A 131,622-nucleotide genomic window follows, 5' to 3' on the forward strand; every position below is an offset into this window, starting at 1 on the left:
ACAAAAGTGACATTTTCTAAAGCTTTCTTTCTGTTTTGGCCATGCCACATTTGACTAAGCGATTCTCCCAAATAAAGTATTCACTAGCATTGTACTCAGGGGCATACACCTACAGGTATTTGATCATTCCTTGATCTCTATCAGTCCTCTGCTAGAACACTGCATTCTTTTCAGACAAAGCTCTAGAGTCTTCTTTTACAAGCTATCAACAGAAGTAAACAGAGCCTGAGGGTGAAGAGCCCAGCATCATTTAGTTTAATCCAAACACACAGTTGGATTTGATGCAATGATTACTTGCTTTTTTTCTCTTTCTTTCTAGAAACATCTTTAGCTTGATTAAAGTTTTCTTCACATTTATTCTTTTGCAGGGCTCTATTTTTGTTTTGTTTTTCAGTTTTGTTTGTTTTTTTGTTTACAGGATATCTTTTAAAATGTAGAGCAGTTGTTATTGCACCTTTGGTGGGGCACAAGAAAAGACCAGGGAGCTTTCTGGTGCTGTGCATTATGAATGTATTGCTGATATTGTCTGGCTAGAACCAGCCACAAGGCTTGGGATAAACAGGTCTGAAGAGTTCACTGTAAAATAAGCAACAGAGAGTCCTGTGGCACCTTTAGGACTAACAGATAAAGGTGCCACAGGACTCTCTGTTGCTTTTTACAGATCCAGACTAACACGGCTACCCCTCTGATACTTGTAAAATAAGGTTTTTTCTGCAGGAAGGCTCAGGGCCTGCTATGGCAGCAACATGGCTGGAACAAGTATTCCCCTAGAGCAGTGGTTTTCAGCCTGTGGTTTGCGGATCCCTGGGATTCGCAGACTATGTCTAAGGGGTCTGTGAAAGAACAGTGGTTTTCAAGTGGGGTCTGCAGATCATGTCTAAGATCTCCAGAGTGGTCCACACATGACAAAGGGTTGAAAACCACTCCCCCTAGAGAGTGAGGTGGCATCACATGGTTGCCTGCTCTACTCTTGTATTGGGACTGATGGGAGGAGGAGCCAAAGAGAAGGTTTTGCTTGTGACACACTCAGAGTCTGTGCCTAATAAGGATGAGGTAAATGAAAAGGACAAGGTAGGTCAGTTACACTGATGCATGCCATTAGAGAGTAAAGCTCCAAGGTACTGTAGGCTAGAATCTCAGCTGGTGGGAATCCATGTAGCTCCATTGAAGTTCAATTGAGCTCTCCTCATTTACATCTCTAGAGAGCCTGTTCTGTAGGACTTCCCACAGGATGGGAATAACTGTATCTATCATTTGTAAGGGTTTTTCACATTTGTCATATTAATTTTTAAATGGGCCCATTTCAGCACAGATAAAAAAATCCATTTTTGGTCCATGACTTTAATGACAATTTAGCCTAAAAAAGGACAAAGGCACAGAGCCTGTGAACACTTATGCATGAGTGATTTTACACAAGAGTAGTCTCATGTAATGCATGCATATATATGTTTGCAGGCTCAGAGTCTACAGTAAAGAGTTTGGGATTTGCTCTTCAGGATTAATGCATTGTTATTATTTATTGGTATTGCAGTAGCACCTAGGAGCCCCATTCATGGACCCCCATTGTGCTAGGACCTGTACAGACTCAGAACAAAAAGATGGTCCCTTGCCCAAACAGCTTACAGTTTAAGTAGCATTGTTTGTGTGCTTTCAACTGCAAGTTGTTCTTTGGAAAAACCTGAAGGAAACTAGGCTCACGTCCCCTAAAAGATAGTTTAAATATTCTCTTTGAGTTACAAGGTGAATTTTGAACCTGAAAGTCTCTTCACCACTAAGCAAATGCACTGCCAAGAAGTCACACATGATCACCATACAAACAGGTGACAATGTATGAGGAGTGTGAGGACATCTCTATGCCACAATGCTGGCATCTATCTCAAGGTGCACTTGTCCACCTGTTCACACACAGAGATATTTGACTTAGCAGTTTAGACCTATTTAGCCTTGGGCATGTGCATATAAAATACTATGACTAAAGAAAATTTACCAACAAGACTATCAGAGGGGGCAAGGAGAAAATAAAGCAGTGAGCATTCTGATCTGGCAATCTAGTGGCCCTTTATTGGGCGCAGTCACTCACACAGGTGATCTGAGTTTATTCCCTCCCACCCAAGGCCAGCAAGGACTGGCTTCATTGTGTAAGCATAGCACCTTGTCCCTGAAGACAAAGGAGTGTGGTGTGCACGGTTTGCAAGAAACACTCTGCAACTGCCCTAAGATTGGTGGAATCAGGCTCCAGGGGAGTGAAAGGGAAATTCAGCCCAATAAAATAACTTTTGGGAAGGAAGAGAATGAAAGGGGAAAATCTCCCAAGAATGTGGGAAGTATACTGGGCAATATATAAATGGAGCAGGGCTCTTCTCAAATTAGTCTCGGTCTTTCCCCATTGCAATGGGTTTTAGTTAAGATATACAGAGTGGAAAAGTCGCTGGAAAGATTAATCACAAATATATAACCTACCAACAAGCCTTCCAGGCATAATTACCTGATGTTTGCTGAGCTGGTTGAGCCTATTTCCATTCTATGATTTTCCAAGTTCACCCATGTGTGAAAAGGGCACGGATTTAGAGGGCAAATGAGAGGAGAAACTTCAGTAAGGAGAGAGAAATAGTGCAGAGTTATGATTTGTTTGAATTATGTTTGTTTCAAGGGAAATCCAGGACAAACATATGCACTCATGCTGAAGTAGAACTTTTGAATGTGAAAAGAAGGCAATAGAAAGGTCCCGAAGGATCGATGTCAAAAGAAGTGGATATAAGCTATTTCACAGAGTTAAGGAGGAATTGTAAAATAAAAGTTACTGACCTGAGATGGATGGGAAATTCATTTTTCTGAGTGAATCCAAAGTTTATTTCATTTTATAAAAAGATCTTCAAACTGCACCTAAATGTTCAGACATCTAGGGTCAAATTACATTATTTGGATTAGATTCTGAACTCGGTTACACATTGGTATAAAGCTGGAATAACTGTCCACTGACTTCAACTGGGTTTGATTTCAGAGAGTTATTCTAGATTTACGCTGGAGTGACTGAGATTGGACTATGGTCATTGGTAACAGCATGTAGGCTCGCTCAGCCAGTTTATGCCCATGTTTGGTGAATCCCTCAAAAAATTCGAATAGATTGGGGACACACGATTTCTCTTTACAAAAGCCGTGTTGACTCTTTCCCAAGATATCATGTTCATCTATGTGTTTGATAATTCTGTTATTTATTATACTTTCCGCCAATTTGCCTGGTATTGAAGTTAGTCTTACTGGCCTGTATTTGACAAGATTGCCTCTGGAGCGTTTTTAAAAAATAGGTGTTACATTAGCTACACTCCTGCCCCTACAGAGGTGGATTTAAGCAATAGATTTGTCACGAAGTATGGGGGACCTCAGGGCCCTGCACCCCCCACTTCCGGCGATTCACCGTGACTCTCAGCCAGCCAATAAAACAGAAGGCTTATTAGACGACAGGAATACAGTCCAAAACAGAGCTTGTAGGTACAGAAAACAGGACCCCTCAGTCAGGTCCATCATGGGGGGCAGGGAGCTCAGAACCCAGTTCTGGGCCTCCCTCCGTTTCCCTAGCCAGCTCCAAACTGAAACCCCCTCCAGCCACAACCCCACACCCCTGGCTCCTCCTCCAACCTTTGTCCAGTTTCCTGGGAAGAAGGTGTCACCTGGCTCCAACCCCCTCCTGGGCTCAGGTTACATGCTCATGTATCATCCCTCAAGTGAAGTCACACCCTGATATCCCACCACCATCCAGCACCAATGCAGACAGTATCAGTAAAACTCCCACGCAGCATTCCCAGGTCAAAACTCCCCACTCCCTACTCCGTCACAAGGTTATATACCATAGTTAGTAGTTCTGCAATTTCATATTTCAGTTCCTTCAGAACTCTTGGGTGAATACCATCCAGGTCCTGGTGACGTATTACTATTTAATTTATACATTTATTCCAAAACCTGCTCTACTGACAAAGAATGGCTCGGGTGTGGGGATCTCCCACATAGCCTCTGCAGTGAAGACTGATGCAAAGAATTAATTTAGTTTCTATGCATTTTTGTGAAGTTCTCCTTTTTGAAGTTAAATGCTACTGTGTTGGGCTTTTTGGCAATTTTTCTCCCTACAAGGAAGTTAAATTTAATTACATTATGGTCGCTATCACTGAGTGGTTCAGCTATATTCACTTCTTGGACCAGATCCTGCGCTCCACTAAGGACTAAATTTCCTCTGCTCTTCTGGGTTCCGGGACAAGCTGCTCCAAGAAGCTGTCATGTATGGTGTCTAATAATTTTATCTCTGCATCCCTTCCTAAGATTGTGTTTTCTGCCATTGTAGCCTCTGTAATCTCCCTGAGCATTTCACAGTCACTGTCCCTATCTTGGTGAGGTGGTCAGAAGTATATTCCTATTCCTATACTCCTATTGTTCAAGCATGGAATTTCTATCCATTAGTGGGCCACTTCACACCACTCTGAGCCTCCCATGCTTTCAGGATTATCTTGTACTGAGAATCTGCACATAGCAAAGCACTTGCTAATGATTAATTTAATAAATATTATAGTACAACAGCAGTTCAGTTGAGAAGATTTTTCTGTTTGAAGGACAATTCTTCAAAATTGTTTGCAGTGTTGTTATAGCCATGTTGGTCCCAAGATATGAGAGAAACAAGTAGGTGAGGTAATATTTTTTATTGGATCAACAAGCTTTCAAGCTTCACAGAGCTCTTGTTCAGGTCTACAGACCTGTCTAAGCTAAATACAAATTGGGACAGTTTGTTAAGCACTTTTCACAGAGTGATTGCTCCATAGCTGACCTCTCAGTCCTCACCCTCAAAGGAAACCAGCACACCACCTTGAAAAGGTGAGCCTGAGAACTTAAATTCATAACTCTTTTAGGCACTACAAATCATGGACTTAATAGAGACACTGGTTTTATGGTGTCAAGTATCAGAGGGGTAGCCGTGTTAGTCTGAATCTGTAAAAAGCAACAGAGGGTCCTGTGGCACCTTTAAGACTAACAGATCATCAGTGATCTACAACCCATCTTGGACAATGATCCCTCACTTTCACAGACCTTGGGAGGCAGGCCAGTCCTCGCCCACAGACAACCCACCAACCTTAAGCATATTCTCACCAGCAACCACGCACCGCACCATAACAACTCTAACTCAGGAACCAACCCATGCAACAAACCTCGATGCCAACTCTGCCCACATATCTACACCAGCAACACCATCACAGGACCTAACCAGATCAGCTACAACATCACCGGCTCATTCACCTGCACGTCTACCGATGTTATATATGCCATCATGTGCCAGCAATGCCCCTCTGCTATGTACATTGGCCAAACTGGACAGTCACTACGCAAGAGGATAAATGGACACAAGTCAGATATCAGGAATGGCAATATAGAAAAACCTGTAGGAGAACACTTCAACCTCCCTGGCCACACAATAGCAGATGTAAAGGTAGCCATCTCACAGCAAAAAAACTTCAGGACCAGACTCCAAAGAGAAATTGCTGAGCTCCAGTTCATTTGCAAATTTGACACCATCAGATCAGGATTAAACAAAGACTGTGAATGGCTATCCAACTACAGAAGCAGTTTCTCCTCCCTTGGTGTTCACACCTCAACTGCTAGCAGAGCACCTCACCCTCCCTGATTTGAACTAACCTCGTTATCTCCATACTGATTTATACCTGCCTCTGGAAATTTCCATTAGTTGCTTCTGATGAAGTGGGCATTCACCCACGAAAGCTTATGCTCCAATACTTCTGGTTTTATGGCTCATTATAACAATTTGTCACCCTACTGATTACTAACCCATAATTGCCCACCTCATTTTAAGTGATCTCTTACAGCATATCTGAACCCCTTACGCTTAACAATCTGTCCCAATGTGTATTTAGCTTAGACATTCTGGTTACCTGCCCCAGATCTGAGGAAGAGCTCTGTGAAGCTCGAAAACTTATCCCTCCCACCAACAAAAGTTGGTCCAATAAAAGATATTACCTCACCTACCTTGATTCTTAGGTTCCCTGAAAAAACAGCTTCTCTTACAGTTCACAAATTCTACCAATTTTTTTGTGCCCACCTGGCTTCTTAGATGCTAATGGCTTAATGGGCCAGGAAGCGGGGGGGGGGGGGGTGAGCTGGAAATGGTGGCAGGGGTGCTATATGTCATAGAGAATAGTGGGGGAAGCAGGCATGAGGAAGACACCAGTCTTCTCTCACATATGTAAAGTTATTGTTATCACTATATAATAAAACTGTCAAGTTATTGTGACATAGATCATGTCTAATATTTCTCTCAGCAGCTCTTTTAGCAACTACACACTCCAGACATTTCAAAGCACAGCCCGTATCTCCATTCTATTATCACAAAGTATATCGGGTTCAGGGGCACTTCGGAATCACCTATCAACCTTGTGATCTAGTGGAGAGAACAGTGGACTGGAACTCAGAAAACCTGGATGACTTTGGTCATGTCACTTCATCTCTCTGTCCCTCAGTTTCCCCATCTGTACATGGGGATCAATGATGTTTCCCTCCTTGAGATCTACTGATGAAAAGTGCTATGTAAGAACTAGGTGGTATCATTACCTGCCCACAGAAGTGTCTGAACTGCAACCTACATGATAATTACAGCTGCCTAAATGACCACTAATGCCTATCAACAACAGTTCTCTTTCTGTTTAAAAAAAAATAACAAGGAAGTTAAATAACAAAAAGCTTTGTTAACCCAGAGTTAAGGTTGATCGGTGATAGCTCGTGCCATTCCAGAACATGGAGTTCAGCAAAACTCTGATTTCTACAAACAAAGAAATACAGAGTTGAAATGCATGCCCACACAACCTTAACTCTGCCCTCTTTGACCGATGTCTTCATATGCCCATAAAACATACACATACTCTGCCTTTGCCCTGTACTGAATGGGGACAACCTCCACCTGCCCCACACTCATACACTTAAGCCTACTCTACAAAAAGAACACCACGTCTGCTAAATATTACAACAACTCCTTCAACCTCTTTTACAACCCCCGCACCCTTATGTAATTGATGCCATTTAACACTATACTTTCACTTATCCTTCATTAAACTCTCAGATCACACTCATTTTCCAACTAACTGCTGATAACCCCTATGGCAAGAAGACCCCCCACTATTGACTTAGTTTATACAACACAGCGCTGAAATGAAGCACACTGGATCTCTCAAAGCACACATGCACCTCTTTCCTTTTATCACACACACAGAGGTCAGGAAGAAAGGCTCAGATGCACCCGGGAGTAGCGGCATGCCCCCACAGATCACGCCATACCACAGTCACAGCTCTTCTAAGCTGTTTCAACTAATTCCTCCACCATTCAGTACAGTTACCTCTAACACAGGAAATGCATCTGGAGTGCATACAGATAATTCCCAGTGGCTATTGCCAGCTCTAGCAGGGCGGAATTAAGATTACGTGGGCACATACCTTAATTCTATATTTACTGGTTTTCACAGGTTTGAGTACTTGACATTCTGGAGGGCCTAAGATATCACCAGGCTACCTTAACTGTGGGTTCATACATTTTTTTGCCATTTAATAGGTTATGTTTTCCATCATACAGGAGATACTCAGCACCTTACAAGATAGTGAACTGTTGTGCTTGGAGAGTTTAGTCCACGTAAAAAGCTAGTGCAGTGGAGATCAGATAGCTCTGAGAACTGATAACTGAATTCATAACCTTCTACCTCAAAATCATTTCACATGTTCAAATTGAGTCCTGGATGGGATTCATGGAAGGTCAGTACTGCCTGATGGCACTTTGATGGCCTACGTGAAGTATGCTGGTCTGGCTCTAACTTTTACTACGAAGATGTCATATCACAAAAGCCAGCATCATGGTGATCAAAAGCCACCATCAGCATGATGCCAGTTAACAGCAAAGAAGCCAAGAAATGAATTGGCATGGAAAATGAATTACCCTTTCAACACTAGAGGTGGAACACTTTGGGGGAAGCTTGTCCTGCTACTGCTCACCTGGATTCCAGAACAGTCAATTGGGCATATTTTACCAATATTAAAATATATTTAAAAGCCGTGCAAGTCTTATGTTGTTGACAGGCAGAGTTACAGATAGCAGGGACTGTGTTAATGGCAAAGCATGTCATCATAGTACACCTGTCTTTAAACCATGAAACTACTGCATCTTCCTTTGTTAATATGTTACAAAGAATTTCCACCTAATTCTGGAGATGGGTCAAATTGCAAAGTTCAGATTTGGGTCTGGACCTGTGGATTCAAGTTTCCCCAAGTCATAGGACCTTTGGATTTGTTGTTCCAGTTCAGGCTTACAGTCAATAAATAATTTTCTTTCAGAAAAAAAAAGGTAAAAGATAATCACTGCTCATATGTGTTATGAAGACTGTGGCTATCTACAAACTATAGTCTCCCAGCACCATTTACATTAAGCTCACACTGACTTCAGCTGGAGTTCTATGCACCAATCAGTGGCAGGATTTAGCTCAATGTAGGAATGCAAAAAGTGAATCACAATGTATAAAAGTATAAAAAATAAAATCCAGAATGCCAAGACCTCGTTCTAATGAGTTGTTTCCTTTGTTTTCCCAAGCTCTGTGCCTCAGACATTCAGATCAGAAGTAAACAATAACAATAAAAGGCACCACTTCAGCAAAGCACATAAGCAGCTGATTAACCTTAAACTTTAACTTTAAGCTTATAGTTAAGCAGGTGCTTAAGTGTTTTGTTGAATTGGGGTCTGAGTGAGCAGTTTGCAAATGTAACTTTTACATCTGCAGAAGTTCACATTGGTGCTTGTCTGTACAAAATTCACCAAGCTCTGCCAATCTCACAGCAGTTAGTTATGTGGCACAGATAGATACTTCAACTTTCTGGATAAAATGCTTTCATGCAGGCTATCTTCTTTTAATGCATGCTGTCTTTTTAACAGGTGATCCTGAAAAGTAGCTGACATAAGGACATAAAAAAGTCTAACTCTACAGTAATGTGCTCTTTGCATTTCTGACTAAAAAGAGCAGGTGCTGACTAGTTAAATTATGAAAGGGAGAGTGAAATTATTGGAAGGTTTATACCAGAGTTTTTAACTATTTGTGGTCCTGCTTGAAAAAGGAACACAGTCAATATATGTTTTAACTTCGAATTTGTACTTCTTCAATCCGGAATGAAGAATGGCAGATATGTTATGACAGCAAATTCCATGTATGTCTTATGCCATCTGCTAATAGCATGTGTTGGCAGTTATGTTACCAGAAACGATGAGGAACAAAGAGAGTGTCATTCTGCAGAAAATGACAGAGCTCTGAGAATGAGTGTCTCTTGTTACAGAGAATATGATAACTCAGCTATCACTGTATGGGTCAAATTCTGCGTAAATCCAGGGTAACATCATTCACATCAGGGTGTATGAGAACAGAATTTGGCTCTGGTCTTAGCTTACAAGTTCCATGGCTGTCACTGCTGAACATAAAGTAGAACAAGCATAGCTGAGTTAATGGTAATTTCTTTAGTAAGATGGTCTTGTCAGAATTCCAAAAATGAAATTCATTCAAGAAAAAAAGGACACAAACAGAATAGCTTCTCCATTTGAAAATCACTTCAGATCATACATGCAATGTGCAATAAAATAAGTATGGAACATTGTAGGGAAACTGATAAAAGTTCACTTCATTATCTGTTCTTAAAAACCTTTACTACAGTAATTGCCCTGTGGCCTTTACAAGCACACTCATGGTCTAGGAATTCACAATTATCATTAAAGCAGAAGCCCCTACTAATAGTATTAAAGGAGAATCTCCATTAGCAATACTCGGCCTATGGCATACAGTTGAGTAGTTCTGATTTCATGCAGCAGGAGTGGCCAAACTTACTTACCCTCTGAGCCTCATATGACAATTTTCAGAAGTTCGAGAGCCGGGGCACAGATGCTGGGGCTGGGGACTTCAGCCCTGCAGGAGGCACCTGCCGGGGCTCAGGGCTTCAGCACCGCTCCTGCAGGCATGCCCCACAGGCTGAAGCCCTGAGACCTCTCCCCCCCACCCCTGGGAGAAGCTCCTATCCCACCACCCCACTGCAAGGCAGAGGTCCCAAGCTCCCCCCTGCCCAGTCTAGTATGTGGATAATCGGGGGGGGCTCTGCAAGCCGCCCTTTAACTGTAAAAGAGCTGAATATGGCTCACAGGCCATGGTTTGGCCACCACTGGCATCATCGTACACTTAGGCCTGGTCCACACTAACCCCCCACTTTGAACTAAGGTACGCAAATTTAGGTACATTAACGTAGCTGAATTCGAAGTACCTTACTTCGAACTTACCGCGGGTCCAGACGCGGCAGGCAGGTTCCCCCGTCGATGCCACGTACTCCTCTCGCCGAGCTGGAGTACCGGCGTCGACGGCGAGCACTTCCGGGATCGATCCCAGAAGATCGATTGCTTACCACCGGACCAGGAGGTAAGTGTAGACCTACCCTTACACTCTAACTCAGCGGTTCTCAACCTATTTACCATTGTGGGCCTCATATGCAGCTCTCTATGTGTTATGTGGGCTACATCCGCACAACATATATACTACCTGTATGGCCCTGAGAATGTCACATGGGCCGCAGCTGTGTGCTGATTGGGCAGCTGATTGAGAACCACTGCTCTCTAATTAGTACATTTGAATGCCAAAAACATCAAGAGAAATTCCATGAGAAACTCTGATCTGTAAATGTCTGTGTCATATGTTTAGTTACAGATTTGATAATGGATGGAACTGGTTATCAGTAAAGGAGAAAGGTGAAATGCAGTTGTGCTATTCTGCTGGGGAAATAAACAATAAGGAACAGACTATGTTGGACAGAGAACATCTGAAATCTACTATGGAAGTTTGATCTTCTAGATTTTAAAATGGTATAGCTCAGTGACTACACTGAGACATATTCAACTCTTCTGTAAATGGAAGCAATTCCATTTAAGTCAATCAAGTCACATCTCCTTACAACAAGGCTGGATTTAGCCCATTACATGTAATAAAAATATCATTAGTATATCAGAGAATTATAATTTAATAGGGGGCTGGTAGAAGAAAACCTGACAGTTCTCACAGGAGACAGAACAAAGAACCTTATAATCAGGCTAATACACATACACACAAAAAGAAAAGAAAAAAAAAAGTTAGATTTTGCCTGAGCAGGCTGGAGTTCACACTGTTATTCTTGGAGAAGGAGGAGAAGGGAAAAAACTTGAGACACAAGGAGGAATTCCATGTGACTCACACTTTTTCGTGGCCCTTTATTTTAGCTTAGAAATGTTCCTTTATTTCTTGTGAACTGAGCACCAATATCTACAATGCTGGAAACTAGCACATATCATCCTAGTTATACTATTACATAATTCATGATATTTTCAGGAGGAAGGGGGAGGTAAATAAAACGTTTTTTGAATCTTTCAGGTCTCTCACTTGGTCATAACTTCTGCAGTAATTTCATTTATTGCAACAGTTGATGAAGAAAAGGAAACAAAACAATCCAGGATAATATAGTCAATGCAGGTATTGAAAATGGCATACCACAATGTAATACAATACATTTGCCCTGATCCTGCATTCCATGCATGCCCAGATCTCCCATTGACTTCACTGGACATTATGGGTGTGCAAGGAATGCAAGATCAGGCCAAATGTGTATAAATGTTCAACTCTTACATCACGCTCACTTAAGATCAGTTACATTTCAACTAAAACCTCAGCAGCACGTGCAGTCAAATTCCAATACCCTTATTTATACTGAGTAATACTTCACAAGTGGTCCCATTGATTCAGTGTAAATAAGGATATCAGAATCTGATCTTTAAGTACGAAAGTGATAGGCACCTTATAAATAATGTAATAGATAAACAGCAATAAGAGTTAATGAAAAATAATGCAAATAAATGCATATGAAATTAAATGGATCCTACACTAAAACAAACTATAACTTCCAGCATTCTCTCTGCTCCATGGCATTTGTATGTATAATGTACTACATTCCATCCCAAATCAATGTGTTGATGTCTATTCCCTGCATTCTGTCAAAATATATAACATTCTTATTTTAGGAATAGCAGGGTGACTGTCTCTCCTATGTAGTTCATTCAATCCATATTAAAAAGTGATATAACTGTAGTAGAGAGAAACAATCAGACCTGAAAGAGGGACAACCTAAGAAGGTTATAATTCAAAACTAAAGATACAGAATTCAAGCAATTCCTTCTTGTTTTTCTCTCTTTCTTTCTCTATGTACTGCTGGAGCGCCCATCATTGCAGCACCTAGGAACTGATTTATTTTAAAGTATGCCTAGTGTATTCTCACAGCTGTCAAAAAGCAAAAGTCAGAGATGAAAGGATTGAAATAAATCTCCTATAGGACTGCCTCCTAGAACACTCCTCTGTGTGTTTTATCTGCTCTACTCATAAACATCTCTAGTGATGATGCCTCAGTGGCCTCCATCAGCCAATTATTCTATTGTTTAGCCAACCTTACTCTAAGAATTTTTCCTCATATCTAACCTAATTTTTTTGAGTTTCAAGCCCTTACTCTTTGTTAAGTCTGCCCTTAACTACTTCAAATGATTTTTCCCCCTTTTGTGTAATTACCTCAAGTGTTGGCATTTTCTCCTTTAAGCGACATGAATTCCCTAACCTCTTTTCATATATTATGCCCCCTCAGTCCTCTATCATTTTAGTCACCCACTTTAATTTATCCAGGATTTTTTTAAATTCAGAAAATGCATAATACTCTGAAAAGTGATCTTACAAAGCTGGAAGAGAGGAGTTAGCTCTCTGGTCCTACATGTGGAGAGGGGTAAGGCACTCTGACCCTGCTGCGGTCACTTTGCATCACTGGAGTATGACCTTAAACCATCCCTAATTTGGCTGTTGGGAATACTCAACAGGTGTACCTGGCTTTCTGCTCCCCATTCCATCCACCTCTGTCATAAGAGGCATGTTGGAGATGGGTAAGAAGGGGCATGCCTGAGGCAGGAGGCTGAAGGGATGGGACACTTAGGCTGTCCTAAATCATGAGAGCTGTTTCAAACCCTGGCAGCCCAAAGTTTGGAGAAATAGAAAGTTCACCTTCCCTTGCTTCCTCAGAACATGCAGGTGAGGATCTGGCCTGAGTATACATGCCACTGTTACGTATCTACCTACATCCAGAAACATCCAGCCAATGTGCTCATGCAGTTTGGTTAAACATCAAAGAGAATGGAAAGACATACAGGTCATTTTGGCCATCCCTAGGACCACTTCAGGATTGTTTCCTATAGGACCTTTTCTAGCGTTGGGTCCAACCCAGCTTTAAATATCCCTGCAAGTGGGACTGCCATCATGTCCACTGAAAGACAATTTCAATCTCCACCGTAGACCCTCTCACCAACAGGAAGTTTATCTTGAACTTCGCCAACCTAAATAGCTTAGTTATCCCTCAGGATTCCAAGTGAGCCACCAGCAGATGGGGCGAGCGAGAGTGCAACTATCAAGGGGGTGAGAAAGAGGGTGTAGCGACAGAGTAAACATGTTTGGAAGGAACGGATAAAGGGAGCAGCAGCCACCAAGAGTAAGAGCAGGGAGGATAGCGTGAACTTCCAGAGGAGAGAAAGGAAAATAGGCAGTGGCCACCAAAGGAGAGGGGAGAGGCAGGGAGCAAAGGAGTGGGACCTCTAGGAAGAGGGGGAAAGGGAGCAGCAGACTCCAAGGAAGGAGGAAGAGAGCACTGCAGCCAGTGGAGGGGGCAGAGCTGTCAGAGGAGGGGACATGATGGATTACACCACTTTCTCCTCCCTTCACGTAGTGCAGTATTTCAAGCTACTACACTCAACTTTGTGCCAACACTTTCCCATTCATCCCCCTAAGCAGTTATTCCAAATCCTTTTTCTATGCATGTTTAATGGGGCTAAGAGGAGCTGCTATGTCACTGTTAAAAAAATGAATATACTGATGATTCTGGTGTTTTGCCTGCCCACTTAGCCTGCCCACTCCAGCTTGCTAAATGGAGGCAGCAATGTAAGGGATATTAACAAGTGTCAAAGTGCTGAGTGCATCTGATAGTTCCAAAACTAATCTGAAGGTAAATTATATTAGGCTTGCAGCTCCTCAAAAGTAAATATCTCTTTAGAGCAATGATCATAAATGTCTTTAAGGAATTCAATACCCAGCTGCCTCTAGTTCTTCAACCCCAGTATCTCCAGGAGTTTATTGCTCAGTAACGGAATGTATGGTGTTTTGTACAAATCTACAGAGGCAATTATGAGCAGCTACTTAAATAGCCCTGATTATGTTTAGAGAAGGCTGTTCCCTCAAAGTGGCTAGGCTCCCAGAATAAACATATTGCCACAGATGACCAGCTGATATATGCTTATGGACCTAGGACTGTTTGTCCTCCAGCCAACCAGGATCTAAAAAAAGGCAGTTTGCTAAGTTTAAATACCCCAAAATAAAGCTGAGCATGCAGGAGACCCAAATAGCCACGAGTACTCCAGCACACTACTCAGCAGAAGCTATAAAAAGAAGCATTTAAAGGGGCTTTACTGCAAAACAGGGTACAGCTAAGTTTCCTGTGGTATCACAGATCAGCCACATAACAGTTAGTTGGTCCAAAGTGCACACCTGGGGAGACAGAGAGGGCTTAAATATAGGCATTTAAATGCCACATTGAAAAAGAAAGAAAAGCCAATGTTTGGGCCCTATGAAGGGAGGAATAGAACTCATAGGAGATACCCAGCAGGCTTTCTTTATCATCTTTGCACTGCTAAAATACAGGTAAGTATTCATTTACATTTGGTGTAGAACTTTATCTAGACTTGTAAAGCCCTGCTTAGCTTATCAGGGTACACTGTTGACCGACACATGGGAAAACAGCTGTCTATTCTCCTTCCCCTCAGCTTCACCATGTTGATTTTAACCCCTCTGGTCCCCTGAAGTAATCCCCTAATAACTGCATTCACTATTAGGAATATTTAAATAATTTGGGGAGAGGCTATAAGCACTTACTGGATCAAATTCTCCTCTATGATCAGCAGGATCTAATGGTCTCTATCTGTCCACCTCCCATGGCATACCCAGGACTCAAGAATATGGTTTTGGTGACTGTGACGTTCCCCGGGTATTATCCGGACCCGTGATCTGCTAGTCCCTCCAATACTTGACGCTGGGAGCCAGCCTTACCCTGCTCTGCTGTGAGAACCCCCACTCTTGGGCTGTACATGCACAGCCTCTGGCATGTAAGCTGATCCTTGGATTGTGCAACCAAATGACACTAGCCAATATCTCTGGTCCCAGCACAATCCCAGGAACCTCCTTCTTGCAGTGTCCAGTTATGCCAGCTGGACGCTGCTAGCTTATATGAGTTCGTCAATTTAACAAAGAAATTGATATGTTATCTCAAGGGGAGTCTCTGACACGCTTCAAACCAAACGCACTGCTTCAGTAGAATAAACAAACAGATTTATTAACTATAAAGACAGATTTTATGTGATAATAAATCAAAGCATAACCAGTCAGATTTGGTCAAATGAAATAAAAGCAAAACGCATTCTAAGCTGATCTTAAAACTTTCAATGCCCTTACAAACTTAGATGCTTCTCACTACAGGCTGGCTGGTTGCTCTTCAGCCAGGCTCTCTCCTTTGATCAGTGCTTCAGTCGCTTGGTGTGGTGTCTGTAAATGTAGGTGGAAGAGAGAGGAAGAGCATGGTAAATGTCTCTCCCTTTTATCATGTCCTTTCTTCCCTCTTGGCTTTGTCCCCCCCCACACTTCAGACTCAGGTGAGCATTACCTCATCGCAGTTCCAAACTGACCAAATGAGGGTGACTCCCTCAAGAGTCTAACAGATTCTTTTGTTGCTGCCTAGGCCAGCGTCCTTTGTTCCTGTGAGGCTGGGCTGGGTTTGTCCCATACCTGCCCTGATGAGGTGTGAATTGCCTCTCTGTTCTTGGAGAGTTTTTGCCTGGGCTTGCTTTAAGCCATGAGGATACATTTTCAGCCTCATAACTATATACATGAAATTATAACCTACAACATTACTGTACCAATTACTATAACATCACTATAACAACCATGCTCGGTGCATCATGAGCCTTCCGAAGAAACCCAACATGACAAACTTTGCATTGGATACCACACAATCATTACACTTACAAGGATGAACATGGGGGTGCTGGGTGTTCCCCTGAGGTACAGAGCATCACAGTGACCCTATGCCAAATGTATTGTATTTGTTGTTATTCCACTTATTTTGCATATGAACACTGAGAAGTTACAGAACAAGATTCAGATGGTCACTAGTGACTGAAATAGCATGTGTCATGAATAGGACCTTACCAAATTCACAGCCATAAAAATGCATCACAGACCAAGAAATCTGGTCTCCCCCGTGAAAGCTGTATAGTATAGGGTAAAATTACAAAAAGACCAGATTTCACGGGGGAGACTAGCATTTCTCAAACTGGGGGTCCCAACCCAAAAGAGGGATGTGTGGAGTCATAAGGCTATTGTAGAGGGTTTGCAGTATTGCCACCTTTACTTCTGTGCTGCCTTCAGAGCTGGGCAGCTGGAAAACGGTGGATGCTGGATGGACGCCCAGCTCTGAAGGCAGTGCCGCAGCCAGCAGCAGCAGCACAGAAGTAAAGGTGGAATACCATATCATGACACCCTTATTTCTGCACTGCTGCTTGTAGCGGCGCTGCCTTCGGAGCTGGACTCCCAGCCAGCAGCCAAAGAGCTTCCTGCAGCTGGGGGAGGTTCCTGGAGGTGGGTCTGACCCAGCCCCTGAGAGTCCCTTGCAGGGTAAGAGGAAGTCCCGTCCCTCACCAGCCCAACCAGGACCAGCAGCTGGAGCCCAACGTATGGTAAGAGCCCTCAGCCAGGGTGCCCCCAGCCTTGGAGCAAGTGCCCTGGCACTCAGGAGTTAAAGTGGCCTTGGACTGGCTGGGGTGTGGGTGTAGGGGTGACCACGGAAAACCACCCTGCCACCCACGTCACCCACTCATAAGGCCACTATGCCCCCCGTGAGTGAGGACCCCTCCATACCATGCCATTCTTAGTTCTGTGCTGCTGTTGGCAGCGATGCTACCTTCAGAGCTGGGCACCCAGCCAGCAGCCCCTACTCTCCCACCGCCCAGCTCTGAAGGCAGCGCCACTGCCAGCAACGGGATAGAAGTGATGGTGACAATATTGCAATAGCCTTGTGACCCCTCCTCATAATCCCCTTTTGGGTTGGGACTCCCACAGTTACAACATCGTTGTGATGTTGCACTCCATAGGTTTATGGGAATATGCTTATGAGTGTAAATATAATGTAACTGGAATATGCTTTATGCAAAAGGTCTCTTGTAACTTCTCATTACAAAGCTTATAATCTACTGATTGTGTTCATCCTATTTGTATGAATGTATCATTCTTGAATCTGAAGCTAGAAATATAAAGTATTACTCTGAAGTCCTATTGTAACTATGCAAAGTGTGGGCCATTATTGGTGGCTTGGAATCTTGATGGCTTCCATTAACTAGGACAGTTGGTTGTGAATGGCTCTGTTTACTCACAAACCTTCCTGGGTACGTGCAGGCCACCCCTGAAAGAATGGAGAATGAGGTCTTACAGTGACATATGATCATGTCACCTGGTACTGAAATCCATCTTAAACCTGGTACTTTTCCATTTAGAAGGAGGGGTGGGGACGCAGAGAGACAAAAGATTCCCGCCTTGTGCCAAAGCTATAAAAGGGGGTGGAACAGAACAAAGGGGGCTGCCAGTCATGAGAAATCCTCTACTTACCTACCACCTGAGCTGGAACTAACAAGAACTGTACCAAGGGAAAGGATTGGGCCCAAACTAAGAAGGAATCTAGTCTGTGAAAGAAGCTTATTGGAACATCTCTGAGGGTGAGATTTACCTGTATTTAGTTTCTTAAATGTATTAGGCTTAGACTTGCGTGTTTTGTTTTATTTTGCTTGGAAACTTACTTTGTTTTGTCTGTTATTACTTGAAACCACTTAAATTCTACTTTTTATACTTAATAAAATCACTTTTGTTTATTAATTAACCCAAAGTAAGTGATTAATACCTGGGGGAGCAAACAGCTGTGTATATCTCTCTATCAGTGTTATAGTGGGCGGACAATTTATGAGTTTACCCTCTATAAGCTTTATACAGAGTAAAATGGATTTATTTGGGGTTTGGATCCCATTGGGAACTGGGTGTCTGTCTGCTGGAGATAGGTGACTTGCTGAGCAGTTTTTGGTTAAAGTCTGCAACTTTGGGGGCATGGACCAGACCTGGGTCTGTGTTGCAGAAGACTAGCATGTCTGGCTCAACAGAGCAGGGTTCTGGAGTCCCAAGCTGGCAGGGAAAACGGGCTCAGAGGTAGTTTCAGCACATCAGGTAACAGTCCCAAAGGGATCTCTGTGACCGAACCTGTCACAACCGTGAAATTTCAGATTTAAGTATTTGAAACTGTGAAATAAACTATTTTAAAAATCCTATGACCAAGAAATTGATTAAAATCCACCGTGAATTTGGTAAGACCCTAGTCATGAAGTAGACTGTATAGCCATTCAGCAGCACAGCACCCTATTGTTGTCTGTTTATATCCATAAGTAGAGACTGACTAAAACCAAAGACTTGTATTCAGCCTCCTCCCAAAACTTTGGTGAGTTAGATAAAATGGAACCCCAAACTCAAATGGGGGGGGGGAGGGGAGAATCCCAGACTGAACTTACTCCTGGAAATCATCTGAATATCTGCAAATCCTAACCACCTTCAGAGAGAAAGGTAGACCATGCTTCTTCTGCCTAGCTCTCCTGTAATAACCACGTTCAACAAACAAACAAAAAAATCCCTCTACCTGGTGGACAAAAAGAGGGGGGAAAATGAGTTCCCTTGCGTTTATTTTAAATTGTATAAGGTGATGAGATACTACATTGCTGAGCACAGTGTAGACAGACAAATAGATCGATCCAACTGACTATCCATCTTGTTGACAAGATTTTGAAAAAACAAAACTAAAACTCTTCCAGTTTGCCCATTACAGAGATGGGACAAACCCAAAACAGTTTATCTGGCCCCTCCAACTTCCACAAACAATGGCAGATCAGATAAAATGGGACCTGGATCCAAACCATCCCAAAATTTTTGATTTTGCAAAACAAAAACCTAGCTTCCTCAACCTACCTCTAATTATAAGCAGCATATCAAAGTAAAGTGACATGGATGTATGTGTTCATTATATGTTGCTTTATTATGAGTTTAATACTATGAAAGCTATGGCAGATTGGCAGCTCAGCCTGCTTAATTTATTTATATGCAGTGTTGTTGTTGTAAACGTGTTGATCCCAGGATATTGGAGAGACAAGGTGGGTGAGGCAATATCTTTTACTGAACCAATCTTTTGGTAAGGGAGACAAGCTTTCGAGCTTACCCTCTGTGTAAACTCAAAAACTTGTCTCTCTCAACAACTGAAGTTGGTCCTATAAAAGATAATACCTCACCCACCTTGTCGGTCTAATTTATTTATAGTCACTAAGTGATGACACTCATCATTGCATTTTACCAATATGCATTAATTTAATCTTACAAGCCTTGTCACCCCTTCGCCCCGCCCAATGTGGTTCTTTTAGCATCATTATCCCTATTTTACAGATGAAGACATCAAAGAGTTAAATGAGTTGCCTATAGCCACACAAGAAGTCTGTGGAAGGGCCAGGATTAGAACCCAGATCTTCTAATTCATAGTCCCACGCTTTTTAACTACAAAACCAGCCTGCCTTTCTACTAGCCACATGAGAAAATCAGGTCCTAGTTTCTCAGTTCCCGTGCTAACCTGGGTTCTGAAGATTGTACAGAGGCAGTGTGAGGGCAGAGATTGTAGCACAACAGTAACTTTTCTGGCCATTTAAGAAGCAACACTGATAGGCTTTCAAGAAGTTATTTGAATTCCCCTAGTAAACCTTAGGCTAACAGAATGCTGCAGTGCCGCCTCCTCTGTCAGTACTGATATCATCACCATCCTCCCTGGTTACCCAGGCTTGTAACCTAGGGGAGTCATATTTGAACCTTCACTCATCTCCCTCCTCTAGGCTGGGTCCAAATCTTGCCCCTTCTTCCTTCATAACATTTCTAAGTTCTGTTCTGTCTGTCAGCACAATTAATGCTCTTGGCCAGACCCCCAGCACTTCCTGTCAAGATTAAAGCAACCACAGCCTCTCTGAAATACATCACCAGCCTTTCCACCAGCTTTCCCCTTTTCCACTACATCTTGTTTGCACCTTCAAGACCCTTCACAACTCTGTTTTTCCCTGTTTATGTGCTCTTGGTCTCTTAATGTATCTTGCCTCATCACTCTGCCCCAACATCATCATAACGAAGTGTTAATTCTGAAGCCTAACAGCAATTTAAATTTCAATATTATTCACTATTTTAATGCTGATCATTTTTTGCAGAAGTAGCCAGTTAATGATTTTAATAGGGAGACAGTTGCTAGGATGCTGCACAGAAATGCATGCAGAACTAGGAGTCTGAGACAGGAGAGATCCTTCAGGGAAACCGGACAAACAGCCAAGGTTGGGGAGGAAAGCTCAGTGTGAGGTTGATATTTTTTTTTTACTGTTATCTGAGCTACAAATGAAGCCAACCTAAAGGAGGGGGGACAACTGGACTACAGTACAACCTCAGAGTTACGAACACAGCAGGAATGGAGTTTGTTCGTATTTCTGAAATGTTCGTAACTCTGAACAAAACATTATGGCTGTTCTTTCAAAAGTTAACAACTGAACATTGACTTAATACAGCGTTGAAACTTTACTATGCAGAAGAAAAATGCTGCTTTCCCTTTATTTTTAGTAGTTTACATTTAACACAGTACTGTACTGTATTTGCTGTTTTGGGGGGGTGGAGGGGTTGGTCTCTGCTGCTGCCTAATTGTACTTCCGGTTCCAAATAAGGTGTGTGGTTGACTGTAACTGGTCAGTTTGTAACTCTGCTGTTCGTAACTCTGAGGTTCTGCTGTATATACAGTGTGAGTGTATGCACAGGAGCTCCATCTGCTTTATAATGCGTCTGTCCAGTACTGTTGGACTCAAGTTAGAAATTGCCACATAAAGGTGCTAAGAGGTCTGTGTTATACAATCTGCAGCCACCAATTTTCCCCTCCCAGATCTCCTAATTTCAAGTCCCGTATTCTAATCCCGGAGTCAAACAATTTTGTGTGGGCAAATATAGGAGTATTTAGACTGTAGAGGCACATGGATAAGTAATGTAGTTTTCATTTACCTATCCAGTCTCTGAGCCAGTGAGTCTTACCACTTAATTCATGGTATGGTGCAATTCCCTGCTAAATCACTAGGTGTCATGTGACTGTGATTTGAAGGAGAATTAATTTGGGGAAGTTCTAGTTAAAGTAAAGCCAATATTGCAGCATTGCATTAAAGAGTTAAATATTAGTTTCTTAGGGTCCACTTCGTAGCTGAAAAAATGGCCCAAGAGACTTCTCAGACCCATCCATGACACTTCACATGTACCCTGTTTCATTTCTCCATAGGGCCCCTCCTCGTGTCTCTCACCTTTCCTCCACCTGCAACTACTTCACCTCTCCTTGACCCCCAACCACTCCTCCAATGTCTCTGCATAGCTGGGATAAACCAATCAAATTCTCTCCCAAGTACTTTAGTGAATGCAGTCTCTTTGCAGTGCCTCCTATTTCTATGGTAACCCAGGATAGGAGGGGTGGCATATCACTATAGAAGCTGCTGCAAAGGCCTTATTGGTATGTACGAGCCATTTGGGGATAGAAAGCCTCATTCCAACCATCATAAAAATGGCCAAAACTTTTGCTGTTTTCAATGATACACTAGCACCCCAAATGTAAATACAAAAGAATTCAAAGCAGAGCCAATTAAAACACAAAAAGAACAGGAGTACTTGTGGCACCTTTGTTAGTCTCTAAGGTGCCACAAGTACTCCTGTTCTTTTTGCGGATACAGACTAACAGGGCTACTACTCTGAAACCTGTCAATTAAAACACAGTAAACAAACCAAACCAAGCTGGTGATGACCCTACTATCCCATTGACAACTATATTTCTTTTGCTAACCTACTTGCAAAATAAACCATGGCCTATTCGCAAAATATCATAGCTACTTTCCTCAATATCCTCTGAACAGAATACATTTAGCAGTGGAACACAGTGAGCTGGGATTCAAACAAGCGAACTTGGGAAATATGTTCTAAATAGAGCTTGGCAATGTATTCAAATAATTGATCTGAGGAATTTAGGGGTTTTTTCTATGTTTGTAAATTATCTGGAAGAGACTGATTTTGATGTGTATGTTTATTTGACATTAATTGATGAACTCTTAATGGGCCTGTTTTTCAGAGGTGTTGAGTATCAGCAGCTCTATTTGTCTTATGAGTGCTTAGCACCTCTGAAAATCCGATCCTAGAGAGAACTTTCAGCCTATGGCTTGATTGTGAACGGTTGTCTTTGATTATGTCTTGTGGCTATTTACATTGCATTACTTGTTATTTGCAGTACATGACTGGTCACCTAAGTCATGTGATAGTGTTTCTGGTCCCTGACTGGATGCTTGAAGAAGGGAAATGAAAGGGGTTTCAAGAGGTTGTACATGCCCTTCCATCATGAATCTTTACAAAAATGTATATTCACCATGACTTTGCTTTACATGTACATTCTTACAAACAAGAAAATTACTAGTATATTCATGAAACATTGAATAAAAAAAAGGCAGTGAATGCTGTCAAAACAACTTTATGGTTTTACTCAGAAGAATGCTTAGAAATAGGATTCTGCATAATTTACTGAGCTCTAACTGAAAATTAGAGATGGTTCTAAGCCACAAAGTTCTGATCTGGATCCAAACTACTCCAAATTTTGGGTGGGGTAAGGGGAGGAATTCTGGTTAGAGTTTTGGTTTAGCTCTTTATAGAAATAAGGGCTAGCTGTGTTGTGCAGAGCTAGATCTGAACTTCCCCAAAATTTAGCCTATACAAGTTTATTATAGTCCTGTACATAAAAAGTGGGGAACCTGTCAACCCTCAGACCTTTTTCTTTGGCAAAAGGAGTCTTTGGTTAACATCACAGCTTTAAATAAGTTATAGACAAAAGTATTTTGTAAGAAAGTTTTCAAGGAATTTTAAAAGGTGTCTGTTGAGCAAATAAGGTGCCACAATAGAAATAACTCAAGGCAGAAAATATAGATTGAAGTAAGAAAACGTAGTGTTGAGATCAAATAAGGGGAAGATAAAATTATGCAAAATAAAGGTATGAAAACAAAAGGGAGTTTAAAAGAGGTGAAGAGTGGGAAGCAATGCAATTCAAAGAGGTGAAGAAAGGGGCAAAGAGACAGGACTGTAAAAGAATGAAAAAGATGTCAGAAGAAGTAATAGAAGAGCTTAAAAGACAGGGCAGAAGCACAGGTATGCTATATGGGAAGACACAGAAATAAATCTTTAATTAAAGATTATGTCATGTGATGAAACCTCCAGGAATACATCCAACCAAAACTGGCAACCTACTAACAAGCCTTCTCATATCTGGCTGCTTGTGGCCTGCTGAGAAGCCAGGGTGCATGTTTACACTGCAGTGGGGTAGACAGACTTGTGCTAGCAGCCTCAGGGCTCGAGCTAGCCTGCTAAAAATAGCAGTGTGGACGCTGCAGCTTGGACAACAGACGCCCTTGGTCTGAGCTCAGGTGACTACTCCAAGTCTCCACTGGAGCCACAACATCCACACTGCTATTTCCAGCATGCTTGCGTGAGCCCCACAAATCTGTCTATTCTGGCTGGGAGGCTCACTCCAGCTTCAGTGAGGCCATACCTCAGTGTGACCTCATGTCAGTGGACAAAACATAAAGTGGAAAGGATGACTCAGATCTAGAAAGCAAGGATTTATCAAATAACTTTTAAAGCAAACACTTAATTATGTGTCTGAATAGCAATAGTGGATTTACATTAATGAATATGAAAGCTGAGGAAACTGTTTGCACCTAATTTAATCGGCACACATTATTTCCTCAATACTTGTTTCCTCCATGTACTACTGAATTCACCAGAACTTTGAGTAGAGCTGCACAGTATGAAACAACAATTATGGACTTTTAACAGGTGCTAAAATCTGTAACATTAGAGAATAATTTCTACTCTAATTATAACTCCATGAAACTAACATCACACGTATACAGAACACAAACACAAGATAGCCAATAAACAAATATATACTGAACAAACTCAGGGGCCAGGGTGCCACACAGTCACTTACTGCTTAACACGAGAATGTTGTTCAGCAAAGCATTTTCAAAAGGGCTTCCTTCTGATATTACCAGGTTGCTGGAGTTTGTATATAAATGTAAAAGAGAAGGCTAAGTAAACATATACCCTCGGGAAGGGATAGCTCTGTGGTTTGGCCTGCTAAACCCAGGGTTGTGAGTTCAATCCTTGAGGGGGCCACTTAGGGATCTGGGGCAAAATCAGTACTTGGTCCTGCTAGTAAAGGCAGGGGGCTGGACTCGATGACCTTTCAAGGTCCCTTCCAGTTCTAGGGGCTAGGATAGGGAAGATTTAGGAATTTGTGCTGAAAGCCAAAAAAAAACCCCATTCTATACACGCTTCTGAAGTTGGATGCAGAAATTGGACTCAGGCCTTTTGCTGTTAAGTCACAGGGCCACTAACACAACGTAACATCTCTGGGCCAGTTTCTTGAGCAAGGTTCAGAGATTGTGGAAGCAGATTTTCAATACTTCCTTTGCTGCTGCTTTGAAGCAGTAAAACAGGTCTGAATTTACAGTAAACATTTTCAAAGCTGGATGCCTAAAGTTAGGCGCCTGAGTCATTATTTAGCACCTAAATATAAGTATCCTGATTTGCAGAGTTGCCATTAAAGTCTATGTTAGCTGTGGGTGTTTATCTAAAGACCACACTACTTCTATGTATAGTTTCCTAAATCTAGTCACTCTTTATGTATATCACAGGATTGAAGTATATATTTGGAGGTGATATATATGTTAGTTATGCTAATATATGGAAGCAAAGTAAATATAGATAGTAAAAAATAGCATACTGAGGAGAATGGCAGGCAAGCGGAAGGTAGACAGAGTGTGCAAGGAAGAAATTTGGGGGAAGATGAACTGGAGATTCTCAGTGATAGATAGACTGGAGAACATGTCTGAGGTGGACATGTGATAAGAATGGGAGAAGACTGAACATCAAAGAAAACATGGGAGAAAGAGGACAGCAAGAAAGGACATAGAAGACCAAGGATACAATAATAAGAGAAGTGTGAAGAGAAAAAGACTGGAACTCCAAGACCTAAGAACCCATGCCATGAACGGGAAGGAGTGGTGAAGAATCATGGGCACCTCTGACCCTAGTGTCAACAGAAAAGGAGTAAAGAAGTGAAGTGATATACATTAGTTATACGTTTAGCTATGCATAAACTAAATAAACCTTTAAAAAAGAAATAGCAAATAATAAAGACTATATTTTTGTCATGAGAGGTTGAAAAGGTCAAAAAGACTTAAAAAAACTGGAGAGATGTGTTGACTTTACAAAGTTGAGCTCTGGTATGGCAACTCCTATGCTGAAAATTGTTACTGTTATCATAGCATACACCCTATTCTTTTATGTTTGCACTATATATTAAAATAAAGGTAGTCTGAGGTGCAAGACAAAGACTGACATGTTGGAGGGCTTCTTTTAAACTAAGGCAGTGTGATCTAATGGTTAGAAAAAAGGATGTGGAGTCAGGATATTTGGGTTCTATTCTGACTCTACCATTGAATCACTGTATGATGTTGGCTGTTTCCCCTTACTCCTCCATGCCCCAGGGCTTGTCTACACAGGAGCTTTTTGCAGCACATCAGGTAACATTCAGTACACAAGCCACAATATTAGTGTGCACATTGGACAGAGTGCCTTCTGTCAGTGTGCAGCACTGTGTACACACAGTGGCAATTTGCTGCGAATTGAGGGCATGGCATTCTCTGAGGATATCCTGTGCTCCTTTCCTTCATTGCTTGGCAGTGTGCATTCTGGGATTTTTCTTCCTTTGCATTTTGGGATGCATAGTAGAAGCTAGACTAGTTAAAAAAAAAATTTAAATCCCATTATTCAGCTGTCTCTCCCCCATACTTCCTTTATGGACAGGCTAGCACCATTTTTGAATTGCTGTTGGTCAGCATGGATCTCTTTAAAACAGTTGCTTCATAATAGCTTCATCCCACCTGGATCAGATAATTACATGCATACAGGTATGTGCTTCAGCTGACAATTCTGCTTTTCATATTGACTACTGTAGTGTCAGAGACATTGTTCTATGGTTCAGTGACTTGATATACTTGACATGTTGCACACTGTTGGGTTGATAAGTGTGCAACACATGTGCAGTAATTCCACATACTATACTAAAAATCCATATATTTGCAATGGATAAGGTCACTATTCATACCTAGTAACCAGTTTTAAACTATTCTGCTTAATCAATATTTTTTCCAAAGAAGCAAGAGTGATTGTAATATGTCACAAATCATAGATATTTCCATACTCACATTCTTCTGTAAACTTAGCTACATCAGTAAGTTTAATTTTGAATTGGTGAAAATTAGATTGTTAGATTGCTTCAATGTATATCATGCAGAGCTAAGTTTTTGCTACAGTAAGAGTCTTTCACCACTTCTGAAGAAAAAGGACTAGAAGTGGCATCTTGGAAAAAACATGGTGAGTTAGAGTCCTAAGCTACATGAAGGTATTTGACATTCTTGTGGTTAGTCACAGAGTGAGGAGCCAGAAGACTTGGGTTCTCTTTCTGGATCTGCCCCAGAATCTTGTGCGACCCCAGGCAGGTCACTCGTGCTCCCGGTGCCTCAGTGTCCCCATTGAGAGGAGGCTGTGATGTTCCAGTGATTCATATTTAATGGATTTTTTTCTCTTTCTTCTGTAATCAATTTAGCTGACTATTTTTGTTCTTCTTCTCTTCCAGTAATTAGATTTTAATATAGTGAGCCAACCTCGAAGAAATGACTTCAGTGCAGGATGCACTAGCTTGCACCCGGAAAAATACTGAAACTTGCATAATGTTTAATCATTAGAATTTAATTATAGTGCTGCATAATTTTACATACGTGAGAAGGACAGCTGCACTCTTTCAAATAGACACAAATCATACCAGTTCAGTAATGTTGGGAAGACAATGAATAGCCTCTGAGACTAACACCAGTGTCACGCTTTAGAGTAAATATGAAGGACTTCTGTAGAGCAGTGACTGGCACACCATCCCTCCACTGCTTCAACCAGGGCCGGCTCTGACTTTTTTGCCGCCCCAGGCAAAAAAGCCTCCCATCGCCCGCCCACCCCCCCCCAGTGTGGCAGGGGAGGGCGCCAAGCCCGGCCGCCGGCCGCTTCCCCGACCAGCCAGAGTGCCGGGGGGAGGGCGGCGAGCCCGCCGCGGCTCCGCTGGTGGCCGGAGCGCCGGGAGGAGGGCGGAGAGCCCGGCCGGGGCTCCGCTCTCCCCGGCGGCCAGAGCGCCGGGAGGAGGGCGGAGAGCCCAGCCGGGGCTCCGCTCTCCCCGGCGGCCAGAGCGCCGGGGAGAGGACGGCGAGCCCACTGTGGCTCCGCTCTCCACGGCGGCCGGGGCACCGCGCCACCCCCCTCCAGGTGCCGCCCCAAGCACAAGGTTGGTGGGCTGGTGCTTGGAGCTGGCCCTGGCTTCAACTTTGCCCAGTTTCAACCAGTACAAACAGTTGAAATCATGAAGCAATTCAGCAACTATCTCTGGACCACTCACTTAGTCCCAAGTGACTTTATTACTAACATGTATGGTAGGGATAAGAAAAACATGGTTACTGAATTGCTTCTTTGTACATCATTTACTGGTCTTGTATTAATTGCTGATGGTTGTTTTGAAAGCTAGGAAACACCATGCTGTCCACTATAAGAGGACATCTCTGAATCATATCTATAAGTATACTGAAGCTGTCATGTTTTAGAATGATAATTATGATGTTATGGTGCTTTTCATCTGAGGAGCGTGGAGCCCTTTTGTTGCAGTAGCCCAAAATAGACTGAGTGCAGTGCATTCTGGATACACCTCCTCCCTTTCCTGACATGCCCCTTCCCCAGCCATGCCTCTGATATGCTCCTACACTGGGGGCTGTGAGGGAGGTGGCATAGAGCTATTCTGCTGATCCTGTGCTGCTCAGGGAATTCCCAGGTGGCCATTTTCACTGGTTTTATGGCCCCTGTATGCCAGCAGAGTTGACATATTGGCACAGAGGGCCACACAGACCCTAGAGTCAGAACCCAGGTCCACAGACTCTCTCTCAGCCCCCTGTTCTAACCATGAGGCGATGCTGCCTTCTGTACTTGAAATTGACTGCAAATTTTCTGTTCTTCAAGGACTAAGAATCCTGTTATGAAATAAAAAGCTGAAGTTTTTGTACCTATTGTTAACCTCTTCTGATGTCTTTAAGAAAATACATTAATATAACAAGATCACCTAGTCCAGATGTGGGTAAACTGTGGCCCGCGGGACTGTCCTGCCTGGTCCCTGAGCTCCCGGCCGGGGATCCTAGTCCCCGGCCCCTCCCCTGCTCTCCCCCCTCCCCTGCAGCCATGCCGCCATGCAGGCTGCGCTCTGGCTCGCCGCTCCCGCTGGGCAGCGTGGGGAGCGCAGCTGGCTCTGGCCAGGTGTCGCGGCTGCGAGCTCCTGCTGCTGGTAAGGGGGCGGGGAGTTGGGTAAGGGGGGTTGGGTAAGGGAGCGGGGGGTCCTGGGGAGCAGTCAGGGAGGAGAGGGCGGTTGGATGGGGTGGAGGTTCTGTGGGAGTGGTCAGGGGATGGGGAACAGGGAGGGTTGGGAGTGGGAGTCCTGGGGGGCCTGTCAGCGGGCAGGGATGTGGATAGGGGTTGGGAGGGCAGTCAGGGAGTGGGGGGGGGGTTGGAAAAGGGGGTGAGATCCTGGGGGGAAGTTAGGGGTGGGGGTGTCCCGGGAGGGGGTGGTCAGGGGATGAGGAGCAGAAGGCGGTTGGATAGGGGGTGGGAGTCCTAGGGGGGCTGTCAGGGGACGGGGGTGTGGACAGGGGTTGGGGCAGTCAGGGGACAGGGAGCAGGGGGATTGGATAAGGGGTGGGGGGCTCCGGGAGGGGGCGGTCAGGAGACAAGGAGCAGGGGGGGTTGGATGGGTTGGGAGTTCTGAGGGGGGCAGTCAGGGGGCAGGAAGTGGGAGGGGATGGATAGGGGGTGGGGGCCAGGCTGTTTGGGGAGGCACAGCCTTCCCTACTCAGCCCTCCATACAGTTGCACAACCCCAAAAAGTTTACCCACCCCTGACCTAGTCAGTCCTTTGGGATGGGGATCATGAAAATGTACATGAGACTAACTTATGTCTCCTATCTGGAATACTTCAGAGTATTTGTCAGTAGCGTGTGTAATCATGTACTACTTGTTAGGCAGCCAAGACAAACCAATAAACACTTGCCAGCTGCATGATTTCCATCCCGCCCTCCTTGCCAAGGGAATAGCAGGTGACAGCTTGACTAACCCAGTGTCAGACATTAGCAAACAAACATACACTCATATTTTGCTGATTTCTTAGATAAAGCATGCTTTCTTGTCCAGGTAGAGAGTATTGATTATGGCCAAGATGTTCATCTTAGTTTTATGAATTAATTCTTCAAGAATGTAATGTTTTTTCTGACGACAATTCAGTACAACAGAGAGAAATAACAAGACAATGGAACTAAACCAGGACTACCAATACATGAAGCAGGACATTAAATTTTCTTTAAGGAAGCTACTTTGCTCTTATATTCACTGATGATACCTCAGTGTTGTTCTTTGAAACTAGGCAGTATGAGCAGGTAGAGCAATCTTTTATACAGATGGTAAACAATTTTTTTCATATCCCAATACAAGTGTAAGTAAAATAAGTAAGGAAGGGAAGTCTTGTGGCTAAGTCACAGGATTGGAAACCCAGAAAGCTAGATTCTATTCCTGAGTCTATCACAGACTTTCCACGTGACCTGCAACAAGCCACTTATAACTTAATTTTCAGATGTGCAAAGCATACCCACTAGAGCTGGTTTTGAAACTATTCAGTGAAAAAAAGACAAATTTTTGATGAAATGTTTCAACAAAATTTTTCATATTTCTCAAGGAGAAACAACTCCCATTAAAATCAACTGTGTCTCTGAAAATCAAGTCTCTCTTTGCTGTTCCCCACTTGTAAAATGGGACAATTATATGTCCTCTCAGAGGGGCTATAGAGGTTATATCATTCATATTTGTAAAGTGTTCTGAGATCCTCAAGTGGAAGGCACTATGGGAGTGCAATGTATGATAAAATATATGGAAATTAGAATCACAAAAAGGCAGGCTCATATTTCAGCATATAAGAGAAAATATTCTTTACATTAGCACAGGAGATTCAATATCTGTGCTAAAAATACAACTACACACACAGAGCTTATGGAGTGTCTAGCCCCCACTTGGACTGCACCTCCATGATGTCTAGCTGTTATGGGTAGCAGATAAGTAATATTGATGCTGCAATTTGTTTGGAAGCAAGGGTCTTGCACCAGTTCTTTGGCTCTGTTGCCTTCATATTACAGATGTTTCTCCAACATAGTCATTAAACAGCCCACATATATCTCTGTCCTTGCCAAACCTTCCAGCATGGTAATCTGCATTCCTCATGCCTCTCGATAATATGCTTTTTCTCATGTATTTATGTTGTCAGAGCTCACACTCACTTTCTTGTTTATGCACATAGGACCAAATTGACATGGAGTTACAGCAGGGATATATATAGCCAATAGCTTTGACAGCCAAGTAATCCTGTCTCCACCGTAGCAGATCCACAGCAGTTTAGCACAACATAAATCATATAGCCTAATCATTGAACAGTACAAACATTTTATACCTTGCTCAAAGGAGTACTAGGTCCATTGGCATCAGTAGCTACAAACCTTTGATCTCCCTGCATGTGTCAGGGAGATCTCATCCACTTCCTTAAGTAAAGATCTCCATGAGTCTCTTTTCTCTGTGGTCTCCTTTCAGATCCACCCCAGAACTTCTCCGGAGCCACTCCAGCCTATCAGGCCTCTCTCTACTTCCTCCCAAAATGCTCGTGATCTTTCAAACCCCCCCAGCCTTTCCCAACCAACCACAACACCAAGAATCTTCTTCTAACCAACAGAGTATTTACAAGCACTGAGCCAAACCAAAACCCCACATCAGAATATCTCAGAAGTTCAAGGATGTTTGGAATCTGAATCTGGATATGGACCAAATTTGGCAGCTGACCTCTTTTTCTAAGGCAGACCAAATAAAAATTCAGATCTGAACACCCCCTATCTTTGGTTGATTTGAGATCTGAATTTTTTTCAACCCCCTGCTTTGCATGGAGAAGACTGGAGGTGGGGTGGTCAGCAACATTCTGAGACTTGGCCCTGGTCTATACTACAAACTTATGTCAGTATAACTACATTGCTCAGGGGTGCAGGAAGTCCTGACCAAACTCCCAGTGTTAACAGCACTATGTTAAATGGAGGGCTTCTCCTATCAACATAATTACTGCCTCTCTTCACTAAGCGCTACAGCAGCGAAGCTGCAGTGGTGCAGTCATGCTGCTGCAGCGCTGTAAGGACAAAGGAAGTTGTTAATCCATCACTACTTCAAAACACAAATCTCTCTGCTTGCTACCATGTCCCACAATAAAAAGATTTTCTAAAATCTTGACTGTTACTCAAACACTAGGTCTCGTCTGCACACATTTCTCCTTTCACCCTCTGCTGTTTCTGTTTTACTCATAATTTTTGTATCTATTTTTACATGCTTGATTCTAACTTGTCTGTTGTTAAATTAAGCTCTTTGTTTATTTATAAGGTTTAGCTGGCAACTGTCTCTTCTCTCAGACCCAGTTTGTTTTTCATATTAATTAGACTAATTAATAGCAGGCTTAATACATTACTTAGTGTACTTATTTAAGACTGCAAAAGCAAACAAGCCTCAAAACCTCTGTAAAAGATTTTATCCAAGAAAGGAAATGCTGAGAAGAGAAGGGAGAAATTCCAGTGATGGAGGAGAAAGTGCACCCATCAATGCTCTTTGTGGGAAAAATATTCCACTAAATTTTCTTCCAGTCACCTTCCTATATGTGCACCTCACTCGTTAAGATCTAATCCTGAAGAGTTCTTTCAATGGGAGGTGTGGGCATTCAGTACCATACAAGATGAGGGTCTATACTCTGAAGACAAAGTGAGGAATGTCCTGCTGTAAGGGAAAAAATCATAATGAACAACAAAACTTGCCAGGGCAGTTTAAAGAGTTGTCATGCATTGAAACTGAATGACCAGTGGGAATGTTTTGACAGCTCTGTGATGGAGTGCAAATCCTACACTGGACTAGGGCAGGAAGGTATTTATGATCTGACCTATAGTCAGTGGCTGCAATCAACTCCACCCTCAACACCTACCAGAAATATTCCATCTAGAAGAAATGAACAGGAAGGGGACTGGAAATAAAAAGGAGAAAGCAGGAATTAATGGCTGGTTGTGCTGGTAGAGGGAGGATCTCATGCTGTCATGCCTAGAAAGAACTGGGTCCTAAGGGTCTAAGAATTAAAGCCTGCCTGGAAGATAGAGTAGGAGCAATGGGGTTTATATAACATAAGGGAAAGCCTGGAGATCTGCTCACTGGATTTTTCCCTTTGGTTTCGTATGTTTGCAACTCTGATGAATGGGAGACACTCTCCAGATCTTCCTGAGATAAAGGGAAGGACTAAGAAATGGACTAGAAAAGTGGAAGGAATTTTTATCTCTTTGGAACTGAACCCAGCCTATGCCTGCTTTAGGGTGTGAAACTTCTGTTGATCTTTTACAGTATTATTTTGATTAAGAAGGGCTTTTTCACTATGAGATATGTTTTCTTTCTGCCTCCTGCTGTGGCCAGAGGGACCTCTACATCATGACTGGCACCTGCCTAAGCCTTCCTACTCAGCTATTTTCACTGTAAAGTTTATTTCACACAGCACAAGTCAAAGCTGTTTTATTATGTCAAGCTCTGCAAATCTGTGCCTGTGTTGTATTGCAACACATGACCCATGCATTCTGGAAGTGACCTATTTTCATATAAAAGGACTCGTTTCTGATATTTTTGCTATCAATACCCAGAATGCAATTCCTACCATTGTGAATGTGTCCCCAGAAATATGCCAGATGCTAAAATGTTGCTTGCTTTTCCTTTGTCTTCCTGAAAACAAAGTCTAGGTTATTCACTCAGTTCCCTATGAGTCATTCCAAACTCTTGAATCGTTTCTCACAGATGTGAAATCATTTTGCTGAGTTACTACTCTGGAGAGCTCTTTTGCATGACCGGTTTATCAGTGAATGCTAGCAGACTCAAGATTTACAATGCTTCGTTATCAAGGCATGTGAAATATTAAACATGGTGACTAGACCAACCAGACCCACCCATTATACTTCTGTGGGCCCCCATCCTAAGGGCCTTGTGAAGCAAGCAATACCAGGCCCATGTACAATGGAAATATTCTTGTACTGAGTATGGGAGTGGGGCATGCAGTGGCACTCTATACTGCTCTGTGGACTTTAGTACTGCCATGAGGAGGGAGGAACTGGTAGTTCTGTTGGAGATATGGCCAGTGAGTTTGCACACAGTGAAACAGTGGGATCCAGATGCCATGCAGGAGGAACGCAGTGGCCCATTTTTGCTAATCTCCAGCTTTGTCTTTACTGCTAAAAAAATGCATGGGTTAGCTATCCCGCTATAAAAACATAGTGCAGACAAGGCACATTAATTTCAACACAAGATAGACCAGGCAAGGTCACCATTATTCCCTCTGCCCATGGTTGACATTGCCTAATTTACCTCACGGTAATACTAAAGTGTGTTGTCTCCACTATGATTTTACAGCAGGATAGATAATGTGCACTAGTTACCCTAGGGTAAGAACATGCCTTTTCTTAGCAATGAAGGCAAAGCCTTTATATCCTACAGTTGCCAAGCATGGGCAATTTCCCTCAGTTTGAATGCTCTGCAGCACTTTTTGTTGTAGAGGATTCCTTGCTCAGCCCTGGTGGGCTTCAGAGTACCTCCCTCAGAGCAACACCCTTCTAGCGTTTGAGCTTCCAAGGTGCTGAAAACTCCTGCAAGGTGCTGAAAGCCCTAAGCACCTCAGCTGAATTCAGTGGGTGCCAACGGCTCACAGGGTCGGGCTATTATAAAACTGTGGCTCCATTATGCACAACTTGGCCCATAGTATGAAAATATGTATACTAATTCAATTGTTAGCTTTGAATCAGTTCTAATATTAATACCAAGCAGTTTAATGTTGACATGGTTAGATGTTATAATTATCCTGTATGCTCTGCGGTATATGTCTCATAATAAGTGTTGTGCTTTCTTATTAAAGGACAGCTCTGTTGAATAGCCATACCTTAAATAGCTGCATGAATATTCACTTCAAAAAAAGAATTTTTAAAAATATCTGAGAGTGTTTCATTAACTGTAGTCACTGAATGGGACTGATGTGCCTCAGTGGAGACAGGTATCATTTTAATGATACTACCCAGCAGTAGCCAGATCTGGTGTAATGTGGGATTGAATGAATCAGCTCTACCATTTGAAAACTTGAGGAATCGGCGTTTAAAATCTGTTTTAGGAAAGGCTCTATGATTTAAAAACAACAAGAAAAACACCCCAAACTCTGGTTATTTTAAGAGTAAATTTAATTTTGGTTAATTCATCTATTTTTAAAAAAATTTAATAGAATATAAAACTGTGAATCTTTGACTGATTTTTTCCTTCTCTTCATCTACAGACAGTCAAGATGATACCTTACTGTCTGATTGATAATCATTCCTTTATATTATGTTTAACTTAGGGATGTATTATGTACTGTTTTAGAGATTTACTCTTCTTTGTAATTAGATGTAGTGAATGGACTAGTTCTTATATTGCATTTATGATGTATCTCTTAAAGGAGGTTGTAACTCAGTCATGTCACGTGCTTAGATGCAGAGAACTAAAAATAGGAGTACTTGTGGCACCTTAGAGACTTTCATGCAGACATCTAAATATGTATATTTTTCATATTTCTAACCTGTGGGAATCTACATGGGACAACAGCAGGAACTGATCTGTCACCTCTCTACACTTATTAGATCCACCGGATTCAGAGAGCTGAATAGAGTATATTAATTAAAGTGTTAATTTTTGTCATATTTCCTAGTTAATTCTGTTTTATACATTTCAAGTTACGTCAGTGTAAACAGGGCTAGGCCTCTTATTTTTCCCTCTACGTCTCCCTTTTTAAGAGGGGGGCACTTACACATATTTCCAGGGGTTCTAACCCTACAAATTTTGGGGGTTCAGAATAATTACAGTATTAAATCTGGAAACTTCTTGGTTTGCTCTCACTCCCTATCCTTGGGATAGCAGCACAGGGCAGTATGAGCCAGCTAACAGCTGTGCAAGCACTCCTGTAGGAATAGTCAGGTATTGGAATCACCAACCTAGCAAAGTTAAAGAGGGTAAAGCCACATGTTCTGAAGAAATAAAGAGCCTTTATGCTTGCCCTACCCAGAAGGAGCTTTGCTATAAGAAACAAACAAAACTTGGACCTGATTCCACAACTCCTGATTCCCGTAGGTATCACCACAGAAAACAATAAATTACTGATGTGAATATGGGAAACGACATCATGCCCCGTGCTCTTTGTTCTTAAGGCAGAACTACTATTTTTGCATGTAACTATCACTTTATTTAAGCATTGTACTATATATATGAATATACTATTCATAGCATTTTGGTGCATACTTTAGAAATGTGTTACTAATTATCAGACCTAGCTAAAACACTTAGAAAAGGCAGAATTTATGTATTTCAAATGTTTAGAATTTTCTCAAGCTGTGTTATCTTTAGTGATTTTTCCACAGTAGCTTGCAAGCTAACTTTATTTGTCTCAATATTGGACATCAGCTGATAGGTACTTAAAAATGTCAAATACAAAAACTACAAATATTTTTTTTCACATTACAGATTTGGACCGTGAATCCCATTAAAACTTCTGATATCAAATTAAAGCTAATTATATCCTGTAAATACATGAAAGCATCTTTCATGACATTGGGGTGTGCAATAGGGCAGACCCAATAATGCTTTCTTACAATATTCTCAGTATATTTTGCAATTGCCTTAAAGATACCTGGAAAATAAAATGGCTTAGACTTAGGATGAGATAATATACTGTATTCCTGATGGAGCAAACTTTTATCAAGATACCTACTGCACTGTCCTTCTTGGTGTTCTTTCTTATACATGGAAATTTCATGTTTCAAATAGGGCCTGGTCCGTACATTACTGAAGGCAATGGGATACATATGAAGCTCATAGATTGGTCCCTATGGAAATATGGTAGGTTTATTACAATAATAGAAAGAACTCCTCCCTTCTGCCCAGTGAAGCTGCATCCTACATACTGTATAAAATAATTCTTTTCATTAGAGCTGGAGTAACACTAATAAATTATTACAATTTAAACATGACTGTACATGCACTGTACTTTGTTATTTATTTGCCAGCAAAGGTTTGCATTCAAACCCACCAGAGGAAGGAAGTTATTATTTAAAGAAAATGTAAATTAAGATATTGTTTCCAAAAAAAAAAAAAAATGTTCAATGGGATCATTATCATCAAGCTTGGACAAGACCCATTAGGGCAGATTCTCCATCCCAACCAAGCTCTGGTCCAGCACAATGGAGAGTAGGGGCTGCCAGGAATCCAGTTGCAGCTCCTTGGTTCTAAGCCATCCAGCCTTGGCACAAGTTAGAGCTGCAAGGGAGAAGCTTTGACTTACGACACTGGTGTTACACCAATGGAGGAAAGGGTGTAGAGGAATTCTGTTACTACCGAACCCCATCCCTTCCTCCATCCTGTCCCTGGAGTACCCCTAATATACTCCATCCCTATACACCTCTGCTGGGCATGAGGGTGAGGCTGGTGCAGGAGACAGCAGAGCCACCTCTGGCAAATTTCTGTTGGCAGAGAATTCCCTACTCAGGAAGAATTCATCACCAGGTATCTCAAAACACTTCAAGTCTATATTTGTGAGTAAGAACAAGGCTATGAGACCGCAGATTAGTACCAAGATCTCAGTGCTGTTGTGTGTTGCTGTAACTAAATAGTGTGGCTAGATTATCCCCTTCATGTACTGGACGTACAGATCCTCTGCAGGATATCCTCTGTGGATCTTCCTCAGCCCATACAGAAAGAGGGGATGGTGCTCTTAAGACACTATCCTTATTTCCCTTGAGATGCCACAAATGCCTCTTTGGGACTGGGAGTATACAGACTCAGAGTTTGGGGGGTGGGGCTGTGGTGGGAGAAGACAGAGCATGCAATTACAAACACATGGCACTATTCCCTACAGACCTGCCAGGTTACTATGTGGAAATAACATCAGGGATTAATGCTGTTTAGAGCAGTGTAAACTCATTCTGTGGCTGATACAGAACAGTCAACTCAGCAATAGCTGTATGGCTCCTGCGGGAATAGTGGTGCAACAGGAGAAGGGCCATCCATTAGAGCCATATAGGGAACAACCATCCATGCAGGGTAGCTATTTTCTCAGGGACTTAAGAGAATGTTCCCTGTAAATCCCCTGGGGATCCATACATTTGGAAGGCATCACTCCCTCCATGGCCCACAATGCCTTTCCATCCAGGGGATCCTTTGAAGTAAAGTCTATGAGGTTCCTAATTTTCTGGCCTCCTCCAGTTGGTTTGTCTATGAGAGGGGGTGATCTGGTCCACTGTTGGGAGACTTCTTTAGTGTCAGGATTACTCTAATCCAAGATCTTCTCTCTTTTATTTTTAATGCTGCAGTAGCATTTTGCAGCAACACTTGCTGCCAATTCCTGTACAGGAAAATTTCAGTGGCAGATCTAAAGATTTAATTTTGTACAAAATAAAAATTCATTCAGTTTCCCACTTGTAATTATTATCTCTATTTTACTCACTTTGCTAAACTACACTGAGCTCTCCAAATGAAAAGCATAATATACTGTAAATGCTAAATATAATGTATTATTCCAAAGTCATCTGAATAACAGATTATCTGCCAATTTACCCATATGTATGAGGTCAATGAGTTCACATTTCTTAAGGTCAGAAGACAGAATGAGTGTGATGTCATCCTAATGTTAGCTTCTCTCCACATTACAAAACCACCACATAATGTGGCAAAATTATTAGTCTCTTCTTAAGTGAGGACTGAATGGCAGAGTTTAGTGGACCAAATTTCAATGTTGTCTGTCTGAATGGGAACACAGGATTGCTATTATGGATCAGAACAGAAGTCCATCTAACTCAGTATCCTGTGGCCAGTACTAGCTACATCAAAAGGTGGTGCAAGAAATCCTGCAGAAGGCAGGTACGCAATAACCTGCACACAAGAAAAGCTTCTTCCTGACCCCTGTTAGCTTTTGTCCTGAAGCATTTGACCCCCTTCCAAAACTCTGGGTTATTTTTTAAATCCTTACTATTGTAACTAAATATTCTTGTTATCTACGTAAATGTCCAGTCCATGTAAATATCCAACTTCTTCAAAGCCTGGACATCTATATACGCACGGTGGCTGTTTCAAATCAGTGCAATAAACTCACCAGCAAAATTGAAAATAAAATAAAGATTTGAATGAAGATTATAAAGTGCAAAATCTGTCCTGGTCCAGGGAACATGTACATCAAGCACTTTACAAAATGGGATATGTCTAAGAAACTAGAACTATTCTGAAGGGACAATTACACTTTCATAAGCAAAGCTAGGCAATTTCTGGAAGTGTTTATTTCTACCCAGTACACTGTAACAATTGTAAAAGAATAATCCTGGTCTGTTAAACAAATACTATATGTATTTTAAGCTTGTGTTTACACAAAGAATAGGAATTGCTCCTAAAAAGTTGTCATGGACAAATTATATCCTTTCCTCCCAGATGCAGACCTTGTAAGGGTCATCCAGTAAGCTAGCTTGCTGCAACACACTTCACTTGGGGCTAAACACTTAGGTCCATGCAGAAACTTTGGCTAAGGAATGGCCCACTTTCTGAGTGCCGGCAGACCATTGAGAGCCTGCTGGGACAGAATCTGTTCCCCACTGCAGCCCTTATGCTCCACTCTGGAAGCATATACAGCTGTCAATATGCTGCAGTGGGCTGGAGAATTCCTTTGACGCAAACACAGTGTAGAGCCACCATAACAAACCCCATTCTTCCCTCTTCACAAGTCCCAGTGGAGGAGTTTGCTGGGGAGAGGACTTGCGACAGGTAGGGGCATAGCTGTAGTACTGAGCACTACAGAGATTTTGGGTGCATTGCAACCCTTAGGCAGCCTAGGATAGGCTGCTGCAAGTCAGAGCAGACAGGAGCTGCTCTAACTTATGCCTGGGGCCTTTTTTGCCCTGAGCAGCTCAGAATCCAAAGGGTGATGTAAAGTCACCTTTGCCCCCACCACTAGGGCTGTGCCTTCTGTGCTTCGCCTCCCAGAGGTGCATCACAGAATCTGACTCATTACACCTTTTGATTCATATCTTCTACTGGCTGTTCCTCCATTTCCAGGTGAAATTCAAAGCCCTGGTCAATGTTTACAAAGCTTTGAATGGCCCTGACCCAAATTTATGTAAAAGACAGGAAATGTACATAATGTACCTCTCTCTCTCTGAGCTACTAAATCAACTGCATTATGTATAAATGATTACACTGTCCTTCCCATGGGTGACACGTGCGAGAACTGGAGAAATGGATTTTTTTGGGTAGTGGGACATTGCCTCTGGAATAATTTCCCACAGAATATGCATCTAAACCAAATCAGACCACATTTAAATCATGTTCTGTTGCAAGAGATTTCTCTTTGTCTTGACTCCCACTTACTGTAAATTGGAGCCCCTCTGCCCTAAGCCCAATTACTAGGTTTTTTCCATCTTCTAAAGCTTCAGAGTTGAAGTATATTTCTTCCTATGGGCCCAGTTCCACAAACCTCACTCATATGAATAATTCTTATTCATGAACGTGGTCCAACTGGCTTCCTGAGAGTAAGCCTTTACAAGATCATGCTCTATAGCTGTGAACAGTAATAAATACCAACCCACAGTGCAGCTAGATAACACAGTGATGGGTACACTGTATCAATCTAAAGATTGATTGTCCTGATATATCTTACATATTTATATAACTAGAGTCAAGGTGGTGAAAAATAACAATATGATAATACTAATTAAATAATAAATTAATAGGCCAATTCCTTAAATCTTTACTCAGTCATAACTGCTATTCCCTTGAATTAGAGTTCTGTCTGAATAAAAATTGAGTAAAGAATCTGGGATTTGGCAAAATAAAAATAATTGTGATGATATCCTGTCAATAATAACTAATTAAAAAGTTTTCCAAACACAGGGAATAGAAATGACCCTCTTTCGAGTTTGTGTGACTATTAGGTATTCCATAGACTACAATGCTTTCTTGAGTTAGCAGCTACTACAGTCTATTGGATAAGCAGATAAGGCTTCAGAACTCTTGAAATATCAGCTTCTGCAGTACTCTGAGATCGCATGACACATAAGCCAATTGTAGTTTATCATGAGTATGCATATATTACCAGTAATTTGCACTTATTTTTATTTTGCATCTACAGATCTCAACGTGGATTACAAGGTTGGGTAAGCATCATTCCTATTTCACAGATGGGGTAAGTGAGGTACAAAGAGGTTAAACAACTTGCCCAATATAAGACATCAAATTATTGTCAGTGCAAAGATTAGAACTCATCTCCTGATTCCGAGCCCCATGCTTCACCTACTAGACCACTTTGGCAAAGAAATATTCTCAGGAAATTTTCAGATATTATTTGTATAATAATAAAGTTATAATGCTTCATGGTATAGTTATAATGCCACCATGACGAGAGATTCATTTGCACAACTTCTGTTTAGAAAAAGTGATGTCTTATGTTTGTCTTTTATTTTGAACGTAATGTGAAACAAATAATAAATAAATCAGCCTGGTACTGGCTGCTGTCAAGCTGTACCACCACTTGAAATCCAAGTGGTTGGGGGGAATCTTTTAAAGAGATCATATTTCATTGTTGTGCCTTTAGCTAGAAATGCCAATTTGGTTGTTTCTCTTTCCAAGACTCATTTTCACATGATGAGTCAGTGATTGCCAGAAAACCTCCTTGTCTGAGGAACAAGCACCAGCAGAAAATGTGCTCCAACCACATTCCCGTAAGGTCTGCAAATGTCAGGTACTTCAGACACGTGAGTGTGTGTCACATTTATATCCTTTCTGCAACAGCTTCTGCTGCTTTATCTTAGGGCTGATCCACCCAGATTTGTTCTGATCTAACTATATCACTTTAGAAACCAATGTAGTTAAATCAGTGTAATCCCTTATTGTGTATGCAGATACACTGGAAGAAGGGTGCTTATACTGGTATAGATTATTTCAATAAATTTACAGAAATAAGCTACATTGACATAAACACCCACTTTATACTGGTATATCCATCCTAAGGGGTTGCACTACTCTGTATAACTGGGATATAATTATACTGGTACAACAACTGTGTGTAGACCAGTCCTTAGATTTGTCTGAATAACAAATTTTCTCTTTCACTTCTTGCTAACAGTCTTTCTAACATAAGAGTTCTAAATGCCTAGTAACTTTTATTTTTTGTCAGGAGTGGGGTGTGAACACAGGAAATGCAATACTGGATCAGACCAACATTCCATCTAGTATCTGACATTAGTCAGCTCTGGATGTTTGACTGAAAGGCATTAGAAAACCCTTTAACACATTTAACTGTGTAGGATAAATTCCTTCTGACCCTAGCTCAGAGGTGGGCAAACTATGGCTTACAGGATCCTCCTGCCCAGCCCCTGAGCTCCTGCCCCAGGAGGCTAGCCCCCAGCCCCTCCCCTGCTGTTCCCCCTTCCCCGCAGCCTCTGCTCGCCCCGCTGCCGGCGCAGCGCTCTCGCCGGTGGGGCTGCGAGCTCCTGGGGCAGTGCAGCTGCAGAGCCCAGCCTGTCCTGGTGCTCTAGGCAGCGCGGCTATAGCGCCACCAGCCACTGGTGCTCCAGGCAGCACAGTAAGGGGGCGGGAAGCAGGGGAGGGTGGGTGGGTGGATAGAGGGCAGGGGAGTTCGGGGTGGTGGTCAGGCGGCGGGGGTGTGGATAGGGGTCGGGGCAGTCAAAGGGCGGGGAACAGGGGGGTTGAATGGGGACGGGGTCCTGGGGGGGGCAGTCAGGAAGGATGGGGGGGTTGGATGGGGCAGCGGGGTACAGTCAGAGGTTCCAGGGGCGGTCAGGGGACAACGAGAAAAGGTGGTTGGATGGGGCAGGAGTCCCAGGGGCGGGGAGGAATCAGAAATGAGAAGAGAGGTTGGATGGGGTGATGGGGGGCAGTGAGGGATGGGGGTTCTGGGGGCGGTCAGGGGACAGGGAGCAGGGGAGGTGGATGGGACAGGGGTCCCGGGGGCAGGGCCAGCTTTAGGCCAATTCCCCCGAATCGGGCCCTGCGCCCTAAAGAAGAGCGCCTAACTTAGGTGCCTTTTTAATTTTTTCTTCGGCGGCATTTCGGCGGCGGGTCCTTCAGTGCCGCGGAAGACTCTGAGCAAGTGAAGGACCCAGTGCCGAAGTGCCACCAAAGACCCGGACCACCACCAGATATTCGAATCAGGCCCCGCACTTCCTAAAGCCAGCCCTGCCCGGGGGTGCTGTCAGGGAACGGGAGGTTGGATGAGGCAGGAGTCCCGGGGGGGAAGGGGTGTCAGGGGGCGAGAAGCAAGGGGGGATAAGGGGTGCGTTCTGGGCCACGCCTGGCTGTTTGGGGAGGCACAGCCTTCCCTAACCGGCCCTCCATACAATTTCCGAAACCCGATGCGGCCCTCAAGCCAAAAAGTTTGCCCGTCCCTGCCCTAGTTGATGATCAGTTGATGCGCTGAAGTAAGTGGATTGATAGCTTTATAATTTTATCCTTCCTGATGTAAATACTGCACAGACCTTATTCATAATGGGGCAAATTCGGATGTCTTTATTCAGAGAAATTCCCAGTGGCTTCAATGGAAGTTTTGTCGAAGTAAGGATTTGGGCAACTGAGTCTAACCAATTTTTATTTTTTTCTAATTTTAATAACCTCAGTCTCTGCTTTGAAAGGCAATGTGGTTTAGTGGCAAATGTGCTATACTGATTAAGCATCTATTCACAAGTAGTCCCATTGAAGTCAATGGGGATAGCATGAATGAGAACCCAGGATTGGGTATTAAGCCCTCCTTATCCTTACATATCTTTTGATTGTAAGCTGATGAAGTTAACATCCTGAAGAAGGGAGAATTCAGCGACTGTAGATAAATGACTATGATGTGCAGCCTCTTCTTAATATCCCAGAAAGTTGCATGGGAGTGAAGGTCTCTGAGTATATGTAAGTATACATTTAATTAAAGCTGTTCTTTTAATTTCCTTACAGGTGCATGCATGGTGGGAGCAAGGAGTGGCTGGGATTACTTAGCCCTTTTTCTGATTCATACCACAAGGGCACAGAAAATTAAAAACATCTGTTTGATTCCAGTGGTACAAAACATGAGTATCATCTGAGATGTACAAACAAGGCTGACATTATTTGCAGCAAATGAGAGGATAATTAGACACCTACCAATGCTACAGTCACATTTCCTGTCACATGGAGAGGATGACACACCAAGAACGGATTTGGAAAAACTTTGCTGACAGTGAAAGTGGAAAGAATGTAGAATGAACCTTCCTTGATAAAAACATACTACAGCATTCAGCAAAATGGTCCAAAATATTACTGCTTACAATAGCATTACTGCAGGTACAAATCCTGTGTCTTTTTTCAATGGAAGCTTTGCCTAAATAAGGACTGTGAGACTTGGCCTACACTCCCTTACAGTGTTTTCAGACTTTATTAAGCTTTTATTAGGGCTGAATTCAGATTCAGAAGCATGACTAAAGCCAAAAATAGCAGTATAGTATTTGGGTAAAGCTGAGTATCTCTGTATGTTTTATTTTTTGGCAGGCCTTTTTAAAAGCGTCAGGCAGCCATTGATGGGGACAAAACATGAGTTTTGGTAGTACTGAGGGTATTTTCATAATATTTTCTTTGATGTTGAAAAGATCAGTGACTAGATTTTCAGCTGCTGTAAGTCAGTGTAGTTTCATTGGCTTCAATGGAGCTATGCTGATCTGCATTTGATGAGGATATGGCTTCAAATCTCATGAAATGTACTGGGATGCAGTAAAAAAGCAAGTGGAAAAATGTAAATACAAAAAAAAACAAAAAACCCCGAACAGTAGATATGCAAATCAAATAGCCCTCATACACACCATTGAGGACTACTAGTCATTTGTATTTCCTAAAGTCTATTCTTGTAAGAATTAATTATATTTTGTTACACAGATGTAAATCAGCATAAACTCTCTGAAGACAATATAGTGCTCCAGATTATGCCAATGTAACTAAGAACAGAATTTGAGCTGTATTATATTTATGAACTTGGAACCAAACTCTTATTTCTGGAAAAAACTATGTACAGCCCTTTTTTAAAAAACCTGCTAATCTACTGGTTCTAATCATTTAAAACAAAACGGAGAACAATCACAAAGCAGATGGAGGGAAAAATATTATTTGGTTCCTTTTTTCCAGTTTAATAACAGTGAAAATTAGTATCTGAAAAACTGTCTTACCTGTCTTTAAACTCAGTGGCCTCAAGGGTGTTACTGAAGCTCTTTCCCTCAAGGCTAAAAGGGAGGGGGACAAAGACAAGTTCTTTCAAGATTACTCATGTGTCAGAGCTGTGATACCTGAGCTTGTAAAACAGGATCTCTCTCACCTGTGGAAAAATGACACAAGTTTTTTCAAGCTATTATCTCTGTCCCCTATACCTGCCCATATGTGGAGTCAAATCCTGCTCTCCTTAATCATGGGAGTATTCCTAATAATGCTCATAGGACTAACTGCAGGAGTAAAGCAAGCACAATTTGGCCTGTAATCAGGATCCCACCATCAAATGCTTTGTCATAGAGTTTTTTTAGTTTATAAATCAATGGACTAGTGCCAGTAACTATTGCAGAGTGGAACTAATCCATCTGGGCTACGGTCAATATTAATTATGGGCTGTGCTGGTGTGATTTTCATTTCAATATTTCCTTTAACAAAGACAAATCTAAAAGGTATTAAGTCTGACATTTTAAAAAGACAAAAACAGTTATAGGGTTCTCATCTATTTGTAACTCCATGTAAATTATGGAAGGAACTAATTCACACAGAGCTGTGCATTCTATGAGGTAAAGGATCATATATACCTGTCCCTTTGAATTTCTCAGAAGACATTATAAGCCAAATTTCTGCAGGTTCCTATGTTGCCTAGCTAATTTTCATTGCACTCAGCTTGGCTTTGTGAATATTAGCGAAAGTAAAACCCCAGATCCAAATAATACTTTCAGTAACACCAATACAACCCCACTGACTTCTTTGGAATTGCAGCAGTATAAGTGAGAGCAGAGTTTGGCCCATAATCTTTGAAGTCCTCTGAAGAGGATAAAGTCCAGATCTTCAGCTGGTATAAAATGGTGTAGCTTAACTGAAGTCAATGGTGAAACACTGATCATAGAGTTGCCAACTTTCTGACTGCAGAAAACCGAACACCCTTGCCCTGCCCCCTGCCCTGAGGCCCCACCCCTTCTCCGAGGCCCCCTCCCTCCGTCGCTCACTCTCCCACACCTTTGGCTCACTCACTTATTTTCCCTGGGCTGGCATAGGGGGTTGGGTTGCGGGAGGGGTGAGGGCTTCGGCTGGGGGTGTGGGCCGTGGATGAGAGGTTTGGGGTGCAGAGGGGGCTCTGGGCTGGGGCAGGGGGTTGTAGTGTGGGAAGGGGTGAGGGCTCTGCTGCTAGTACACACAAACCAAAGAGCAAGCAAAGGTGAAGTGGAAAGGTACGATACAAGGAGAGGTCCAGGAGGAAATTAGAACAAGGAGTGAAGCATCTCCCTTTTCTTTGTAGGAGGTCATTACCCCTCCCCCACCTTCTGCAACGTTCCTTCCATGATCTCTCTGATAAACTCTCAAGAACCTTTTAGTAACTCGGTGCCAAAAGTCTCCTTTTACCCATATCTTGTATAGTATGGAAGTGCCTGTACATTTTATATAGGCCTTTCGACAGATGAATTAAATGTGGCCAGCATGCATTATATAACCCACACATACTGTACATGCTATATGACTTATGTAATATACATTACAAAATGCATTGTCTAATGGTTAGAGTACCAGACCGGGGACCAGGATTTCCAATGTTCTAACTCTGGGTATGTTTACACTTAAAACTCTGCAGTGGTGTAACATTGCACTGCTGTAACGCTTCAGTGTAGATACTACCTGTTGGCATAGGTAACTCACCTCCCCAAGAGGCAGTAGCAAGGTTGATGGGAGAATTTTTCCATCAACCTAGCGCTAGGGTTGCCAGCTTTGGTTGGACGAATTCCTGGAGATTTTATCACATGACATCATCTTTAATTCCTAGCAACTCCAGGTTGTCCTGGCAACCCTACCTAGCGCTGGCTTACACCGAGGGTTAGGTTGGTACAGGTACGTCTCTCAGGGGTGTGGATTTTTCACACCCAGGGGAGACATAGCTATACCAAAATAAATTCCTAGTACAGACCAGGCCTTTGCTTTAGCCAATGATTTGCTGTGTGACTTTGAGCAAATAATTTGAAATTTGTGTCTCTATTTTCACATTTGTAAAATTTAGATATTCACTTACCAACGTTGCAGCCCAGCAGATATTCCAGTAGGCTCCATTAGAATCCTTCAGCTAGATACGGAGGCTAGCTATTCCACAGCTTGATGGTTCCAAATAATCTGAAAAGTTTTATTAAACAAATCAGGTATCCCCGACTCTCACAAAACTTAGTCACCATTGGAAGACTGACTTCCTGTATGTCACAGCAGAAATGTCTCAAGTGTCATTCACACTTTCACTCATGAAGGCCCTTATGATTGTAACAACTTCCCACTTAGGACCAGATTTTGGCACTTAATTATTGTCTCATCTTAGGAACAGTGCAGAGTTGTACCAGCAGGATCTCTGGAAAGCAGGATGATTTGGTAAGGCATGATACCACTTTCAGCTCTGTAGTATGGATGGGGAGTATGTCCAATATGCCACCCCTTAGAGGGAAATTCATGCTGTGCCTTCTGTGGCTAGTGAGGTTAGTAGAACCATGGCCCCCTCACCTTCTTGGCTAGCACCCTAGGATGAAGTCAGGACAGGGATTGCAAATGTATCCCCTATACATTGCAGCTGCAAAAGGGCCATCCACATTCTGACTATTGATGTACTCTAAAGAACCTTCACCTATTTCTTCAGAAAAAATCAGCTATGACCATACCTCATTCTGAATTGGTTTTGTATTGTTTTGCACTATATTGTATCCATATGTATCTTTAGACTGTAAGGTCTGTGGGCTAGAGCAGTGGTTCCCAAACTTTAACAACCTGTGAACCCCTTTCGCTAAAATGTCATCTCGCGAACCCTCTCCTAAAAATGAGTATTTCCGGGGATTTTCTCCTTTACCTGAGTATAAATTATAAAAGCAGTGATCTTGGAAATATAAAATTTGTTTTTATGAAATGCTTATTACACACTTTATTATTAATTATTATTTATCATTACAGTATTTTTATTACATTATGAAAACAGCAACACTCTTCCAAGATCTCACTTTCGTAGCTCGTATCACTTTGAATAAGCCTGTTATAAGATAAGGCTCCTATGTTTCATCAAGGAATATCAGATGTAAAACAGCATGAAGGTATTTAAGAAGCCAACTTAGAGAGTTCCTCCTACACAAGCGTTCAACTCTTGAGCAGTCCAGGCAACAGAAGTGGCTCTAACGTTTTTGCCGCTTTTTTTGCCAAGCAAAAAAAAAAGAGCGCCGCCCCGCCGTAACACCCCCCCGAGCGCTGCGCTGCCCCGCCCTGCCAAAACACACCCCCGAGCGCTGTCCCGCCCACCAAAACGCCCGCTGAGCGCCACCCCACCCCGCCGAACCCCCCCGAGCGCCGCCGAAACACCCCCGAGCGCCGTGCTGCGCTGCTGAAACACCCCCCCGAGCACTGCCCCGCCCCACCCAACCCCCCCGAGCGCCGCCAAACCCCACTGAGCACCACGCCGCCCCACCGAAACCGCTCCCGAGCGCCGCCAAAACCCCCCCCAAGCGCTGCGCCGCTGAAACACCCCCCCGAACGCTGCCCCGCCCCACCAAAACAGACCCCCAAGCGCCGCCCCACCACGCCAAACCCCCCCAAGCGCCACCCCACCCTGCCGAAACACCCCCCTGAGCGCCGCACCGCCAAAACACCCCCCCAAGTTCCGCGCCACCAAAACACACACCCCCCAATGCCGCGCCGCCAAAACACACACCCCCCAACGCTGCGCCACGCCACGCCATGCCACCAAAACAAAAACAACCCACCCCGCTGAGCGCCACCCAGCTGAAACAAAAACAACAACAACAAAAACCTCATGCGCCGCCCCGCCAAACCAAAAAACAAACAAAAAAAAAAACCAGCGCCTCCCACCACCCCAAGATTGGCCGCCCCTTACAAGGTGTCACCCCAAGCATATGCTTGGTCGGCTGCTGCCTGGAGCCGGCCTTGCCAGGCAAACAACGCACGTTACAATAAAGCTTAGCTGCCTATTTAATTTTAAAAACAGCAAAATATATCCACCTCCCTTTCCATTTCTTATAAGGAGTCCTTGAAGTTTAAATCTCCTCAGTGTGATAGATGTGCTTGCTTTGATCTGCTTAGCTCTTGGAAGTCCAGGGGCTCGGGCTGCTGGCCCCGGGCTGCCCAGGGTCCCTAGGGACAGCTCTGTCCACCATTAGGGATTTTTTTCCCCGAGAACCCCCTATAACATTTCACGAACCCCAGTTTGGGAACCACTGGGCTAGAGGATGCTATCTCTTGTTGGACAAAGTCTCAAAGTTCAGAACTGGATCCAAACTTTACCAGAGTTTAATGGTGTTCAGACCTGAGGGTTTGTTTAGGCCCACATTCAGTTACTTTGTTTGATCCATTTTACAGGGCTATACAAATTTACAATCTGCATAAATAATGGATAACAATATCATTCAACTAATCACCACTGCCTTTAATTACTGGCACGATGTAATAAGAAAAACTTCAGCCCTGAATGAATTAGATGGCTAAACATCCTAAATAATTAAAGTGGTCAGGACACCTTTGATCTATACAGTGTCCGACTCATACTCAGATGTCTTGAGATCCTCATTGCCAGACCAAGAGAAAAAAATCAACAGAAATTGTGTTGCTTTTCTACAGTCGTAATAATTCAAGTAGTAAGTTCCAATGCTGAAACAACAGGCAGTTCAGGAAATACTTCTTTTTCTTATTTCAGCCAATCTCCTCTTAGTATGATTATGTCATCTAAAAATTATGCAATATGACAATGTTGAAAACAAGCCAAAATTCCTGTCCCAGTGAGATCACAATGAAACTGCTTATGAGCTAAATTAGTCATAATGTACACTACAGATAAGTCACTTTAACAGTGTATATTACTGTATGAGTAACTGTCAATGCAAATAAATACCATTGTCTGAGTAGGGAAATCCACAACACTCAGACTTTTAAATAATTAAAACCAGTCTACTCACTACCTGAATAATGTAGAAGATATGTTTTTTTCAATTTGCAAATATTATATAAAAAGTGAAAAAGAAAATCAATAAAAAAATAAAGGCCACATCTGTGCTGACCAATAATAGGTTCATACAAGACATACATCAGCACAGAAAGTACTTTGTATCCATTTTCAGGAGAATTTATTCTGAAACTTTCTTTTTCTTTACAATGTTTTAAGTTATGTGATTTAAATTTTGTATTGAATTTTAAAAAGATGAAAAGAGAGGAGATGAAAAATGGAGGGGAATAAACAGCTGTGAGATACAATCATCCAGAGAGAAATAATCCACATATACAGACAGCAAGTTTTCCTCATGTTTAACGCTACATGTCAAGAAAGTGAAGATTGTTTTAAAATCCCTAACTTTATCAATAATACAGTAACTGACCCACTCAAAATTTGCAGGACCTTCCAAATTAGTGTACCCTAGCTTTAAGGGTCTGATACAATTCACTTCAACTGGAATATGGACCTAAATTTTTCCTGGCATTTCCCCAACAGTTAGCCCTCAATCATGTAGCAATCCATAATAAATTTTAATATGAACATTTCCTGTGCTTTTTCTAATACCAGGAAGACTATTCAAATCACAACTATTTTGAGTCCACAACCTAAGTCAGTGTTCGGAATGATATTTAATCTCTGTATCATCTCCTTCCAAAAAGAAAACACAATAGGACAATGCCATAGTATGCAGTATGCAACAAGTAGCCATTGTCTTAATTGAAATTCCAACATCTGTTATTACATGTTATGTTTAAGTATTTTGGCAGGGGTCCAGTTTGTTCTAAACAGGATTTTCATTGATGTATTCATCTCAATTTGAGAGTAAATGAAAAACTCTTAATATTTCCACAAGTTCTAATCAAGACTTGTTAGAGAATCACATTTAAATCAAATCCCCAACAGATCCTGCACTTGACCAGCATTTTAATGAAAGATAATAAGAACCTATACTTTATGGACACAAGACACTGTAAAACAATTGTAGAGGGATATGAATGTATGGTATTTGGGGAAGGGGCGACAGGAAGGGCCAAAAACTGCTTACCAATCTCTCATTTTTAGAACAGATTTATGTGGGAGTTTTGCCTGAGTAAGGACTTCAGGATTGTGTCTTCTAAATGCACTGACACCTTTTAGTAACTATTTAAATGGTCCCAACTGTTCTATACAGTTTTAGTAAAGCTAATACAGGGTTGAGGCTTAAATTTATAAGATTTTTAAGATTATTCAGTACCTTTATCAACATATGTTGCTTCTGATTCCCTGACTGACCATGTAAAGATTGCATTTTCTTATTCAGCAGATCTGCACCCTGTGTGCGTATTCAGAATTATACCTGCTTTTTTTTGACTAAGCTGGGCTTTATTTAAAAATTGCCTTTTATGTCTTTTGTCATTGTAATTCAATACAGAACTGTTAAAGCACGCAGGATTATTTTCTGACTCATTCATCACAAACAGAATTGTTAATAATAATGTGTATAAACCTTTATTATTGGTTATTAGAGTTGCACAAACAGTAAAAAAAAATTCATGAAGATTTGACAAATTAAAAGATAAATTCTGAATTGCCGTGTTCCCAACACATTTCTATGTGCTTTTTGCAAACATTCATGTAAGATATGTTCATATAAATGTTAATGGAAAATGAATTTCACACTGTACCTGAAATTATTTCATGAGGAAACAAAACTCCTTTCAAGCAGAAGGGGAAGCGGTTGATTTCTTGCTTTTCCTACTCAATTTGTCCAAGAAAGACTGCTGTTTCTTTGCAATAGGATAATGTGGTCTGCCACTGCAGAGGGGTAGGTTCTGAAGATGAAGCCATGCTATGTTGATTGTATCTCTGTTATGACTATTCTCATTATGGGATCCAAATGTGTATTTTTGACAGATCATTTCTCCCTTCAGTGCTACCACTCTTGTTCAATATGTGTGTGTTGATGACCAGTAAAGACAGTTTAAAACTGAATAAACAGTAAAGACAGTTTAAAACTTCTTCATAGTGAAATTGAGGGACAGACTTGCTGAAATGCTCCTCAGAGCCCTGTTTACAGAGGCTATTACAGGGATCCAATCACAGCTTTCTCAACTAGCAGTTCACAGAAATAACTATGCCACAACTACTGTATGTAAATGATCATTGTAAATGATAATGGAGGAGAGGAAGCTGGAGACCAGTAAACTAAGACAATGCCCTCAGATTATATGTGAAATATTGTGGTATGTGGAATACTGCTTGACAATGCAGCACCAAAGAGACTATTGCTCCCTGCCCTGACCCATTTCCCTGACACGAAGGCTATTAAAAGACCTGCCTGTGGATTTCCCAACTAGGACTGTGCACATATGCCCACCCATAATTACCATTTTGTCTGAGACAATGACTGTAGTGAATGGTGGTAGGTAACAGAAAATTAGAGTCCAGTAAATTCAATATATGCACTTTATATATACATTATATGAAATATTGCAATCCAGTAAACAACAACATAGCACAATGGGGACTGGATGGTGTTCCCAAAGCAATAGGCCAGAGCCCTATCACAGAGACAATTAAATAAGCCAACCAAGGGTCTAATTTCACTCCAGCCTATTATTAAAACAGTATGATTTTTCTAGCAATGATGTTTCAGGCAAAGCTTGGCCTACGTGGTTCAGAAAGGAAAGGGTTTTAAAAGTCCTAAACTCCTGCCTTGCTAGCATCTCCTAACTCCATAAACAGTTCCTCATTTCCCCAGGAGAGACTCAAAGGCCCAGAAACTTAAATGGACACTTGCTTTTTTATTACTGTTGTAGCCAACTGAAGTAGGGACAAAAACAATAGCATGTGGCTAAAGTTGCCAATCGCATAGCAGCAATATCAAATAATGAATAACAAATAAATGCAGGGATCATTTTGGAAGCAATGCATAGTCTGCAATTTGTTTGCATTAAATATTAATCAAATAACTTTAAAGAAAGAAGAAATTCTTAAAAATCAAAATCAGTTTGCAAACAATTCACACAGAAAAGGGATGAAATTAATTAATGTGACTGAAAGACTTTGGTACGAATTAATTGGCAATGTCTGATGGTGATGATGCACAAGTGCCCTTTTTACTTGTGAACTGATCAGATTGGGTCTGAAATCATTGAGAAACAATAAACCTGGACCCCTACAATGCCATTCTTGATCAAAAAGCCCACTGAAGTGAATAGAAAGGCTCCCATTGACTTCAGAGGGCTTTGGATCAAGCCACTCAAGAGTCACCTTGTAATGTGCAGAACTTCACCTTAAGAATTCTGTTGTGGTATCAAAGGCATTTCTCACAAGATGAAGAAGGTTAGGATCACTAGCAGTGGCAGCAGTAGGGTTGGTACTATCATGAAAGAAGAGAAAGACATTTCTCCCCAAAAGTGCAAATTATCTGGTCCTATAAGTGCAAGAAGCCTTGCCCACTGGCCATAGCATCATATCCTCAGAGTTGGCACCAGCCCAAACTTGTGCTTCTGATGCAGCTGTTGCTCTTTGCTTTCTGCTGTCTTCACTGACATTCTGATGCCATTTGGTCCAGTTGTAGCATGGGGAGATGAGACATGCCCATCTACTGTCCTGTAACTGTGCATTGCACAGGTCAGATTCGCTAATGACATTACAGTTGGGTCCTCCTTCAGGACGAAGCTGAGGGTCTAACTATGATGCTTTTGTATCTGCAACTGTGTATATTTTCACATCTACACTATACCCACTTTCTTGATTCTGCTCCTGCTGGTGTTTGGTGCAAAGTGATACTGTTATTCTATATCCTGTCTGCTAGTTTGGTGCAGGTTTAATCAGATTCATACCGAACACCAGGAAAGGAAGACTGAGGTACTTCTGTCTGAAATAAAATTGGTATCTCTTTGTAGGAGAAGGAGTGTTATGACCTCTGTTTACAATTGTCTTCTGCCTAATGGGGCCCCAGCTCCTCTTCTGGATGACAGCTCTGTGTATGTCACCTACAATTATTTTCAAAAGCTTGGGGACTGAAGAGTAATATCTTTATGCTATAAACTCACAAAACTCATGAAGCTAGTACTTAACCATAAAGGACTTGTTTATAATTGAGAAAATCATTATCCATTTACACATTAAAATGTTGCTTGATATGCCATCACCTTTGTAAAGTATACTGTAGCGGGGCGGCCTGGCTTCCAGGCGCCCCAGGAAGGGATGAGCCAGAAAAGCCGCCAGAGTGGGCGGAGCCACCGCGGCCTGTCCCCGCCCCCCGGAAGTCAAGGGGCGGGACAGGAAGTATAAAGGCCAGGCCCCAGCGCTCAGTAGCTGGCCGGCAGCGGGAGAGGACAGACACTGGTGCCCGAGCTCCCGCGGACCTGAGCCTGCCGAGAGCCCGGTACCCAGAGGAGGACTGGCCGAGCCGGCCGAGAGCCCGGTATCCTGAGGAGGACTGGCCGAGCCTGCCGAGAGCCCGGTACCCTGAGGAGGACTGGCCGAGCCTGCCGAGAGCCCGGTATCCTGAGGAGCAGTCTGAGCTTCTCCCCGCCGAGGGCCCAGAGGGAGTGACAGACCTACCTGGTGCTCGGGGCCCGGAGGAGCCCATGATCTGTGACCCAGCAGACGGAACTCAGGAGGAGCAGGTACCCATGGAGGAGGAGATGGGAAGTGGCCCGGGGATAGCAGACCCCGAACCCATGTCAGTGTGTTGCGGTCAGGATCCCCACTGACTGCGCGGCAGACGGACTGCTGCGGATAGGGCCCCGGGCTGGAACACAGTGGAGTGGGCGGGCCTGTGTTTCCCCCCTGCCACCCCGCGCCGGGTGGCAGTCTCTCCTCCTCCTTGTCCAAGGGGCCTGGGCCCCTGACAGACTATCCGTTGGCTGCCCTGCCCTGACCTAGGGCCTGGGCTAACCCAAACTGACCCAGCCCCTGCCCAAAGGGCCTGAGCTCAGAACTGTTAATTGTCTGCTCAGCCCCTACATAAGGGCCTGAGCTCAGAACTGTTAATTGTGTGCTCAGCCCCTGCATAAGGGCCTGAGCTCTAAACTGTTCATTGTCTGCTCAGCCCCTGCACAAGGGCCTGAGCTCAGAACTGTTAATTGTCTGCTCAGCCCCTGCACAAAGGGCCTGAGCTCAGGACTGTAATTGTGTGCTCAGCCCCTGCATAAGGGCCTGAGCTCAGGACTGTTAATTGTGTGCTCAGCCCCTGCATAAGGGCCTGAGCTCAGGACTGTTAATTGGGTGCTCAGCCCCTGCCCAAAGGGCCTGAGCTCAGAACTGTTATTCCCTTTGTAGCGGGGCGGCCTGGCTTCCAGGCGCCCCAGGAAGGGACGAGCCCCACCCCGGAACTACTACATATACCTACTGGCTTTTCAACATTATTTAAGAGCTTCAAGACAATCCCATTAACTAAACACCCAGTTTCTCTGCTGAGTGTTAGAAGTTTGGAAGCCCATGGGTAGGCTTGCCTTGAGATAGGTAATTATTCTGGAAATATCAGTAGTGGTCTTAAAAATGTTGTGATAGTCTTCATTTCATCCAGAACTAAATTTTCAACGGTTTCATCAGTTTGCTCTGAGAAGCAAGAAAATTTCCACTGTTTATCTCTGCATTCTTACAAGTATTAAATCCCTCAAACTGCAGCACCCTAGCTCAGATAAAGGTAACCTTGACCAGACAGCCCTCTGAAATCAGGTGGTCCAGCTCACAATTTGCTTTATGTTATTAGCCTGGCACAGAAACCTGAACTATACATCCACAGATCTATAACTTGATTGGCTTAGAAGATATCAATACTGACATTAGATTTTTAAATGTTTTTGTAAATCCTATCTTAATAGTGCTGGTGGCCCACAAATCTTACTCATCCTTTGAAAAATGTCTTTAAGAAATCAAGTACCATGGAAACCATTCCACTGTTTACAAAATGCAGAGTACAATAAACATCTATTATGGGCCTAATTCTACCATTCTTAGTCTTGTTTAATAGTCTTCCAATCCCACTGATGTATTTGATTTTATTGACTTCAATGGGACTACTTACACAAATACTACAACATGAGTAAGAGTGGAAAAATTGGGCCCTATGTGATCAGAAATCTAGGTTTATATTTTTCCAATTCTATCTAGTGCCTGTTAGTACAGAAACCCCATACAAGCAAATTCCCTCACTTCTGTAATATCTGAATGGTATCTTGAGAGGTATAGATATTAACTATGTCAAAAGCTCACAGGAAGGCAGGTACTGGAAGCTTTTCTGTTTATAGGCATCAGATTGGAACGAAAATATACACCAAATTCTCTATCAGGTACAAAATATGTGTGCTTGCAGAAATGTAACAGATACTGCAAAATAAATATTATGCCATACATTTTCCATGAAAAAGCAAAGAGATCAATGACAGTCTGACTAACCTGTATCCTATAGGAGATAGTAGCAGTAGAATTGCCAGAAAAATACCCAGTACCTAAATATATAGCAGTTCCCACACAACTCTATTTATCTAGTTGTAATTCTTATATGCTCATCAAGTAAAAAGGGGAAGAAAACGTACTGTGTATACAAGTAAAATATCAGAGAAACACATACAGGGCTACCTTTGAACCTGGATGTCTTACATTTGTGACCAAGTGGATTTTCTGCAAGCCACAGTTGTTCAGCAAACACATCACCATCAAATGATTAGGTCAGTTCCTTCAGAAGGACAATTAAAGGTGATTTCTAAAGATTTTTTAAAAATTATAATTATGCCACCATTATCCTACTATCCTCTGACATTTAAAGCAAACAACACTTCTCTTCCACATTGCCATCTAAACTTATTATTATGCTCCAAAAGTTATGCAAGGACCTACAATCTAGGAACTCAGTTGTGCAAACCATTGATTTCAATGATTTACTCAGGTATATGTAAAGGTTTGCAAGATCAGGCCCTAGGTTATTTAAACTACCTGACTAGTTAACAGAGACTAGTGAAAATTTTCTTTTTGCTCTGAAGACATCCTATATTAATTTAAAAACAAACGAACAAACTACCCTGACCATTTCTTTTACTTACGAACTCCGAGGAATGAATGTAATCAAATCAACTTGTGGAAAATATGAATAATAATTGATAACAATTCATAGTACAGAATGAAGTTAGTACTTATGGTGCAAAGAAATGAAAAGAATAATTAGCATCAGGGAGCAACACACAGATATCAGAAATTATCCTGCTGTGAATTGGTGAGATCTTCCATCATAATACATTGCTCCCAAACTGAGGAATTTGTAAAATCTATAAAATCTACCAGAAATAATTGATTTTCTTAGCTCTTGTCATTATAGCTTCAATATACTTTAAATCAATATTAACTTGGAACATTTACATGTGAAAATGAATATGTCACTGATCTCTATGAAAAATATCTGAAACTGTATTGTTCTTTTAACAACAGTTAAACAAAATCTGAACTGGATTCCATTTGATCACAAGATTGGAATGCCAAATATGCTGTAAACTGAGATATTTATTAATCAAAATGAAAAAACCCTTAAAATTCATTAATCTTTAGCTGCGTCCTTAAACTTTTACTGCTTTCCAATTTTTTAAATAAATATTCTGATCTTAAAAGCTGTTAGATGTTCTGACAAATGGACCCAACAGAAAAGACAGGTAACACTGTTTTATTTGCTGATGTTTAAATACTTTAGACTGAAACTAACTCTGTTCCACGAATAACATTCAAAATTAAATTTGAAGACTCAAGTAGGAACTCCACTGTGGGCATCAGTACACATAGTAGCAGAAATGTGAGATTTTGATGTAATGTGACCAAGAGACCCCATGTTGGTATAACTTAATCTGATTAATCAGAACAAGTTCCCAAATTCCAAGACAGATTTTGAAATTTACAACCCCTGCACCCACAGAATGCTGTGTTAGAATGGCTGCACTAGTGGAGCCGTTCACCTCAGGGGTGGGATAGGTGTAGTACCACTGTCCCCCTTCCCTGGAGGATCTGATAGGGAAGCACAGTTCTATTTCACTTCCAGACTTTAAATCTGAAGCAGAGGCTTCTCAGAGATGTGCTGAGACAACAAATCGCCTGGCCCCCTGATATAGTATATACAGGTAGCTAATTAACAAAGGATCTCATCCTGCTCCTGCTGAAGTCAACTGGAATTTTGCCACTGACCTCAATTGGAGCCAGGGTACAGTATTATGGGAATTATTAGAGGATGTATTCCCAAAACTTGTTATAATCTCCTCCTAAGTAAAAATCTGCCCAGCATCAATAACATAAGGCAAAATCATACTGGACTTACTGCTCAGATTTGACTTTTCTTCTGTACTAATTTAGGTTCTTCTGCCTCTAAAATTGCATATGGTTCACGATGAAGTGGAAAACAAAACATTTATTCACATTGTATGAATTCTGGCAGACTCTGAAGTCTATGCCCTAATGAGACAATTATGTAAATGAGAGCAGCCAAACCAAACAGATAAAAAACAGACGGGCTCATACAGCCCAAAAATAATTAAAAATTACTAGGCTATTACAAAACATACTGCTGAAACATCAGTATTTATGAAATTGGTACACATCATGCTACTATTTGTCTTAATCATTTATATAGTGCCTTAGATGTGTACAATGCTTTCCAACAGAGTGTGCTGAACAGAGAAAAAAAATCCTGCCCCAGAGAGCTTACAGTCAAACAGCTGGAACAGAAGCAGCACAAAATAATATGGGGTAAGTATAAAGAAACAAGCACATAGAAGAGCATATTAAACTAAAGACTTGTTCACTTATCTGTACAAATGTTCCAGATAGAGGTTGACATGCCTTGTTTAAGAAAAACACAGCTCCCATTGAAATTTAATGAGTTTTGCTACTGACTTTAGTTGAGTCAGAATCAGAACAGTAGATGAGACCTCATAACATTTACTCTTTCCCATTTGCACTTTAAGTATACGTTTCCATATGCATGAATGTTTCCATCTGTTGTTTTGTTGTTGAACATAATTCTTTTCACATTGTTTGGGAGTTTCTTTATTGAATGCCTATTTCTACAAAGAAAACAAGAACATCACAAAGACAATTAGAACAATTTTGTCAGGGTCATGTAAAGGGAAAGTGGCATGCTTAAGACACGTGAGATTTTCAGCAAAGCCTGAAAATCAACACACCAGCTGCTATTGGCTGGTTCTCTTTATACTAGTGTGGTCTTTATAAATGCAAAAATCCAAACTAGCCATTCAAGTAACTAATTCCATTTTTTTAAATTGCTTTGTTCTGTTTTCTGCCCCCACCTCTAAACAATCTGTAGCCTGTAATTCATTTTCTTCTCCTACATATTCTAGTCCTTTATTTTGCTGTTTAAAATTTAAGCTGACTCGTACAATATGATATTTAGACCACCACAGCATCTCATCCTTGTGTGAACTTTTACTCCAACTCTAAATTACTGGCTCTACAACAAATACCTGTTGTATTTTCAATCAAGGAAAACACAACAAGTATTTGGCAAGAATTTTCACATTTCTTGCACCCTTAGTTTAATAAATTGGAACATGTATATTTGTCCATTGGAAGGAAAGACATTCTGCTATAGCTGCTTGGTTTTCATTTTCAGCTCTTTGCTTAAGATCTTGATACAGAACTCATCTGCAAGAAAGGACACCCTCAAAATATCACAGTGATATAGCTAAATTCATATATATGGAAGCTGCCTTTTATTAACTCCCAAAATTATGCTCAAATGTAATACAAATAAGTTGCTTATCAATTTTCTGTTATTTTGACCAACTGAAATTGCGGGTCCATTGTTCTAGCCTGTTCAAACAAGTAGTAAAAGATAGTCCCTGCCCTAAAGAGCTACTGTCTGAAGAGACCAGACAAATGGTGGGAAGAGTAAGAGAGACATATAGGGGGAAGTGATTTGTCCAAGGTCACACTGCCAATTAATAGCAGAGCTGGGCCTAGAAACCAGAGGTGAAATCCTACTCCCACTGATTCTCAGTCCAGTAGCCTACAGACCATGCTGCCTTCCCACACTATTGATCTTCCTCAGTTATCATCCTAAAGCCACAAAAATGAACCCTGCAGTCCTATGTATCAGTCCATTGCATTTTGGGGAAAAAATGTGACAGCCTGATTCTCTTTGATATGTTGTAAAACACTGTCTTGAAAACCGCTAGCTAGTCATAAATGTTACTATTAGGCATCTTAATATATTAGTAATAATATATTAACATATTAGTAAACAAACAATACTTTAGCACTGTATTAATTAACTGAAACAACTTTTACTAGTCCTCAACAGAGGGAAGCAGGCTGTCTTCATGGTATATTACTGGTGAATTGCTTCACTGTAGTCTTGCTACACTGATGGTGGCACTTTTGCTGTCTCAGCCTCCTCAGTTGTTAGATATACTTGTCTGCATGAGAGCAATGAATGAGATCTGCATCTGTTAAAATACAGAAAAGTACTTTCAGTACTCAAGAGGAAGAAATACTGGTGCAGAAAGTCACTAATAATTCACTGATACTGAAGCCTTGTAGAGGGATTCCACAAAAACATACCTGGGCATATGCAGCATAGGCAGAGGGTTCTGTACTACATCGATATGTTGGGTACACATAAAAGAACTCAAACATGAGTTATGTGGGATGTTCTTTTCACTGACCCTGGCAGATATTTTTGTTCAAAACAAAAAAGGAATACATATTTGCTTGACATTGAATAAAAGTACCAGTATGCTTGTGCCCAATATACTAGAACATTGTTCAGTAATAGTTCAACCTTGCAAAAATATTATCCCTGTAACACTGCCAAGGCCATTGTATGGGTTATTTGTGTATGTTTCAGCCAACCTACCCTGGGGCTGAAGCAACTTTTATACTTGACTTTTTAGAAACCTTTCTGTTTTGTTAATGAATCAGTGTGTCTTGTTCATTCTGGTTCCTCATCCTTCCCCTAGTTTTCCATCCCTTATCAAGTTCCCCTCCCCCTCCCTTGGGCTACACAAAATTTCAGTCAAATAACCCATGCTGATGAACACTCATTAACTATAGCTTGCTTGAAAGTGGCTCATTACACGGTGTTTCAAGTTACATCAAAATCCCTGTGTAAACACTATTCATGAATGGAGTGGTTAGTGATTAACTCTTTCAATCCAGGATTTGGGATTTCCTAACACTAAATGCCAATATATTTTACGCAGTGCCAGTGAGAAATGAGTTGGATGTTCTGGTGTGTAAGTATTATTGGGTACAAAGGCAGGAATACATCTTTGATACTTTAAATTTCAAGCCTATATAAACCAAAAGCCAGCTCTACTCTGCAAACAAGTACTCACATATGTTAAACTATGCGCTATACCAGTGTTATAATAATGACATCAAAATTACAAGAAAGAAAGAAAGAAAGAAAGAAAGAAAGAATTTTCTATTCTGAAATAATGTGTTGGGGGGCGGAAAATCTGTTCTCCCAATCTGGAAGCCTACTGTGCAATAGTTAATGTTGAACAATGCTGTCCCATCTGGTAACAGTGAACTCCAACTAACTTATAAATTTATGGATTCCTTTTCTCCTTCCAATCATTTCTAAGAGCCCGTCTATTCCATTAGACTCATCAGCATTAACTTCCACACCACACTTTGCTAGCTATAACTGTATCCATTTGTGCCTTTAGATTGTTCTCTTTTTGGGGCAGGGACTTTGGTTTTTTGTTTAGCATGTTATTTATCTGTGAAGTAACAGGTACAAATACCATATTATGTAAATAATGATAATAATGAACAAATGTAGTTAACTGACAAATTTTATATTTTTGTAGAATAGAGACAACTTCAAAGATACCAATTTTTGATAGATTCAAATAACTTATTTAAAGCCAGATTATGCCATCCTGACCCATGATGAATACAGAACCTTACTCTGCAAGCGGATGGCATGGACAAGTGTTCACTTTGCATTCCACATCACTACCGGTCCAAGCCAGGGAAGCTAATGATCTAACTAGCAGACCAAATTTGGTGATGCATCCTGGTCACCTGCCACCTGCATACACTAAGGAAAAGATACTGCAAGCAGTCTAACTCATTTCAGAGCATTCGTTATATTGTCTCATTCTTGTGTTCTGGTATCCATTTGTAAATGTAATACTTATCTGTCTTGCGGATTAGGACATTGTTCTTATGAGCACTATTACCCCATAAGATTTATTGTTAATCAGAAGCGTTTTACCATAACTGGCCAGGGTTATATGTGAGAAAAATGCTCAAATGCCTGCAATCTGAATATTTTTTAAATGTGCCACAGTGTACCAAAGTGATTTCAGATCTGTACAACTTCCTATCCTTAATCACTGACATACTGGCCACTACATGCCCCCTACCTGAAACTTCCTTCAAAGGTCACCATCGTTCATAGATGTCCTGTGCCAAACAGACCAGTTGGCACAAGCCACACTCAAAGCCCAACTAACAGTGACATAAGAAGCTCTGTGAGCCTATTTCACTTCTATGCCTAAAAGGCTTTTACTCTGCCTTAGGATATGCTAAATAAAGATGTGAAGAACTATTCCACACTGCTCATTACCCTGACTGCCTATAAACAACCTCAAACCCTAATACCTTTCATTGAGGAGAGCTCTCAAGCTAACCTGAAAAAAATCAACAAATTTCCTTCTGACCTCCTTGGTATCCATGTTATAAACTGCAGAGCCATATGATAAATAACGTTATCAAACATGTTTAGCTACTTGACTTTCCCTCTGCTTTCTAATCCACCACTGTTGTGACTACTTCTAATATTCAAAACATCCAAGTAGTTTCAAATAGCTGCCATTAAAAAAAAAAAAAAACTAGCTTGTCAAATAAATGTTCCCTTCTTCATCCATTCCCCATCAAATAAGGAATTTCATCCTCCTCCCCAAATAACACTGAGCCGACTTGCAGGACAAGCAGTAATTAGTCCTGGACCAGTGACAGCTTCAAAGTTCAGTGTCTCATGACCCACCGGGGCTTGAAGTGGGTACTTTGTAGCATTAGAAAGTCAAGAATCTATTTTGGCAGTGGTATAATGCTTTTGTTTCTATACCTCTTAGAACATGAAATATCAGGCTTTAATACTGCAACTGATGTCTCAAGAAGATGACACTGGTCATTTTAGAAGATCCTGAATTATATACATTAAACATAATTTAGTCTCTTCCTGAGATTTTTGCATTTGGACCCACAATCACCTGGCTTTACAGGTAAAGCAATATGAAAAAGTAGCATTAATTAATTTTTTAACACTCAAATATTTTTATGCATAATATTTGGCATATACAAAATCCATGATGGAGTGCTGCAGTATAAAGGTTTTTTTTTAGAATTTATTCAAGCTAATTTACTCATCACTTTGCTACTTCTAAAGTCAACTTCAAACATATGCCAATAAAACCTTGTAACACACTACCGTGTATTCCAGCTATGTAAATTTACCTCACTGCCATGAAAAGTAGTACATCCCATTCCTACAGCTTTTTTACTCATGGAGATATTCAGGAATAGTTATTCTGCTTTCAATTCACACCCTTCCCTACCAGAATAACATTCATATGTAGTCAGGCCTAGTATTTAGGTTGCAAAGTTTTGAGTAAATATTAAATTAATGGAGATATCCTATCTCCTAGAACTGGAAGGGACCTTGAAAGGTCATTGAGTCCAACCCCTGCCTTCACTAGCAGGACCAAGTACTGATTTTACCCCAGATCCCTAAGTGGGGTAAATCCCTCAAGGATTGAACTCACAACCCTGGGTTTAGCAGGCCAATGCTCAAACCACTGAGCTATCCCTTCCCCCCTATTAAGGCCTTCTCTACACTGCCACTTTACACAACTGCAACTTTCTCGCTTTCAGGGGTGTAAAAAAATATCTTGTGGTGCCACAACTACACAGCCATGTTAAAACGCTGCCGTGGCAGTGCTTTAATGTTGCTAGTGAAGACCCTAAATCTTTACCTTCAGAGGGATTCCTTGAGAGCAGTTCTTTTCTTCAATTAGGAGTGCTGGCCACACCCAAACTCTCTTTTCCAAATGTTATGGAACATTTTGATTCTACCAGTTCAAACCTTGTCCTGCTAATGGAGCATCACCTAAACTATTCTGTTCACTTTCTGAATGGTAGTAGAGAGAAGAATATCACCCCATCATGTTGCTTTTGACTTATGAAGCCCCAAATGACCTGTAACCTGCCTGGGAAACTGCCTCTCTCCACATGCCACTGTACCACAATTGAGATCTGCAATGTGATCAAGCTGGTTTTCCCTCAGATGAAAATGGAAACTTTTTTTGGATTGATGACCCCTTTTCCTTAGATTACTCTCCCCAGCTCAAATTTGTTGATGGACATGTTGCAAAGCCCATTTATTCAAAGGGCTGAAACATTGTAAGTTCTGACTGACCAGAAAATGTGGTACACATGATTAGTCATTTTGGTCTGCTGGACAGTGATTAGTTGAAATTTGGCTGGGTGGGGGGAAGCAGAAGTGCTGATGCCTTAATCTGTCTAGATATTGTAAAATCCTATTATATATGAGGCTTTTAAACATATGTCAAGGGCCCCCAGAGCCTTGACTGGGAGCCCTATAGTGTGTTTCTGACAGGGGGGATTTGATTTAAATCATGATTTAAATCACTAGTCAGGAAGATTCTATTTAATCATGGATTTCTACATAAAAGTGAGTTCTTGTTGGTTGTTATAACCTTAATACATATTCTTCCCAAGTCAGAGATAGATGTAGGTTTCATTTTTAGAAGGTACACACTATACATTTTAAAAGTGATTTATTTTGAAAACTTTTCAGATTAGCTTTACAGCTGTATCAGAAAATGAATAATTGTTTGGTTTTTTCATTTACCAAAGGTAACTGAAGCAGATATTTATGAAGTCATTGACAGGTGAACTACATCCAATTCAACAGGTTAATAATTAATATTTGGAGGATTTTCTTGCCATGCTGTATTAGGAGGAGGACATCACCAGACAGACATTTAAATTGTTTTATTTAACTAAAACAACAATGTTATGTATTCTGGATTTTTTTCTTCAACAGCAAACATAGAATATTTTAAGAAAACAAGCATATGATTTGTTTAATTTAGTTAAACATTCAAGTTTTTTAAAATCAGGTTTGTTTTTGTTAAAATTGCTTATAACTAAAATAGTTAAATGAAATATTTAAAAAAAAAAATTAAATCAACTATGTCAGACAAGTCAACATGAGAAACTTAAAATATTGGCTTCTGCAGCTAACTCAGTCGTCTTCAACTTCATTTTCCTGTTTGTTCATAATCTGGAAAAGAAAAACAAGCTTTCCTGCTTTTTCAGGTCCCAAACGATTTCTCAATTTGGAACGAATTAGTCCAAAGGAAGAAAATATTATTTCTACACTGGCAGAAGAAGCTACTGCTGTTAAAAGTGAGACTATCACTTCAATAGTCTCTGAATCCAAGTGCTTAAGTGACTTCCACCAGTTCACTGGTGTGACTTTCTTTAAAACATCATCAGCAAACATATATTTCTTGAATGGGTCATCTGTAACTCTGAAAGTTTATTATAGTTGGCATTATGGAGAGATGATTGCTGGATGTCCATGTTATAGCCAACTCCTCTTCTTCAGCAGTTAAGGTTTGACCCTGGTACCAAGTATTGAGACTATTTGCAAGAAAATGAGCTGGAGATAGTGCTTGTCCCATTTGTTTTTTTAATGGTTGTTTAATTTAACTCTTTCATTGCATATTTCTCTTTTTAAGATCTCAGTCAGTTCCTTCCAAATTTCAACAGTGTCAGTAATAAAACAGCCATTTCCCTGCATTTTGTTCAAGGCTACAGAAATAGGCTTCAGGGTACTCAGCATGAGTTCAACATTTCTCTTAAGCCCAATGTTGAGAACTTCGGCTGTGACCGTGCCATCTATTTTTTCATTATTTTGTTCACAAACTGTCATCAGATTAGGCCAGTTCTTGATATAGTACACAAAACAGTCCACTACTGAGTTCCATCGCATGTCTTGTGGGAGAGTTAGCTTGGTTCCTCCCAATTTCTTCAGAGCAGCTGCTGCAAAGTGGTTGTTATGGAAGTATTTTGCAATTCTAACATTAGCCTTTATTTCTGGAACACTGAAGTCTTTGGCTAGGAGGTGCATCAAATGAGCACTGCAACCATATGTTATTAGCTTGGGACTCTCTTCTAAATAATTTCTTCTCATCTTGGATACATTTGCAGCATTGTCTGTGATCAAGCTGCATACCAGACATTTGAATATTTTTTCACAGTTTGTTATAGCTGTGTGCATTTCCTGATGTATCAATTGTTTCTGTAAGGAAGACATTCCCTTCTTCTGTTGTCACACAAGCACGTACAACAGGATCATTGTGGACACTGCTCCACCCATCAAGACTCAGGTTAACAATTTCACCCTCTAGATCTTTTGCACACTGCTCAATTTCTCTTTCATACACTTTATCCAGCAATTTGCCTGCGACATCTGCTCTGTTGGGTGGACTGTATCCCGGTCTTAATGATTGAACCATGTTATTGAACTGTGGGTTCTCAATCATACAGAAAGGAGAGTTTGTTGCATAAACAAACCGGGCAATTTTTTCATCAATTTCCTTTTTTTGTAATCTGCTGGTTCTTATCACAATTTATCTCTGGTTGTTTCTGGATGATGGAGATTTTTTTTTTCTTTTTGATACAGGTGATATACTGTGGCTATGTGAAATACATGATGTGACTGAAACACTGTCATTGGTAGATAACTCTGAAACTATAGAAAATGATGGTGATATTGAAGGTGGATAGTCCTCATCCTGTATGTTGAGGATGGATTCTCCTAAACAAAATAAGTCAATGCAGTTATTTAATTATTATTACCATACTGCTCATTTAGTATTATTCATTGCATTCACTGACACTCAGTACTACTTTAAAGGTGAAATTGTAAAAGGAAGATCTGCCTATTTCAGCTATTTATTTTTTATCACAACTGTATCTAAAATGATAGTATCATAGAATAACAACTATATTTTTTGCTCAAACATGATAATTCAATAATAATCCAGAAAGAAGACAGGTAGTCCTTAAGAAAGAAGTATGAAATAAAAAAGTTTACCAACCTGAAGATCCTGCATGTTCAAACATGTTCCTTTCATATCACTTCTCATGATGTAGTTTTATTCGGGCAACCAGGCCTTGCATTTCTTTGTTGCACTGTCTGCATGCATGCCTGTTTTACCCACAGGTAGAGGAACTTCATTAAAATATTCCCAAACTGCGTCTCTTTTACAGCCTGCTGCCATTATAAGTTTTCCCTTCTAGTGAGAGAATAGCATCTCAAATCAATGTAGGCTACACTCAGAAAGACCACAAGACTTCTGGAATATGCTGCTCAAACAGTTTCACTTTTGTTTCTGCTGCCTGTCTCTCCCTTCTCACATTTATCTCCAGACTTCTTCTCCTTGTCCAAATCTATTCCACCCCCAACAATCTTCTATTCATTGAACTTTTTGAAACTTTGCACTTTTAGAGAGAGGTAAGGGAATGACTCTGTGTACACAAATTTGCAGAGGGACAATAGAGTTGAGGTCTGTTATTTCTCCCCTCTATATATTATTTATTTATTTAAAAACATTTTTGCTGTTAACAAGCATATTATCTCTGGAGACACAAATTCACAGTCTGAGAACTGCAAAAATAAGCATCTCTGATGGTATCTTCTAGACTGAGTCCCATTTGGTAGATATTGGATAGAAAGATTAACCTAAATCAGTGGTTCTCAAAGCCGGTCTGCTGCTTGTTCAGGGAAAGCCCCTGCTGGGCCGGGCCAGTTTGTTTACCTGCTGTGTCCGCAGGTTCGGCCGATTGTGGCTCCCACTGGCCGTGGTTCGCCGCTCCAGGCCAATGGGGGCTACGAGAAGGGCAGCCAGCAAGTCCGTCGGCCCGCGCCGCTTCCTGCAGCCCCCATTGTCTTGGAGCGGTGAACCGCAGTGGGAGCCGCGATCGGGTGAACCTGCGGACGCAGTAGGTAAACAAACTGGCCCGGCCCGGCAGGGGCTTTCCCGAACAAGCGGTGGACCGGCTTTGAGAACCACACTGACCTAAATAATGTATACAGAAGCCGCTGGAACCCCATAAAATTGGGTCTCTAATCCATGAACTACTGGAACTTATTTACAAAATTTTCTTAAACATTACATGAATATATTGTCTCATACTATAGAATTAGAATTTATAATCCCTATTCCATGATGAGATAACTTTGAGCTATAATGTATCTATCTTAATTAAAAAGAAAAAGAAAAGGTTCAGAGAAGGGCAACTAAAATGATTAGGGGTTTGGAATGGGTCCCATATGAGGAGAGATTAAAGAGGCTAGGACTTTTCAGCTTGGAAAAGAGGAGACTAAGGGAGGATATGATAAGAGGAATATAAAATCATGAGTGAGGTGGAGAAAGTGAATAAGGAAAAGTTATTTACTTGTTCCCATAATATAAGAATTAGGGGCCACCAAATGAAATTAATGAGCAGCAGGTTTAAAACAAATAAAAGGAAATTCTTCTTCACACAGCGCACAGTCAACTTGTGGAACTCCTTGCCTGAGGAGATTGTGAAGGCTAGGACTATAACAGGGCTTAAAAGAGAACTGGATAAAATCATGGAGGTTAAGTCCATTAATGGCTATTAGCCAGGATGGATAAGGAATGGTATCTCTAGCCTCTGTTTGTCAAAGGGTGGTGATGGACGGCAGGAGAGAGATCACTTGATCATTACCTGGTAGGTTCACTCCCTCTGGGGCACCTGGTATTGGCCACGGTCGGTAGACAGGATACTGGGCTGGATGGACCTTTGGTCTAAGCCAGTACGGCCACTCTTATGTTCTTATCTTTAGATACGTTTTTTCCTCAAAATCCGATTTTTTTATGTATTTTTTCTTCTGCATATTAAAGTTTCAAAGCTACATTAAGTCAATGTTCAGTTGCCCACTTTTGAAAGAACAACCATAATGTTTTGTTTAGAGTTACGAACAACCTCCATTCCCAAGGTATTCGTAACTCTGAGGTTCTACTGTATATAATTGCTCAAATAACTGTTTTTGATTTACTGTATCCTCCTGGTTATCAAAAAGAAGTACCAGACAGTGCAGAATTGCAAATCCAGATATTTGAATTGTTACCAAATACCAGAATCAAAGCTTTCTTTAGAAAAATAACTAAAAACTCCAAATGCAAAACATGATTAAAATTGATTATTTAAATCAAGGTTTCCTGCTTGCTTTTTTAAATCATGATTAAAACTGATGATGTAAATCACTTTGATTTAAATCAGTCTACCCTATATTTAAACCTTTGTAAAAAATTCAAATTGAACGTTTTAACATTTTCAGAAAAGTTCAGCTAAATATTTTGTTTTCTGTGGTTTCCTTTGTACTTCTTGATTTAATCTTGAAGCAAGAGTACCGAAATAGCACAAATGTGACTGGATTTTGGCATCCAGGAACATATTCTATGATATTCAAGGAGCTGACAATATTTAACAGTCTGAATGAAGGAGATTTAAAAATATCATGAATAGGGAACTCATGAATGAAATGTCTCACTGAAACATTATCATCAGAGGAAAATACTTTTAAAACTTCCTTAATCAAAAATGAGTGTACATCACCCCAAATGAGCAACATGTTTGGAAGAGTGCCCCAAATGTTCAAATCTGGGTCCCTGAAGTTAGGCTTCTAAATCCATAATTAGGAACCTAAATACAAGTGGTTTGATTTTCAGAAATGTTGAGCATCCACAAATCCTACCGAAGTCAATAATCAAAAGCAGCTTTAAAAATCATCCCAAAGAGGATAGGCTGAACTGGACCCATCTTGTTTTTAACATAGAGGTATGGTCTTATGTAGGTGCTCTCGTCTTTAACACAAAGGTGCCACCCAACAAGATGACAGACAACATAAAATGCTCTGTCTCAGGCCTTGTCTACACTGGCAAGATTCTGCGCAGTAAAGCAGTTTTCTGTGCTGTAACTCCTGAGGTGTACACACTGCCAAGCCACTTAGTGCACAGAAACTGCGCAGTTGTAGTGCTGTAAAAAAACCACCATAACAAGAGACGTCTCGCTTTCTGTTCCGGGGCTATAGCACTACGGTGCCAGTGTAGACACCGTGGTCGATTACAGTGCCGCGAATGGCCTCCAGGAGGTGTCGCACAATGCCTCTCTGGTCATCGGTTTGAACTCTATTGCCCTGCCCTCAGGTGACCAACTGTCATCTCCACCCCATAAATTCCTTTGGAAATTTGAAAGTCCCCTTCCTGTTTGCTCGGTGATGTGTACAGTGGTCTCAGCACATCTTTCCAGGTGGCCTTGCCTGCTCCACGCACCACGTGATCCCCCACTTGGAGTAATGACGAGCGGGTGGACCTCATCAGCATTTGGGGAGAGGCGGCTGTCCAGTGCTCCAGCTGTAGGAATTATGACACCTATGCACAGATTTCACGATGCATGACAGAAAGACGCCATGACCAGGACACACTGCCGGGTGAAAGTGAAGGAGCTGCAGAACGCCTACCACCAAGGCGTGGGAGGAAAACCACCACTCCAGCGCTGCGCCCAAGAGCTGCCGGTTTTACAAAGAGCTGGACATGATACTTGGTGGCAACCCCACCTCCACTGCGAAGACCACTGTGGATACTTCAGTGGCTCGCATGCCAGTTGAAAGTGGACCGAGCCAGGAGGAGGAAATCTTGGACAAAGATGTGGAGTGGGAGGGGAACCCAGAGGCAGAGGATGACTCGGAGGTCAGAGATGCATGCAGCCAGGAGCTCTTTTCTACCCCAGAGGAGGCTTGCCAGTCACAACTGTCAGATCTTGGTGAAGCACAAACAGGAGAGGAGGCACCTGGTAAGTGGCTTTGATTTTGGGAATTGCTGAAGTGAGTTGCTGGGGGCAGGAGGGTTGCAGGCTTGTCTCCCATCACATGCCTAGTCTGAGCAGCAGAACAGGCTGTTAATTGACTCCCTCTCCAGGAAACTCTTGTGGAGATACTGGGCAATCCACTGCTGCAGGTTCTTCAGCAGAACTGCTTTGTTTCTTGCCCCCATTAACAGTAACTTTCCCACGCCAGTGTGCCGTCACGATGTGGGGACGACCATTGCTGCACACAGGCAAGCCGCATAGGGGCCAGGGCGGAAGACGCAGGCTTGGAGAAGACCGTGCTCACCCTCAGCAGCGAGATAGCTTCCATAATGATCACATCCTGTGGAAAGTGTGGGGACAGGAATGATTATCAGGCCCCACCCTACAGTGCTGGCTCTCTCCAAAAGCCACGTGCCCAGTATACAGCAGAGTCCAGGAAGAGTGATTTACCCTACCCCTGCGGCTACTCACCATTTTGGCTACTCACCATTTTTGGGGTCTTGTGGCTCATTTGTGCTTGCCTGGTTAGCGTTAGGTGTGTGAGTACTGGCTGTGTTTTAAATCATTGAATCAGTGTTCTCTGTGTTGCAAACAATCCTGCTTCTGTAAAATGTTACATTTAAACTTCACAGAGATGACCTTGGGAGCCCAGCCTCCCTCTTTGTTATTGGCAGCTGAATGGCTGCGCAGAATTAGAAAGTGGCCAAGAACTAAAGAGGACTTTCTGCGTGATGTTATGATGCACTCCACTGCCGAGAAACAGAAATTGAAGGAGTGGCGGGACAGCAAGAAGAGGGACCAAAAGGAGAATGAGGTACGCCAGAATGAAGCCATGGAGTGGCTCTTAAAGGTTATGGAGAGCCAAGCAGATACGCTCCAAGCGATACTAGTTCTTCAAACCGAGCAGCTTTACGCCCATCCTTCTGCAGCCGCTGTCGCAAAACTCTTTCCCATGCACCCCCCCCAACACCGTCAACATACTCTTATCAACCTCCTGGCTCCAGTCTATATCCGTGTCATTCCATTCCTTCCCGCCCCCCCACAGTCCAGCACTGCAGACTCCCACTACCCACTGCACTCAACACCCATCCCTCTGCAGTTTGGCCCTGTTGAAATACCATACCCACTGCATTGTACTCCAAAGGAGAAGGCTGGATATGATCCCTGGACATACACAAACCTTTAGCCATCCTGGGACCCCTCCTCCTCCTGGGACCTTCCCTTTCCCCACCCCCTCACAGCTGATGTGGTTTTTTTTTTGTTTGACTCTCTCCTTCGGCTGTTGTCTTTTAATAAAATAATTGTGTTTGAAAGCAATCTTTATTCTATTACTTGAAAGCAAAAAGAGCACTGCAAAACAACATACAATTATGTTAAACCACATATTGCATCTTCTGCACCAATCACCTCCTAGCATTACAAGCACTGCACTCCCGAGCATATCAACAAATATTAGTGGCTTTCAGCTTCAAATTGCTGCCTCAAGGCATTCCTGATCCTTATGGCGTCGTGCTGTGCCCTTCTTATAGCCCTGGTCTCTGACTGTTCGAACTCAGCCTTTAGGCACTGGGCCTCTGCGGTCCAGCCCTGAGTGAAGTTTTCACCATTCCCTTCACAAATATTATGAAGCGTACAGCACATGGCTATAAGCATAGGAATATTGTCATCGGCCAGGTCCAGCTTCCCATAGAGGCAGCACCAGCGGGATTTTAAATGGCCAAAAGCACACTCAATAGTCATTCTGCACTTGCTCAGCCTGTTGTTGAACCGCTCCTTGCTACTGTCAAGTTGCCCCATGTATGGCTTCATAAGCCACGGAATTAAGGGGTAGGCGGGGTCTCCCAGGATCACAATGGGCATTTCAGCTTCCCCTACTATAATCTTCTACTCATGCACCTTTCTGGACCAGCCTGCGTTAATGTCTGTGAAACGCCCATGGTGATCCACAAGCACCTGGAGAACAATTAAGAAATATTCCTTGCGATTAATGTACTCAGTGGCTAGGTGGTCTGGTGCCAGAACTGGAACATGCATGCCATCTATCACCCCTCCGCAGTTAGGGAAGCCCATTTCTGCAAAGCCATCTACAATGTCATGCACGTTGCCCCGAGTCATGGTCTTTCGGAGCAGGATACGATTAATGGCCCTGCACACTTCCATCAACACAAGTCCAATGGTAGACTTTCCCACTCTGAACTGCTTAGCGACCCATCGGTAGCAGTCTGGAGTAGCTAGCTTCCACAGTGCAATCGCCACACGCTTCTCCAAATGCAGCTCTGTTCTCATTCTCGTGTCCTTGCACCACAGGGCTGGGGCAAGCTCATCATACAGTCCCATGAATGTGGCCTTCCTCATCCAAAAGTTCTGCAGCCACTGCTCGTCATCCCAGACGTGCATCACGATGTGATTCCACCACTCAGTGCTTGTTCCCAAGCCCAAAAGCAGCGTTTCACTGTGGTCAGCACTTCCGTGAATGCCACAAGCAATCTCGTGTCGTAGCTACTATGCGTGGCAAGATCAATGTCAGACTCCTCTTGCCTTTGTAGTTTAAGGAATAACTCTGCTGCCACTCGTGACTTGTTGGTCAGAGCGAACAGCATACTGGTCAACAGTTCGGGATCCATTCCTGCAGCCCGAAGAGGCGGGAGGCACAGTACACAAACTGTGGCGCCAAATGCGGATGGAAGCACGGGGATTTCTGGGATGCGAAACAATGCATCACGGGTCATTGGGACAAGACCCAGGATGCCCTGCGACCCTCTACACCTTCCCACAAGTCTTAGCGGCAGAAGAGAAAGAGATGCGCTGTGGGATAGCTGCCCAGAGTGCACCGCTTCGAATACTGCTGCAAGTGCCACAAGTGTGAACACGCTATTGCGCAGGCAGCTGACAGTGTGAAAACATAACAGCAGTTTCCCTTCAGCACTCTCTGAGCGGCGCTGTAACGGCCGGCATTGTAACTCTGCCAGTGTAGACATGCCCTCATTCTGAGCACCACTTAGCGTCTCAGAAGGACTGCAGATTTCTAGCATTCAACTGCGGCCGAGCTGCTAGAATCAGTATGAAGCAATGCATGTTGTGACTTGTAGTTTCTGCAGGCTGCATTTCTGTATTAAGGATCCAGCCCCAGAAATTTACTTAATTAATTAATCTCACGAAAGACCCCCAACTGTCAAAACTTATACACAATTTTGAAACCATAAAAACAGACTAACGGCTACCCCTCTGATACCTGATTTTTAAAGGTGCTGAGAACATGGAGCTTCCATGGACTTTTACAGAATTTGTGGGTACTCTGAAATCAGCACTTAAGCAGAATTATTTTCTGATCTTCAGGTGCCTAAATATGGTCCCTGTGAAGGGGGGGCATATCCCTGTATTGATCATGAAGGAGTAGATGGGGTGGCACATCTGCTTATTGAACTGCGGGTTGCTATGGGGGCAAAGGGAGTATCCCCATACTGAACATGGGGTCTATAATGTGGAAGGAGCACACACCCCAATATTCAACACAAGGACCTGCGAGGAGTAGTGGATGTCTCCCTAGCTTGTACACAGGGACCTGGGCCCTCTGGGAGGCAGACCATATCCCTCAACTTTACATGGGGTAATGGGGGGACACAGTCCCATATTGAACAGGAGGTCTGGCAGGGGAATGGGGGTATCCCCGTACTGAACATGGGGCCCTGCGGAGAAAGGGAGCACCCCCATATTAAACACGGGGTCCTAGCCCCATAATGAAATGGGGACCCTGTGGGCAGGAGGGGAGGGGGGCGTCTCCGCCTACTGCCCCGTGGTGGGAAGTGGCGTATCTCCGTACTCAACCCGGCGTTGCGGTGGGGGGCGTATCCCCGTACCGCTCCAGAGGCCCCATATGGGGAGAGGGAAGGTGGCGGCGTATCTCCGTACTACCCCCGGGGCTCCGTGTGGCGAGGGGGCGTATCCCCCGTACCGCTCCCCTCCCGAGGCCCCGTGGGGGGAGAGAAAAGGGGGCGTGTCGCCGTACTGCCCCCGGGGCCTCGCGGGGGAAGGGGGCGTATCCCCCGTACTTCTGCCCAGGTCCCGGAGGGGGAGAGGGAGTATCCGCTGTACAGCCCCCGAGGCCCGTGGGGGGGAAGGGCCATAGCTCCCTATTGAACACTGGGCCCCGTGGGGGGAGGGGGCGTAGCCCGCACTGAATCCGTGTCCCGCGGGGGGCGGAGGGAGCAGATCCCGGTACTGAACCCGGGGCTCCGTGGGGGGGCGGGAGGGAGCAAATCCCCAGGACTGAACCCGGGGCTCCGGGGGGGGTGGAGGGAGCAGATCCCCGTACTAAACCCGGGCCCACTTGGGGAAGGGACGTAGCCCCCCCGAACACACAACCCTGAACATGCAGGCGGGCGCTCACCCCTTTCACCTCAGGGCGGTACCACACCCGGGCGGGCGGGGGACGCCAGCCGATGGAACATTCCAAACGGTTAATACGACGCTCTGAGGAGGAGTTTTCACCCCTACGTGGTAGCCCAGCCCTGGCTCCACCCAGCTCTGCCTGGGAACGAATGTCCGTCAGTGCGTGGGCAGGGGGCGGGTCTAAGGTGTCGATGTCAGCACGGTGCTGGATTGGGAGAGGGGAGTGAGTGTCGTCGCTCTTCCCACAATGCATTGCGTACAATTTGAGCCCCATCTTGAGAGAGGGGAGTGAGCAGTTTGAATTTGAGCTCCCTCGGTGTCTGAGTGCGGAGCGCACCGAGTGGGGGCTGGGCCCGACGCTGCTCGATACCCCGCCCCGCCTGCGGGCCGGGGGTTGCTCCCTTGCCGCTCCCGTCGCTTTGCGGAGCCTCGGAGGGGGTGTCTCGGCTGTCGCCTCTGGGACTATCTGGGGTCGCTGCGAGCGGGCTCGTTCCCACCAAGATGTGCCTGGTGCTGATCTCCAGGTAGAGACTACAAGAGACGGGGCGGGCGGGGGAGCCAGGGGGCCTGGCCTCACCCGGCCGCCACTGCCGTGGTTCCTCTTCGCTCAGGGACTGACTGGCTCTCACACGAGCGGCCTGCTCGCCCGCCCAGGAGCCCCGGGCTGCCGGACGCCGCCACCCCGGCCGCGCTGCGAGGAGCAGGAAGCCTACTGAAGAGCTTCGCCTGGTACTACCACTGCGGCCGCACTGCGAGGCCGAGGAGGCCGCTTGGCTTCAAGAGGAGGCCCGGAGCCCGGTAACCACAATCCTCTGTCCGGCGAGAGGGAGGAGGCTTGCTGAGGGGCCCGGAGCTCTGCTGAAGGGGAAGGAAGAGGAGGAGCCGAGCCGACCACCAGCCCGGTGTGGTGCCCGATGAGCTTGGGGCTCCGTGGCTGATCCAGACGCTTGAGGAGGAAGCCAGAGGATGTATAATAGCGTCCGGGTCTCGGCTAATTGATCGTGACAACCTTCGCCTCTCCCTCGGACGGGCTCGGACTCTGCCTTCTCGCCGGGGTGCAGACAGCTTCACCCTTGCTGGCAGAACTCCCTCCCCAAGGAGGCACCATGTCCAAGATGCCGGCCAAGAAGAAGAGCTGCTTCCAGATCACCAGCGTGACCACGGCCCAGGTGGCCAGCAGCATCACCGAGGACACTGAGAGCCTGGACGACCCAGACGAGTCCCGCACCGAGGATGTCTCTTCCGAGATCTTCGATGTGTCACGGGCCACGGACTACGGCCCGGAGGATGTCTGCGAAAGGAGTTCTTCCGAGGAGACTCTCAACAACGTGGGTGACGCCGAAACTCCCGGTGCTGTCTCCCCTAACCTTCTCCTGGATGGGCAGCTTGCGGCTGCGGCAGCGGGGGCCGCGGCTGCGCCTCCGCCGGCTGCAGCTAACGGGGGGGCCATGCCCAAAAGCACCGCGGTGCCCCAAGTAACTGCTGTCCAAATCCCCTCCGCGGCGGCAGGAGGCAGCAGTGCGCAGGCTTCCGCTCCAGGGACCATGTCTCAGACGACTGCGGCCGCATGCAGTTCACGCTTCAGGGTGATCAAGCTGGACCACGGTACGGGGGAGCCCTATAGGCGGGGACGATGGACGTGTATGGAATTTTACGACCGGGACTCGGACAGTAGTGGCGTCCTGGCCAGGACTGGGGATTGCATTAGACATAGCAGCACCTTTGAGCAGGCTGCTCAGGAAAGAGATAGTGGCTTGGGTGCCACGGGGGGCTCCATGGTAATGTCGGCGGTGCCAGCATCGGCACAGGGCCCAGAGTCCCTAGCTGAAAGCTCCCTTACTGCTGTGTCACAGCTGCTCCAGACGGAGAAAATGAACCAGCCCTCTTTACAGCAACCTAATTTTGTCATTGGGCAGCAACAGCAGCTGCAGCAGCCCATAGGCGGGGCCATTCCTCAAAGTACTGCTCAGCCGATGTATTCTGGGGCTACAGTAACGAGTCAGCAGACTGTGGTGCTGCCGCAGCAAACCCAGTCACAGGTAAATGCACAAAGTGTTGTACAGGGGGGACCTAACGGGAAGGGTATGCCACCTCCGAATGTAACAGGAGCCCAACCGAGCATGCCCATGTCACAGCAGCAGGTACAGCAAGCAAATGTACCAGTGACTCAACCTCAGCAATTTGCTTATCCTCAGCCCCAAGTTCCACCAGTGCATCTACTGCCAGCACAAGCTTCTGGCCAGACAGAATACATGCAACACATGACAGTTATGCAGAGTCAAGGAACTATTCAACAAGCTACTACAAGCTCTGTTCCAAGTACTGGGGCTTCCAGCCTTCCTGTGGGCCAGGTGGCTGGCCAGAATCCTTCACCTGTTGGAGCACCAATGATGGGAGTTTCACCACAGCCTAGTGAAGCAGTGGGACAGGGATCAGGATTGATGCAGAGTGGCCAGACTCCATCTAGTCAGACTGTCATACCGCAGCCGGGAGGTGTGGTGCAGCAAAGCATTGGACATACAGGGGTTGTACAACAGAAATCCATTACTCAGCATCAAATGGGTGGAAGTAGTCAAGTGTCTGGAATGCCTGGTGCTCCTCATGCTATAGTCTCTGGAGTTCAGAACGTGCCTGCAGTTGTGCCCGGTACAAGTGTGCCTAGTGTGTCTACCACTTCTGTTACTATGCCAAATGTCCCTGTTACTTTAGTTCAGTCACAGCTGACCAGCCATACACCTGTCAGTAGGAGTACCGGTGTTGTCCAACAACATGTTGGACTTTCACTAATGCAAGGCACAACTAATGTACTTACAAATCTGCCACAATCCAACCTTGGACAGTTTCAGAGTCAGACTCAACCTTTAGTAGGCCAGATTGATGATACTAGAAGAAAATCAGAACCCCTACCTCAGCCACCACTTTCTCTCATTGCTGAAAGTAAGCCTCTTGTGAAGCCTCCCATTCCAGACACTCTCACAAATCCTCTTCACTTACCTGCAACTACTCCTATGAACAGTCTTGCCAGCTCTGTATTTGGCATATCTATTCCTGTTGATGGTGATGAAGACAGGTATGAACCATTTTATTATAACTGTTTAAAAATTCATGTAACTACTTGCTCTCTTACATATAGTTGGCAGGTAACAAATATATATAATATGAGAAAATAGTCTTCTCTTCGGGTCCCGTTCCCCCCTAACCCCCCCAGCCCATCTCTTTCTGAATGCATTTCGAAACTCAACTGCTAATAGGTGAGGGAAAATGGCTTAATAGAGAGAAACAAAACCACGGTGCTCCAGAGAGCAACCAATGTGTTTTGTCTTGGTTAATTTGAAGAGAACTAGCATTAACCAAATTCCTTGATTGCAAAGATCATAAAAAATCAAGTTCAATAGCAGTATAAATTAGAAATATGTATTAGCATAATTCAAGCTTTTTGAATTTATTTTATATAGTGGTCCAGTGAGTTGAACAAAAGTGACCCTCCCTCTACTTTTAGCATAGCCATTCTTAAGGAATTCTTATCCTCTCAGTACACCTGTAACTTCATTATTAATGGAGAATTATTTTGTTAGGTAATATTGACTGGAACTGTCAGATTTTATCAACTTTAGTAAAGGGTACAGTGAGAGCATACTATCAATCGATTTGTATGAGTTGCAAAGTGGGTTTTGTTTTGTTTTTTTTCCTCTAATGTAGATGGACTTTTAAGATTCCTTAAAGTACATTTTTTTTTTATTTTTTTTTTTAAGTATATCTTGTAGGTTTTGCTGGATGGGTAAAGTTCTGTGGCCTAAGCTAATCAAATATGCCTGAATTTGAAGGAGACTTCCAAGGAAAGGAGTGAGCTAAGGGTTGAAAATGATCTTGGTGGGGTAACCTTGTGTTGTAAAGGGAGCTAAATACATTGTTACAGTTGAGATTATTATGAACAAGAAGACAGAAATGTGTGTGATGAAATGTGCCTATCGTTCTTTAGGGAACCAGAATAACCTTTTCAAAATGAAAAATATTCTCATTCAAAGACATGTCATGTAACAGTTCACACATCTAGAAAGAAGTACCAAGCTTTGAAATGTAAAAATCTGGCTTGTGCAGAGTAGTACTAGTAAAAACTTGCTCTCATGTGGGGGAAGGTAGAGCATAATTTCAGTAGCTCTCCTACAAGGTGTAACTTTAAAACCCAGAAGAGCTTAATCCAAAACACTGATTTCCAGGTTTGTTTGTTTTTAAAGGGGAGGAGATTCACTGAAATATTCTGGTGCAAAATAGTTATTAAATCTGAACACTCCTTATCATATGCACAGTCTGAGATACTGTGTAAATCACAGTATAACGGGCTTGGGGGTTTGGTGACCAGTAGAACAAATTCGTATAGCCATTATCAAAACTATAAACTGCTGACTGTTTATAAACACTAACATTTATCAGATCTTTGGGAGTCTGTTACCTTAAAAGATGAACTTTATTATAGGTCACTTCAGTGACTTTCATAAAGCTCAAAATAGTTTCCAGACTTCCAAAAGACATCACATTTGTTGTGGATATTCCCTTAGCACTCTTGCTATAGTGAAATCTTAGAGGATGCCTTTTCTGCTTCATCAGCCTCCTTGCCATCATGTCCTAACTTTGGGAATGTCAGTAGGAATGCTTGACTGTCTTCATTGCAATAAGCAACAGAGGGTCCTGTGGCACCTTTAAGACTAACAGAAGTATTGGGAGCATAAGTTTTTGTGGGTAAGAACCTCACTTCTTCATTGCAATAGTACCATCTTATCAGTACCTTTTTGAAAAGGTTTTGTTTTTAAGGGAGAAATACTTTGTGTTCAGAAACTTTTTTAATTATTCCCATCTAGAAGTAAATCTGCAAATAAGAACTAGGAAGTGAGTTCTATTCTAAACATCCTCTTTTCCTGTGTTATTAGTTTCTATGCTGAGTACCCCCAATTTGTGTGTTTCTCTTAAGGTACCTATACTTCTCAGTCATGTATTTCTGCTTGGTGTGACATGAAAGTATATTCTGTGTCCATGACATTGCGCTAACCTCTGGATATGAGGCTAGCTTTTAGTGAGGGTAAAGTACTGGATGTACTTCATTGCATGGGTGTTTAAAGCTCTCAGCCTTTTTGAACCTTATAAACAAAGACCCCATTCCTTCAAGCTGTTATGCACAGGTGGAGATTTCAGTGGGGCTCTGTGCAGGAGTCAGTCCATATAGGACAGTTTGCATGATTGAGGCCTAAGAAATTAAATAACTTGCAAAATCTTGTGCAGTTCACTGCAGAAAGCACCTAAAGATACAGTCAACTTAGATCACATTTGTGTCTGTGCAAATAACATAAGACTGCCATAACTGAAAATGACTTGTTTGCTCTTTGTTTCACAGCACTCTTTGTACAGATAATGTTATTGTTTCTCCTGTGCAGATGCTTTCCCTGTTTGTGTGGGTCTTTCATGCAGCAATACAGAAGAGAAACTTTTTTAAACTAGGAAAATATTAATGGGAGGAGGGAAGGAAGAAGTTGCTGAGGAAGTGGTGGGTGGAAGTTGTGTATAATACCTGGAATTACTTCCATTTTTGTAATTGACAAGATTTGAAGTTGACAGGGTGCCTAACTGAATACAGTTCACTCTTGTCCCAAGTAGGCCAGTTCCGTGCTTCAGTGGGCTTCCATGAATGTACATACACAAGCATTGTGTATGTTGGGGGAATATTAACAGAAGACTGAATTCAGGGGACCTAAAAGAGGTAAACTATATCTTGAATGCCTTTATCCTTGCCATTGGAGCATTCCTTGTGATTCTTAACCCTATTTGCAGGTTGCCTATAACAGTCAGCAAGCTAGACACAGATGGACCCCCTTTTTTTTTTCCTAGCAGTCTTTTTGTAACAACGCAGATTTTTTTAAATGTAAAGTTTAAATCTTGGAGGGCCAAAATCTGCTTTCAGTTACCTCAGTATAGCACAATGAACTACAGTGGAGACTGCATAGCAGAGAGAATTAGGCTTGGGGTGATATATAGTCTAACATTGGTGTCTGTTGTTCAGTGGAGGGGGCCAAATTTCCATTTAAATCATAGTACATGGGCTAGACTATAAATTTAGGACAGCCAGCTTCCCTCACACTACAGAAAAAGTCCAGGGGAAAATATGAATGGCCCTTGTGTAGTAAATGATTAGCTATTTGTTCAGTACCGTATTGTTGCATTCATTATCACTCGGTAGGAAAACCATGTTCACTTTCAGGACCGCTACTATTTTTCTTCTTCCTTTCTCTGTTTCTTTCCAGTTTTACTGTTTTTCCTCCATGTTCTTGGTTCAGTTTTTTCCTTTTCAACAACTTAAATTCCAACCTCCTGTGGGCTCACTTGCACCCATTTTGCTGCTAAAACGATCAGCAGTGAAATAGTTTGACAGTGAAATGTCATCACTGGGCTTAGAGTTGACAGTGTGATTGAAATTAATAGAGGTTTTAGAGTTTACACTTTGAATCTTTGTTTTAGGCTGCCTGCAGACTCAGGAAGCTAACATTGTTACTTTACATTTGGCACATATTTGAAGGATTTTTCTTTGCAACCATAAGGGCTAGAAGTGTCTAAAAATGAACATTTAATTTTCATATCTGATCATTATGGTTCATGTAAATACATCAAATGGTTGGATGTTTGATACCTCTGATTAAATTATAGCACTTGTAGTTTGACAAAAGAATGAACTCATTATATAGGTAACTTTTAAAAAGAATCTCAAATGGTGGTCTTTCAACGGTTCATACGTAGCTCTGCATATGCAAGGTTTCTATTTATTTTGTAAGCTGTTAAATATTTAAATGTAGTGAGTAATAAAATGGGAAGGCTAGGATTCGTACAAACTTCAGTTCGCATAAGATGTATGCAGAGTTAGGTAGCATCTGTGCAGACAGTATGAAACTTTTGTTTTAAGGTGTATTGTGTATATAGTCCATCAGTAACCAGATCTAAAATGTTTCTTGTAAGGTGGCAAGCAGACTGTAGTTTGGATCTAATTTTTGGTAACCCTTACTTAAGTTGTTCCTTTCTTTTACAAGATTTTTGAATAAAACTATTGTATCTAGTCCTATTGTTGACCCAGTGAATAATGAGGAAATGATTAGTCAGTAAATCTCAAATGTCAGGAGCGAGGGATAGAGAAATGTTGGTATGCAACAAAGATTAAAAAAAAAATCTTACTGATTTTAGCAGATGCTTTTACAAAGAGGGGAAAATGCTTTAGGCTGCAGATACTTTTCATAACTTGCATAACAAACAGTTTTGGTTCCCTTCTCCAAATTAAGTCAGTGGACTGAATAAAATGCAACAATATTTGAGGATGGAGGAAATACTACATTTAGTCAGTAGGATAGATCTAAGTGTTGAAATTACCACATATATTGGGGAAATGAAGAAAAATGGTAAGTGTCAAACTAAGAAAAAAATTCTAGCTTGTCTTTCATGCTTAATTTTTAAAAATAGTACAACTTAAAGTTCTTGGTGAAATGGAGTTGCAGATCTTAATAAAATCTAATTAAATTGGAGTATTTCACTAGACTTCTGAAATATACGGTCTTGTTTTTGTAGAGGTGTGAAAAGGTGGATACTCGTATAGTGAAACTGTCTGTTGGGTCCAAACATACATGCTAGCTTAAGACTGTGTTTTGGCACTTGAAAAAATATGTTGCCACTGTTAAAAGAATACATTACTGAGAGAGCTTGTTCAAACCACCTACATGTTTGGCAGACTTCTGGGGCAAAATATTACCAGGCATGTTGGAAAAGGAGCAGAGTACAGATCATTTTCCAGAGATAGCTGACCAATGTGAACTGCACAGGCTATATTCCAGGAACTCTAATGAATGGCTGCAATTGTGAACTGTCAGCTACAGCAGCTAGACTGTTGAAAACCTGATTGTAAGGACCTCTTCATGGAGTATATCTCTCTATTTAGTTAAATGGCTTATTTGTATAGCGTGCTAATTGTTGCTAATAAAGTATTATAATTAGTAAAACTGAGCTCTTGAGGCCTCATTCATAATTCAAGAACAAAACCTTGCATGGGCATTAACATTACTTTGATAAGGGTCTCTTTATGTATTACTCAAGGTGCATATTATATGCTCTATTCCAAAAGAAAAATAAAGGCTTATGCAAATAGATACAAATGACAGTGTTTGAATTGTGCTGTTGTTGAATACTGTCCCTCTTTTCACTTTGTTCTTAAGTCTACTAAGACTTGTCCACAGCTGCAGAGCTTAATGTTTTCAGTCTCTCAAATCAGAGGATCTCACTTAAGTAGAGCTGAAGGAATATCTGTAGGTGTACGCAAAACCCAAACATGGGCAAATCCTGTTTCAAGCCATGAATGTCTTCAAGTAGATCAGTGTTCCTTCTTCTGTCTCCATGATGAAAACATATTTTGAAAAGCACAGTTAAAATAAAACTCAGTGAACAAAAATCAGCCATACCAAATGACATACAGATGCTAACACAGCTTTATTTTAAATTGTATGAGGTCAGCAGCAATGAATAAATAGATTTAAAAAAAAAATTATACAACCAGTTAAAAGTAACTTTCATTAACATTTCCTTCAAAGATGAAATGCAGTAATAATTTACAAATACTTTTAAAAGGAAATTGTGGACCTGAATACTTTCTAAAATTAGCTAATGTTAAGTCTCAGTTTTCCAGGGCATAGTGTTTGAAGTGTCCTGAGAACTCTTTAAAATTCATATACACTTTGTAATGAGTCTTTGCTCCTTTATTTTATGAGGGTCTCTTGAGCAGTGGGGAAAATGGACAAAGGTGCTGTCAAATGAATAAACAAATCCTATTTTAAACTTCTCTCTGAAGTGTTTTAGCTATAACAGGCAAAAAAATAAAAATTTTGTTATTGATGGTGTCTCTAAAAGATGCTCTTTTTTTTTTATTTCTTTCTGGCTTTCCCTTCTGGATTCTTCTGATCAAATGCGGTAGATTTATCAAGCCTCTTTCATCCCAATAGGTTCTACAGTACTCCATAGATAGCTACATTAGCTATTTCTTTCCTTATTCTCTCTAATGTGGCAACTGTTCCACATAATCTGTTTGCAGAAGTAATGCTAAAATGCTTTTAGGAGAGGAAGTGAAGATATATAATTTAAAAAATGACTGACTGGAGAATGTAGGCAGCCAGAATCCAACTACCAGAATTGGAGTTTAGCCCAGATGCTGAGTTTCATTTTTATGAAAAGTACTGTAGAATCTTTCGTGACCACAGGTGCCATTGTAGTGAAGAGAAACAATTTGATGTTCCCTACTAAATGTGTTGGGTTTTTTTCAATCTTTCATTCATGTTCTGAATATCTGTAAACTTTCAGTTGATGCCAATTTCCAATCTTGGCATTCACGAAACTGAATAACTATATTTTTTGCTATTTGTCAGCATATCAGAATTGTCTATGCTTATTGTATACGTCAGCAAGCATTAGCTATAAGAAATTTTATGGATCTCTTCCAAATTAATAGAAAACTGATCTTTAAAAGGGAGTGTGTGTGTGTGCGCACACTTACTTTGCAGTAAGCATCGTGCAAGCGCTATAAAGTGTGACCAGTTTGTAGTTGTGTTGGATAAATCGTGATGACAAACTACTGCAGTTGGCACCCTAGCTGACAGTTATGAAGAGAGGTAACTTCTTCCAGTTATTAAGAGTGAACTGTTATCCCCAGAGATGGTTCTCCCAAGTTTAGCGTGATAACTGTTGAGGTGCAGTGTAAGGCTGCATTTTTCACTCCCTGTTCTATAAAAGTTCTTTGGCGTAAGAAGAGAACTTCCACTTCCATCAAATCTGTATGCTTCATGAGCTCAGAAATAGGATAGTTTGTTGAAGGAATGGTACGCTTTGCTATGTATATCAACTATGCCAACCTAACAGTGGGCCAATAAGCCTGGCTGTTCGCTCATCTTTCTATCGCTGTATGAAAGACAGTGTTGCGAACAGCCACCAACAGTCTAATTGTTGTTTGTCAAGGGAATTCCATATTTTCCCTTAATAGATGTTGGGAAGGAATTCACCACTCAAGTCTCTGATGTTACTGTGAACTAATTGCATCAATTCTGTCATTACTCCTTGATGTGAGAACACTTTCATATTGCAAGTATAACTGAGGAGGAGATGAGATGTTAAACTGATCAATGATGGAGGATTGTGTGGCACCTAACTATCAGAGAGAAGCTCACATTCTTCACAGTAATGGTTGTGAATTGAAGCACAGATGCAGTCCAGCAGAAACACAAGTCCTGTCTCCCCAGCCTCAGGAAGAAATGAGGGGAGAAGGGTGGAATGGAAAAACAGTAGTCCACAATCTGATCTTTATCTGCATAAGGTACTGTGTGTTAAGTTCTGGTTGCCTCTTAAGAAATGTGGACAACTTGACAGTAGGTGGAGCACAGTGCTGCTCTTGTTACACTAGCTATGCTAATACAAGTTGAAATTTGATTTTCTCCTAATAGTCTCTAATGTTAACCCTACGAACACCTCTGCAGGTAAATTCATTTGCTATAACTCTTGCAAAAAATATGCAACGCTTACGTCTTTATTCATGTGCAAAACATAATTTATTTGAATAAATATTAATTGTTTTCACATAGCTTTGTACAAAAGCAGTTTATGCAGCATTTATCAACTACTGCATGAGTTGTTGCATGCTTTTGCACAAGCAAGATAGTAAACAAAATGGAAGCTCGAAGTCCTGATTTTGTTGTTGTTGTTCCCACTTTTAATGTTAACTGAGGACTAAATTAGTAGAGCAAAAAGAGGAATAACCAATTAAATCTAAGAGTATTTTCCTGTTGCCTCAATATGAACTTCAGCAGAAAACTAACAGCTCAACTTCTTTCAGTGAGAATTAAAAATAAGGCCAAATCTGGATTTATTGGCTATTTGGATAGTCCAGTAAATTTCCCTCACTCCTGTAATTGAAAAATGATTCCCTTTCAATAGATTAGTTTATTTAAATTGCTTTCCATAACTTGCACAATGCACTTATAAATACCTTTAATGCCAGCTCTTCGTACCTTTTGTTGATACAAGGTTTTGACTGCAGCAGCCATTATGGCTGCTATCCTTTTAGTATAGGTCAGTGGGTTTGAAGTCCTAAATCCCACATTACTGAAACAAATCAAATATTCTAAGAATTGTAGTAATTAATTTTCAAGTTACGTATTTATTTTTTTTGTACCTCCTGTTACTGATGTAACCTTGGGCTGTACTTACTACCCTCTGTTTACAAGTGAGTGCTTTTTTTGTATATTGACATGAGAAGACATTGAACCACCAGATGTAGAAATTTACAGCAAAATTATGTTTAAACTCTTACCCTTTCAAATTGGCAAACGGAGGTAGATCGCCAACAGTTGGCTTAAGTAAACCATTTCAAAATGCCCGTCCCTTGTGTTTTGTGTTTTGGTTTGGTTTTTGTTTTCCTTCAGATATAAAAGCAAGTACTTTGCACTTCTTACCATTTGCAGTATGTTTGAAGTATTCTAAGGGTAGGTCGACACTTACCTCCGGGTCTGGCGGTAAGCAGTTGATCTTCTGGGATCGATCCCGGAAGTGCTCGCCGTCGACACCGGTACTCCAGTTTGGCGAGAGGAGTACGCGGCATCGACGGGGGAGCCTGCCTGCTGCGTCCGGACCCGCGGTAAGTTCGAACTAAGGTACTTCGAATTCAGCTACGTTATTAACGTAGCTGAATTTGTGTACCTTAGTTCGAAGTGGGGGGTTAGTGTGGACCAGGCATAAGAGGTAGAAGTGAGAACTCCAGTGAAGGATTGTTACAAATGGCAGTTGACTGAAATTCCCCCACTTTGTCAAGTGGCAAGACTTCTCGTTCAGGATTCTCAGACACTTAATGAAATTCAACTAACAACAAATTTGCCTGTGTGTTTTTTTTTTTTTTTTTTTTTTTTTTAATGGCCTTTCTACAGCCAGTTGATAGCCTGAGGCCTACATCTATCTATACACTGTAGCCATAGGAATAAAAGGCAATGAATTTTAACTTTGCTCTTAGTAGATACTATTTCAATCCAGCTCTATCAATCTAGTGATGGTAGGAATTAGCAGAGCTATGTACTGGGACAGTTTATCTGGTCTTGTTGACTTCCTGCATCCATTCTGTAACCAAAACAAATCTTCAGGCTTAGATACAATTAAAGCTCACATGCAAGCCAGAATATTTTATCCTACTTATCAGTATTGTGTGCAGAATTATTTGGGGGTGGAGGTGAAAGCAAAAGGGATAGTTGTCTCCTTTGGCATGTAATGCACATAAGCAGGATTGTTTCCCCTCCTGAAGGAGAACTTCTTAGATTCTGGTAAACACAGCGCTGCTGCAGTATTTGCCACAAATGATTTTTAGCTTAATATGAGACAGATGGATTTTCCCAGCTTATTCTTCCGTAATTATATCCTTGAATGTCGTCCTCCATCTGGAAAAGTGAGTATCTGTGGAGTAATAGACAAAGGCTGACATGATTATTTTTAATGGTGATTTAGCCTGTCTTGGTCTCAAAGGGTCCCTTCCCCATTTTTAGAAGCGTCTCTTCTTTACTCCCTCCCCCATTTCCCCCATTGGAAGTTGATAAATGTTGAGAGTTGAAATAAGTGATCAACCCCAAAATAGATAAGGGAAATGGAAGAGCTGATGCCAGCATCTCAGGGAGCCAAACTGGAAGGCAGCAAAGCTGTCTTTCACTGAACTTCCTCATGCTGCACACATGAGCCAGATTGTTTGTTTGATTTTAATCCCCTCTTAGAGGCTATGTGATTCCCTTCTCAGGATGAAAACTTGTTTCTTCTCCAGCACCTTGCTTTGAGATCCAGGAGAAAGGTACAGGCTGCTGGTAGGGCTATACAAGTTCCATCAAAAACAGAATTAAATGCTACTAGGAGGTGACTAGAATTGTCTAGGTAGCTCAATTCTGATTGTGGGGTGCAATGGGAAGCAACAGGGCCCTTGGGGAATAGAGCCAGCTTCCTATACATTAAACACCTAGAGCGCCTAGCATTAGAGTTCATCCTGCCCCTTGCCTATTTCCTTCTCCAGTTCTCTGAATGAAGCCCCTTTTATCCAGTCAAGGTGCTTCCCTTTCACCTCTTTCTAAGACAGTTGAGAGGAGCATGCAGGCAGCCACTACTGCTCCACTACCACTGCTAATGGGGGAGACACTTTGTCCCTAGAAAAATAGGAGGTGTAAGTTGACTTTTAAATATCAAGCTTAGTATTGAATTATTGGGTTTTTTTTTTTATGGTTTGATCCATATCAGAACTATCTGAGTTTTTGTCACTAATTTACAAAGCAAAATAATTTTTTCCAGTTGAAACTTCTTCAAAAACAGTACCATCCTCTTGTATGGAGAACTTTAAGAGCTCCGTTCTGCTCCCAGTAAACTTAGTTGCAAAACTCTTGCTGATCATGGCCTAGTTTGATGAATGGTCATACTAAAATGGAACACTGATATAAGAATATGAAGTTTGCAAGACTCTGAACTCAAGTTTGGTGTTCCAAGGCAAGTACTCAGAGCAGGATGGGTTTAAGGTCCTGGTTTAATAGGATATGTAACTGACTGCTCCTAATGAAAAGTGGAAATACCTGGATTTTGTGTTTTGGAACTTTATTAAATCTGCATTTGTTCCTTCAGTCCTGTTCAGCTTTCTCCTCTAGCCCCTCCCATTTACCCTCTTTGCAGTATGTTCTACCGTTTAATAAGTTTGGAACTTTCAAAAAGAAAGTAAGTTTCACATTGCAGTCAGTGAACCAAATAAATAGAGAGAGAATGAAATATTTACTTGAAAAAGAGCTCAGATATTAAGCTAGTAAACTTACTTCTGTCATCCCAAATTTCCTAGTAATCTTAGCTGACCCATGAACAAGTGCTTGTATAATGTAGTTGGTGTAGGAGCTAATCCAGGGGGCCCCAGTGTGCCACCTGAACGCCTTATGTTACAAGGGTGGTCTTCTCCGCCCACGGCTACTCACCTGAATAATTGCAAGCTATTCTTGCTGGTGAATTCAGCTTATTGTTAAAGGAATGACAATTATTTAAAGAAGAGAGATGTTGGGTGAGGTAATATCTTTTTATTGAACAATCTTCATGCTTTTGAGCTACACAGAGCTCTTCAGTTGACCTGGGCTCTGAGACTCAGTGTTGCAGTTTTTATTGCTGTGTAGACATACCCTAAGACTCTCATCTTGTACCTTCCTCTGCTTCAGTCTTCCAAACTTATTCCCGCCCTCATTTCAGCCTCAACAGATCCTCCTAAATGAGCTGCAGTTCTTGTAAATGAGATCAGGATGCATACCTACCAGAGTAATGTGATCTGGGGGCTCGGTATTTCTGTTTGCAGTACATCAGGACCAAAAACCTCTGGGACTTTATATTTGCTCTTTTAATTTTTTTTGCTTGGGCTGTGGTCTCAGGGATATACTACTTCACACTGGACACCATCCCAGTATTATATTTGACCTCTAATGGGGAAAGTTGGATTTTTAAAAGGGGGACTTGGTATTCTCCAAGTCAAATGGCTTCCTCTTTTCTACTGCTGCACCCCTTAACCTCTCTCCTTCTCTTGTCTCTCCCCCCCCCCCCCGCTTCTTTTTTATATTGCATGGCTCAACAGTCTAATACAGTTGGTGATAGTAGTTCAGACCTGTTCATTAAGCACCCATTTTGTTATGTCAGTTCGTGGGTTAGTTTTTCCTGTGGGGTAGCTCTTCCTGTCAAGTTAGTTCTTTTTTCTTGAACGGACCAAAACTAACCTACCTTGAATATAGCAGAAGAAGACTGGAAAGTGCTTTCCAATATACTTGCAATTTGTCTAAAATGCCTTTTAAAAAGCCCTGTGTTCTTTTATAGGTTATCAATTTAAAAATAGATGAAGCTTGTGAAATACATGTGTTGTGGTTATAAACCATAAGTTTCATATTTAATAGTAGCAGGTTTTGATATCTGCAAATACATGCATTCAGAATTGGAAGTAGGTGACTCTCTGTTTAAAATCACTTCCTGAGGAAGAGGGTTTTTAGCACCTTTTTAATGCACTTCAAGCTCTTTTCTGTCTCCCCTATGCAAACAAGACTATCTCAAAACTTAAGCTATGATAGCTCATGCTATACAAATGGTATCTAAAATCTGGAATTTAAAAATTTCATTGTTTGTATCTTTGAAGCATCTATTAAAAAATGGCATAGATACATTAACAACAAGGAGTCTGGTGGCACCTTAAAGACTAACGGATTTATTTGGGCATAAGCTTTCATGGGTAAAAATTCAGTTGCACCTGAAGAAGTGAGGTTTTTACCCATGAAAGCTTATGCCCAAATAAATCCCTTAGTCTTTAAGGTGCCACCAGACTCCTTGTTGTTTTTGTAGATAGACTAACACTGCTACCCCCTGATACTTGATAGGTACATTAAGCTACTATATTTTCCCAGTTTAAGGTGGTTTTGTCATAACGTGTGTGTGTGAGAGAGACTTTTTAGGATGCATATGTTTGAATATGAGAACACGATACTTGTTGGATGAACAACTTTTAATAGAGCAGCTTTCAGGTCAAATTCCAAACTCCTAGGGGTAATAAATGACACATGCTGGCCAATAATGACCAGGAACTGTAGTATGTATGGGGCTTTTTTTTTTTTTTTTAGTAAATACTCCAAGTAAATCCTCTAAGTTGCTGTAGGAATCAAATGACAAAGTTTTATCTTGTGTGCACAAAAGTTGATTTATTTTACATACAATTGTGATTTGATATCTTCCCTTAAGTTAAAGAAAGGTGTTGCATAAATACTTAATCTGTTCTCATGTGGAATCCTGTAGACTCTTTTAGTATGGTAGGTTCAGGAGAGAGAGGCTATATACCAGGGTAGATTAATTTATTTACAATGTCCTCTGAATTACTTTAGAAGAGCTTCTTGTGCCATATATATTTAGGGAAAGGCTAAGTAAAATTCCCCATCTCCGTGGCAAGTGCATTGTAGCATCAGCAGAACATGTTACAGGCAACTGCATTGAAAACAACTGGTTTACAAAAGGGGTTACATTTCAGTGCTGTTCTGCAGCCTAATATTGACTCCTTATTGGCAAATCTGTTCGTATAGGTTCCTGGTACCTAAAGAATCTAGACAAACAAATATAATTAAATCAATGAACTCCTTATAGAGGTTGTAGTTGTACAGGGAGTGCTTCTATTGAATAGCTTATTTCAAGAAATCCAGGGAAATTAGCTATACCAACACACACACCTTTTATGCTGGGGATTAATGGGGATTAATATCTGTCTGTGTAAAAAAAAAAAAAAAAAAAAAAAAAAAAACTGATTAAATGGGTAGACAAGTCCTTGGATAGAACCCTTGAAGGGAACCTACACTGATGTTCCACCAACCCCTGCTCCCATCAGGAAGATTTAGAGTACTGTTCCAAGGAATTCTACACCTGTAGTAAAAGTTTCTACTCTATGAAGTGATACCTCTGAATACTTTACAGCAAATTTGATCAGCTGGCCTGTCTCCTCCATTGACAGGATTAACTCTGGTGCTGTTTTTGAGTCCAGTGCTGTTTCTACCTCCCCTCTCACTTGGTCATTGCAGCCGATCCATGTTATGCTTTCCTTGTCACCTTTTGTTTCCCTCCATCCTTGTTTTTTATGCAAGTTATGGCCCTCTTTCTTTCCTTCCAACCACCTTTTTTCCCACAGGTGTGAACCTCTTATCAATGACCCCCTCTCTGCTCAGGTTGAGCAAAGGCGCCCCTCCCCCAAGATTCTAAGAGAAGCATGTTGCTGATACTTTTCAACTCTATGCAAAGCTGTCATTGAATTGTGAGAAGGGAAGGTGGAGAGAACAGCTTCCAGGTATCTTCCTCAGTGCTCCATGGTCTTGACCATAGCTAGCAGGTGTTGACTAGAAGCATCTTCCCTCTAGCATAGGCCACTTGCTTTGTGACCAACGAACGCTGTTCATACCAGTGCTTTTTGTCAGTAAAACTTGTTGGTCGGGGTAGGAGGGGGGGCGGGGGTGGTGGTGGTTTTGGTTTTTTTTGTTACACACCTCTAACCAACAAATGTTTTACTGACGAAAGTGCAGTGTAGACAGTGCTTTCAGACACAGCGACCTTAGCCAGTGCCTTAGTAAATTTTGCTGCTAAACTGCAACAGAGCATGCTACTAAATCCTCTCTGCCTCTGGTTCCCCACTACCATAGGAGAAACTCCCTGACTTGGTTTTATGTTTGGAGCGTGATTTTAAAAACCTCTGATTCAGTCAGGCTTCTCAGGAGCTGTAGAAATGTACTTAGGCACTGTTCTTTTCTCCAGTCACTGACACTTGGGTCTCTGACTATATATTCACTGATAGTGAATGCAGAAGCCAGGATGTCTTGTTAATTAAAAACCTGTTTTAGTCTCTAGATAGTGTTTCTGTCTTGGCCCTTCACTTTCTTAGTCAGTTTAATTGTTTGCCCCACCCCGGTTCCAATGCCAAGTTTTCCCCGCCAATCTCATCCGATGTTCTGTACCATGCTCTTAATGTCTGGCCTGCTACAGTAGTCCCCTTCTTGGTGGCTTTTGCAAAACCATGGAGACATTTTGGGCTGCATATCTAAGGTGACTTTTTTTTTAAAAGACATTTGTCAACATTTTTAGGGTCTCAAAATACTCTGTACTCTGATTCCTGTTTACATCTGCTCTACTTAGCTTAGAAAAGCTCCATATGGAAGATATGAGAGGCTGAAGTCTCTATCTCACTCTTCTGCCTGTGCCTCAGAAGAGGGACTAGCTGGCTGTCAGGAGCCATTGTGATGCTGGGCATTAGAGCTTGAAAGCAGGGCTACTCTGTGTCCCCACTGCTAGTGCCAAGGCAGCATGGAGGAGGAAATGGCATAACATGCTTAAATGTGCAGAAGGACTAGGGCAGCAGGTGGGAGGATAGGAGCAAGGGAACAGGGACAGTCTCTGGAATAGGCAGTGGGGGAGGATATGAGGAGACAGATGGGACAGCTGGTAGGGACATGCTAGTGGAAGGGGCAGGCTAAGGAAGATGAAGTGACAGGGTCTAACTGCTAGAGCATGCTTTTCCAGAAAGAACCCAGGATTTGAGACCCAACATTCCTCTGCTGTTAGCAAATAACTCTGAAATCCACTGGCAAAGGATGTCTCATTCCCTTTAGAGGTTGGTCTGCACAGGATTGCACCTTACTATTGCTGTTAACTGGCAGAGCTCTGTGCAGTGGGTCTTAAGGTTTCTGGGGGAGGTATCAGTCTGATTCCACATAGTGGAACTTCTTGGTTTTTAGTTTTTTAAAAGCTTAGGAAATGGCATCCAAAAATCTACATTAAAAGGGTATTAAGGCTGCCAAATCAAGCACTCAAAAGTTAGGAAATGTCAGAATTAAGGGTGCCTGTACTCCTTTCTCATTTTGCATATGAATTATGATCTTCAGTTACATGACCACATACTATTTTTTTCCACAGGCCCCCTGCCTCATTCAGTGCACAAGACAGGCAGTGCTCAGGGAATGAATCAGGGTTGTGTCCTGAATGAGGCTGTTCCCTGTAGGACTCCTTCCTCGTTTGCTGCAGAAGATGGAAAGTGTGTAGTGAATGAGGCAGGGGACAGCAGGAGGAGACAGGATGTTTCTCATGGTTAGGTCAGTTGAATGCCACTCTGGAACATCGGATTCTAGCCCTGCCTCTCCCACAGTCCTTCTATATGATGTTGGGCAAGTCACTTAAACCAGGCTTTTCCCAAGTAGCCACTAACTCTTTTTTTTCTTCATATTCTGGGTGCTCAGTTGAAAATCTTGGAGTCCAATTTGCAGTAGAGCTGAGCACTCGGAAATGCAGCTGAAGTCAATCGGACCTGTGCACTGAACATATACAATTCAAAATACTCTGAAAAAATCAGGCCCTGGGCATCTTCAACTGAGCATTCAGAATGAGTAGACACTTCCAACTTCAGCCTTAATATTTGTGCCTCTCTTCCCATTTGTTCAAAAACAAAAAACCCACAACTTTACCTGATAGAGGCTTTGTAAAGATAAATTCATTAACGTTAGTGAAATACTTAGATACTATGGAGATGAGCATGAGAGAAGCCCATAAGAATGCTAATTATATATTCAGTGCAGGTTTTAAATGGTGTGCTGTAAAGTGAGGTTTGGAGTCATTGAGAATTTAAAAAAAAATATATTAAATAGTTACCCATTCAGTGATCACCATCCATTCTGTGCACTGAGTCATGAGTCTTGTGAGGGAAAGGGAGAATATATGATTTTAAAGACTGTTGTACATATTCACAAGAGGGCTAAATTAAGGTTGCACAGGCAACCTGAATTTTTGAGTGCTTGTTAAGTGACTTCAAAATTCTTAACATAGTTCTTTGGTATCTGATACTAATGTTAGGGTTATATACTGCCTTGCTAACAGAGGCAATTTTCCCTTTCTGACTGTTAAACGTGGAATCTAATTTCTTCTGTCACCCTGAAGTCTGGAATTAGAATGGTGTGGCATGCAAAGATGTGGAGATACTGGTTTGTTTTGTGTGTGTGTGTGTGTGTGTGTGTGTGTGTGTGTGTGTGTTTTTAAAAAAAAAAAAAAAAAAACTGAATGTGAGAGGGTTTGTTGGATTTGCTGATCATAAAATTTAGTCTTCAACTTACCCTTTCTGGCCTCCCATTCATATATAATCAGCCTAAAGTTCAGATGTCCATGTAAAATCCTTGAGTTTAAGGTGAAGTAGCACTTCTATGGAGGGAATCGGGGAGTAGGGATTTTGAATGCTGTTTTAGTGTACTTTAGCTTTTGTAAACATGCACATCTTTGGATATAGGTATTCAAAATTGTACATATAGCACACCAATATGGTGGTTTTGTATTATCACCATAACATGGGACCTATTTAATGGATTTTTGTTGCACCATATATGCTCTGGCAGAAGCAACTCGGAATAGTCTCGATTATATGTTGAGAAACAAAGATTAGTTCTGAATCTGCATCTCCTTCATGGTATACTGCACTCGACCACTGGGACAAGATAGTGTTTCTCAACTATTGAACCATGATCGTGAAGTTTAGCGAATGAAACTCAAAATTCACACCTTGGACATTTAAGCTATGCCCAGAGGGGATGTATTTTAAATGTCTGCTCTGTTTAGCATCCAGAACAAGAAAAAAAGATGGAGTATGAAAAGCTGAACATTCTTCATATTTGTCTGAGTTGCTATGTGTCCGTTCTGTCCTTTCCATTTGATTCTTGAGTATCATAGGAATCCTTCAACTGCTTTCTACCAAGCATTCCATTTGAACAAGTTATGTGAATCGAACTTAAGTATTGAATGTATACATGCATGAACAGCTTTGCACCATGCAGTGTCTCATCATTTACATAATGTGTTCATTTTCTTCATTTAGTGCCTTTGAAATCAAGATGCTTATTGGATAGACTAGTACATCAAAGAAATCCAAAGGCAGTTCAGTCGCTCAGATGTTAATCTTCTTAAACTTTACAGAATTGAAAACCTCACCATACAAGCTTTTTTTTTCTCTTCCTTCTCCTGTGTATATCTGAAATATACTACCTAAATTGAAAGGATTTAAATGCAGAGCAATTGCTAGTAGCTCATCCGTATTAAAACAACAATATGGATGTCTAAATCTAATGCAAATACCTAAAATTCCTTTCCTTTTTTTAAAGGATGAGGTTTTGGGAATGACATTTTAAAGGCCCTAATTTTTTGGTAAGTTTATTAAAATGTCCTGTTTAAACATATGCACTTGCATTGAGGGGAAAATGTAAGGATTTTATTTATGGGCAGTTAAAAACAAATGAATCAAGCCAAGTAACTGTTTCACTTGTTCAATTCAAGTTAAGTCACCCTGATGGGGAAACAAACTTCATTCCTATAAATGAAGAGATGTTGTACTTGGTCCTCTTTTGTATCCAGTCACTGTTGAACCCATGGTGAGAAACTGCAGTAAACTCAATTTTGTTTTATGGATATGGCTTGTCAAAGATATATTACCAGTTCATTAACAGCAGCAAACAGATTTGCTTTTTCACATTATTAATTGACTTTAAGGTTTTGTAGACATTAGATTGAAGTCCTGGTAAGAAAGATTGATAGATATTAATTACATATAATTTAAGGCTTGTGGTGCATTGGCCTGTCCCAGAATCTCTGCTTCACCAGGTCTGTGGAGTATAAATTGTGTTCACTTGTTGAATGTTGATGAGCAGTTCATCATTCTGTCTTGTTTGCACTTGACTTATTGAAACAATCTCTTCAAAACTTGCACAAAGCTTCATTGGATTCTTTAAAGTTTGCTTGGCAACATTTGTACACTACAGAGCATAGCACTGAATAACACCAATGCACTCATTGCTCTGTTTTCACACAGAGAAACAGTGAAGATACTACTGCATGGTTTAAAAAGAAAGCAGAAAACATACTACTGTGATATCACCTAGTAAATATGAAATGGCACTTAACTCATGTGTCCTGTTGATGAGGGTTTTGAAGTTAGGGTTGACTAGTGTGCAGTCTGGCTACTCTAAGTGTGTGTGGTTTCTAGGGCTAAAATCACATTGGCCAAAATGCCTGTTACTATTATTTCATTACACAATTTTATTAACATGAATAGTCTTATTTCAAACTTCAGTACTTCTACTGTAACTCTGTATTTTTATTTAATGTGACACTTTTAGGTACAAATCCCTTTCTTGCATTTGTAAAAAAGTGGCAATGTTTAGGTCCAAAATACTTCCTTTATTTAAACATATCAAAAAACGGGTTTTGGGGCCTGAAAAGGTTATCCTCTCACATACATATTGTGTACAGACCATTAGTCCAGTTGAAATATTTTTTCTAGCTTTCAGTTAGTTACTTTATTATTTGTCACTCTTATGAGTAAGATTATATATAAATACTGGTAGATTATAAATTTATAATCTTCTAGTTTTGGATTTTATATTTAGTCATTAAGCTAAGTAGTATGGGTATTGCAAATGTCAATGTGCAAAGTCTTACCATGGATGTTCAAAACCTGCATCCTGGAAACATAAATGACTATACCAAGAAAAGGTAAAACTATACTGTTACTACTACTTTAATGCTGGGAAAATGTAAATGGTTTCCTTTATAAATTCCTATTTTCAGTCCTGAAGACACAGCTGTGAAAACTTTTTTTTTTTTTTTTGGTGAGGATGTCTTCGCTGATTTTGTGTTTTGCTATTTTCTAGTACAAGCAAACGATTTAAAATGAAATGTAGCAGGCATTTTATCTTGATTTGTTACCGTGGTGTGTAGGTATTATGGAGGTTTTAGATTTTAATACCACTGCTGAAAGTAATGGCAAGAGCACATGCACAGTAGCAGTTTGCCAACCCTGAATGCCAAAAGTCACTAACCTGTCAGAAGTTCAACTTCCAAACTTATTGGCTTGAATCTCCACTGATGATTTTTTTTCTTTCTTTCTTTAAGGGTCATGTTCTTAGTTCTGTTTAACATGCAAAGTGGTTGGATTCTGACCTTAGGTGGGCAACAAAGAATTCCCTTGGTGGACAGAGAACTTAGCGCTTCTGTGAAGCTAGTGGCGACAACTCTCGTGCCCAGTATTCTGATTGGTGTAATGTCCCTTAAGCATATTGTCTTGGAGACATAAGTTATTACTCCTGGGGGAATTCTGCACCACTGCGCATGAGCAGAATTCATGTCTGGTGCAGAATTCCCCTTCTCTCCCCTGCCCTGCAGCAAATACTTTCTGACCAAGAAGTGCTGCAGTTCCACCTTTCGCCCACCAGAGGCTACTGTGACACCAGAACAGCCAGCTGACAGGAAATAACAGCTAGCAGCCTGCTGTGTTCATCACAGCAGCCTGCCCATGGAGCCAGGTTAGGAGGCAGAGTGGGGCACATGAGGCAGCTGGGGCTGTGTGTCAGACTGGGTTCAGAAGGGTTAGTGGAGGCGGGGGACACACAAGCACATACTCGAGCTAGTGGGGTGACAGCATTGAGCCAGGGCAATATGGGGGGAGGGAGGCTCCAAGGCCATATGTGGGAGGGGGGCAGATGTGCCTGATTGAATGGGAGAGGCTCGGGATCAGCCAGGGTCTGCATGGGGGAGGCTCACCAACTCTCTAACAGTCCCCCCCCAACCCCAAAGAAACTTCTCCCACTCACACCCAACAAACATCCAGCTTCACTCCCAGGCTCCTTCCTGCTCCCTCAGCTCTTCCATTATCCCTGACTCCCCCAAGCCTTTGCACTGCTTCTTTGGGGTGCAGGAAATACATTTCTGTATTGTAGTTGAAATGAATTACTCAAAAGTTCTGTATTAGTATGCCTAGTAAGGAATCTGTTTGTTCAAAAAAAAAAAAAAAAAATTCCTGAATCTTTTTTTTTCGGAGGGGGCAGTGTCTGTATTGTTACAGACATACTTGCTGGCACTGGCAGGTATTTTGAAATGAATCATCAAAATGAGACTGATGTGATTATATTGTGTTTTGAAAATATGCAGAATTTTGCATATTTTTAAAATATTCACAGAATTTTTAATTTTTTGGTGTAGAATTCTCCCAGAAGTAAATTATGCTGGGGCTGGCAGGCACAGAATCAGGGACCCATAATCAGCTCTCTGATGGTCCATCTCCCTTATATAAAGTGGAACTCTGATGCGGGGGAAATTCAAGCCCTAAATAGCTGACTTTATCAGACTTCAATGATCTGATCACTGTACAAAAAAATTAAATGTTTCTTTTCCTTTTAAGAAACTTAATTTGTGGAAGAAGAAATCAATTTTGCAACCTTGGTCTAGCCATGATAGGGAGCCACCTGTGGCTTTCTTAACTCTTTCTTTAATGTGAGAATTTCTTCAGTGTTGTCAGAACATTGTTTAATCTTGCCTTACAACCCCCCCCCCCCCCACCACCACTAATTAATAGGATTTATATTCTCCTGTAGCTAACCATCTTTTGGGAATATTGAATCAATAAAGCTGAACATAAATTGCTGCAAGAGCTAACAAAATATAGTGAGGTGATATTCAAATGCAAAGAGACTAAAATAAAAGATTAGAAGAAACCTAGACTTGCATCACAACCTAACCTTGCATGGCAGGAGGCTGGCTATAAGTGACTTTTTTTTGTACTTGGTTGCTTGAAAGCAATGAGTCATTATTGAGGCTTCCCTGGGGAAGTCTGCAAATGTTGTTTTTCCTGCTTACCATTGAAACAGGTGTTGCTAGGTGCACTACTGGCCCCATGAGTTTTTCCTCTTTAATAATACAAGATTATTTAAAAGACGTAAAGGGGAACAAATGCCTCTGACTTGGATGGTGGCTTTTCTTTAAGTATTAATGGTGATAGCCATAAGATCCTAGCTGGATTTATTGCTCTGAAACAGTTAGTTTACATTATTGCTACCCTGGCTGAAAACTAGCCAGGTTCCCATGTGCATCCTCACCTCCCTTTGTGCAGTCAAAGCAGAACAAAGGAGACTTAGGATGGGCCAGGAACTGGTCCTAAAATCCTAGAGGGAGGAGAGCAGGGATAGTGCCAAAACCAGTCTAGATGTGTCCTGAGCTTTGCTGGACCGTAGATGGAGGAAAGGCATTGGAGAGAGACTGGCAGTGTTTCCATCATGAATTTCTGTCAAGTTTCATGTGTCAAAGCATCACAGTACAAATAAAACAGGTTAGGATTTGTTTATACCGACAAAGCTCCTAAACTTCATCCCATGTGATGTCTCTGAATGTCTCTCTTCACCCCTTTCTCTGTAAATCTAGTGGACTGATACATGCCTCCTGTGAGGGATTAATCTAAACAAACTATGTATTCCACTCTGAGACTCTTGACTACCAGATGACATCTAGGAAAAGGACAAACTTCCCTTATGGGACTGGGAGAATCAGACAAGTTTGTGGGGGGGGGGGAGGGGGGGGAAGAGGACCAGAAAATAGTGTGTCCTCTTCTCCGCATCCCTCTTGTCATTATCAATAATTGGGGGATTCTTTTCAAACTGGGGTTTAACTGTCTTGGAATTGAAGTTACGTGAGGATTCTGTAGCAGTTCCAAGAAATCTACCTGGGAATAGCTTGTTCTTACAACAAAGCAGCCTGGTGACTGCTGAGTTAAATAAACTACTGCCTGAGATGTGGTTTCTTCTCTCATGTAAAGTACACACAATGACATTCTTGCCCCACACATGTACTGCACAGTAGGGGGATATGATGTGACTTCTTCAAATTAAATGCTTCACTAAAACTGAGAGAGTTAGCTCCTAGAGTGCAAAAAATAAAAATTCAGTAAGCCTTAAAATAGACTGTAGGCCACACATAACCCACACTTTTCTTTTGCATACATAAAACCACATTTTGGAGGTCCTTCTAAAATAGTTTATAAGCCTTTAAAGAATGTGTAGACTATTACTCTTGTGGCTGAATCTCGTTCTCCTCCTTCAGGTCCTTTCTTAAATTCTCTTTTGCCATGATATCTATTTAAAAAACAAACTTGGCAACTGGTAGGCAGCTGGTGTGCTGATCAATATCAGGTCACTGTTCTCTTGTGCTCTTCGTTTCTGCCTGTATTCCCCGTTATCGTGTCCTATACTTTGATTGTAAGCTCTTTGGGGGAGGGACAATCTTTGTTCACGGTTGTACAGCATCTAGCACAAGTGGCTCTTAGGCAATACCATAAAACAGATAAATAATTGGATGTAAATATTCCATACTTTCACTTGATGTTGTTAATGTAGTGATTGGAGCAGCAGATATTTTGTCCAAATTCATTTTGATTCTAACTGGGTCTTATACTTAAACAATATACTGGTCTGGTAATTTGAGCATTACAATGGGAGTCAAGAACTTGGTGTTAAATCTGAGCTCTGCTGTTGATTTGCAGTGTGGTCTCCCTTTTGGGGGCCCAGTCTCAACCTCTTTCTCAGTTTCCCCATCTATAAAATGAAGAGAAATCTCTCCCATAGGGTGACCAGATGCCCTGATTTTTATAGGGACAGTCCCGATTTTTGGGTCTTTCTTATATAGGGTCCTATTACTCCCATCCCCTGTCCTGATTTTTCACACTTGCTGTCTGGTCACCCTACTGTCGCCTGACTATTATGATAATTGCTAGTATGGTGCTTTGAAAATCGGCATTTTCAAAGTGCTTTATGTGAACTAGCTATGACTATGTGAAAGAGGTGAGGAAATGGAAGAAAAGACTCCTGTATCTTCCTGTTGAGCGGGTTGCCCCCACTTCCTGTAACAAGGCTCCCTCTCCGGTGTAATAGAAAGGAGAGCATCTGCATCCTAAATAGCAGTTGCCTCTTGGGGAAAGTGAGCCTGACATTGTAAATGATCTTAAAACAAATCTAGGGATTTTTTTGTTTAAGCTGTCTCAGGTACTTATGTATCAGAGGGGTAGCCGTGTTAGTCTGGATCTTTAACAAGCAACAGAGTCCTGTGGCACCTTCTAGACTAACAGATGTATTGCAGCATAAGCATTCGTGGGTGAATACCCACTTCATCAGACGCATGTAAACTGACAAACCCACGAAAGCTTATGCTCCAATACATCTCTTAGTCTAGAAGGTGCCACAGGACTCTCGGGTACTTATATGGCTTCTTCTATTTGCACACCTCCAAAGCTTAAAAAGTATTTATCCTAACAACTCCTCTGAGATGAAGTACTGTTATCCACATTTCACAGATGGGAAAGTGAGGCACAAAGGGCTAGATTCACAAAATGTCTTAGGGCCCTCTAACTGCCACTTTAGAAGCCTAAATCCCAGAATCAGTCTCTATTTAGTCATAAAGCCACTGCTCACCTCCCACCAGCTTCTTGCTAAAACAGCTTAGGTGCCTATGCCAGAAGAGGTTTGCATCTGAGAATCCCAAACAGAGAGAGGTGCCTCCCTGCAGCCCAGATTTAAGCACTTAAAATAGAACCTCAGAGTTTTGAACTGACCAGTCAACCGCACACCTCATTTAGAACCAGAAGTACGCAATCAGGCAGCAGAAGAGACTGGGTGGGGGGGTTGAGCAAATAGAGTATGGTACTGTGTTAAACATAAACTACTAAAAAGTGAGGTTTTTACCCATGAAAGCTTATGCCCAAATAAATCTGTTAGTCTTTAAGGTGCCACCAGACTCCTTGTTATTTTTGTAGATACAGACTAACACGGCTACCCCCTGATATTAAAAAAAAAAAAGTGCAGAAGAAAAATGTGGCTTAGTAAAGTTTCAAAGCTGTATTAAGTCAATGTTCAGTTGTAAACTTTTGAAAAAAATAACGTTTTGTTCAGCGATACGAACAATCTCCATTCCCGAGGTGTTCATAACTCTGAGGTTCTACTGTATCTCTGAGAGCAAGAGACAGGGCTTAGCACACAGGCCTCAGTTTAGCATCTTCCGTTGGCTAGCTTAGGCAAGGACTGGTCTCCTGTGCTGGCTTTTGTGAATCCCATTCTGAGGTGCCCCTCTCTCCCCACTTATAGCATAGGGAGCTTAGGTACCTAATTCTGGCTTTGTGAATTCCAATAATTTTCTAGGCACCTAAAAAGTTCAGCATGGTGATGCTTAGCATTACTATGCCCAAGTTTCTTTGTGAATCTAAGAACATAATGGCCGTACTGGGTCAGACCAGAGGTCCATCTAGCCCTCAATCCTGTCTTCCAACAATGGCCAATGCCAGGTGTCTCAGAGGGAATGAATATAAGTAATCATCAAGTGATCCATTCCCTGTCACTCATTCACAGCCTCTGGCAAACAGAGGTTAGAGACATCATCCTTGCCCATCCTGGCTAATAGCCATTGATGGACCTATACGCCATGAATTTATCTAATTCTTTTTTGAACCCTGTTATAGACTTGGCCTTCACAACGTCCTCTGGCAAGGAGTTCCACAGGTTGACTGTGCGTTGTGTGAAGAAATACTTCCTTTTGTTGTTTTTAAACCTGCTGCCTATTAATTTCATTTGACTCCTAGTTCTTGTGTTATGAGAAGGAGTAAATAACACTTTTTCCATACCAGTCATAATTTTGTAGACCTCAATCATATCCCCCCCCTTAGTTGTCTTTTCCAAGTTGAAAAGTCCCAGTCTTATTAATCTCTCCTCATACTGAAGCCATTCCATACCCCTAGTCATTTTTGTTGTCCTTTTTCTGAATATTTTCTAATTCCAATGTAGTAGTATTATTATTATTATTATTTTTGTTTTGAGATGGGGCAACCACATCTACACGCAGTATTTTAAGATGTGGGCGTACCATGGATTTATATAGAGGCAATACATTTTCTGTCTTCTCTATCCCTTTCTTTATGATTCCTAACAATTCTGTTTGCTTCTTTGACTGCCGCTGCACATTGACTGGATGTTTTCAGAGAACTATCCACAATGACTCAAGATCTTTCTTGAGTGGTAACTGCTAATTTAGACCCCCTCATTTTATATGTATAGTTGGGATTATGTTTTCCAGTGTGCATTACTTTGCATTTATCAACATTGAATTTCATCTGCCATTTTGTTGCCCAAAGAGACTAATGGCCAGTTTTGCATTCACTTATTCTCAATGGAATTACCGGGTGCTAAATTCTTCTCAAAATCTGCCCCTAAGTGACTTGCCCTAGGTTACATTGGAAGTCTATTGCAGAACAGGGAATTGAACCTGTCTCTCTTGAGTCCCAGGCTAATACCTTAACCACTGGATCATCCTTCCTCTTATGTTGTTTACCAGAAGGTTCCCAAAACATAAACATAGTTGGTTTTCAATAGCTCTAACTAAAACTTACTATTTCCTAGTGAGCTATCAGTACATCTTGTTAGTTTAGCTATTAAGATAATTTAAGTATGCTACCCCTCCAAAACCATAACTTTTTGGTATTGGTCTACTGTTGTTGTGGAGTGTTACCCCAATAGAAACTTATCTTGATTTCTATGATTAAATGGCACCACAGAAGTGTCCTTAATGACCAAGGATTTGTCTTCATGGGGAAACTGATAGCCATAGCTGTAGTGGAATAATTATTCCACTGTGGCTATGCCGGTCAATTTTCTGTGTATACAAGACCTCAAGGTCAGGATCAGATCTAGAATCTATTGTGGATCCCAAAGGAAAGTGGTAACTTCACACAGATAGGCCTAGCTACTCCTGTAAACTGTAATCAAAACAGTGATTTGACTTCAGAAGAGCTGAATAACTTAACTTTTTTTTTTAAGATCCCTCCATTTCACCCAACATTGCACAGTTGCCTAAATGCACTGTGTGTTTGGGTGAGGTCAGAGAGTTGCTTATCTACACTGTTTTGGTGACAGGTCTCCACCTTCCTCTGGAGAGCTACTGGCACCTTGACACTGGTTCTAAAGGAACCATCCATTACAGTAAATCCAACAATATTCCCTACTAACCTCAGAGCAGCTTTTCTGATCTTCTCTTCCACAAGGAAATCTTGCTTTATCTTCTAGGGACAGGCAAAGCTGTGGTAGTGGTGGGAGGGTTAACAAGCCCAAAGACATGTGAACATTATTCTCACTTTCACAGATGTTATTTCACAAGAAATACCAAGAAAGGGGTAAGAAAATACTTAAATCCATGTGGTGGGGATTTTTTCCCCTTGGCCACTGATTTGCAGTAGTCATCTAGTTCCTGAGGAAATAGACTTTATAGCTAATCAATACCTCTTATGTAGGGCATGTCTTCTGTAACTTACTTTAAAAAGTGAAGCTTGAAGTTGGTTTACTTCATCAAATCACTGAGATTTGCAACCTTATTTAAATGTGAAAGAAAATTGATACATAGCAATATGGCTGAGATTTAAATCCTTGGAAGTGAAGCAATTCATAACTTTCAACTTGGCTTAGTGTATGTACTTTATTGAGCATTATGTAACCTTTTAAAACTAAACACTACTTTATGAACATAAAACTGAATTTCTTAAACCATGAACCATTTTTATGTCCAAACTTCAAACTACTGATTGCTAACAAACTTTCCCAGAGTATCACTTTTTACTGAGAACAATAATCATAAAAAAATTCAGTCCAGAGGGTAACAAGTGTGGAATGTTTCTAAAAATATCACAGTTCATTTATGATTAATTGGTACTTTCATTATGGTGATGATTTAATCCACTTTGACAAGGTTAAATTTAAATAAGCAGGAAGTCTCTGATATTATAATGGATACCTAAACATCTTTTAGGATGCTGCTGAATGTAGAATGCCTTTAACCATCCACTCCAATTCCATTCTCTCAACGCCTGCTTTTTTTTTTTTTTTTTTTTTTTTTGGACACTTTCTTACTTATCTTCTTTACTTCAACTTCTTATTCATTTGAACAATATCTTTTAACTATTTAATCTCTAGTAAGATATGCTATTTCATTAACTGTAAACATGCACTTAAAGTACTGTACTACAGATAACACTTGCTGGTAGTCATTATGCTCTCAAAGATGCTAGTTCTGTGACTTTCCTTTCCAAATAAAAGCATAGCATGCATTGGGTATAGTACTACTTTGTCCACCAGAGGGTACCTTTTGACAATATTGTAGAAGCTTGTTGATATTTTATGCCGTATATTAACTTGCCTGTGTCATACTTCCATCTAACCCCATGCTTTTTAAAACAGAGAAAACAAATAATTGCAGCAATGAAACTAGGATTTTTCTAAATGTATCAGTTATGCATTGTAATGTGGATAGGGTTTGTGGTTACTAAGGCATTTAAGTGTGAACTCTTCCCAGGGAAAAAAAATCCAAATAGTATTTGGATTAATAGATTGGGCAGAGGTACAACTACAGTTTGTGCAGTGTTTGCACACGCACATACAGTCTTGTGTCTACTTAAGAGCTTGGAAACTTCATAGATTCTAGGATTGGAAGGGACCTCGAGAGGTCCTTGAGTCCAGTCCCCTGCCTCATGGCAGGACCAAATACTGTCTAGACCAGGGGTCGGCAACCTTTCAGAAGTGGTGTGCCGAGTCTTCACTTATTCACTTTAACTTAGGGTTTCGCGTGCCGGTAATGCATTTTTTAGGTCTCTCTCTATGTCTATATTATATAACTAAACTATTGTTGTATGTAAAGTAAACAAGGTTTTCAAAATATTTAAGAAGCTTAATTAAATTAAAATGCTGATCTTACGCCGCCGGCCCACTCAGCCTGCTGCCAGCCTGGGGTTCCATTCACCTAGTTCGGCAGCAGGCTGAGCGGGGCCTGCGGGACCCCGGCTGGCAAGGGGCCGGCAGCCGGGACCCCAGACTGGCAGCGGGCTGAGCAGGGCCAGCGGCCGGGACCCCAGACTGGGGGTGCAGGTGGGAATGTGGGGGGGTGCAGGAGCTCCCGTTTGGTGCTTAGGGTGGGGATGTGAGGGGGCACGAGTCAGGGCATGGGGTGGGGGGGTGCAGGAGTCAGAACGGGAGCTGGAGGTGTGTGTGTGGGGGTGCAGGAGTCAGGATGTGGGATGGCTGGGTATGTGTGGGGGGTGCAGGGGTCAGGGCAGAGGGCTGGGGGGGTGCAGGGGTCAGGGCAGAGGGTTGGGGGTGTGGGGGGCTCCCAGCTCCCTGCCATGAGCAGCTCACGGCAGGGGGCTGAAGGGATTATGCCCCGATTTCCCCCCCCACCTTTTTCCAGGGCCCATGCCCTGATTTCCACTTCCCCCCCCCCCCCCCCCCCCACACACACACCTTTCTCCAGGGCCCTGTCCATCCGTCCCCACCTCTTCTCTGCCTCCTCCCCGGAGCAGCGAGCACGCTGCAGCTCTGCTCCCCCTCCCCCTCACAAGGGCCATCAGCTGATTGGCGCAGGGAAGGGGGGGAGGAGGAGGCTCAGAAAGGCACCATGCTCGGGGAAGAGCGGGGGAGGGGGGAGCTTGACTGCCAGCACGCAGGACCAAGCTTCTGCCTCCTGCCCCCGCAGGAGAGAGTGGTGGGCGGGGGCACTGAGTGGGGCCGGGACCCTGGCAGGCGGCAGGCAGCAGCGTGCCATTAAAAATCTGCTCACATGCCGTCTTTGGTACACGTGCCGCAGGTTGCTGACCCCGGTCTAGACCATCCCTGATAGACTTTTATCTAACCTACTCTTAAATATCTCCAGAGATGAAGATTCTACAACTTCCCTAGGCAATTTATTCCAGTGTTTAACCACCCTGACAGTTAGGTTGAACATTAGGAAAAATTTCCTAACTCCCTTGCTGCAGTTTAAGCCCATTGCTGCTTGTTCTATCCTTAGAGGCTAAGGTGAACAAGTTTTCTCCCTCCTCCTTATGACATCCTTTTAGATATCTGAAAACTGCTATCATGTCCCCTCTCAGTCTTCTCTTTTCCAAACTAAACAAACCCAAGTCTTTCAGCCTTCCTTCATAGGTCATGTTCTCAAGACCTTTAATCATTCTTGTTGCTCTTCTCTGGACCCTCTCCAATTTCTCCATATCTTTCTTGAAATGTGGTACCCAGAACTGGACACAATACTCCAGTTGAGGCCTAACCAGCGCAGAGTAGAGCGGAAGAATGACTTCTCATGTCTTGCTCACAACACACCTGTTAATGCATCCCAGAATCACGTTTGCTTTTTTTGCAACAGCATCACACTGTTGACTCATATTTAGCTTGTGGTCCACTATAACCCCTAGATCCCTTTCTGCCGTACTCCTTCCTAGACAGTCTCTTCCCATTCTGTATTGTGAAACTGATTGTTCCTTCCTAAGTGGAGCACTTGACATTTGTCTTTGTTAAACTTCATCCTGTTTACATCAGACCATTTCTCCAATTTGTCCAGATCATTTTGAATTATGACCTTATCCTCCAAAGCAGTTGCAATCCCTCCCAGTTTGGTATAATCTGCAAACTTAATAAGCGTACTTTCTATGCCAGTATCGAAGTCATTGATGAAGATATTGAACAGAGCCGGTCCCAAAACAGACCCCTGCGGAACCCCACTTGTTATACCTTTCCAGCAGGATTGGGAACCATTAATAACTACTCTCTGAGTATGGTTATCCAGCCAGTTATGCACCCACCTTATAGCAGCCCCATCTAAGTTGTATTTGCTTAGTTTATCTATAAGAATATCATGCAAGACTTATCAAATGCCTTACTAAAGTCTAGGTATACCACATCCACAGCTTCTCCCTTATCCACAAGACTCGTTATCCTATCAAAGAAAGCTATCAGATTGGTTTGACACAATTTGTTCTTTACAAATCAATACTAGCTATTCCCTATCACCTTACCACCTTCCAAGTGTTTGCAGATGATTTCCTTAATTACTTGCTCCATTATCTTCCCTGACACAGAAGTTAAACTAACTGGTCTGTAGTTTCCTGGGTAGTTTTTATAGATGGGCACTATATTTGCCCTTTTCCAGTCTTTTGGAATCTCTCCCGTCTCCCATGATTTTCCAAAGATAATAGCTAGAGGCTCAGATACCTCCTCTATTAGCTCCTTGAGTATTCTAGGATGCATTTCATCATGCCCTGGTGACTTGCAGGCATCTAACATTTCAAAGTGATTTTTAACTTGTTCTTTTTTTATTTTATCTTCCAAACCCACCCCCTTCCCATTAGCATTCACTATGTTAGGCATTCCTTCAGACTTCTCGGTGAAGACCAAAACAAAGAGGTCGTTAAGCGTCTCTGCCATTTCCAAGTTTTCTGTTACTGTTTCTCCCTCCTCACTGAGCAGTGGGCCTACCCTGTCCTTGGTCTTCCTCTTGCTTCTAATGTATTGATAAAAAGTCTTCTTGTTTCCCTTTATTCCTGTAGCTAGTCTGAGCTCATTTTGTGCCTTTGGATTCTGCATGGTCGCCTGTGATGGTGGACTGTCCTGATGGTCACCTGTGCTGATGAGTTCGTCACAGTGGCCAAACAGGAAATTAAATTCAAAAGTTCCCGGGGCTTTTACTGCCTACCTGGCAAGTGCATCAGAGTTGAGTGTTGTCCAGAGCGGTCACAAGGAAGCATTCTGGGATAGCTCCCAGAGGCTACTCCACTTGCTGACGAGGGGAGTAGTGCTAAAATCTACCTTGCTGGGTTGAATTTGGGGTAGTGCAGATGCAAATCGATGGTATTGGCCTCCGGTAGCTATCCCAGAGTGCTCCGTTGTGACCACTCAAGACAGCACTTTGAACTCCCATGCACTAGCCAGGTTCACAGGAAAAGCCCCGGCAACTTTTGAATTTCATTTCCTGTTTGGTCAGCGTGGCGAACTCAGCAGCACAGCTCTCTCCTGCCATCAAAGAGCAGCTACACTGCGCACCTATTAGCGGCATAGCTGTAGCAGCACAGCTGTGTCACTACAGGGCACATAGTGTAGACATAACCTAAGAATAACTTAAGGGGGGGGAGGAGTGTTGCATTATAATTCTCCCTGTAAATTGACATTAGAAAAATAAGCAAACTCCAGTTACCTTTTTAAAAAAATCCTCTTTTCTGTAATGTGATTCACTTCTGGCTTGTTGTGCTTTTAACAGCATCACAGATAGCTGTTGGAATAGCTGTAACTCCCAGCCTCTAAGGGATTCTCAGTTCAATGGGGTTTTTCCTCTTTTTCTAGTAACAGACTAAAAATGAGAGGGAACTAAATGTATATATGTGCCTGTCTTGCTGTGGCTTTTTAGAGGGAAGAATGGAGTCCCAGCTAACTGACTCAGACTGGAATCCTTGCCATTTTGAAGGGTGGCAACAAGGGAGAGTGGAAATATAGGGAAAGCGGTTGTAGGTTGTCAGATGGCCCTAAAGCATTGGGGGGGGGGGGGGCCCAATCTTGATTCTGTTGAAGTCCAGTGGGAATTTTCCTATTGGATTCAGTAAGAGCTGGATCAAGTGTCTTTAGTTGTAAAGAATCTACCTGTCTTTTAAAATAAATAAATCTTTTATTAACAACTTAGACTTGATATATTTTTAATCAGAATTCTGTTAGCCTCTAAGACAGCTTTATAACTTTTTTTTAAATGGACAAAAGAAATATTGCTATGCTTGAACCATTACACTCGGTGCTGGAGTCCTATCTAAAGTTTGTTGTGTTTTCTGTAATCTTCTAACCCTGACATTCTTCTGTCCTCCACACTCCCCTCTAAAATAAAAACTCTTTGCCAATCTGATTTGTCACTTCTAAAAACTTTAGGCAATGAAATGACATTTAACTGTGTTGCTCAAGTGAATTCAGTGTACTTCACGTGGGTTTAGCAACTTCATTCACAGAATCTTCTAACCAGAATATTGATGTAATTAAAAAAGCAGGCAGATCTACTCATTCTAAATGGTAGACTGCCCAGAGATATTCTCCAAAATTAATATATTAAATACTGATAGATGTCAATGTGAGGACGGAAAAGGTGGTGCTCTAGTCATCCTTGTCACTTGTACTCAGTTCACGTTTGGGGAGTTTCTTCTCAGCCATAACATCTAGCGGCTTAATCTAATTTTTAAATGAAAACTGAGGTTTTCATTTCAAGATAGTTGCTTCAGAGATGTGCTGCTGTACTTTACTGCACAGCATACTGGTTCAGTCATAGTCCTGGCTGTTAAGGTTAAATTCTAATTTCAAGGGTCCTAATTCTGCAAATGACTGCACAGGCAGACCCTGCACCCTGATAGTTAAAGCTGTCTTACTGAAACAGATTAATACTACAGGACTGTTTAAACTTCAAATCCAAAATGAAGATTTCATTCTTACTGTTTAGAATTACACTTAATATTATGTTCAAAATGCATATAATCATGCTACAAACTGTTTCCTCTGTGAAAGCAAAACACAAAAATAAACTGTTTACTTTCTACTTCTTCCACCCCCCCCCCACCTTTTAAAATAAGTTTATTGGTTATGGTTTTTCTCTCCTTAAGAAGTTGCATTTTGGATGCGTACTAGTTGATTATTTGAGATTAATGATGACACTTGAAGGGCTGTCATTTTTTTAAATTGATTTTTGTGGTAGGCTAACATGTTAAACTATCTTAGCTAGTTACAGAATAGGGATATATATCTGAATCGGAATGCTAGAAGAAAAAGGAAGCTAGCTTTGGTGACCATTTTGAGGAAGGACATCTACAGTACCCTTATAACTCGAGGAAGCTTGAAAGTTAGCAAGACACTGAAACAATTTTGTTGTTAAATTCATATTAAAATGGGTTGTTTTTTTATTAGACTGTCTGAAAGCATAAATATTGTCATCTTAAAAGTTTGCAAAACTCTGTTCTTTAAATGCATTGAGGCATTTTGCCATCTTGTGCTGATGGTCTGAAACCTGATTTGCTAAAACACTCTGCATTAGCACTTGGCATTGGAGAAACATGTCCCATACCAGTAAGCACCTAAATGGGACTAATTTAATGGCCTACAATAGGATTCTAGTTACCTTATTGGATGGGGCATCCAGAGTTTCCTGGGAGCAAATGAACACAGTTGTGGGATTCCAGAATTTTGAGTGTACTTTTTTTTTTTTTAATGCTCTCATTGATTACTGGCGCACTACTGCAAAGCCATAGGAACACTCCTGATTATATAGCTCCTCTACTGGCAGCTAATTAGTAAGTAAATGCTGAGGACAAATAGTGCTACAAGGTTGTTGGTTTTGTGTGTGTCAAAACATTTCATATTGGTGTATGATGTAGCAAGTCTGCATATTTGCTAACATATTACATAACCTTTTGTTTCTCTAAGTGAGAGTGTGGATAATGAGGAAGGGAAATTAAACCTTAACTGAACTAGATTAAGGTATATAATGGCTGGTAATTTTAGATGTCCAAAGGCATGGATTATGGGGGTTATGTTTTATACAGTAAAAACTTTATCTGGCATATGGGGGGGGTGTATGGGGGAAAAATTCCAGTTAACTAAGAGGGAGGGAGTTTAGGCATGGGAGGGTATGTGGGGCACAGGCTCTGGGAAGGAGTTTGGGGGGGGGGGCAGGGGGTTGGGCGCGGGAGGGGTTTCAAGGTGCCGGATCCAGGGGGCACTCACCTCAGGCGGCTCCCCGCAAGCAGTGACCTGTCCCTGCTGTTCCCAGGCGGAGGTGCGGCTAGGCAACTCTGCACACTGCCCCTGCCCCACCCCAAGCGCTGGCTCCACATCTCCCATTGGCCGAGAACCACGGTCAGCGGGAGCTGCGGGGGCAGGTGGAGGCAGCATGCAGAGCAGCCTAGCCGCGCCTCTGCCTAGGAACAGCAGGGACAGGTCGCTGCTTGCGGGGAGCTGCCCGAGGTGAGCACCGCCCAGATCCGGCACTCCAAAGCCCCTCCCAAACCCCATGTGGCTATTCCTCCGCCTAGGAGCAGCAGGGACATGTCACTGCTTCCGGGGAGCCAGGCAGAGCCAGATAGAGTCTGCCGGCCCCGTGCCAACCGGACTATAAACTGGACTTTCTACGAAGATTAGAAATGCCAGTTTATAGAACTTTCAGGTTGGTACAGAGCCAGTTAACATAGCCATTACTGTAGTTGGTAAACTGAAGAAGCTTGAATGGGGAGTGGCAATATATATATTTCAGAGCTCTAATTGTTCCAGACAGTTAAGGAGAACTTTCACAGAGGATGTAATGTATTATGGAATTCTTAAAGCCTCTTAAGAGTTTGTCTTATGACACATGTACCTTTGTTAAAGGTCAGTCTCTCAGCAATCTATTACTTGCAAGATTTGTATGTACAAATGGCTTCAATGTTTAGTCAAGTAAGAGTAATCTAATATCCACTGAATTTTTCTTTTTTTTTTTTTTTTTAACAGTGCGTCTGGTGCAAGTGTTGTAGCCATTGACAACAAAATAGAACAGGCAATGGTAAGTAGAAAACAAAGATTCCTATCTCGAATAGGACAAGCAGTTAATGAATTAGATGAAATCTTTCAAGCTGTGTTCATTTTTATTCAAACATGTAATCTGCATTATCTGGAAGATAGCTAGAATAAAATTGAATATCATTAGCCAGAATTGCAGATGTGATGTCTGTTCTCCTCCCCTCAATTAGGTCTGATTCTTCCATTCCATCATATGAAGAGTGGATTTTCCTAGATTATGGAATGGCAAGAGATCAGGATTAGTTTTATGTTAGATCCAAAGAGCTTCCTACCCTTGGTGTTGGTACACAAGAGTTTTTTTTTTTTTTTTTTTTTAAACATTTTGAAAGGATTTAACATAAAAACTTGGATTACATGTAAGACACAGAAGACATAGCACACTTTTAAAAAAAAATTGTTACTTAACATTTAATTAAACAAAATTGAAATCCAACTCTGCCACCTCCTCCCAGTCTGAGTTTTTCTGGTTCTTGTATGCTGTGCAGCAGGATCCTATCATCCGCTCCCAGAACACCATTTTTCAATTATCGTCTAATCACATTGTCCCCCTTGTATGTATTCCTAGCAATAAGACCAGTTGCCTCATCATTGGACTACTTGGCTCCCCAGTACATGCCATCCTGCAAAACTAAATGCATGTGTATTTATAGTATTCATGTTCAGACTTTCAAGTTGAAAACAATCTACAAGATGCTAGTTGCAAAAAGCTATATTCTGTGCAGTTAATGTGTGCCTCTCATGAGGCCAAAACCTAGAACACCGCCTGCTGCCTGTTTTTATTATGAAGTGGGGGTTTTTTTTTTTTTTTTTTGGGGGGGGGGGGGGCATTAAAATACATACGTAACTAGAAGGCCATTCAAAAAGCTCCATTTATATTCAGATTACTGTAAAATTTTCATAATTCCTGTGGAGTAGAAAAGATCTTAGTTTTAATGCAAATGGAAGTGCCTATGCCTACTCCATTGTGCAGTAGAAGCTATTTAGCATGCAGTGTTTTAGGGCCTTTCAGATTGGAGACGTTTTGCAGCAACTTCCTCAGGTGCTAGATTATTTGCTCTTAAACATTAACTTGTTCATGTGATTTTTTTTTTTTTTTTTTAAAGTGTTACTGGGCACCAGATGAACTTTAATGGAATAAGTGAAATCATACTAACCTTTTAAGACCGAGCAGGACGGAGTTGTATTGTAAACTCTGCTGTTTCAGTTTGTGTAACTACTGACTTACTGTTCACAGGATCTGGTGAAAAGCCATTTGATGTATGCAGTCAGAGAAGAAGTGGAAGTCCTGAAGGAACAAATAAAAGAATTAATTGAAAGAAACTCTTTACTTGAACGAGAAAATGCACTGTTAAAATCTCTTTCAAACAATGATCAGTTATCCCAACTCTCAACTCAACAGGCCAATCCTAGTAGCACTTCACAACTGCAAACAGTGATAGCACAGCCTCCTCAGCCAACGCAACCTCCACAGCAGCCGAATGTTTCCTCAGCGTAAAGCTTTTCTTTCCTCATTAAGAAAAAACTGAAAGCAATCTGTCCTTGTGTGCCACTGGTGTTCTTTCCACTTTATATGAAAGCAAGTAGCCATGCTTCAGTTGTGTGTTTTGGCCTTTTCAGTATTAGACAATCATTCTACAAGAGCTTTCCCTCACTTTGAGATGTCATACAGCGCAGTTGGTGTCCAGTTATGTCATCAGTGCACAAGGGAAATGGTAGAAGGAGTTAATGCAAAGAGTATGCATTTATTTGGTGCGCATGAGTGGGGTCTTTAAGAGCTTTGATGGCTCTCCAAGGTTTCCATTACCCATGGATTACTTTGAGCCTTGCTATCTCATGTAAGAAGTAACAATTCATCTTAAGAGCCACTGTTCTTTCAGTATAAGTAACATTTGCCTATATTAGTTTCATTTATTTGTTTTATTTATTACAGGGCTGCTATTTTCATAATGTACATGAACAATGTCACAGAACTTTTTTTTTAATTTTTTTAATAAATGTAAGTATCAGTAAAAATTGATAGACGGGATTGCGTTTAATAGATAAAATGTTTAGGCAATAATTGAACAAAAGAATCCTGGCATATTTCTAACACTAATGGCAATTTACCTTTGGTATTTATTGACGGTAGTCAAGACCCAGCTTGAATGTACATTTTGTATAGAGTGTAAGTATGAAGACCATAGTGCATCTGTACAGGTAGTCACCAGTTATTGTGATATAATAAATAATTGATGGGCTATTTTGATGAAGAAAACTTTGCTCATTTCTGTTTCTACTTTCTAATAGAGAGAAATTGCCATGATTCCTCTGCTTTTTGACATTTCGTATGATTTTTTTTTTTTGGGGTGGGAATAAAAAGCTGTGAAATTGTTCAACCTACTTTGTAACCAAAGAAGCAAAGCTGTGTAATTGAGTTTTTTTTATTTTATAATGCACATTCTTTATGTATTTTTATTTAGTGTTTTTTCTCATTCACAATTTTCTTTGCTGTCTAGCATGATCTGCATGACCTATAATCTTTGAACCACTTTCGTACCTCATGTTTTTATCCAGCACTCTTATTGTAATATGTAATAGTCTGTGAACAATGTCAAATAAAAAAAGAACGAACAGCTGGTGTTGGTGGAGCTGCGCTAGTGTACTATGCACTAGTTTAAAAAAATGAAGTGAGCCATCTTTTGTTCATTTAAAATGGTGTTTTGAATTTCGTATGAGAAAACGTTTTGTTACATTGCAGATTTTAATGTATTTAATAAATGCAACATGCAGATTAAGTGCAGTGTATATTGAGTATTTAAATTAAAAAAATGTACATTTCATAAATAGTTTCAAGAGAGACCATCATTTGTGTATACTAACACACAGTGTGTCAGAAATTGATGTATAAATATATATATTTTAACACATTTTCTGAAATTAAACTGCAGTTTTGTTGAACTCTTTGATTGTAGATGTGTTCAAAATGTAATCTTAGATTGAATGAATAAGTTTTTCTTAACATAATTGAAGTTACACCTTGTTGTTAGTGAGCAATAACTAGTAATAGACTTAGATACTACTCTTAAAATTTAAATAGTAAATTAATATTTGCCCTAGTTACAGTTGACAGCATCTTGTATCCTTCCAGAAGGTTGAGTGCACCTATACTTAAACCTTGGTAAATAAGGAAATAGCTATGGTACATGCTAGCCCTGCCTCACAATCTTAATTCTGCCCTCTTTGAGGGATGCCTCTCTCTGATATCCTAGCACTCCATTTCAGATGATACAGAATATGTATTTGTTTAGAGAGAGAGAGAGAGAGACACACACACACACACACTCTCTCTCTCTCTCTGACTGTATCTGAGGAACACCTTGACCAAAATGACCCCAACATGTATCATTAACTCGACCCCAGCCCCATATGTGGCACAGCAATGTTACAATGAGGTAGTAATGCCGCCATGATTAAAGTTACACCGGGATTTCCATTTTAACAGGGATGAGTGTTCTTAATTATGTTTTCAGTGCTTGATTATCTTCTGTAACAGTTTCGAGGAGGAATATCACTGAGGTTTGCAACTTTTAAAAAGGACCATCTGACTAATACTTTTCTATTGTCTGACACTTGATTTGGACTTCCTTTTTACAGAAGCTTTAGCACTCTGAGGTGAAACTAAGTGTACACTGCATGAATTGTAGAAAGTTGAAAGTTTTTCATTACAAACAAGTTACTGTATACTGGCACAATATATAGTCAATGTGGGCCTTAAGCCAGTCCGTAGAATAGGGCTCTCTGAGTGTATTTTAATGCCCAGCAACCCTTTTTGATCATGCTGCTGGTGAGAGTTGCAGCAGTTGGCCTTTCTTTTATTGTGCTGATTGTTAAGGAAAAGGGTGAGGAGCATGCTATGTGATTAAAACTAAACACATTGCATGCTGTTTACTTGGAGTCTTTCATATTCCCTCTATTTAATGCACTTTCCTTGACATACTCAGATTTTATTTTAATGAAGTATGCATGTGAATTTTAGAGCACTTTGAAATGTCAACTCTTAAACCAGAAACTTCTTTGAGGACAAAACCTTCAGGAGCGCCTGAGTATGCCCACGCAGAGCAACTAATATGCACAACATACATTTCTTCAGTTGTCAAGGGCAGGGGCGCGACTCCTAATTCACAGTATTTAGGTGCAATTCACATTCAATAACCACTTTTTATTTTAAGCCACCCACTTGGGCTGCCTGAAAATGTTCTGACTAGAAAGACACCCAGTCCTGCTATGCATGTGCAAATGCCTTTCTCTTTGGCTTAACAAGGTGGGTGAGGTAATACCTTTTTATTGAACCAACTTCTGTTGGTTAGAGAGACACGCTTTTGAGCCACACACAACTGGCTTTGTGCTATATGGTAGATCCACCTCAAATAACATTTTTAATGGTTCCTCAAATTGCTGTGGATGCCAGACACTAGCTGAGACCAATCCCAAGTGGGAGATACCAGTTTGACTTGGTTCCTCATAGTTTGAGCCCCAGGTATGTGCATAAAATGTTTTGAAACTTTTTTTGTTTGAATATGGGAATCCCCTCATCAAGTGTCCTTACATTTTAAGCACTAACCCCACCTTGATCCCCTTGAGATACAGCGATTTTCAACACAATTTAAGTAAACTTGTGGATTTTAGGGCACTTATACTTTTTCACACATGAATTTCTTACTAGTCTTAACCTTAAATATATATTGGTGCTACTGTAATACTGACAGATTCTGGTCATTATTGGCCAGGATCAAACCTCAGACTTCTGGAGCTTAATGCCTGAGCTGCTACTTCATGAGCTAAAAGACATATCTGTCTTAACCAAAGCTGTAGCAGGGTCATCAATCTCTTGCTGGTCTAGCCGCCGCTATGCGGGACAAAGTGCCACATCAAACAGGCCTGGGTTACACTACCACCATACACAAATGTTTTTTTTATTACTTTTACCCAAAGTAACAACTTTGTTCATTTTCTAATCCAAACTATAATGTGATGACAATCTTCTCTACAAAGTGTAATTACATTCTGATAGGTTGAGGGAACATTTCCTGTCCATCTATTCAATCTTTCCATTTCCATTCAGTGACTGGATTGAGCTTTTTAAAACTTATTGAATGGATGCCGCCCTTCTACACATTGATTTGTATATGAAAGCAATTATGAAAAGGGAGAATAAGTCAGGTCCTACGGTGTTCAGGGAATGCTTTTTTTTCCCCTCCACCTCTGGATTATTATTTTTTTTTTTTAAATGCTTTCAATATTGGGTTCTGCCTCTTCACCAACATCAGCACTTCCTTGAACTGGCAGGAGCCCAAGAAGTTAGTGAAACAGGAAGACCAAGTAGTCATAATTTTCCAAATTGCTGCTGCTTCCTGGAGGAGACACTATGCTATGTGGTCACAAACATGGCCCTCTGCTGGTGCTGAAGACAGTGATGTGGGATAGAAGGAGACAGACAATGAGAGAATAGGCATGAAACTCTCCCAAGGATGATACCTCAACCTGAAAAATCCACAAATGATTTTTAAAGAAGATTTGAGTGGGAGCCTTTTTAAAATAAAGCAAGCTCTACTGGTTGATTAACTGATCTTGTCACTGTCAGGTTGTAGCTGGGGCTGTTATTCTTTATGTAGTCACTGTCAGCCAGCTCTCCACTGTTCCAAAGCCTCTTCTTTGTTGCTTTATATGCAAAAGCACCGGTTAAGGCAGTCAACTACTGCAGACTGTTTGTATCGCATTATAGTGTATAACAAAGAAAACAAAACCCCTAGAACATCAGGGGTCTGGCTGGCACTGTAAATACGCACAGGACAGCAATGCCAGCTGCTCCCTGCTAGTGGCTAGGTCAGCCAATTTGGTTTTTGACACTCTTTTTTTTCCCCAAAAAAGATTGTGTGTTCAAGAAAAGGGCCAACTCATGGCAGAAAGCACAAGGCTGAAGTTTGAGATGAGACTAGGAAAACATGGGAATTGTAAATGGGCCCTTTATGTTCTGGTCATTTCTTTTTCTGTCAGCTGAAGTCTTTCAATGATTCTTTTATCAAAATAAAATTCTTCCATACCAGCATTTTTTCCCCAAGAAAAAAAGACTGCTTATAATAAAAAGAGCAACATCTTGGCTATACAGATGTATGTGCTTTGGGGTTGGATTTAAATTATATGAGAAAATAAATAGCAAAACATACTGATGGTGAGTATTGAATCTCAGTGCTATACAAAATGTTTGGACATTGGTGAATAAGGAAAAAAAGATCATCAAGTAGCTTTCCTTGTCTTTTGTTCCGGTCAGTGTGCTGAACACTTTTGGTACAACTAAAAATTTTCAAAACCTTCCATGGTCTGAAATTGTGCTAATCCTTGAGTCTAGCAAAAAACAAGCAAACAGTTGTTTGAATTTTACTTTGAGCAGGTTTCATTTGCATGTGTCAAATATTTCATCTAAGTAGCAAGACATCTGGATCATCAAGTAGGTACAAGCCATGGAGATTGTAAATCCCAGTGTGCATTGCTCCAACTTGGCCCAAGCAAAACTACCTCGATCAAAATGAAATATTGTGTGTTGAGGGCAGTAGTCTTCAAAATACAGATTTGGATGAAAGTGAACTTGCTTTGGCTCAGTCTGGTGTAGTGGTTGGTTGGCAGATGCTGGCTACTGTTTTGACTGAGAGGGTGTACTCACCCTTTTCCAGTGAAGCTGGCAGTTTATGGATGTCATAGGGTGTAGCTGCCCTATATCATCCTCTTCTGGCCAAGTGTGTCACAGTAGGTGCTTCCTGCCTCCATTTGGGTGTTCCCTGTCTTTCAAAACATACCTTCCAAGTCCCTTGCTCTGGTGAGCTCTCCTGGGGCCTTATCTCACGAGTTTCCTGTCTCTGACCCACCCCAGCTGTTCCAGGCTTATTAGTTAATCAGAAGCTAACCAGCCAGCAAGGGATTTAATTACTTCCAAATGGGTCTGAGTTGGCTTGTTCTCCCTTAAAGGAGCACGTCACAGGTAGTCTGCTGCCTGACTCCCCTGTAAGGGCCAGCCCCCAGGACAATGTGTTTTGGGGATTCCTGATTGGTCTTGGAGACTCAGTTGGGTCAGTAGCCAAAAGTGCCTTTTTCCATTGATTCTTGGCATAATGGTGACCATTTCTCTGAGATCCAGAACTCCCTGCAGTTATTTCTGTAACTGAGGTCTCCAGGTTGGATTACTCTAATACATTCAACACTTGAAGACCGCTTGGAAGATTCAGCTGCTGTGGGTAGAGATGGCCCCATCTTAGTAGATTTAGTCACAGAGAGCAGGCCCTCTCAGAGGGCCAGATAAGCCCAGGCCACTTCCAGCTTTTGAGGCCCGTAGCCATAATAAAAATAAAAAAATGACAACACATGAAAACAAAATGAGGCACTAAAATGTAACAATTCTCTACCTTTCAACACACACTTGATCCAGCACCAGCCACTAGTAGTGGTTTGTTTTATAATCAGCTGATCTGAGAGGATACATTCATCACAGTCTAACCTTGTGCCATCACAACCGATATATTTTTATTAATGTTTATGAACATTTTTAACTTTAATATGACAAAATCTATATCAGTTAACAAACAAATTATGTCTTTTTACCAAATCACATTTCTTATTTGCTTAAATTTGTAGCTCTAAGCTGAGAGTGTGTGTCACATTTTGGTCCGATAGGGATGCGCATAAAAACAAGTTGCGAAACTTATAAAATGCCAACAAATTAACAAGTGTCTAAATTTGAGGCCCCTTTTGAGCTTGAGGCCCAGGCCAAATGGCCCTCCTGCCCTTCCCCACCCCCCGATTGGCCCTGTCAGGGAGCACATTACACTAGTGGCTCCATAGAATATGTGACTTTCATTTGTTTCAGGGTGCAATGAAAGGCATTCATATTGATCTTTGAAATCCTATGTGGTTTGGGTCCTAGCTACCTGAGCTCTCTTTAAGTCAGTACTGTGTCAGTGCATGTCCACTGATACGCTCTAGCTCATAGTCCTAAGATTTGAATGTCCAGGCATCTTGAATGGAAGGCTTTGGACTGTAGAACTCATTTCCCACTAGTCTAACTAAGCCCAAATTTGTCAGCCTTCCGGGGATAGTGCAGAGCTCATCTCTGTTTGTTTGTTTGTTTTTGTTTAGGAGTATAGGGCAATGTAATTGTACTCTGACCCACTGTGTGAGGAGTCTACTTTGTAGTTAATATTTGCTATACTAATTTTGTACTAAACAAAATTAAAATAGTAAGTATGTGGGTCTTTTCTGAAAATTTGTTATAAAAATGACATTATGGAAGCCTATATTTATTGTATTTCATAGTTTCGAGTAGTTTTCTAATAAAAACATAGGGCGTTTTATATTTTGTCCCCTAATTGCCAGCCCTGCAATTGGGATCTGAAAGTCAAACAGGGAACTTTCTGGTTCAGGCATCATCACCTGTAAGAAAGATTCTATATGCCAAAGTCAATGGGGTTGCACAGGTGTAACTGAGGGCAGCATTTGGCCCTGCAATTGGAACTTTGTTAACAATTTTGTTGATGATGCAAGAGCTGGATTAGCTTCTGTTTCTCTGTCTCAGCTGTATTGATTCTGCTGGGCTAACAGGAGTAAAGAGCTGTGAAAACTTGTTAGTCATTAAAGCCATCAGACCTGACCTTGAAAACACACACAGGAAGCAGATCTGTTCAATAAGAAAGCACCATTTTTGCACAGTTTCTTCTCTGTTTAGAACTGTTATTTAAAGTAATGTTAATTTAGTCCGCTTCTCAGTTGTGCTTCTCATGCGGGAGGGGGAGATTCCTTATTCTGTGTATGGATAACAAGAAGGCTTTAAGAGTTTTCTGGTTTGTAATTCCTCCTTTTGGCCATCAGCCCAGCCATTTTTGTTGGCAGACCCGTGAGTTTAGCCTGAGTGTTTCAAAGTGATTACTCAGAAAATAATGTTCCAGCTAATGTCCTTGAAGTAAGAGAGACTAGATGGTTCAGGCGAATACTAGTAGGAAAGGGAACCCTACAATAGGGTTACCATTCGTCCGGATTTACCCGGACATGTCCTCCTTTTTGTGCTAAAAATAGCGTCCGGGGGGAATTTGTAAAGCACTCACAATGTCCGGGATTTCCCCCCTCCCCCGGCAGAGCGAGTGGCTGTGAGGGCTGCAGGAAAGTCCCGGGCTGGACTCCGGAGCAGCTGTAGAGGAACTCCGCCCTGCATTCTGAGCAAGTGTCTCAGCACAAAGTGCAGCCCTCCCCTTTTGCAACTGGGAGCGGTTACTGCCATGCAGCGTAGCAAAACGGGAGCAAGAGCACTTTGTGCTGATACAAGGGCAGCTCTCCCCTGCAACCCGGTCCGGCCGGCAGCACTGTGCAGGGCCAGGAACCGGGTTTTGTTGTGCAGGGCCAGGGACCGGGTTTTGTTGGGCTGGGGAGCGCAGCCACGTGTCCGGCTGACACAGAGCCCAACACCCTGTTCTGAGCAGCAGGGTAAGGGGGGGCAGGAGAAGGGGCAGGGAGGTTCTGGAGGGGGCAGTCAAGAAACGGGGGGGGGCTTTTGGGGGGAGTGGAGAAAGTTTTGGGCAGTCAGGGTACAGGTAGGGGGTAGGGTCCCTCCTGGTGGGCAGTTGGGGGGGGGTCTTAGGAGGGGGCAGTTAGGGGACAAGGAACAGGGAGTCTTAGGTAGGGGGTGGGGTTCTGGAGGGCAGTTAGGAGCAGGGGTCCCAGGAGGGGGCAGTCAGGGGACAAGGAGCAGGGGGGTAGGGGGCTGGGAGTTCTGGGGGGGAGCTGTCAGGGGGCAGGAGTGGGGAGAGGGATCGGAGCAGTCAGGGGACAGGGAGCAGAGGGGTTTAGATGGGTTGGGAGTTCTGGGGGGGGCTGTCAGGGGGTGGGGAGTGGTTGGATGGGGCGTGGGAGTCCCAGGGGTCTGTCTGGGGGTGGGGGTGTGGATAAAGTTTGGGGCAGTCAGGGGACAAGAGGCAAGGAGGCTTAGATAGGGAGTGGAGTCCTGGGGGGCAGTTAGGGGCAGGGGTCCCAGGAGGGGGTAGTCAGGGGACAAGGAACGGGGGGAGGGTTGGGAGGTCAGGGGGGGCGGGAAGTGGGAGGGGCAGGGGCGGGGCTCCTCCCGTCCTCTTTTTTGCTCGCTGAAATATGGTAACCCTACCCTACAACACTGGGTCATCCGGCCTAGGTTAGGAGTGACTAAATGCTGTAACTAGTAGTTAGCATTTCATTGACCGATACGAACTTATTCTGGTGGATTTAGTCCAACATTAGAAAACTGACAATAATTGGCAAGCTTCTTGGCAATGTCAGCTGAAAAACCATGGATTTAATGGTCCTGGACACTGAACTATCCTAATCAGTGATAGGGTTGCCAACTTTCTAATCACACAAAACCGAACACCACTGTCCCGCCCCTTCTCCAAGGCCCCACCGCTGCTCGCTCCATCCCTTCTCCCTCCTTCACTTTCACCGGGCTGGGGCAAAGGGTTGGGGTGTGGGAGGGGGCTGTGGGGGGATGAGGGCTCTGGATGGAGGTGAGGGCTCCGGGGTAGGGCCGGGGATGAGGGGATTGGGGTGTGGGAGAGGGCTCTGGGCTGGGGCTGAGGGGTTCAGAATGCGTGAGGGTGTGTGGGCTCCGGCTGGGGGTGTGGGCTATGGGGTGGGCCTGGGGATGAGGGGTTTGTGGTGCAGGAGGAAGCTCTAGGCTGGGGAGGGGGTTGAGGTGCAGGGGGGACATGAGGGCTCCAGCTTGGGGTGCGGGCTCTGGGATGGGGCCGGGGATTAAGGGTTTGGAGTGAAGGAGAGGAGTTCAGAGTGCAGGAGGGGGTGTGGGCTCCAGCTGGGGGTGTAGGCTCTGGGGTTGGGCTGTGGATGAGGGATTTGGGGTGAAGGGGTCTCCAGGCGGGGGGTTAGGGTGCGGGGGGGGCTGGGAGTGAGGATTCTGGGGTGGAGCCAGGGATGAGGGGTTTGGGGTGAAGGAGGGGACTTAGGGCTGTGGCAGGCTGTTAGGGGGGTGTGGGCTCCGTGAAGGAGTTTGGGTGCAGGAGGGGACTCTGGGCAGGGCAAGGGGTTGGGATGCAGGAGGGGGTTGGGGTCCCAGCGGTGCTTACCACGGCTCTCGGGAAGTGGCCGCCAGGTCCCTGCAGCCCCTAGGCGCATGGGCAGCCAGGGAGTCTCCGCATGCTGCCCTCACAGCTGCAGGTGCCGCCCCCACAGCTCCCATTGGTCACAGTTCCCAGCCAATGGGAGCTGTGGAACTGGCACTAGGGGCGGGGACAGTGCGCGGAGCCTCCCTGGCCACCAATGCGCCTACGGGCCACAAGGACCTGGCAGCTGCTTCCGGGATCCATGTGGAGCTAGGGCAGGTAAGAAGCCTGCCTTAGTCCCAGGCCCCTGCTGCGCCGCCAACTTCACTTTTAATGTCCCAGTTGGCAGATACAACTTGAAGAGGATCAGGAGTCTTAACATAGTTTGCTGGACATCTTGCAATCCTAGGGTCCCAAGTGAGTGGCCCTCCTGATCAATGAGGACACAGTCTGGCACACTCCTGCTTCTTGTGCCCCCATCACAAAGAGGGCCGAGACGTGCTAGATTGTTCCATCTAAAGGAGCAGAGTTTCTATTCTCTCACCCACCACCCAACTCTCTGGTGAATCAAGCAGCCACTAAAAGCACTCCAGTCTTCAGTACCCCAAAACTACACCTTCAGACAAGGGTGCCAAACAGCTCAACCTCCTATGGAAGAAGGTCTTCCACCGCGTCTGTTTACTGATGCCACATGATCCTGCTCTTCAGTTTTTTGAAGGTTGCTTCGGCTCCACTGGAGGGTTTTAACAACAGACAAATGGGAACTGAAAATTATTCCTTATATCTATCTGAATGAGTTTCTGTCAATCCCTACCCACAAACCCCCTTCCCTCTTCCTTTTCAGGGACCAATCTCACAGGGAAATTCTGCATCAAAAAGTGGATTCCCTTCTCCACCACAGAGCCATAGAAAGAGTTCCACAATGGCACCTTCAGGCACCCCAACCTGGGACCGCTGCCAGAAGTGTTTCTCCTCTTGGGCATGACATCGCCAGAGTTCAGTGGGATCCCTGCTATTCTAGAATATCTAGTTACCCTTAAAACATCTGGTCTCTCTGTTAGTTTCCTATGGGTTCACTTAGCAACAATCAGAGCTTTCCATCTCCCTATCGACAACCACACTGTCTTCATTCATCCCACAACAACTGAATTCCCACCCAGAATTCATCCCAAAAGTAATTTCAGAGTTTCACCTGAGTCAAACCATTCACTTACCAATATTTTTCCAAAACCACATGCTTCTGATGAGGAGAGAAGTCTTCGTTCTCTGGACTTTTATCTGCAAAGAACAAAAGCAATTAGCAAGACACCTAGACTTTTTGCTACCATAGCACCCACACCCTGAGCACCAAAAGGGAGCTCCTGCACCCCCACCCCCCACATTCCCAAATGCACTCCTCGCACCAAACAGGAGCTGCCCCAGGTAAGCGCTCCACACCCCAACCTCCTGACCCAACCCTGAGCCCCCACCCTCCCTTTAGCTCCTGGCCAGACGACTCTGCATCCCAACCCCCAGCCTGCTCCTACACCCTAACTCCCTCCCAGACCCTGCACCCCCAGCCCTGTGCTCAGTGCACCCTCAGCTCAGTGAAGAGAGAGACGAAGAGAATGGGCTAGAACCAGGGAGAAGGTAGGTACCCACTCTATGTGGGCAGGGGCAGGGGGGATCCTGTTTACCCCCTCCCCAGCCCTGCTGTGCTTGCAGTTTACCCCTGGCCCCTCCCTTGCTCCAGGGACCAACCCTAGCTCCCACACCGCTGTGCTTTTGCCTCCAGCCCTGCCTTGCTCTAGTCAGCTTGGACTAATCCTCCCCCCATTCCTCACTGTGCTTATCTTGCCCCTAGCCCCTGCCTTGCTCCAGCTGGGGACCAATCCTTCCCCTCCACCATGCCCCACTATCAGGGTGGATAAAAATCAATGACTTTTAAAAATAATTAAAAAATCAGATTTTTTTATTTAAATCAGATTTTTGAGGAAAAAAACCTATCTAAACACAGTTTTAATTAAGATACATTATCTCATCATGGAATAGGGATTATAAATTCTAATTCTATAGTATGAGGCAATATATTCATGTAATGTTTAAGAAAAGTTTTGTAAATGAGTTCTAATAGTTCATGGATTAGGGACCCAATCTTATGGGGTTCCACAGGCTTCTGTATAGATTATTTAGGTAGGGCTACCATATGTCCGGATTTCCCCGGACATGTCCGGCTTTTCGGTCTATAAATAGCCGTCCGGGGAGGATTTTTAAAAATCTAAAAATGTCCGGGATTTTCCCCCGGTCGGCTATTTATAGATAGAAAAGCGGCGGCCAAGCGCCGCTGGGCACCCAAAACCCCTTCCCTTCTCCCCCCATCCCCTGCAGCCTTACCAAGCTGTCCGGCCCACAGCTGTCTTCCTCCTCCTCCCCTCCCCTGAACGCTCCGCCCCCTGCTCCTCCCCCTCCCCTGCTTCCCGCCAATCAGATCTTCACGGGAAGTCTGAAAAGAAGCAGGGGCAAGCGGGAGGCAGCAGCAGGTAAGCTGGGGCAGGGGGGGCGTGAGGAGGAGAGCTCCGGGGAGGCGCAGCCTTGGCTAAGCGGCTCCCTCCGGTCCGGGCCGAGCAGCGCCCGGCTGCCCCAGCGGCTCCGGCCCAGCTCGGGCCCCAGCACCCCCAGCCCGGACCCGGCCCGGCTCGGGTCAGCTCGGGCCCCAGCAGCGCTGGCCCGGCTCAGGCCCCAGCACCCCCGGCCTGGCTCGGGCCCCAGCACCCCCAGCCCGGACCCGGCCTGGCTCGGGCCCCAGCAGCACCGGCCCGGCTCGGACCCCAACAGCACCAGCCGAGCACCTCCAGCCCGGCCCCAAGCCCCGCAACCCCGGCCGGAGCACAGCCCAATTCCTGGGCTCTTTAAAGCCGGCCCTGGTCTGGGGACAGGGAGGGAGGGTTGGATGGGTCGGGAGTTTGGGGGGGGCTGTCAGGGGGGCAAGGGTGTGGAGAGGGGTTGGGACAGTCAGGGACAGGGAGTGGGGGGGTTAGATGGGTCTGGGGGGGCTGTCAGGGGGGCAGGGGTGTGGAGAGGGGTTGGGACAGTCAGGGACAGGGAGCAGGGGGGGTAGATGGGTTTGGGGTTCGGGGGGGCTGTCAGGGGGCAGAGGTGTGGAGAGGGATCGAGGCAGGCAAGTAGCAGAGGGGTTGGATGGGTCAGGAGTTCTGGGGGTCCTATCGGGGGCGGGGAGCAGTTGGATAGGGCATGGGAGTCCCTGGGGGTCTGTCTGGGGGCGGGGGTGTGAATATGGGGTGGTGGTGTGGATAAGGGTCAGGGCAGTCAGGGGACAGGTAGGTCATAGGGCGTTCTCAGGAGGGGGCAGTCAGGGGACAAGAAGCAGGACGGCTTAGATAAGCGGTGGGGTCCTAGGGGGCAGTTAGTGGCAGGGGTCCCAGGAGGGGGCAGTCAGGGGACAAGGAGCAGGGGGGGTTGGGGGTTCTGAGGGAGGCAATCAGGGGGTGGGAAGTGGGAGGGAGTGGATGGGGGTGGGGCAGGGGCGGGGCTAGAGCAGGGCTCCTCCCCCCCCCAGTGTCCTCTTTTTTGCTTATGGAAATATGGTAACCCTAATTTAGGTTAATCTTTCTATCTACCCAGTGGGACTCAGTGCTCAGTCTAGAAGATACCATCAGCGATGCTTAGTTTTGCAGTTCTCAAACTGTGGATTTGTGTCTCCAGAGGTAACATACTGCTTCAATTATCTTTGGTAAATAAAATAACGAAACAATCATTCATTTTCTGATATTGCTGTAAAACTCATCTGAAAAGTTTTCAAAATAAATCACTGTTTAAAAATGTATATTGTGTACCTTCTAAAAATGAAACCTACATCTATCTCTGACTTGTGAAGAATATGTATTAAGGTTATAAGAACCAACAAGAACGCACTTTTATGTAGAAATCCATGATTAAATCGAGTCTTCCTGACTAGTGATTTAAATCATGATTTAAATCAAATCCACCCTGCCTGCTGTGCTCTTGCCCCTGGCCCCTTCATTCCCCATGGGGGCCCACAAATATGTTTGACGCCGTGCCCACAACACGTTAATCCAGCCCTGCATAGTGCACATGTGTACCCATATGTGGAACACAGATAGAGATCACACATCTTGAAGAACCTCCAGTTACAGGTAAGTAACCTCTATTTCCCTAGAAACTAGAAAATTTGATGAGCATTCTGGTAAACTGTAGTACTTAAGTAGAACTTTTAAAGCATTAACTACTTCCAAGGTTGGTCAGTATTATTATCCCCAGTGTATAGCTGTAAGGACTTTGCTATGCCATTTTCCTGATCTGGGTGATGCTCAGATATCACAGTGAAGAGAACCAGTACAGAACCCCTAGGTCAGACAGATATATAAACTGAAAGGTTAAGAACAAATGATGCAAAGTTGGATGTATAAAATTGGGTATCATGAGGTCCTGGTCCATGACTTAGGGCTGGTCCACACTAACCCCCCACTTCGAACTAAGATACGCAACTTCAGCTATGTTATTCATGTAGTTGAAGTCGAACTATCTTAGTTGGAACTTACTGCGGATCCACACGCGGCAGGCAGGCTCCCCCGTCGACTCCGCGTACTCCTCTCGCTGAGCAGGAGTACTGGCGTCGACGGCGAGCACTTCCGGGATCGATCCCAGAAGATCGATTGCTTACCACCGGACCCAGAGGTAAGTATAGATGTACCCTAGGTCTCCTAGGTGCGATGATAATACACATAAATAATAAGAATAAATCCATTTTGAGGGATCTAGATAAAATGGCCTGCTTTTCAGAGAAACTGTCTATGACTAGTACCTCTGGATTAAGGTCTATATAATTTTAGATACTCCTGATTTTAAAAATTGTCTGTGTGACTCAACAATGGGACTAGAGGGAGTCCACATCTGAACTGGGTTAGTCAGTCCCTTTCTGTATCCCTTTCCTTTCTCACAGAGATATGCTATTTAGTGAAGACTTTTGCTGATAGGGTGAGGAAGTGACTTGCTAGTAATTTGTCTCCACCTGCTGGCAGAAAGCTTAAAACAGAATGCATCAGATTAGCCTAGGACATTTAAGAAACTAGTTGGAGTAGATGGCCTCTGCAGTGTGTATAGGAGAGATTAGGGTTACACTTTTCTCTGAGCAAGCTTGTACTCCACCTTGTCTTCCAGAGAAGTTTGCAGCTCCATCAAATGCACAAGCAGCCATCTGTTTGGGGTCCAATTGACAAGCATTTAACTCTTCTAAGATGTGGGTTGTCACAGATGCAGCCAATGTGTCTTCTATACTTGAACATCTAGAAATGCATCTACTGGCCTATCCCTGACATCAAGATAATGTACACAATGACTTAATACTTGATGCCCATTTGCATCGGTGCATTCATCAGCCATGTATGCAAATTTTTTTAATGTGGTGAGAGAGTTCTTCACTTTTTCAACTGTTGAGTCTTTCACTGTTGCACCGCATGCTTCTAGCCAGTCAGTTGAGTTTCTTGCAGAAAGATAGTGAGCATTTGCTGGTCTTGTTCGGAACCAGTGTTCAGCTTCAAGATGAACGAGTCACAATGCACTAAACATTGGCCTCCAGTTTGTAGTGTGTGGTCAGGGACGGCTCTATGTATTTTGCCGCCCCAAGCACAGCAGTCAGCTTGGAGCGCTGGTGCCTGGAGCCACCCCTGTGTGTGGTATCTCTTGCTTAAATAGAAAGTAGGATGCCACAGCCATGTTTGTTCACATGAACTGTGTGTCTCCAGCATTCTTAACAGCCTCATTAAGTACTTCTAAAATTGGCTTTGAAAGTGGGCTTATAAGGCTTTCTGCATGTTGATGCACTCCAGAGGCCTGGTGTTTTGCAGCCTTTTCACGTAGTTTGTCAACATCGGCTTTGCTGATCGGTTTGACAAACCAAGCTCCTTCACTTTTACCAATGATAGCATTGGGAAGCTTTCCTTCTTCGAATGCTTTTTTGCAAGAGGTGCACCAGTAGCCATCTTTTGTAACTTCAATAAGTGGGAACACTTTGACCCACAAACATCAGGTACTGCCTTTAGGTTTTGGAGACACTGTTTCTTCAGTAGGTAGCTGTATTTGTGCTTTGGACTGGTCGGATGTAGATATACCACTTGAACCTTCAGATGACATGTTGATATATTCTTGGTTCTTGATGTGTTCTTCACCTTGGTTAGTTTTTGAGGCCTTTGAGTGGAATAACTGTTGTATTGTTTTTTGTCTTTTCATATTTACTTTGACCTGCACCATATAAGAGATATGAATAAAGTAAATATTTTGTTAGGATAATGCAAATTTAACACAAGGATAATGTAAGTTACACCAAAACACATAACAGGTCTAGATTTCTAAAAAAATATTAAAAAATTTTAAAAATGTATTTAATTTAAATTAACTTTTGAAAAGTAGGCCATCATGGAATAAGAGGGAAGTCCTCTCATGGATCAGTAATTGGTTAAAAGATGGGAAACAAAGGGTAGGAATAAATTATCAGTTTTCCGAATGGAGAGAGATAAATAGTGGTATCCCTGAGGGGTCAGTACTGGGACCATTACTGTTCAACATATTCATAAATGATCTAATGGGTAAACACTGAGGTGGCAAAATTTGCAGATGATACAAAACTATTCAAGATAGTTAAGTCCCAGGCAGACTGCGAAGAGTTACAAAGGGATCTCACAAAACTGGGTGACTGGGCAACAAAATGGCAGATGAAATTCAATGTTGATAAATGCAAAGTAATGCACACTGGAAAACATAATCCCAACTATACATACAAAATGAGGGGGTCTAAATTAGCAGTTACCACTCAAGAAAGAGATCTTGGAGTCATTGTGGATAGTTCTCTGAAAACATCCACTCAATGTGCAGCGGCATTCAAAAAAGTGAACAGAATGTTGGGAATCATTAAGAAAGGGATAGATAATAAGACAGAAAATATCATATTGCCTCTATATAAATCCATGGTACGTGCACACCTTGAATACGGTGTGCAGATCTGGTCACCCCATCCCAAAAAAGATATATTAGAATTGGAAAAGGTACAGAGATGGGCAATTAAAATGATTAGGGGTATGAAACAGGAAGAGAGATTAAAATGACTGGGAATTTTCATCTTAGAAAAGAGACGACTAAGGGGGGATATGATAGCGGTCTATAAAATCTTGACTGGTGTGAAGAAAGTGAATAAGGAAATGTTATTTAATCCATCACATAACACAAGAACTAGCAATCACCCAATGAAATTAATAGGCAGCAGGTTTTAAAAAAACAAAAGGAAGTACTTCTTCACACAACATAAAGTCAACCTGTGGAACTCTTTGCCAGGGGATGCTGTGAAGACCAAAACTATAACAGGATTAAAAAAAGAACTAGATAAATTCCTGGAGAATAGGTCCATCAGTGGCTATTAGCCAGGATGGGGAGAGATGCAACACCATGCTCTAAGTGTCCCTAGCCTGTTTGCCAGAAGCTGGGAATGGGCAACAGGGGATGGATCACTTGATGATTACC

At 42.4% G+C, this 131,622-nt stretch overlaps 1 protein-coding gene and 1 long non-coding RNA gene across 3 annotated transcripts; one reads left to right on the forward strand and one right to left on the reverse strand.

Moving 5' to 3' along the window:
* Positions 1–64,628: 64,628 nt before the first annotated feature.
* Positions 64,629–75,375, reverse strand: LOC128843031 (uncharacterized). Of its 2 annotated transcripts, none has more exons than XR_008446166.1 (3): positions 75,163–75,375; positions 66,980–67,177; positions 64,629–66,696 (listed from the first exon to the last, which is right to left on the reverse strand). It is a non-coding gene; the product is annotated as an uncharacterized LOC128843031 (long non-coding RNA). The 2 variants fall into 2 exon arrangements; XR_008446167.1 differs by having other exon boundaries at positions 66,980–67,089; positions 75,163–75,366.
* Positions 75,376–75,486: 111 nt separating this feature from the next.
* Positions 75,487–115,764, forward strand: TSC22D2 (TSC22 domain family member 2). The gene is made up of 3 exons (XM_054039495.1): positions 75,487–78,234; positions 112,922–112,973; positions 114,225–115,764. Exons 1-3 carry the CDS (start codon positions 76,271–76,273, stop codon positions 114,483–114,485), a joined length of 2,277 nt encoding a protein of 758 aa, XP_053895470.1. The 5' UTR covers positions 75,487–76,270; the 3' UTR covers positions 114,486–115,764.
* Positions 115,765–131,622: the final 15,858 nt, after the last annotated feature.

Source organism: Malaclemys terrapin, chromosome 9 (genome assembly GCF_027887155.1).
Source record: "Malaclemys terrapin pileata isolate rMalTer1 chromosome 9, rMalTer1.hap1, whole genome shotgun sequence".
NCBI classification, from domain to species: domain Eukaryota; kingdom Metazoa; phylum Chordata; order Testudines; family Emydidae; genus Malaclemys; species Malaclemys terrapin.

What these genes read in the sequence shown, in the direction of transcription:
- TSC22D2 (XM_054039495.1), top strand. Translation starts at nt 76,271, where the DNA reads ATGTCCAAGATGCCGGCCAAGAAGAAGAGCTGCTTCCAGATCACCAGC. An exon ending in GTTGATGGTGATGAAGACAG is followed by an intron (nt 78,235 to 112,921) that starts GTATGAACCATT and finishes TTTTTTTAACAG; the next exon opens with TGCGTCTGGTGCAAGTGTTG. An exon ending in ACAAAATAGAACAGGCAATG is followed by an intron (nt 112,974 to 114,224) that starts GTAAGTAGAAAA and finishes TACTGTTCACAG; the next exon opens with GATCTGGTGAAAAGCCATTT.